The following is a 144,179-nucleotide window of genomic DNA, read 5'->3' as shown; positions in this document are numbered from 1 at the left end:
AGTAAGAGGAGACAGCAGCCCTATAGGAAAATGTCTTAAGTTATTTCAAAAGTAGGTCAAAGGACGAGTTAGCATAAGAGCAAAAATTTGCAGGAGGTAAAAAATAGCTAAAAAAAATGATGCCAGAGCTTTTCTTCTGTCCACTTTTCTCTCATTGTAGGTTAGTTTAGTCCGTAAAACGGATTACACCGAGAGCAGAAGCCTATATTAGCAGGTCGTAGTAGATTACACTAAGGGACCTTACAGTAAGAGGAGACAGCAGCCTTATAGGAAAATGTCGTAAGTCATTTCAAAAGTAGGTCAGAAGGCGAGGTAGCATAAGAGCAAGATTTGCAGGAGGTAAAAAAAAGCTTAAAAAGTGATGCCAGAGCTTTTTCTGTCCATTTTTTCTCTCATTGTAGGCTAGTTTAGTCCGTAAAACGTCGTAAAATAAAAAGTAGGTCAAAGGGTGGGCCCAGAACGTTGGGTTCCACCTACTCTCTAAGTAGGTCAAAGCACGTAGAGGCTCTCGTGTAGTTTAGCATGTAATAAAAAAAAATGAATAGGTTAAGTTATATCACGTAAGATCGTGATATACCTACAAGTGTGAGGTGGGAAAAAAAAGGGAAATTTTACTAAAACATCGCTAAACGCTAAAACATCGACAAAAAATTGTCAAAATATGTCAAAAACTGATATTCAATTGATAAAAAAAAGAGGATACAAATGCATACCTACCAAGTGCGAGTGGGAAAAAAGGGAAATTTTACTAAAACATCGCTAAACGCTAAAACATCGACAAAAAATTGTCAAAATATGTCAAAAACTGATATTCAATTGATAAAAAAAAGAGGCTACAAATGCATACCTACAAAGTGCTACTTTGAAACAACTAATATACACTACTATAAACTAACAATAAAATCTCGTTAATATGTGAGAATTCGTCCGCGCCGTGTAATGCTCTCATAATTCTCTTCTAGTTATTCAAAATAAGTTGGCTGTACCTAACTTTGCTTAAAGCATATAAGTATATGTATATATGTGTACGGATTCTTTCTCGTCACTGCAGCCTATTTATACATCTATTACTTCTCAACTAGAACTTTTAATTAATCGGGCGGTTTATACCCTAAATCACGGTACGCCACTCTAACTATATACGCTTGGCGTAATAGCGGACATAATTGTACAGCGTGTCGAGGAATATAATTAGCGTTTCGTTTCTTTACATATTAACATGGATAAAAATTTTCAGGCAATGTATGCGTAAGTTAAGGTAACGTAAGGCAAGTGACTATCTCGTATAAACTTGACTATCTCCTTAATCTAAGCTCCCTTCATGAGGTGCTAGGAGACTTCAGTCATTAAGAATATAAATGAGTGGTCCTCGGGGCCTTATTCGTTCCCAAAACTATATATGTATAAAATGTAATATCCTCGTTGCAAAAGTCTTAGCAGTCATAGTTTAAGCATTCTAAATCCTTTACAAGTTACGGTCAGTTTTAAACCAAATTTAAATTAAATTTTTAAGGAATCTCAATTAATAATAATAACAAAAACAAAATATTGACTCAAACAAGCATACTCTGTGCCATGACTCGTTAAAATGCACCATAGTGCCGATTGACTCTGACTCGGTGGCACTAACTTATTTTCCTCATTCATAAATAACTTTAAAATCCACTTTTAATCCACGTTGTTAATTAATTAAAATGTTAAGGGTAAAAAATCGTTTACTGCTTACTATAGCTTACTGCATCCTCATAACCAACGTTATGATAATTTTCGTATCCAAGATAATGTAAAAAAAAAAATCTACCTTTACGTTCTAAAATCACTGTCAATGCAAGAAATCATCAAATCTAAATGCCTTTTCCTTATTCCTTATTTAAAATTGTGAATGGTAAAAATTTCCCAGGTGGGAATTTGTCGTAACTAAGGTACCGGGTTCGTGAGTGAACCACAGAGCTACCAGGAGCAGATTGATAGGGAATCGTCCACGGACGTCCCTGGGCCGGCCACATTTTTGATGAAATGGGCCTCTCTAAAATCCGACATCGAACCTTCCGCCACGCAGAATGCCGGACGCTCCTGATACCAAAGCGCCAGCCCGACGCGGGTAACCGCGACGGAGCTAGGGCGCAGTTCCTCCGCATTCTTACATTTCGCTAATTACCGACCCAGACTCGAGGTCGATAAATTTCATCGCATTCATTCTCATGTTAGACTAAACATCTATCATGGCATATAAATTCTTCTCCCCCCATTAATGCAAAAAAAACTTTAAGCCCTATGTATTTTCAAAATTAATTTTGGCAAGGACATACTAAAAAAAAACTAAACAAGTGAGCAAAATTTTGGGGTGGGTAGCGAACTTAGAGGTGGTATTGAATTCTAAACTGGTTAACAAACTCTTTTCATTTAAAAAAAAAAATGAAAAGGCCTCAAGCACTCCACTACGTGTCAAAATTTGGGGTGGGGTTAAATTTAATTAAAAACTGGTTAACAATTTCTTTCCATCTCATCTCCGAAAAAATGGATGAAAGCCCTAAGCATCTCCATCATGTGTCAAAATGGAGATAGGGGGAAAATTTCAAAGCTAACAATTAACTGCAACTCTTTTCATTTCCTGAAATAAAATGAAAAGGTCCGCATCTCTACCACGTGTCATTCTAAAGAATGAAGGGATCTGAACCAGTTGTTTATGCAATTAATTGCTGGGGTGATGTAAATTGGTCATCATTCATCCTTGATGAGACCACTCGGCATTAGCATGACAAGTTATCGCTTGGCAATGCGAAAGGTACACTATTACACTAGGAACTAGACTACAGAAAAGACAATGGTCACTCGTTGGGTTTTGCAAACCGTTGAACCTGAATCATGGCTGGGTGTAGGATAATTACCTGTCTATCTGAAGTCTTCAGCTGAATTGAAATAAGCGAAGTTCTCTGTAAACTTCTCTCCTATGCTGACCAAAGTGTCCTTCCACTTCTCACCTACTGCCTTGCTGACCACTTTCTCCCTCTCAACTCAATCCCAAGAGTCAGTCCACCCTCAGCTTGTCTCACCTCTATATTCCCAGGCCATCGAGCTCTTCCTCAATGCCGAATCGTGTTTATTATAATTGCTACCATGCAAACCGCCGACTCTGTAACCAGAAGTATTACCTGTTTCCTGAATGCTCAGGAAGTCTGCATGGCACAACACAATGCATTGTAAACATGCCTAAGAGGCTTGAGACAGCTGAGAAAAACAAGTGAATGCCCTGGTCAACATGAAGCGTTCAGTGAGTTTAATAAAATAAACATAAAATCTTAGGGATTGTTACGATACAACATTTTTATGCGAATCATCTCTAATTTGGCTGTATAGAAAATGAGTTTCAAGTGAATATTAGCATTGAAATCGAATTTCTCGAAAAATGAAGTTTTGATCCTATAGTCGAAATGTGATAATTAAAATGCTTTTCGGCCTCTTAAAAAAAAATAATTCAACATTTTAAGGAAAATCAACTCTGGCTTGATCTGTAGAGAAAATGAGTTTCAAACGAGTACTAGCATGAAACGTGAATTTCTCCAAAAATCAAGTTTTGATCATATAGTCGAAATTTAAGAATTAAAACGCTTTTCAGCCTCTGAAAAGCATCATAATTCAACATTTTAAGGAAAATCATCTCTGGCTTGGTCTGTATAGAAAATGAGTTTCAAGTGAATATTAGCATTGAACTCGAATTTCTCGAAAAATGAAGTTTTGATCCTATAGTCCAAATGCCAGAATTAAAAAGCTTTTCAGTCTCTGAAAAGAATAATAACACATCTTTATGAAAATCATCTCCAATTTAAACTGTATAGAAAATGAGTGTCAAGTGAGTATTAGCATTGAACGCGAATTTCTCGAAAAATCAAGTTTTGATCCTAGAGTCGAAATGTGATAATTAAAGCGCATTTTAGGCTCCGAAAAGCATAATAATTCAACATTAAATGAAATTCATTTCTGGCTTGACCTGAAGAGGAAATGAGTTTCAAACGAGTAGTAGCATTGAACGCGATTTTCTCGATAAGTCAAGTTGTGAACTTATAGTCCAAATGTCAGAACTAAATTTATGAAATTAAAATTAAACGTGAATTTCTCCAAAAATTAAGTTTTGATCATATAGTCGAAATGTAAGAAATAAAACGCTTCTATGCCTCTGTAAAGCATAATAATTCAACATTTTAAGGAAAATCATCTCTGGCTTGGATTGTATAGAAAATGAGTTTCAAGTGAATATTAGCATTGAACTCGAATTTCTCAAAAAATGAAGTTTTGATCCTATAGTCGAAATGTGATAATTAAGCAGCTTTTCAGGCTCTGAAAAGCATAATATTTGAACATTTTAATAAAAATCATCTCTGGCTTGGTCTGCAGAGAAAATGAGTTACAAAAGAGTACTAGCATGAAACGTGAATTTCTCGAAAAATCAAGATTTCATCCTATAGTCGAAATGTGAGAATTAAAAGCGCTTTTCAGCCTCTGAAAAGCATAATAATAAAACATTTTAATGAAAATCATCTCTGGCTTGGTCTCTGAAGAAAATGACTTTCAAACGAGTATTAGCATTGAACGCGAATGTCTCGTAAACCAATTCTTCAAACTATGGTCCAAATTTCAGAGTTGAAACGCTTTTCTGCCTCCGAAAAGCAAAATAATAAAACATTTTTATGCAAATCCACTCTTGTTTGGTCTTTATAGAAAATGAGTTTCAAGTGAGTATTAGCATGGAACTCGAATTTCTCGAGAAATCAAGTTTTGATCCCATAGTGGAAATATGATAATTAAAATGCTTTTCAGGCTCTGAAAAGCATAATAATTGAACTTTTTAATGAAAATCATCTCTGGCTTGGTCTGTAAAGAAAATGATTTTCAGACGAGTATTAGGATTGAACGCGGATGTCAAGTAAAATCTATTTTTCAAACTTTGGTCCAAATGTCAGAATTAAAAAGTTTTTCAATCTCTGAAAAGAATAATAATACATTTTTATACAAATCATCTCTAAAGTATTAGCATTGAACTCGAATTTCTCGAAAAATCAAGTTTTGATCCTATAGTCAAAATGTGATGATTAAAATGCTTTTCTGGCTCTGAAAAGCATAATAATTCAACATCTTAATGAAAATCATATCTGGCTTGGTCTGCAGAGATGATGAGTTTCAAACGAGTACTTGCATTAAACGTTAAATTCTCCAACAATCAAGTTTTAATCATATAGTCGAAATGTAAGAATCGAAACGCTTTTCAGCCTCTGAAAAGAATAATAATACAACATTTTAAGGAAGATCATTTCTGGCTTGGTCTGTAGAGAAAATGAGTTTCAAACGAGTACTAGCATGAAACGTGAATTTCGGGAGACATTAAGTTTTGATCCATAGTCGAAATGAAAGAATTAAACGCCTTTCTGCCTCTGAAAGATATACTAATACAACATTATAATCAAAATCATCTCTTGTTTTGTCTGTATAGAAAATGAGTTTCATGTGAGTATTAGCATTGAACGCGAATGTCTCGTAAAATCAATTCTCCAACCTATGGTCCAAATTTTAGAATTAAGACGCTTTTCAGTCTCTGAAAAGCAGAATAATACAACATTTTTATGCAAGTCATCTCTGGCTTGGTCTGTATAGAAAATGAGTTTCAAGTGAAAATTAGCATTCAACTCGAATTTCTCGAACAATGAAGTTTTGATCCTATAGTCGAAATTTGATAATTAAAATGCTTTTCAGGCCCTGAAAAGAATAATAATTCAACATTTTAAGGAAAATCATGTCTGGCTTGGTCTGTAAAGAAAATGAGTCTTAAACGAGAAGTAGCATTGAACGCGAGTGTCTCGTAAAATCAAGTTTTCCACCTAAGGTCCAAATGTCAGAATTAAAACGCTTTTCTGCCTCCGAAAAGCATAATAATACAACATTTTTATGCAAATCCACTCTTGTTTGGTCTTTATAGAAAATGGGTTTCAAGTGAGTATTAGCATTAAACGCGAATTTCTCGAAAAGTCAAGTTTTGATCCTATAGTCAAAATGTGATCATTAAAACGTTTTTCAGGCCCTGAAAAGCATAATTATTCAACATTTTAATTAAAATCGTCTCTGGCTTGGTCGGAAGAGAAAATGAATTTCAAACGAGTACTAGCATGAAACGTGATGTCCGCGAGACATTAAGTTTAGATCCTATAGTCGACATTTAAGAATTAAAACGCTTTTCAGCCTCTGAAAAGCATCATAATTCAACATTTTAAGGAAAATCATCTCTGGCTTGGTCTGTATAGAAAATGAGTTTCAAGTGAATATTAGCATTGAACTCGAATTTCTCGAAAAATGAAGTTTTGATCCTATAGTCCAAATGTCAGAATTAAGACGCTTTTCAGTCTCTGAAAAGAATAATAACACATCTTTATGAAAATCATCTCCAATTTAGTCTGTATAGAAAATGAGTGTCAAGTGAGTATTAGCATTGAACGCGAATTTCTCGAAAAATCAAGTTTTGATCCCAGAGTCGAAATGTGATAATTAAAGCGCATTTTACGCTCCGAAAAGCATAATAATTCAACATTAAATGAAATTCATTTCTGGCTTGACCTGCAGAGGAAATGAGTTTCAAACGAGTAGTAGCATTGAACGCGATTTTCTCGATAAGTCAAGTTGTCAACCTATAGTCCAAATGTCAGAACTAAATTTTTAAAATTAAAATTAAACGTGAATTTCTCCAAAAATCAAGTTTTGATCATATAGTCGAAATGTAAGAAATAAAACGCTTCTCAGCTTCTGTAAAGCATAATAATTCAACATTTTAAGGAAAATCATCTCTGGCTTGGTTTGTATAGAAAATGAGTTTCAAGTGAATATTAGCATTGAACTCGAATTTCTCGAAAAATGAAGTTTTGATCCTATAGTCGAAATGTGATAATTAAGCAGCTTTTCAGGCTCTGAAAAGCATAATATTTGAACATTTTAATGAAAATCATCTCTGGCTTGGTCTGCAGAGAAAATGAGTTACAAACGAGTACTAGCATGAAACGTTAATTTCTCGAAAAATCAAGATTTTATCCTATAGTCGAAATGTGAGAATTAAAAGCGCTTTTCAGCCTCTGAAAAGCATAATAATAAAACATTTTAATGAAAATCATCTCTGGCTTGGTCTCTGAAGAAAATGAGTTTCAAACTAGTATTAGCATTGAACGCGAATGTCTCGTAAAATCGAGTCTTCAACCCATGGTCCAAATTTCAGAGTTGAAACGCTTTTCTGCCTCCGAAAAGCATAATAATACAACATTTTTATTCAAATCCACTCTTCTTTGGTCTTTATAGAAAATGAGTTTCAAGTGTGTATTAGCATTGAACTTGAATTTCTCGAAAAATCAAGTTTTGATCCTATAGTGGAAATGTGAAAATTAAAATGATTTTCAGGCTCTGAAAAGCATAATAATTCAACATTTTAAGGAAAATCGTCTCTGGCTTGGTCTGTAGAGAAAATGAGTTTCAAGCGAGTACTTGCATGAAACGTGAATTTCGGGAGACATTAAATTTTGATTCTATAGTCGAAATGAAAGAATTAAACGCCTTTCAGCCTCTGAAAGGCATAATTATAAAACATTTTAAGGAAAATCATCTCTGGCTTGGTCTGCAGAGAAAATGAGTTACAAACGAGTACTAGCATGAAACGTTAATTTCTCGAAAAATCAAGATTTTATCCTATAGTCGAAATGTGAGAATTAAAAGCGCTTTTCAGCCTCTGAAAAGCATAATAATAAAACATTTTAATGAAAATCATCTCTGGCTTGGTCTCTGAAGAAAATGACTTTCAAACGAGTATTAGCATTGAACGCGAATGTCTCGTAAACCAATTCTTCAAACTATGGTCCAAATTTCAGAGTTGAAACGCTTTTCTGCCTCCGAAAAGCATAATAATAAAACATTTTTATGCAAATCCACTCTTGTTTGGTCTTTATAGAAAATGAGTTTCAAGTGAGTATTAGCATGGAACTCGAATTTCTCGAGAAATCAAGTTTTGATCCCATAGTGGAAATATGATAATTAAAATGCTTTTCAGGCTCTGAAAAGCATAATAATTGAACTTTTTAATGAAAATCATCTCTGGCTTGGTCTGTAAAGAAAATGATTTTCAGACGAGTATTAGGATTGAACGCGGATGTCAAGTAAAATCTATTTTTCAAACTTTGGTCCAAATGTCAGAATTAAAAAGTTTTTCAATCTCTGAAAAGAATAATAATACATTTTTATACAAATCATCTCTAAAGTATTAGCATTGAACTCGAATTTCTCGAAAAATCAAGTTTTGATCCTATAGTCAAAATGTGATGATTAAAATGCTTTTCTGGCTCTGAAAAGCATAATAATTCAACATCTTAATGAAAATCATATCTGGCTTGGTCTGCAGAGATGATGAGTTTCAAACGAGTACTTGCATTAAACGTTAAATTCTCCAACAATCAAGTTTTAATCATATAGTCGAAATGTAAGAATCGAAACGCTTTTCAGCCTCTGAAAAGAATAATAATACAACATTTTAAGGAAGATCATTTCTGGCTTGGTCTGTAGAGAAAATGAGTTTCAAACGAGTACTAGCATGAAACGTGAATTTCGGGAGACATTAAGTTTTGATCCATAGTCGAAATGAAAGAATTAAACGCCTTTCTGCCTCTGAAAGATATACTAATACAACATTATAATCAAAATCATCTCTTGTTTTGTCTGTATAGAAAATGAGTTTCATGTGAGTATTAGCATTGAACGCGAATGTCTCGTAAAATCAATTCTCCAACCTATGGTCCAAATTTTAGAATTAAGACGCTTTTCAGTCTCTGAAAAGCAGAATAATACAACATTTTTATGCAAGTCATCTCTGGCTTGGTCTGTATAGAAAATGAGTTTCAAGTGAAAATTAGCATTCAACTCGAATTTCTCGAACAATGAAGTTTTGATCCTATAGTCGAAATTTGATAATTAAAATGCTTTTCAGGCCCTGAAAAGAATAATAATTCAACATTTTAAGGAAAATCATGTCTGGCTTGGTCTGTAAAGAAAATGAGTCTTAAACGAGAAGTAGCATTGAACGCGAGTGTCTCGTAAAATCAAGTTTTCCACCTAAGGTCCAAATGTCAGAATTAAAACGCTTTTCTGCCTCCGAAAAGCATAATAATACAACATTTTTATGCAAATCCACTCTTGTTTGGTCTTTATAGAAAATGGGTTTCAAGTGAGTATTAGCATTAAACGCGAATTTCTCGAAAAGTCAAGTTTTGATCCTATAGTCAAAATGTGATCATTAAAACGTTTTTCAGGCCCTGAAAAGCATAATTATTCAACATTTTAATTAAAATCGTCTCTGGCTTGGTCGGAAGAGAAAATGAATTTCAAACGAGTACTAGCATGAAACGTGATGTCCGCGAGACATTAAGTTTAGATCCTATAGTCGACATTTAAGAATTAAAACGCTTTTCAGCCTCTGAAAAGCATCATAATTCAACATTTTAAGGAAAATCATCTCTGGCTTGGTCTGTATAGAAAATGAGTTTCAAGTGAATATTAGCATTGAACTCGAATTTCTCGAAAAATGAAGTTTTGATCCTATAGTCCAAATGTCAGAATTAAGACGCTTTTCAGTCTCTGAAAAGAATAATAACACATCTTTATGAAAATCATCTCCAATTTAGTCTGTATAGAAAATGAGTGTCAAGTGAGTATTAGCATTGAACGCGAATTTCTCGAAAAATCAAGTTTTGATCCCAGAGTCGAAATGTGATAATTAAAGCGCATTTTACGCTCCGAAAAGCATAATAATTCAACATTAAATGAAATTCATTTCTGGCTTGACCTGCAGAGGAAATGAGTTTCAAACGAGTAGTAGCATTGAACGCGATTTTCTCGATAAGTCAAGTTGTCAACCTATAGTCCAAATGTCAGAACTAAATTTTTAAAATTAAAATTAAACGTGAATTTCTCCAAAAATCAAGTTTTGATCATATAGTCGAAATGTAAGAAATAAAACGCTTCTCAGCTTCTGTAAAGCATAATAATTCAACATTTTAAGGAAAATCATCTCTGGCTTGGTTTGTATAGAAAATGAGTTTCAAGTGAATATTAGCATTGAACTCGAATTTCTCGAAAAATGAAGTTTTGATCCTATAGTCGAAATGTGATAATTAAGCAGCTTTTCAGGCTCTGAAAAGCATAATATTTGAACATTTTAATGAAAATCATCTCTGGCTTGGTCTGCAGAGAAAATGAGTTACAAACGAGTACTAGCATGAAACGTTAATTTCTCGAAAAATCAAGATTTTATCCTATAGTCGAAATGTGAGAATTAAAAGCGCTTTTCAGCCTCTGAAAAGCATAATAATAAAACATTTTAATGAAAATCATCTCTGGCTTGGTCTCTGAAGAAAATGAGTTTCAAACTAGTATTAGCATTGAACGCGAATGTCTCGTAAAATCGAGTCTTCAACCCATGGTCCAAATTTCAGAGTTGAAACGCTTTTCTGCCTCCGAAAAGCATAATAATACAACATTTTTATTCAAATCCACTCTTCTTTGGTCTTTATAGAAAATGAGTTTCAAGTGTGTATTAGCATTGAACTTGAATTTCTCGAAAAATCAAGTTTTGATCCTATAGTGGAAATGTGAAAATTAAAATGATTTTCAGGCTCTGAAAAGCATAATAATTCAACATTTTAAGGAAAATCGTCTCTGGCTTGGTCTGTAGAGAAAATGAGTTTCAAGCGAGTACTTGCATGAAACGTGAATTTCGGGAGACATTAAATTTTGATTCTATAGTCGAAATGAAAGAATTAAACGCCTTTCAGCCTCTGAAAGGCATAATTATAAAACATTTTAAGGAAAATCATCTCTGGCTTGGTCTGCAGAGAAAATGAGTTACAAACGAGTACTAGCATGAAACGTTAATTTCTCGAAAAATCAAGATTTTATCCTATAGTCGAAATGTGAGAATTAAAAGCGCTTTTCAGCCTCTGAAAAGCATAATAATAAAACATTTTAATGAAAATCATCTCTGGCTTGGTCTCTGAAGAAAATGAGTTTCAAATGAGTATTAGCATTGAACGCGAATGTCTCGTAAAATCAAGTCTTCAACCTATGGTCCAAATTTCAGAGTTGAAACGCTTTTCTGCCACCGAAAAGCATAATAATACAACATTTTTATGCAAATCCACTCTTGTTTGGTCTTTATAGAAAATGAGTTTCAAGTAAGTATTAGCATTGAACTCGAATTTCTCGAAAAATCAAGTTTTGATCCTATAGTCGAAATGTGATAATTAAAATGCTTTTCAGGCCCTGAAAAGACTAATAATTCAACGTTTTAAGGAAAATCATGTCTGGCTTGGTCTGTAAAGAAAATGAGTTTTAAACGAGAAGTAGCATTGAACGCGAATTTCTCGATAAATCAAGTTGTCAACATTAAGGTCCAAATGTCAGAATTAAAACGTTCTTCAGTCTCTGAAAAGAATAGTAATACATCTTTATACAAATCATCTCTAAATTAGTCTGTATAGAAAATGAGTTTCAGACGAGTATTAGGATTGAACGCGAATGTCAAGTAAAATCTAGTTTTCAACCTATGGTCCAAACGTCAGAATTAAAAAGTTTTTCAGGCTCTGAAAAGCATAATAATTCATTTTTATGCAAAACATCACTTGTTTTGTCTGTATAGAAAATGAGTTTCATGTGAGTATTAGCATTGAACGCGAATTTCTCGAAAAATCAAGTTTTGATCCTATAGTCAAAATGTGAAGATTAAAACGCTTTTCAGGCTCTCAAACACATAATATTTCTTCATTTTAATGAAAATCTTTTCTGTCTTGGTCTGCAGAGGAAATGAGTTTCAAACGTGTACTAGCATGAAACGTGCATTTCACGAAAAATAAAGTTCTGTACATATAGTCGAATTGTGAGATTTAAAACGCTTTTCAGCCTCTGAAAGGCATAATTATAAAACATTTTAAGGAAAATCATCTCTGGCTTGGTCTGCAGAGGAAATGAGTTACAAACGAGTACTTGCATAAAACGTGAATTTCTCGAAAAATCAAGATTTCATCCTATAGTCGAAAAGTGAGAATTAAAAGCGCTTTTCAGCTTCTGAAAATCATAATAATAAAACATTTTAATGAAAATCATCTCTGGCTTGGTCTCTGAAGAAAATGAGTTTCAAACGAGTATTAGCATTGAACGCGAATGTCTCGTAAAATCAAGTCTTCAACCTATGGTCTAAATTTCAGAGTTGAAATGCTTTTCTGCCACCGAAAAGCATAATAATACAACATTTTTATGCAAATCCACTCTTGTTTGGTCTTTATAGAAAATGAGTTTCAAGTAAGTATTAGCATTGAACTCGAATTTCTCGAAAAATCAAGTTTTGATCCTATAGTCGAAATGTGATAATTAAAATGCTTTTCAGGCCCTGAAAAGACTAATAATTCAACGTTTTAAGGAAAATCATGTCTGGCTTGGTCTGTAAAGAAAATCAGTTTTAAACGAGAAGTAGCTTTGAACGCGAATTTCTCGATAAATCAAGTTGTCAACATTAAGGTCCAAATGTCAGAATTAAAACGTTCTTCAGTCTCTGAAAAGAATAGTAATACATCTTTATACAAATCATCTCTAAATTAGTCTGTATAGAAAATGAGTATCAAGTGAGTATAACATTGAACGCGAATTTCTCGAAAAATCAAGTTTCGATCCTATAGTCAAAATGTGATGATTCAAACGCTTTTCAAGCTCTGAAAAGCATAACAATTCAACATCTTAATGAAAATCATCTCTGGCTTTGTCTGTAAAGAAAATGAGTTTCAAACGAGTATTAACATTGAACGCGAGTGTCTCGTAAAATCAAGTTTTCCACCTATGGTCCAAATGTCAGAATTAAAACGCTTTTCTGCCTCCGAAAAGCATAATAATACAACATTTTTATGCAAATCCAGTCTTGTTTGGTCTTTATAGAAAATGAGTTTCATGTGAGTATTAGCATTGAACGCGAATTTCTCCAAAAATCAAGTTTTGATCATATAGTCGAAATTTAAGAAATAAAACGCTTCTCAGCCTCTGAAAAGCATAATAATTCAACATTTTAAGGAAAATCATCTCTGGCTTGGTCTGCAGTGGAAATGAGTTTCAAACGTGTACTAGCATGAAACGTGCATTTCACGAAAAATAAAGTTTTGTACATATAGTCGAAATGTGAGAATTAAAACGCTCTTCAGCCTCTGAAAAGCATAATTATAAAACATTTTAAGGAAAATCATCTCTGGCTTGGTCTGCAGAGAAAATGAGTTACAAACGAGTACTAGCATGAAACGTGAATTTCTCGAAAAATCAAGATTTCATCCTATAGTCGAAAAGTGAGAATTAAAAGTGCTTTTCAGCCTCTGAAAAGAATAATAATAAAACATTTTAATGAAAATCATCTCTGGCTTGATCTCTGAAGAAAATAAGTTTCAAACGAGTATTAGCATTGAACCCGAATGTCTCGTAAAATCAAGTCTTCAACCTATGGTCCAAATTTCAGAGTTGAAACGCTTTTCTGCCTCCGAAAAGCATAATAATACAACATTTATATGCAAATCCACTCTTGTTTGGTCTTTATAGAAAATGAGTTTCAAGTGAGTATTAGCATTGAACTCGAATTTCTCGAAAAATGAAGTTTTGATCCTATAGTCGAAATGTGATAATTAAAATGCTTTTCAGGCACTGAAAAGCAAAATAATTGAACTATTTTATGAAAATAATCTCTGGCTTGGTCTGTAAAGAAAATGAGTTTCAAACGAGTATTAGCATTCAACGCGAGTGTCTCGTAAAATCAAGTTTTCAACCTATGGTCCAAATGTCAGAATTAAAACGTTTTTCTGGCTCCGAAAAGCATAATAATAAAACATTTTTATGCAAATCCACTCTTGTTTGGTCTTTATAGAAAATGAGTTTCAAGTGAGTATTAGCATGGAACTCGAATTTCTCGAGAAATCAAGTTTTGATCCCATAGTGGAAATATGATAATTAAAATGCTTTTCAGGCTCTGAAAAGCATAATAATTGAATTTTTTAATGAAAATCATCTCTGGCTTGGTCTGTAAAGAAAATGATTTTCAGACGAGTATTAGGATTGAACGCGGATGTCAAGTAAAATCTATTTTTCAAACTTTGGTCCAAATGTCAGAATTAAAAAGTTTTTCAATCTCTGAAAAGAATAATAATACATTTTTATACAAATCATCTCTAAAGTATTAGCATTGAACTCGAATTTCTCGAAAAATCAAGTTTTGATCCTATAGTCAAAATGTGATGATTAAAATGCTTTTCTGGCTCTGAAAAGCATAATAATTCAACATCTTAATGAAAATCATATCTGGCTTGGTCTGCAGAGATGATGAGTTTCAAACGAGTACTTGCATTAAACGTTAAATTCTCCAACAATCAAGTTTTAATCATATAGTCGAAATGTAAGAATCGAAACGCTTTTCAGCCTCTGAAAAGAATAATAATACAACATTTTAAGGAAGATCATTTCTGGCTTGGTCTGTAGAGAAAATGAGTTTCAAACGAGTACTAGCATGAAACGTGAATTTCGGGAGACATTAAGTTTTGATCCATAGTCGAAATGAAAGAATTAAACGCCTTTCTGCCTCTGAAAGATATACTAATACAACATTATAATCAAAATCATCTCTTGTTTTGTCTGTATAGAAAATGAGTTTCATGTGAGTATTAGCATTGAACGCGAATGTCTCGTAAAATCAAGTCTCCAACCTATGGTCCAAATTTTAGAATTAAGACGCTTTTCAGTCTCTGAAAAGCAGAATAATACAACATTTTTATGCAAGTCATCTCTGGCTTGGTCTGTATAGAAAATGAGTTTCAAGTGAAAATTAGCATTCAACTCGAATTTCTCGAACAATGAAGTTTTGATCCTATAGTCGAAATTTGATAATTAAAATGCTTTTCAGGCCCTGAAAAGAATAATAATTCAACATTTTAAGGAAAATCATGTCTGGCTTGGTCTGTAAAGAAAATGAGTCTTAAACGAGAAGTAGCATTGAACGCGAGTGTCTCGTAAAATCAAGTTTTCCACCTAAGGTCCAAATGTCAGAATTAAAACGCTTTTCTGCCTCCGAAAAGCATAATAATACAACATTTTTATGCAAATCCACTCTTGTTTGGTTTTATAGAAAATGGGTTTCAAGTGCGTATTAGCATTGAACTCGAATTTCTCGAAACATCAAGTTTTGATCCTATAGTCGAAATGTGATAATTAAAATGCTTTTCAGGCCCTGAAAAGAATAATAATTCAACATTTTAAGGAAGATAATTTCTGGCTTGGTCTGTAAAGAAAATGAGTTTCAAACGAGTAGTAGCATTGAACGCGATTTTCTCGATAAGTCAAGTTGTCAACATTAAGGTCCAAATGTCAGAATTAAAACGTTCTTCAGTCTCTGAACAGAGTAGTAATACATCTTTATACAAATCATCTCTAAATTAGTCTGTATTGTAAATGAGTATCAAGTGAGTATAACATTGAACGCGAATTTCTCGAAAAATGAAGTTTTGATCCTATAGTCGAAATGTGATAATTAAAATGCTTTTCATCCTCTTAAAAAATATTAATTCAACATTTTAAATAAAATCATCTCTGGCTTGATCTGTAGAGAAAATGAGTTTCAAACGAGTACTAGCATGAAACGTGAATTTCTCCAAAAATCAAGTTTTGATCATATAGTCGAAATTTCAGAATTAAAACGCTTTCAGCTTCTGAAAAACATAATAATTCAACATTTTAAGGAAAATCATCTCTGGCTTGGTCTGTATAGAAAATGAGTTTCAAGTGAATATTAGCATTGAACTCGAATTTCTCGAAAAATGAAGTTTTGATCCTATAGTCCAAATGTCAGAATTAAGACGCTTTTCAGTCTCTGAAAAGAATAATAACACATCTTTATGAAAATCATCTCCAATTTAGTCTGTATAGAAAATGAGTGTCAAGTGAGTATTAGCATTGAACGCGAATTTCTCGAAAAATCAAGTTTTGATCCCAGAGTCGAAATGTGATAATTAAAGCGCATTTTACGCTCCGAAAAGCATAATAATTCAACATTAAATGAAATTCATTTCTGGCTTGACCTGCAGAGGAAATGAGTTTCAAACGAGTAGTAGCATTGAACGCGATTTTCTCGATAAGTCAAGTTGTCAACCTATAGTCCAAATGTCAGAACTAAATTTTTAAAATTAAAATTAAACGTGAATTTCTCCAAAAATCAAGTTTTGATCATATAGTCGAAATGTAAGAAATAAAACGCTTCTCAGCTTCTGTAAAGCATAATAATTCAACATTTTAAGGAAAATCATCTCTGGCTTGGTTTGTATAGAAAATGAGTTTCAAGTGAATATTAGCATTGAACTCGAATTTCTCGAAAAATGAAGTTTTGATCCTATAGTCGAAATGTGATAATTAAGCAGCTTTTCAGGCTCTGAAAAGCATAATATTTGAACATTTTAATGAAAATCATCTCTGGCTTGGTCTGCAGAGAAAATGAGTTACAAACGAGTACTAGCATGAAACGTTAATTTCTCGAAAAATCAAGATTTTATCCTATAGTCGAAATGTGAGAATTAAAAGCGCTTTTCAGCCTCTGAAAAGCATAATAATAAAACATTTTAATGAAAATCATCTCTGGCTTGGTCTCTGAAGAAAATGAGTTTCAAACTAGTATTAGCATTGAACGCGAATGTCTCGTAAAATCGAGTCTTCAACCCATGGTCCAAATTTCAGAGTTGAAACGCTTTTCTGCCTCCGAAAAGCATAATAATACAACATTTTTATTCAAATCCACTCTTGTTTGGTCTTTATAGAAAATGAGTTTCAAGTGTGTATTAGCATTGAACTTGAATTTCTCGAAAAATCAAGTTTTGATCCTATAGTGGAAATGTGAAAATTAAAATGATTTTCAGGCTCTGAAAAGCATAATAATTCAACATTTTAAGGAAAATCGTCTCTGGCTTGGTCTGTAGAGAAAATGAGTTTCAAGCGAGTACTTGCATGAAACGTGAATTTCGGGAGACATTAAATTTTGATTCTATAGTCGAAATGAAAGAATTAAACGCCTTTCAGCCTCTGAAAGGCATAATTATAAAACATTTTAAGGAAAATCATCTCTGGCTTGGTCTGCAGAGAAAATGAGTTACAAACGAGTACTAGCATGAAACGTGAATTTCTGGAAAAATCAAGATTTCATCCTATAGTCGAAATGTGAGAATTAAAAGCGCTTTTCAGCCTCTGAAATGCATAATAATAAAACATTTTAATGAAAATCATCTCTGGCTTGGTCACTAAAGAAAATGAGTTTCAAATGAGTATTAGCATTGAACGCGAATGTCTCGTAAAATCAAGTCTTCAACCTATGGTCCAAATTTCAGAGTTGAAACGCTTTTCTGCCACCGAAAAGCATAATAATACAACATTTTTATGCAAATCCACTCTTGTTTGGTCTTTATAGAAAATGAGTTTCAAGTAAGTATTAGCATTGAACTCGAATTTCTCGAAAAATCAAGTTTTGATCCTATAGTCGAAATGTGATAATTAAAATGCTTTTCAGGCCCTGAAAAGACTAATAATTCAACGTTTTAAGGAAAATCATGTCTGGCTTGGTCTGTAAAGAAAAAGAGTTTTAAACGAGAAGTAGCATTGAACGCGAATTTCTCGATAAATCAAGTTGTCAACATTAAGGTTCAAATGTCAGAATTAAAACGTTCTTCAGTCTCTGAAAAGAATAGTAATACATCTTTATACAAATCATCTCTAAATTATTCTGTATAGAAAATGAGTATCAAGTGAGTATAACATTGAACGCGAATTTCTCGAAAAATCAAGTTTCGATCCTATAGTCAAAATGTGATGATTCAAACGCTTTTCAAGCTCTGAAAAGCATAAAAATTCAACATCTTAATGAAAATCATCTCTGGCTTTGTCTGTAAAGAAAATGAGTTTCAGACGAGTATTAGGATTGAACGCGAATGTCAAGTAAAATCTAGTTTTCAACCTATGGTCCAAACGTCAGAATTAAAAAGTTTTTCAGGCTCTGAAAAGCATAATAATTCATTTTTATGCAAAACATCACTTGTTTTGTCTGTATAGAAAATGAGTTTCATGTGAGTATTAGCATTGAACGCGAATTTCTCGAAAAATCAAGTTTTGATCCTATAGTCAAAATGTGAAGATTAAAACGCTTTTCAGGCTCTCAAACACATAATATTTCTTCATTTTAATGAAAATCTTTTCTGTCTTGGTCTGCAGAGGAAATGAGTTTCAAACGTGTACTAGCATGAAACGTGCATTTCACGAAAAATAAAGTTCTGTACATATAGTCGAATTGTGAGATTTAAAACGCTTTTCAGCCTCTGAAAGGCATAATTATAAAACATTTTAAGGAAAATCATCTCTGGCTTGGTCTGCAGAGGAAATGAGTTACAAACGAGTACTTGCATAAAACGTGAATTTCTCGAAAAATCAAGATTTCATCCTATAGTCGAAAAGTGAGAATTAAAAGCGCTTTTCAGCTTCTAAAAATCATAATAATAAAACATTTTAATGAAAATCATCTCTGGCTTGGTCTCTGAAGAAAATGAGTTTCAAACGAGTATTAGCATTGAACGCGAATGTCTCGTAAAATCAAGTCTTCAACCTATGGTCCAAATTTCAGAGTTGAAATGTTTTTCTGCCACCGAAAAGCATAATAATACAACATTTTTATGCAAATCCACTCTTGTTTGGTCTTTATAGAAAATGAGTTTCAAGTAAGTATTAGCATTGAACTCGAATTTCTCGAAAAATCAAGTTTTGATCCTATAGTCGAAATGTGATAATTAAAATGCTTTTCAGGCCCTGAAAAGACTAATAATTCAACGTTTTAAGGAAAATCATGTCTGGCTTGGTCTGTAAAGAAAATCAGTTTTAAACGAGAAGTAGCTTTGAACGCGAATTTCTCGATAAATCAAGTTGTCAACATTAAGGTCCAAATGTCAGAATTAAAACGTTCTTCAGTCTCTGAAAAGAATAGTAATACATCTTTATACAAATCATCTCTAAATTAGTCTGTATAGAAAATGAGTATCAAGTGAGTATAACATTGAACGCGAATTTCTCGAAAAATCAAGTTTCGATCCTATAGTCAAAATGTGATGATTCAAACGCTTTTCAAGCTCTGAAAAGCATAACAATTCAACATCTTAATGAAAATCATCTCTGGCTTTGTCTGTAAAGAAAATGAGTTTCAAACGAGTATTAACATTGAACGCGAGTGTCTCGTAAAATCAAGTTTTCCACCTATGGTCCAAATGTCAGAATTAAAACGCTTTTCTGCCTCCGAAAAGCATAATAATACAACATTTTTATGCAAATCCACTCTTGTTTGGTCTTTATAGAAAATGAGTTTCATGTGAGTATTAGCATTGAACGCGAATTTCTCCAAAAATCAAGTTTTGATCATATAGTCGAAATTTAAGAAATAAAACGCTTCTCAGCCTCTGAAAAGCATAATAATTCAACATTTTAAGGAAAATCATCTCTGGCTTGGTCTGCAGAGAAAATGAGTTACAAACGAGTACTAGCATGAAACGTGAATTTCTCGAAAAATCAAGATTTCATCCTATAGTCGAAAAGTGAGAATTAAAAGCGCTTTTCAGCCTCTGAAAAAAATTATAATAATAAAACATTTTAATGAAAATCATCTCTGGCTTGATCTCTGAAGAAAATGAGTTTCAAACGAGTATTAGCATTGAACCCGAATGTCTCGTAAAATCAAGTCTTCAACCTATGGTCCAAATTTCAGAGTTGAAACGCTTTTCTGCCTCCGAAAAGCATAATAATACAACATTTATATGCAAATCCACTCTTGTTTGGTCTTTATAGAAAATGAGTTTCAAGTGAGTATTAGCATTGAACTCGAATTTCTCGAAAAATGAAGTTTTGATCCTATAGTCGAAATGTGATAATTAAAATGCTTTTCAGGCACTGAAAAGCAAAATAATTGAACTATTTTATGAAAATAATCTCTGGCTTGGTCTGTACAGAAAATGAGTTTCAAACGAGTATTAGCATTCAACGCGAGTGTCTCGTAAAATCAAGTTTTCAACCTATGGTCCAAATGTCAGAATTAAAACGTTTTTCTGGCTCCGAAAAGCATAATAATACAACATTTTTATGCAAATCCACTCTTGTTTGGTCTTTATAGAAAATGAGTTTCAAGTAAGTATTAGCATTGAACTCGAATTTCTCGAAAAATCAAGTTTTGATCCTATAGTCGAAATGTGATAATTAAAATGCTTTTCAGGCCCTGAAAAGACTAATAATTCAACGTTTTAAGGAAAATCATGTCTGGCTTGGTCTGTAAAGAAAATGAGTTTTAAACGAGAAGTAGCATTGAACGCGAATTTCTCGATAAATCAAGTTGTCAACATTAAGGTTCAAATGTCAGAATTAAAACGTTCTTCAGTCTCTGAAAAGAATAGTAATACATCTTTATACAAATCATCTCTAAATTATTCTGTATAGAAAATGAGTATCAAGTGAGTATAACATTGAACGCGAATTTCTCGAAAAATCAAGTTTCGATCCTATAGTCAAAATGTGATGATTCAAACGCTTTTCAAGCTCTGAAAAGCATAAAAATTCAACATCTTAATGAAAATCATCTCTGGCTTTGTCTGTAAAGAAAATGAGTTTCAGACGAGTATTAGGATTGAACGCGAATGTCAAGTAAAATCTAGTTTTCAACCTATGGTCCAAACGTCAGAATTAAAAAGTTTTTCAGGCTCTGAAAAGCATAATAATTCATTTTTATGCAAAACATCACTTGTTTTGTCTGTATAGAAAATGAGTTTCATGTGAGTATTAGCATTGAACGCGAATTTCTCGAAAAATCAAGTTTTGATCCTATAGTCAAAATGTGAAGATTAAAACGCTTTTCAGGCTCTCAAACACATAATATTTCTTCATTTTAATGAAAATCTTTTCTGTCTTGGTCTGCAGAGGAAATGAGTTTCAAACGTGTACTAGCATGAAACGTGCATTTCACGAAAAATAAAGTTCTGTACATATAGTCGAATTGTGAGATTTAAAACGCTTTTCAGCCTCTGAAAGGCATAATTATAAAACATTTTAAGGAAAATCATCTCTGGCTTGGTCTGCAGAGGAAATGAGTTACAAACGAGTACTTGCATAAAACGTGAATTTCTCGAAAAATCAAGATTTCATCCTATAGTCGAAAAGTGAGAATTAAAAGCGCTTTTCAGCTTCTGAAAATCATAATAATAAAACATTTTAATGAAAATCATCTCTGGCTTGGTCTCTGAAGAAAATGAGTTTCAAACGAGTATTAGCATTGAACGCGAATGTCTCGTAAAATCAAGTCTTCAACCTATGGTCCAAATTTCAGAGTTGAAATGTTTTTCTTCCACCGAAAAGCATAATAATACAACATTTTTATGCAAATCCACTCTTGTTTGGTCTTTATAGAAAATGAGTTTCAAGTAAGTATTAGCATTGAACTCGAATTTCTCGAAAAATCAAGTTTTGATCCTATAGTCGAAATGTGATAATTAAAATGCTTTTCAGGCCCTGAAAAGACTAATAATTCAACGTTTTAAGGAAAATCATGTCTGGCTTGGTCTGTAAAGAAAATCAGTTTTAAACGAGAAGTAGCTTTGAACGCGAATTTCTCGATAAATCAAGTTGTCAACATTAAGGTCCAAATGTCAGAATTAAAACGTTCTTCAGTCTCTGAAAAGAATAGTAATACATCTTTATACAAATCAACTCTAAATTAGTCTGTATAGAAAATGAGTATCAAGTGAGTATAACATTGAACGCGAATTTCTCGAAAAATCAAGTTTCGATCCTATAGTCAAAATGTGATGATTCAAACGCTTTTCAAGCTCTGAAAAGCATAACAATTCAACATCTTAATGAAAATCATCTCTGGCTTTGTCTGTAAAGAAAATGAGTTTCAAACGAGTATTAACATTGAACGCGAGTGTCTCGTAAAATCAAGTTTTCCACCTATGGTCCAAATGTCAGAATTAAAACGCTTTTCTGCCTCCGAAAAGCATAATAATACAACATTTTTATGCAAATCCACTCTTGTTTGGTCTTTATAGAAAATGAGTTTCATGTGAGTATTAGCATTGAACGCGAATTTCTCCAAAAATCAAGTTTTGATCATATAGTCGAAATTTAAGAAATAAAACGCTTCTCAGCCTCTGAAAAGCATAATAATTCAACATTTTAAGGAAAATCATCTCTGGCTTGGTCTGCAGAGAAAATGAGTTACAAACGAGTACTAGCATGAAACGTGAATTTCTCGAAAAATCAAGATTTCATCCTATAGTCGAAAAGTGAGAATTAAAAGCGCTTTTCAGCCTCTGAAAAAAATTATAATAATAAAACATTTTAATGAAAATCATCTCTGGCTTGATCTCTGAAGAAAATGAGTTTCAAACGAGTATTAGCATTGAACCCGAATGTCTCGTAAAATCAAGTCTTCAACCTATGGTCCAAATTTCAGAGTTGAAACGCTTTTCTGCCTCCGAAAAGCATAATAATACAACATTTATATGCAAATCCACTCTTGTTTGGTCTTTATAGAAAATGAGTTTCAAGTGAGTATTAGCATTGAACTCGAATTTCTCGAAAAATGAAGTTTTGATCCTATAGTCGAAATGTGATAATTAAAATGCTTTTCAGGCACTGAAAAGCAAAATAATTGAACTATTTTATGAAAATAATCTCTGGCTTGGTCTGTAAAGAAAATGAGTTTCAAACGAGTATTAGCATTCAACGCGAGTGTCTCGTAAAATCAAGTTTTCAACCTATGGTCCAAATGTCAGAATTAAAACGTTTTTCTGGCTCCGAAAAGCATAATAATACAACATTTTTATGCAAATCCACTCTTGTTTGGTCTTTATAGAAAATGGGTTTCAAGTGAGTATTAGCATTGAACTCGAATTTCTCGAAACATCAGGTTTTGATCCTATAGTCGAAATGTGATAATTAAAATGCTTTTCAGGCCCTGAAAAGAATAATAATTCAACATTTTAAGGAAAATCATGTCTGGCTTGGTCTGGAAAGAAAATGAGTTTTAAACGAGAAGTAGCACTGAACGCGAATTTCTCGATAAATCAAGTTGTCAACATTAAGGTCCAAATGTCAGAATTAAAACGTTCTTCAGTCTCTGAACAGAGTAGTAATACATCTTTATACAAATCATCTCTAAATTAGTCTGTATTGTAAATGAGTATCAAGTGAGTATAACATTGAACGCGAATTTCTCGAAAAATGAAGTTTTGATCCTATAGTCGAAATGTGATAATTAAAATGCTTTTCATCCTCTTAAAAAATATTAATTCAACATTTTAAATAAAATCATCTCTGGCTTGATCTGTAGAGAAAATGAGTTTCAAACGAGTACTAGCATGAAACGTGAATTTCTCCAAAAATCAAGTTTTGATCATATAGTCGAAATTTCAGAATTAAAACGCTTTCAGCTTCTGAAAAACATAATAATTCAACATTTTAAGGAAAATCATCTCTGGCTTGGTCTGTATAGAAAATGAGTTTCAAGTGAATATTAGCATTGAACGCGAATTTCTCGAAAAGTCAAGTTTTGATCCTATAGTCAAAATGTGAAGATTAAAACGCTTTTCAGGCTCTCAAACACATAATATTTCTTCATTTTAATGAAAATCTTTTCTGTCTTGGTCTGCAGAGGAAATGAGTTTCAAACGTGTACAGCATGAAACGTGCATTTCACGAAAAATAAAGTTCTGTACATATAGTCGAAATGTGAGATATAAAACGCTTTTCAGCCTCTGAAAGGCATAATTATAAAAAATTTTAAGGAAAATCATCTCTGGCTTGGTCTGCAGAGAAAATGAGTTACAAACGAGTACTTGCAAGAAACCTGAATTTCTCGAAAAATCAAGATTTCATCCTATAGTCGAAAAGTGAGAATTAAAAGCGCTTTTCAGCTTCTGAAAATCATAATAATAAAACATTTTAATGAAAATCATCTCTGGCTTGGTCTCTGAAGAAAATGAGTTTCAAACGAGTATTAGTATTGAACGCGAATGTCTCGTAAAATCAAGTCTTCAACCTATGGTCCAAATTTCAGAGTTGAAATGCTTTTCTGCCACCGAAAAGCATAATAATACAACATTTTTATTAAAATCTACTCTTGTTTGGTCTTTATAGAAAATGAGTTTCAAGTAAGTATTAGCATTGTACTCGAACTTCTCGAAAAATCAAGTTTTGATCCTATAGTGGAAATTTGATAATTAAAATGCTTTTCAGGCTCTGAAAAGCATAATAATTGAACTTTTTAATGAAAATCATCTCTGGCTTGGTCTGTAGAAAAAATGAGTTTCAAGCGAGTACTTGCATGAAACGTGAATTTCGGGAGACATTAAATTTTGATTCTATAGTCGAAATGAAAGAATTAAACGCCTTTCAGAGTTGAAACGCTTTTCTGCCACCGAAAAGCATAATAATACAACATTTTTATGCAAATCCACTCTTGTTTGGTCTTTATAGAAAATGAGTTTCAAGTAAGTATTAGCATTGAACTCGAATTTCTCGAAAAATCAAGTTTTGATCCTATAGTCGAAATGTGATAATTAAAATGCTTTTCAGGTCCTGAAAAGACTAATAATTCAACGTTTTAAGGAAAATCATGTCTGGCTTGGTCTGTAAAGAAAATGAGTTTTAAACGAGAAGTAGCATTGAACGCGAATTTCTCGATAAATCAAGTTGTCAACATTAAGGTCCAAATGTCAGAATTAAAACGTTCTTCAGTCTCTGAAAAGAATAGTAATACATCTTTATACAAATCATCTCTAAATTATTCTGTATAGAAAATGAGTATCAAGTGAGTATAACATTGAACGCGAATTTCTCGAAAAATCAAGTTTCGATCCTATAGTCAAAATGTGATGATTCAAACGCTTTTCAAGCTCTGAAAAGCATAAAAATTCAACATCTTAATGAAAATCATCTCTGGCTTTGTCTGTAAAGAAAATGAGTTTCAGACGAGTATTAGGATTGAACGCGAATGTCAAGTAAAATCTAGTTTTCAACCTATGGTCCAAACGTCAGAATTAAAAAGTTTTTCAGGCTCTGAAAAGCATAATAATTCATTTTTATGCAAAACATCACTTGTTTTGTCTGTATAGAAAATGAGTTTCATGTGAGTATTAGCATTGAACGCGAATTTCTCGAAAAATCAAGTTTTGATCCTATAGTCAAAATGTGAAGATTAAAACGCTTTTCAGGCTCTCAAACACATAATATTTCTTCATTTTAATGAAAATCTTTTCTGTCTTGGTCTGCAGAGGAAATGAGTTTCAAACGTGTACTAGCATGAAACGTGCATTTCACGAAAAATAAAGTTCTGTACATATAGTCGAATTGTGAGATTTAAAACGCTTTTCAGCCTCTGAAAGGCATAATTATAAAACATTTTAAGGAAAATCATCTCTGGCTTGGTCTGCAGAGGAAATGAGTTACAAACGAGTACTTGCATAAAACGTGAATTTCTCGAAAAATCAAGATTTCATCCTATAGTCGAAAAGTGAGAATTAAAAGCGCTTTTCAGCTTCTGAAAATCATAATAATAAAACATTTTAATGAAAATCATCTCTGGCTTGGTCTCTGAAGAAAATGAGTTTCAAACGAGTATTAGCATTGAACGCGAATGTCTCGTAAAATCAAGTCTTCAACCTATGGTCCAAATTTCAGAGTTGAAATGTTTTTCTGCCACCGAAAAGCATAATAATACAACATTTTTATGCAAATCCACTCTTGTTTGGTCTTTATAGAAAATGAGTTTCAAGTAAGTATTAGCATTGAACTCGAATTTCTCGAAAAATCAAGTTTTGATCCTATAATCGAAATGTGATAATTAAAATGCTTTTCAGGCCCTGAAAAGACTAATAATTCAACGTTTTAAGGAAAATCATGTCTGGCTTGGTCTGTAAAGAAAATCAGTTTTAAACGAGAAGTAGTAGTAGCATTGAACGCGAATTTCTCGATAAATCAAGTTGTCAACATTAAGGTCCAAATGTCAGAATTAAAACGTTCTTCAGTCTCTGAAAAGAATAGTAATACATCTTTATACAAATCATCTCTAAATTAGTCTGTATAGAAAATGAGTATCAAGTGAGTATAACATTGAACGCGAATTTCTCGAAAAATCAAGTTTCGATCCTATAGTCAAAATGTGATGATTCAAACGCTTTTCAAGCTCTGAAAAGCATAACAATTCAACATCTTAATGAAAATCATCTCTGGCTTTGTCTGTAAAGAAAATGAGTTTCAAACGAGTATTAACATTGAACGCGAGTGTCTCGTAAAATCAAGTTTTCCACCTATGGTCCAAATGTCAGAATTAAAACGCTTTTCTGCCTCCGAAAAGCATAATAATACAACATTTTTATGCAAATCCACTCTTGTTTGGTCTTTATAGAAAATGAGTTTCATGTGAGTATTAGCATTGAACGCGAATTTCTCCAAAAATCAAGTTTTGATCATATAGTCGAAATTTAAGAAATAAAACGCTTCTCAGCCTCTGAAAAGCATAATAATTCAACATTTTAAGGAAAATCATCTCTGGCTTGGTCTGCAGTGGAAATGAGTTTCAAACGTGTACTAGCATGAAACGTGCATTTCACGAAAAATAAAGTTTTGTACATATAGTCGAAATGTGAGAATTAAAACGCTCTTCAGCCTCTGAAAAGCATAATTATAAAACATTTTAAGGAAAATCATCTCTGGCTTGGTCTGCAGAGAAAATGAGTTACAAACGAGTACTAGCATGAAACGTGAATTTCTCGAAAAATCAAGATTTCATCCTATAGTCGAAAAGTGAGAATTAAAAGTGCTTTTCAGCCTCTGAAAAGAATAATAATAAAACATTTTAATGAAAATCATCTCTGGCTTGATCTCTGAAGAAAATGAGTTTCAAACGAGTATTAGCATTCAACGCGAGTGTCTCGTAAAATCAAGTTTTCAACCTATGGTCCAAATGTCAGAATTAAAACGTTTTTCTGGCTCCGAAAAGCATAATAATACAACATTTTTATGCAAATCCACTCTTGTTTGGTCTTTATAGAAAATGGGTTTCAAGTGAGTATTAGCATTGAACTCGAATTTCTCGAAACATCAGGTTTTGATCCTATAGTCGAAATGTGATAATTAAAATGCTTTTCAGGCCCTGAAAAGAATAATAATTCAACATTTTAAGGAAAATCATGTCTGGCTTGGTCTGGAAAGAAAATGAGTTTTAAACGAGAAGTAGCACTGAACGCGAATTTCTCGATAAATCAAGTTGTCAACATTAAGGTCCAAATGTCAGAATTAAAACGTTCTTCAGTCTCTGAACAGAGTAGTAATACATCTTTATACAAATCATCTCTAAATTAGTCTGTATTGTAAATGAGTATCAAGTGAGTATAACATTGAACGCGAATTTCTCGAAAAATGAAGTTTTGATCCTATAGTCGAAATGTGATAATTAAAATGCTTTTCATCCTCTTAAAAAATATTAATTCAACATTTTAAATAAAATCATCTCTGGCTTGATCTGTAGAGAAAATGAGTTTCAAACGAGTACTAGCATGAAACGTGAATTTCTCCAAAAATCAAGTTTTGATCATATAGTCGAAATTTCAGAATTAAAACGCTTTCAGCTTCTGAAAAACATAATAATTCAACATTTTAAGGAAAATCATCTCTGGCTTGGTCTGTATAGAAAATGAGTTTCAAGTGAATATTAGCATTGAACGCGAATTTCTCGAAAAGTCAAGTTTTGATCCTATAGTCAAAATGTGAAGATTAAAACGCTTTTCAGGCTCTCAAACACATAATATTTCTTCATTTTAATGAAAATCTTTTCTGTCTTGGTCTGCAGAGGAAATGAGTTTCAAACGTGTACAGCATGAAACGTGCATTTCACGAAAAATAAAGTTCTGTACATATAGTCGAAATGTGAGATATAAAACGCTTTTCAGCCTCTGAAAGGCATAATTATAAAACATTTTAAGGAAAATCATCTCTGGCTTGGTCTGCAGAGAAAATGAGTTACAAACGAGTACTTGCAAGAAACCTGAATTTCTCGAAAAATCAAGATTTCATCCTATAGTCGAAAAGTGAGAATTAAAAGCGCTTTTCAGCTTCTGAAAATCATAATAATAAAACATTTTAATGAAAATCATCTCTGGCTTGGTCTCTGAAGAAAATGAGTTTCAAACGAGTATTAGCATTGAACGCGAATGTCTCGTAAAATCAAGTCTTCAACCTATGGTCCAAATTTCAGAGTTGAAATGCTTTTCTGCCACCGAAAAGCATAATAATACAACATTTTTATTAAAATCTACTCTTGTTTGGTCTTTATAGAAAATGAGTTTCAAGTAAGTATTAGCATTGAACTCGAACTTCTCGAAAAATCAAGTTTTGATCCTATAGTGGAAATTTGATAATTAAAATGCTTTTCAGGCTCTGAAAAGCATAATAATTGAACTTTTTAATGAAAATCATCTCTGGCTTGGTCTGTAAAGAAAATGATTTTCAGACGAGTATTAATATTGAACGCGGATGTCAAGTAAAATCTATTTTTCAACCTACGGTCCAAATGTCAGAATTTAAAGAGGTTTTCAATCTCCGAAAAAAATAATAATACGTTTTTATACAAATTATCTCTAAATTATTCTGTATAGAAAATGAGTGTCAAGTGAGTATTAGCATTGAACTCGAATTTCTCGAAAAATCAAGTTTTGATCCTATAGTCAAAATGTGATGATTAAAATGCTTTTCTGGCTCTGAAAAGCATAATAATTCAACATCTTAATGAAAATCATATCTGGCTTGGTCTGCAGAGAGGATGAGTTTCAAACGAGTACTTGCATTCAACATGAATTTCGGGAGACAATAAGTTTTGATCCTATAGTCGAAATGAAAGAATTAAACGCCTTTCAGCCTCTGAAAGAGATACTAATTCAACATTTTAATCAAAATCATCTCTAGTTTTGTCTGTATAGAAAATGAGTTTCATGTGAGTATTAGCATTGAACGCGAATGTCTCGTAAAATCAAGTTTTCAACCTATGGTCCAAATGTCAGAATTAAAACGTTTTTCTGGCTCCGAAAAGCATAATAATACAACATTTTTATGCAAATCCACTCTTGTTTGGTCTTTATAGAAAATGGGTTTCAAGTGAGTATTAGCATTGAACTCGAATTTCTCGAAACATCAAGTTTTGATCCTATAGTCGAAATGTGATAATTAAAATGCTTTTCAGGCCCTGAAAAGAATAATAATTCAACATTTTAAGGAAAATCATGTCTGGCTTGGTCTGGAAAGAAAATGAGTTTTAAACGAGAAGTAGCACTGAACGCGAATTTCTCGATAAATCAAGTTGTCAACATTAAGGTCCAAATGTCAGAATTAAAACGTTCTTCAGTCTCTGAACAGAATAGTAATACATCTTTATACAAATCATCTCTAAATTAGTCTGTATTGTAAATGAGTATCAAGTGAGTATAACATTGAACGCGAATTTCTCGAAAAATCAAGTTTCGATCCTATTGTCAAAATGTGATGATTCAAACGCTTTTCAAGCTCTGAAAAGCATAAAAATTCAACATCTTAATGAAAATCATCTCTGGCTTTGTCTGTAAAGAAAATGAGTTTCAAACGAGTATTAACATTGAACGCGAGTGTCTCGTAAAATCAAGTTTTCCACCTATGGTCCAAATGTCAGAATTAAAACGCTTTTCTGCCTCCGAAAAGCATAATAATACAACATTTTTATGCAAATCCACTCTTGTTTGGTCTTTATAGAAAATGAGTTTCATGTGAGTATTAGCATTGAACGCGAATTTCTCCAAAAATCAAGTTTCGATCCTATAGTCAAGATGTGATGATTCAAACGTTTTTCAAGCTCTGAAAAGCATAAAAATTCAACATCTTAATGAAAATCATCTCTGGCTTTGTCTGTAAAGAAAATGAGTTTCAAACGAGTATTAACATTGAACGCGAGTGTCTCGTAAAATCGAGTTTTCCACCCATGGTCCAAATGTCAGAATTAAAACGCTTTTCTGCCTCCGAAAAGCATAATAATACAACAATTTTATGCAAATCCACTCTTGTTTGGTCTTTATAGAAAATGAGTTTCATGTGAGTATTAGCATTGAACTCGAACTTCTCGAAAAATCAAGTTTTGATCCTATAGTGGAAATTTGATAATTAAAATGCTTTTCAGGCTCTGAAAAGCATAATAATTGAACTTTTTAATGAAAATCATCTCTGGCTTGGCCTGTAAAGAAAATGATTTTCAGACGAGTATTAGGATTGAACGCGGATGTCAAGTAAAATCTATTTTTCAACCTATGGTCCAAATGTCAGAATTTAAAAAGGTTTTCAATCTCCGAAAAGAATAATAATACATTTTTATACAAATTATCTCTAAATTATTCTGTATAGAAAATGAGTGTCAAGTGAGTATTAGCATTGAACTCGAATTTCTCGAAAAATCAAGTTTTGATCCTATAATCAAAATGTGATGAATAAAATGCTTTTCTGGCTCTGAAAAGCATAATAATTCAACATCTTAATGAAAATCATATCTGGCTTGGTCTGCAGAGAAGATGAGTTTCAAAAGAGTACTTGCATTAAACATGAATTTCGGGAGACAATAAGTTTTGATCCTATAGTCGAAATGAAAGAATTAAACGCCTTTCAGCCTCTGAAAGAGATACTAATTCAACATTTTAATCAAAATCATCTCTAGTTTTGTCTGTATAGAAAATGAGTTTCATGTGAGTATTAGCATTGAACGCGAATGTCTCGTAAAATCAAGTCTCCAACCTATGGTCCAAATTTCAGAAGTAAGACGCTTTTCAGTCTCTGAAAAGCATAATAATACAAAAATTTTATGCAAGTCATCTCTGGCTTGGTCTGTATAGAAAATGAGTTTCAATTGAAAATTAGCATTGAACTCGAATTGCTCGAACAATGAAGTTTTGATCCTATAGTCGAAATGTGATAATTAAAATGCTTTTCAGGCCCTGAAAAGACTAATAATTCAACGTTTTAAGGAAAATCATGTCTGGCTTGGTCTGGTAAGAAAATGAGTTTTAAACGAGAAGTAGCATTGAACGCGAATTTCTCGATAAATCAAGTTGTCAACATTAAGGTCCAAATGTCAGAATTAAAACGTTCTTCAGTCTCTGAAAAGAATAGTAATACATCTTTATACAAATCAACTCTAAATTAGTCTGTATAGAAAATGAGTATCAAGTGAGTATAACATTGAACGCGAATTTCTCGAAAAATCAAGTTTCGATCCTATAGTCAAAATGTGATGATTCAAACGCTTTTCAAGCTCTGAAAAGCATAACAATTCAACATCTTAATGAAAATCATCTCTGGCTTTGTCTGTAAAGAAAATGAGTTTCAAACGAGTATTAACATTGAACGCGAGTGTCTCGTAAAATCAAGTTTTCCACCTATGGTCCAAATGTCAGAATTAAAACGCTTTTCTGCCTCCGAAAAGCATAATAATACAACATTTTTATGCAAATCCACTCTTGTTTGGTCTTTATAGAAAATGAGTTTCATGTGAGTATTAGCATTGAACGCGAATTTCTCCAAAAATCAAGTTTTGATCATATAGTCGAAATTTAAGAAATAAAACGCTTCTCAGCCTCTGAAAAGCATGATAATTCAACATTTTAAGGAAAATCATCTCTGGCTTTGTCTGCAGATTAAATGAGTTTCAAACGTGTACTAGCATGAAACGTGCATTTCACGAAAAATAAAGTTTTGTACATATAGTCGAAACGTGAGAATTAAAAGTGCTTTTCAGCCTCTGAAAACAATAATAATAAAACATTTTAATGAAAATCATCTCTGGCTTGATCTCTGAAGAAAATGAGTTTCAAACGAGTATTAGCATTGAACCCGAATGTCTCGTAAAATCAAGTCTTCAACCTATGGTCCAAATTTCAGAGTTGAAACGCTTTTCTGCCTCCGAAAAGCATAATAATACAACATTAATATGCAAATCCACTCTTGTTTGGTCTTTATAGAAAATGAGTTTAAAGTGAGTATTAGCATTGAACTCGAATTTCTCGAAAAATGAAGTTTTGATCCTATAGTCGAAATGTGATAATTAAAATGCTTTTCAGGCACTGAAAAGCAAAATAATTGAACTATTTTATGAAAATAATCTCTGGCTTGGTCTGTAAAGAAAATGAGTTTCAAACGAGTATTAGCATTCAACGCGAGTGTCTCGTAAAATCAAGTTTTCAACCTATGGTCCAAATGTCAGAATTAAAGCGTTTTTCTGGCTTCGAAAAGCATAATAATACAACATTTTTATGCAAATCCACTCTTGTTTGGTCTTTATAGAAAATGGGTTTCAAGTGAGTATTAGCATTGAACTCGAATTTCTCGAAACATCAAGTTTTGATCCTATAGTCGAAATGTGATAATTAAAATGCTTTTCAGGCACTGAAAAGCAAAATAATTGAACTATTTTATGAAAATAATCTCTGGCTTGGTCTGTAAAGAAAATGAGTTTCAAACGAGTATTAGCATTCAACGCGAGTGTCTCCTAAAATCAAGTTTTCCTCCTATGGTCCAAATGTCAGAATTAAAATGCTTTTCTGCCTCCGAAGAGCATAATAATACAAAATTTTTATGCAAATCCACTCTTGTTTGGTCTTTATAGAAAATGGGTTTCAAGTGAGTATTAGCATTGAACTCGAATTTCTCGAAACATCAAGTTTTGATCCTATAGTCGAAATGTGATAATTAAAATGCTTTTCAGGCACTGAAAAGCAAAATAATTGAACTATTTTATGAAAATAATCTCTGGCTTGGTCTGTAAAGAAAATGAGTTTCAAACGAGTATTAGCATTCAACGCGAGTGTCTCGTAAAATCAAGTTTTCAACCTATGGTCCAAATGTCAGAATTAAAACGCTTTTCTGGCTCCGAAAAGCATAATAATACAACATTTTTATGCAAACCCACTCTTGTTTTGTCTTTATAGAAAATGGGTTTCAAGTGAGTATTAGCATTGAACTCGAATTTCTCGAAACATCAAGTTTTAGATCCTATAGTCGAAATGTGATGATAAAAATGCTTTTCAGGCCCTGAAAAGAATAATAATTCAAATTTTAAGGAAAATCATGTCTGGCTTGGTCTGGAAAGAAAATGAGTTTTAAACGAGAAGTAGCATTGAACGCGAATTTCTCGATAAATCAAGTTGTCAACATTAAGGTCCAAATGTCGGAATTAAAACGTTCTTCAGTCTCTGAACAGAATAGTAATACATCTTTGTACAAATCATCTCTAAATTAGTCTCTATTGAAAATGAGTATCAAGTGAGTATAACATTGAACGCGAATATCTCGAAAAATCAAGTTTCGATCCTATAGTCAAAATGTGATGATTCAAACGCTTTTCAGCTCTGAAAAGCATAAAAATTCAACATTTTAAGGAAGATAATTTCTGGCTTGGTCTGAAAAGAAAATGAGTTTCAAACGAGTAGTAGCATAGAACGCGATTTTCTCGATACGTCAAGTTGTCAACCTATAGTCGAAATGTCAGAATGAAAATGCTTTTCAGTCTCTGAAAACAATAATAATACATTTTTATGCAAACCATCTCCAATTTAGTCTGTATAGCAAATGAGTGTCAAGTGAGTATTAGCATTGATCGCGAATTTCTCGAAAAGTCAAGTTTTGATCCTATAGTCAAAATGTGATCATGAAAACGTTTTTCAGGCCCTGAACAGCATAATAATTCAACATTTTAATTAAAATCGTCTCTCGCTTGGTCGGAAGAGAAAATGAATTTCAAACGAGTACTAGCATGAAACGTGAATACCGCGAGACATTAAGATTTGATCCTATAGTCGAAATGTGATAATTAAAATGCTTTTCAGGCTCTGAAAAGCATAATAATTGAACTTTTTAATGAAAATCATCTCTGGCTTGGTCTGTAAAGAAAATGAGTTTCAGACGAGTATTAGGATTGAACGCGGATGTCAAGTAAAATCTATTTTTCAACCTATGGTCCAAATGTCAGAATTAAAACGTTTTTCAATCTCTGAAAAGAATAATAATAAATTTTTATAGAAATCATCTCTAAATTATTCTGTATAGAAAATGAGTGTCAAGTAAGTATTAGCATTGAACGCGAAATTCTATAAAAAATCAAGTTTTCATCCTATAGTCGAAATGTAAGAATTAAAACGCTTTTAAGGCTCTGAAAAGCATAATATTTCAACATTTTAAGGAAAATCGTATCTGGATTGGTCTGTAAAGAAAATGAGTATCAGACGAGTATTAGGATTCAACGCGAATGTCAAGTAAAATCTAGTTTTCAACCTATGGTCCAAATGTCAGAATTAAAACGTTTTTCAGGCTATGAAAAGCATAATAATACAACATTTTTATGCAAAACATCACTTGTTTTGTCTGTATAGAAAATGAGTTTCATGTGAGTATTTCATATTTCAAAATCAAGTTTGATCCTGTAGTCAAAATGTGATAATTAAAACGTTTTTCAGGCCCTGTAAAGCATAATAATTCAACATATTAAGGAAAATCGTCTCTGGCTCGGTCGGTAGAGAAAATGAGTTTCAAACGAGTACTAGAATGAAACGTGAATTCCGCGAGACATTAAGTTTTGATCCTATAGTCCAAATGAAAGAATTTAAACGCCTTTCAGCCTCTGAAAGGGATACTAATTCAACATTTTAATGAAAATTATCTCTGGCTGGTCTATAAAGAAAATGAGTTTCAAACGAGTAGTAGCATTGAACGTGAATTTCTAGAAATGTCACGTTGTCTACCTATAGTCCAAATGTCAGAATTAAGACGCTTTTCAGTCTCTGAAAAGCATAATAATACAACATTTTTATGCGAATCATCTCTAATTTGGCTGTATAGAAAATGAGTTTCAAGTGAATATTTGCATTGAAAGCGAATTTCTCGAAAAATGAAGTTTTGATCCTATAGTCGAAATGTGATAATTAAAATGCTTTTCATCCTCTTAAAAAATATTAATTCAACATTTTAAGTAAAATCATCTCTGGCTTGATCTGTAGAGAAAATGAGTTTCAAACGAGTACTAGCATGAAACGTGAATTTCTCCAAAAATCAAGTTTTGATCATATAGTCGAAATTTCGGAATTAAAACGCTTTCAGCTTCTGAAAAGCATAATAATTCAACATTTTAAGGAAAATCATCTCTGGCTTGGTCTGTATAGAAAATGAGTTTCAAGTGAATATTAGCATTGAACGCGAATTTCTCGAAAAGTCAAGTTATGTACCTATAGTCAAAATGTGATAATTAAAACGTTTTAAAGGCCCGCAAAGCATAATAATTCAACATATTAAGGAAAATCGTCTCTGGCTCGGTCGGTAGAGAAAATGAGTTTCAAACGAGTACTAGAATGAAACGTGAATTCCGCGAGACATTAAGTTTTGATCCTATAGTCCAAATGAAAGAATTTAAACGCCTTTCAGCCTCTGAAAGGGATACTAATTCAACATTTTAATGAAAATTATCTCTGGCTGGTCTATAAAGAAAATTAGTTTCAAACGAGTAGTAGCATTGAACGTGAATTTCTAGAAATGTCACGTTGTCTACCTATAGTCCAAATGTCAGAATTAAGACGCTTTTCAGTCTCTGAAAAGCATAATAATACAACATTTTTATGCGAATCATCTCTAATTTGGCTGTATAGAAAATGAGTTTCAAGTGAATATTTGCATTGAAAGCGAATTTCTCGAAAAATGAAGTTTTGATCCTATAGTCGAAATGTGATAATTAAAATGCTTTTCATACTCTTAAAAAATATTAATTCAACATTTTAAGTAATATCATCTCTGGCTTGATCTGTAGAGAAAATGAGTTTCAAACGAGTACTAGCATGAAACGTGAATTTCTCCAAAAATCAAGTTTTGATCATATAGTCGAAATTTCGGAATTAAAACGCTTTCAGCTTCTGAAAAGCATAATAATTCAACATTTTAAGGAAAATCATCTTTGGCTTGGTCTGTATAGAAAATGAGTTTCAAGTGAATATTAGCATTGAACGCGAATTTCTCGAAAAGTCAAGTTATGTACCTATAGTCAAAATGTGATAATTAAAACGTTTTAAAGGCCCGAAAAGCATAATAAATCAACATTTTAAGGAAAAACGTCTCTGGCTTGGTCTGTGAAGAAAATGAGTTTCAGACGAGTATTAGGATTGAACGCGAATGTCAAGTAAAATCTAGTTTTCAACCTATGGTCCAAATGTCAGAATTAAAACGTTTTTCAGGCTCTGAAAAGCATAATAATTCATTTTTATGCAAAACATCACTTGTTTTGTCTGTATAGAAAATGAGTTTCATGTGAGTATTAGCATTGAACGCGAATTTCTCGAAAAATCAAGTTTTGATCCTATAGTCAAAATGTGAAGATTAAAACGCTTTTCAGGCTCTCAAACACATAATATTTCTTCATTTTAATGAAAATCTTTTCTGTCTTGGTCTGCAGAGGAAATAAGTTTCAAACGTGTACAAGCATGAAACGTTAATTTCTCGAAAAATCAAGTTTTGATCCTATAGTCGAAATATGATAATTAAAACGCTTTTCAGGCCGTGAAAAGCATAATAATTCAACATTTTAAGAAAAATCATCTCAGGCCCGGTCTGCGGTGAAATTGAGTATCAAACGAGTAGTAGTATTGAACGCGAATTTCTCTAAGAGTGAAGTGTTCAACCTATAGTCCAAATGTGATAATTAAAACGCGTTTCATACTCTGAAAAGCATAACAATTCAACATTTTAAGGAAAATCATTTCTGGTCTGTAGAGAAAATGAGTTTCAAACGAGTACTAACATTACATGTTAATTTATGAAAATGCAAGTTTTGATCCTATAGTCGAAATATGATAATTAAGACACTCTTCAAACCGAGAAAAGCATAATAATTAAACATTTTAAGAAAATTCATCTCAGGCCTGGTCTGCAGAGTTTCAAACGCGTAGTAGCTTTAACGCGAATTTCTCTAAAAGTCAAGTGTTTAACATATAGTCCAAATGTGATAATTAATACCCTTTTCATACTCTGGAAAGCATAATAATACAACATCTTAATGAAAATCATCTCTGGCTTGGTTTGTAAAGAAAATAAGTTTCAAACGAGTATTAGCATAGGACAGCAATTTCTTGAAAAATCAAGTTTTGATCCTATTTTCTAAATGTTATAAATAAAACGCTTTTCAGGCCGTGAAAAGCATAATAATTCAACCTTTTTAAGGAAAATCATCTCTAGCTTGGCCTGTAGAGAAAATGAGTTTCAAACGAGTACTAGCATTGAACGCGAATTTCTCTGAAAGTCAAGGGTTCAACCTATAGTCCAAATGTGATAATTAAAACGCATTTCATACTCTGAAAAGCATAATATTTCAACATCTTAATGAGAATCATCTCTGGCTTGGTCTGTAAAGAAAATAAGTTTCGAACGAGTATTAGCACTGAACGCGAATCTATCGAAAACTCAAGTTTTGAACATATTGTCTAAATGTGATAATTAAAACGCTTTTCAGAACGTGAAAAGCATAATAATTTATCATTTTAAGGAAAATCATCTATGGCTTGGTCTGTAGAAAAAATGAGTTTCAAGGAGTACTAGTATGAGACGTGAATTTCGCGAAAAATTAAGTTTCGATCCTATAGTCCAAATGTGATAATTAAACTGCTTTCAAGGCCGTGAAAAGCATAATAATTCAACATTTTATGGAAAATCATCTCTGGCTTGTTCTGTAAAGAAAATGATTTTCAAACGAGTATTAGCATTGAATGATAATTTCTCGAGAAGTCAAGTGTTAAACCTATAGTTTAAATGTGATAATTAAAACGCTTTTCATACTCTGAAAAGCATAACAATTCAACATTTTAAGGAAAATCATCTCTGGCTTGGTTTGTAGAGAAAATGAGTTTCAAACGAGTATTAGCACTGAACGCGAATTTATCGAAAATCCAAGTTTTGATCCTATAGTCAAAATGTGATCATTAAAGTGCTTTTCAGGCCGTGAAAAGCATAATAATTCAACATTTTAAGGGAAATCATCTATGGCTTGGTCTGTAGAGAAAATGAGTTTCAAAGGAGTATTAGCATTGAACTCGAATTTCTCGAAACTAAAAGTTTTGATCCTATAGTCAAAATGTGATCATTAATCGCTTTTCAGGCCGTGAAAGGCATAATAATTCAACATTTTAAGGGAAATCATCTCTGGCTTGGTCTGTTGAGGAAAAGAGTTTCAAACGAGTACTAGCATTGGACAGTAATTTCTCGAAAAATTAAGTTTTGAACCTGTAGTCGAAATGTGATAATTAAAACGATTTTCAGGCCGTGAAAAGCATAATAATTCAACATTTTAAGGAAAATCATCTTTGGCTTGGTCTGTAGAGAAAATGAGTTTCAAAATAGTACTAGCATGAAACGTTAATATCTCCAAAAATCAAGTTTTGATCCTATTGTCGAAATATGATAATTAAAACGCTTTTCAGGCCCTGAAAAGCATAATAATTCAACATTTTAAGGGAAATCATCTCTGGCTTGGTCTGTAGAGAAAATGAGTTTCAAACGAGTATTAGCATTTAATATTAATTTCTCGAAAATTTGTGAATTAGTGAATGCAATAGTCGAAATGTGACAATTAAAACGCTTTTCAGGTTGTGAAAAGCATAATAATTCACCATATTAAGGAAAACCATCTCTGGCTTGGTCTGTAGAGAAAATGAGTTTCAAGGAGTACTAGCATGAGACGTGAATTTCGCGAAAAATTAAGTTTTGATCCTATAGTCCAAATGTGATAATTAAAACGCTTTTCAGGCCGTGAAAAGCATAATAATTCTTCATTTTAAGGGAAATCATCTTTGGCTTGGTCTGTAGAGAAAGTGAGTTTCAAACGAGTACTAGCATTAAACGTGAATTTCTCGAAAAATCAAGTTTTGATCCTATAGTCGAAATATGATAATAAAAACGCTTTTCAGGTCGTGAAAAGCATAATAATTCATCATTTTAAGAAAAATCATCTCAGGCCTGGTCTGCGGAGAAAATGAGTATTAAACGAGTAGTAGCATTGAACGCGAATTTCTCTAAGTGTCAAGTGTTCAACCTATAGTCCAAATGTGATAATAAAAAGTTTTCATTCTCTGAAAAGCTAAATAATTCAACGTCTTAATGAAAATCATCTCTTTCTTGCTGTGTAGAGAAAAGGAGTTTCAAACGAGCATTAGCATTGATCGCGAATTTCTCGAAAACTTAAGATTTGATCCTATGGTCTAAATGTGATAAATAAACGCTTTTCATGCCGTGAAAAGCATAATAATTCAACATTTTAAGGAAAATCATCTCTGGCTTGGTCTGCAGAGAAAATGAGTTTCAAACGAGTACTAGCATTAAACGTTAATTTCTCGAAAAATTAATTTTTATCCTATAGTCAAAATGTGATCATTAAAACGCTTTTCAGGCTGTGAAAAACATAATAATTCAACATTTTAAGGGAAATCATCTATGGCTTGGTCTGTAGAGAAAATGAGTTTCAAAGGAGTATTTGCATTGAACGTGAATTTCTCGAAACTCCATGTTTTGATCCTATAATCAAAATGTGATCATTAATCGCTTTCAGGCCGTGAAGAGCATAATAATTCAACAATTTAAGGGTAATTATCTCTGGCTTGGTCTGTAGAGGAAAATAGTTTCAAACGAGTACAAGCATTGGACAGTAATTTCTCGAAAAATTAAGTTCTGAACCTATAGTCGAAATGTGATAATTAAAACGCTTTTCAGGCCGTGAAAAGCATAATAATTCAACATTTTAAGGAAAATCATCTCTGGCTTGGTCTGTAGAGAAAATGAGTTTCAAAATAGTACTAGCATGAAACGTTAATATCTCCAAAAATCAAGTTTTGATCCTATTGTCGAAATACGATAATTGAAAGGCATTTCAGGCCGTGAAAAGCATAATAATTCAACATTTTAAGGGAAATCATCTCTGGCTTTTTCTGTAGAGAAAATGAGTTTCAAACGAGTACTATCATTTAACGTGAATTTAACGAAAAATCAAGTTTTGATCCTATAGTCGAAATGTGATAATTAAAACGCTTTTCAAGCTGTGAAAAGCATAATAACTCAACATATAAAAGAAAATCATCTCTGGCTTGGTCTGTAGAGAAAATGAGTTTCAAGCAGTACTAGCATGAGAAGTGAATTTCGCGAAAAATTAAGTTTGGATCAAATAGTCGAAATATGATAATTAAACTGCTTTCAAGGCCGTGAAAAGCATAATAATTCAACATCTTAAGGAAAATCATCTCTGGCTTGATCTGTAGAAGAAATGAGTTTCAAACGAGTGCAATCGTTGGACACTAGTTTCTTGAAAAATCAAGTTTTGATAATATAGTCGAAATGTGATAATTAAAACGCTTCTCAGGCCGTGAAAAGCATAATAATTCAACATTCTAAGGAAATTCATCTCTGGCTTGGTCTGTAGAGGAAATGAGTTTCAAACGAGTACTAGCATGAAACGCTAATATCTCGAGAAGTCAAGTTTTGATCCTATAGTCGAACTATGATAATTAAGACACTCTTCAAACCGTGAATAGCATAATAATTAAACATTTTAAGAAAATTCATCTCAGGCCTGGTCTGCAGAGATAATGAGATTCAAACGCGTAGTAGCATTGAACGCGAATTTCTCTAGAAGTCAAGTGTTTAACCTATAGTCCAAATGTGATAATTAAAACGCTCTTCATACTCTGAAAAGCATAACAATTCAACATTTTAAGGAAAATCATCTCTGGCTTGGTTTGTAGAGAAAATGAGTTTCAAACGAGTATTAGCACTGAACGCGAATTTCTCGAAAATCCAAGTTTTGATCCTATAGTCAAAATGTGATCATTAAAGTGCTTTTCAGGCCGTGAAAAGCATAATAATTCAACATTTTAAGGGAAATCATCTATGGCTTGGTCTGTAGAGAAAATGAGTTTCGAACGAGTATTAGCACTGAACGCGAATTTATCGAAAACTCAAGTTTTGAACATATTGTCTAAATGTGATAATTAGAACGCTTTTCAGGCCGTGAGAAGCATAATAATTCATCATTTTAAGCAAAATCATCTATGGCTTGGTCTGTAGAAAAAATGAGTTTCAACGAGTACTAGTATGAGACGTCAATTTCGTGAAAAAATTAGTTTCGATCCTATAGTCCAAATGTGATAATTAAACTGCTTTCAAGGCCGTGAAAAGCATAATAATTCAACATTTTATGGAAAATCATCTCGGGCTTGTTCTGTAAAGAAAATGATTTTCAAACGAGTATTAGCATTGAATGATAATTTCTCGAGAAGTCAAGTGTTAAACCTATAGTCCAAATGTGATAATTAAAACGCTTTTCATACTCTGAAAAGCATAACAATTCAACATTTTAAGGAAAATCATCTCTGGCTTGGTTTGTAGAGAAAATGAGTTTCAAACGAGTATTAGCATTGAACGCGAATTTCTCGAAAATCCAAGTTTTGATCCTATAGTCAAAATGTGATCATTAAAATGCTTTTCAGGCCGTGAAAAGCATAATAATTCAACATTTTAAGGGAAATCATCTATGGCTTGGTCTGTAGAGAAAATGAGTTTCAAAGGAGTATTAGCATTGAACTCGAATTTCTCGAAACTCCAAGTTTTGATCCTATAGTCAAAATATGATCATTAATCGCTTTTCAGGCCGTGAAAGGCATAATAATTCAACATTTTAAGGGAAATCATCTCTGGCTTGGTCTGTAGAGGAAAAGAGTTTGAAACGAGTACCAGCATTGGACAGTAATTTCTCGAAAAATTAAGTTTTGAACCTATAGTCGAAATGTGATAATTAAAACGATTTTCAGGCCGTGAAAAGCCTAATAATTCAACATTTTAAGGAAAATCATCTTTGGCTTGGTCTGTAGAGAAAATGAGTTTCAAAATAGTACTAAAATGAAACGTTAATATCTCCAAAAATCAAGTTTTGATCCTATTGTCGAAATATGATAATTAAAACGCTTTTCAGGCCGTGAAAAGCATAGTAATTCAACATCTTAAGGAAAATCATCTCTGGCTTGGTCTGTAGAGAAAATGAGTTTCAAGCAGTACTAGCATGAGAAGTGAATTTCGCGAAAAATTAAGTTTGGATCAAATAGTCGAAATATGATAATTAAACTGCTTTCAAGGCCGTGAAAAGCATAATAATTCAACATCTTAAGGAAAATCATCTCTGGCTTGATCTGTAGAAGAAATGAGTTTCAAACGAGTGCAATCGTTGGACACTAGTTTCTTGAAAAATCAAGTTTTGATCCTATAGTCGAAATGTGATAATTAAAACGCTTTTCAGGCCGTGAAAAGCATAATAATTCAACATTCTAAGGAAATTCATCTCTGGCTTGGTCTGTAGATGAAATGAGTTTCAAACGAGTACTAGCATGAAACGCTAATATCTCGAGAAGTCAAGTTTTGATCCTATAGTCGAAATATGATAATTAAGACACTCTTCAAACCGTGAATAGCATAATAATTAAACATTTTAAGAAAATTCATCTCAGGGCTGGTCTGCAGAGATAATGACATTCAAACGCGTAGTAGCATTGAACGCGAATTTCTCTAAAAGTCAAGTGTTTAACCTATAGTCCAAATGTGATAATTAAAACGCTCTTCATACTCTGAAAAGCATAATAATTCAACATCTTAATGAAAATCGTCTCTGGCTTGGTCTGTAAAGAAAATAAGTTTCAAACGAGTATTAGCATAGGACAGTAATTTCTTGAAAAATCAAGTTTTGATTCCATTTTCTAAATGATAAAATTAAAACGCTTTTCAGGCCGTGAAAAGCATAATAATTCAACCTTTTTAAGGAAAATCATCTCTAGCTTGGCCTGTAGAGAAAATGAGTTTCAAACGAGTACTAGCATTGGACAGTAATTTCTTGAAAAATCAAGTTTTGAACCTATAGTCGAAATGTGAAAATTAAAACGTTTTTCATGCCGTGAAAAGCATAATAATTCAACATTTTAAGGAACATCATCTCTGGCTTGGTCTGTAAAGAAAATGATTTTCAAACGAGTAGTAGTATTGAACGCGAATTTCTCTGAAAGTCAAGGGTTCAACCTATAGTCCAAATGTGATAATTAAAACGCATTTCATACTCTGAAAAGCATAATAATTCAACATCTTAATGAAAATCGTCTCTGGCTTGGTCTGTTAAGAAAATAAGTTTCAAACGAGTATTAGCATAGGACAGTAATTTCTTGAAAAATCAAGTTTTGATCCCATTTTCTAAATGTTAAAATTAAAACGCTTTTCAGGCCGTGAAAAGCATAATAATTCAACCTTTTTAAGGAAAATCATCTCTAGCTTGGCCTGTAGAGAAAATGAGTTTCAAACGAGTACTAGCATTGGACAGTAATTTCTTGAAAAATCAAGTTTTGAACCTATAGTCGAAATGTGATAATAAAAACGCTTTCAGGCCGTGAAAAGCATAATAATTCATCATTTTAAGGAAAATCATCTATGGCTTGGTCTGTAGAAAAAATGAGTTTCAACGAGTACTAGTATGAGACGTCAATTTCGTGAAAAAATTAGTTTCGATCCTATAGTCCAAATGTGATAATTAAACTGCTTTCAAGGCCGTGAAAATCATAATAATTCAACATTTTATGGAAAATCATCTCGGGCTTGTTCTGTAAAGAAAATAATTTTCAAACGAGTATTAGCATTGAATGATAATTTCTCGAGAAGTCAAGTGTTAAACCTATAGTCCAAATGTGATAATTAAAACGCTTTTCATACTCTGAAAAGCATAACAATTCAACATTTTAAGGAAAATCATCTCTGGCTTGGTTTGTAGAGAAAATGAGTTTCAAACGAGTATTAGCATTGAACGCGAATTTCTCGAAAATCCAAGTTTTGATCCTATAGTCAAAATGTGATCATTAAAATGCTTTTCAGGCCGTGAAAAGCATAATAATTCAACATTTTAAGGGAAATCATCTATGGCTTGGTCTGTAGAGAAAATGAGTTTCAAAGGAGTATTAGCATTGAACTCGAATTTCTCGAAACTCCAAGTTTTGATCCTATAGTCAAAATGTGATCATTGATCGCTTTTCAGGCCGTGAAAGGCATAATAATTCAACATTTTAAGGGAAATCATCTCTGGCTTGGTCTGTAGAGGAAAAGAGTTTCAAACGAGTACCAGCATTGGACAGTAATTTCTCGAAAAATTAAGTTTTGAACCTATAGTCGAAATGTGATAATTAAAACGATTTTCAGGCCGTGAAAAGCCTAATAATTCAACATTTTAAGGAAAATCATCTTTGGCTTGGTCTGTAGAGAAAATGAGTTTCAAAATAGTACTAAAATGAAACGTTAATATCTCCAAAAATCAAGTTTTGATCCTATTGTCGAAATATGATAATTAAAACGCTTTTCAGGCCGTGAAAAGCATAATAATTCAACATCTTAAGGAAAATCTTCTCTGGCTTGATCTGTAGAAGAAATGAGTTTCAAACGAGTACAATCGTTGGACACTAGTTTCTTGAAAAATCAAGATTTGATCCTATAGTCCAAATGTGATAATTAAACCGCTTTTCAGGCCGTGAAAAGCATAATAATTCTACATTTTAAGGGAAATCATCTATGGCTTGGTCTGTAGAGAAAGTGAGTTTCAAACGAGTACTAGCATTAAAGGTTAATTTCTCGAAAAATCAAGTGTTGATCCTATAGTCGAAATATGATAAATAAAACGCTTTTCAGGCCGTGAAAAGCATAATAACTCAGCATTTTAAGAAAAATCATCTCAGGCCAGGTCTGCGGAGAAAATTAGTATTATACGAGTAGTAGCATTGAACGCAAATTTCTCTAAGAGTCAAGTGTTCAACCTATAGTCCAAATGTGATAATTAAAAAGTTTTCATTCTCTGAAAAGCTAAATAATTCAACGTCTTAATGAAAATCATCTCTTTCTTGCTGTGTAGAGAAAAGGAGTTTCAAACGAGTATTAGCATTGATCGCGAATTTCTCGAAAACTTACGTTTTGATCCTATGGTCTAAATGTGATAAATAAACGCTTTTCAGGCAATGACAAGCATAATAATTCAACATTTTAAGCAAAATCATCTCTGGCTTGGTCTGCGGAGAAAATGAGTATCAAACGAGTAGTAGCATTGAACGCGAATTTCTCTAAGAGTGAAGTGTTCAACCTATAGTCCAAATGTGATAATTAAAAAGCTTTTCAAGCTCTGAAAAGCATAATAGTTCAACATCTTAATGAAAATCATCTCTGGCTTGGTCTGTAAAGAAAATATGTTTCGCATAGAATGCGAATTTCTCGAAAACTCAAGTTTTTATCCTATGGTCTAAATGTGATAAATAAACGCTTTTCAGGCCGTGAAAAGCATAATAAGTCAACATTTTAAGGAAAAACATCTCTGGCTTGGTCTGTAGAAAAAATGAGTTTCAAGGAGTACTAGCATGAGACGTGAATTTCGCGAAAAATTAAGTTTGGATCCTATAGTACAAATGTGATAATTAAACTGCTTTCAAGTCCGTGAAAAGCTAAATAATTCAACATTTTAAGGAAAATCGTCTTTGGCTTGTTCTGTAAAGAAATGATTTTCAAACGAGTATTAGCATTGAAAGCGAATTTCTCGAGAAGTCAAGTGTTAAACCTATAGTCCAAATGTGATAATTAAAACGCTTTTCATACTCTGAAAAGCATAAAAATTCAACATTTTAAGGAAAATCATCTCTTACTTGGTCTGTAGAGAAAATGAGTTTCAAAGGAGTATTTGCATTGAACGCGAATTTCTCGAAAATCCAAGTTTTGATCCTATAGTCAAAATGTGATCATTAAAACTCTTTTCAGGCTGTGAAAAGCATAATAATTCAACATTTTGAGGGAAATCATCTATGGCTTGGTCTGTAGAGAAAATGAGTTTCAAAGGAGTATTTGCATTGAACGCGAATTTCTCGAAACTCCATGTTTTGATCCTATAGTCAAAATGTGATCATTAATAGCTTTTCAGGCCGTGAAAAGCATAATAATTCCACATTTTAAGGGGTATCTCATCTATGGCATGGTCTGTAGACTAGAAGAGTTTCAAACGAGTACAAGCATTGGACAGTTATTTCTCGAAAAATTAAGTTTTGAACCTATAGTCGAAATGTGATAATTAAAACGCTTTTCAGGCCGTGAAAAGCATAATAATTCAACACTTTAACGAAAATCATCTTTGGCTTGGTCTGTAGAGAAAATGAGTTTCAAAATAGTACTAGCATGAAACGTTAATATCTCCAAAAATCAAGTTTTGATCCTATTGTCGAAATATGATAATTAAAACGCTTTTCAAGCTGTGAAAAGCATAATAATTCAACATATTAAGGAAAATCATCTCTGGCTTGGTCTGTAGAGAAAATGAGTTTCAAGGAGTACTAGCATGAGACGTGAATTTCGCGAAAAATTAAGTTTGGATCCAATAGTCGAAATATGATAATTAAACTGCTTTCAAGGCCGTGAAACGCATAATAATTCAACATCTTAAGGAAAATCATCTCTATCTTGATCTGTAGAAGAAATGAGTTCCAAACGAGTACAATCGTTGGACACTAGTTTCTTGAAAAATCAAGTTTTGATCCTATAGTCGAAGTGTGATAATTTAAACGCTTTTCAGGCCGTGAAAAGCATAATAATTCAACATTCTAAGGAAATTCATCTCTGGCTTGGTCTGTAGAGAAAACGAGATTCAAACGAGTACTAGCATGAAACGCTAATATCTCGAGAAGTCAAGTTTTAATCCTATAGTCGTAATATGATAATTAAGACACTCTTCAAACCGTGAAAAGCATAATAATTCAACATTTTAAGAAAATTCATCTCAGGCCTGGTCTGCAGAGATAATGAGTTTCAAACGCGTAGTAGCATTGATCGCGAATTTCTCTAGAAGTCAAGTGTTTATTTAACCTATAGTCCAAATGTGATAATTAAAACGCTTTTCATACTCTGAAAAGCATAATAATTCAACATCTTAATGAAAATCATCTCTGGCTTGGTCTGTAGAGGAAATGAGTTTCAAAGGCGTACAATCGTTGGAAACTAGTTTCTTGAAAAATCAAGATTTGATCCTATAGTCCAAAGGTGATAATTAAAACGCTTTTCAGGCCGTGAAAGGCATAATAATTCTACATTTTAAGGGAAATCATCTATGGCTTGGTCTGTAGAGAAAGTGAGTTTCAAACGAGTACTAGCATTAAACGTTAATTTCTCGAAAAATCAAGTTTTGATCCTATAGTCGAAATATGATAATTAAAACGCTTTTCAGGCCGTTAAAAGCATAATAATTCAGCATTTTGAGAAAAATCATCTCAGGCCTTGTCTGCGGAGAAAATGAGTATTAAACGAGTAGTAGCATTGAACGCGAATTTCTCTAAGATTCAAGTGTTCAACCTATAGTCCAAATGTGATAATTAAAAAGTTTTCATTCTCTGAAAAGCTAAATAATTCAACGTCTTAATGAAAATCATCTCTTTCTTGCTGTGTAGAGAAAAGGAGTTTCAAACGAGTATTAGCATTGATCGCGAATTTCTCGAAAACTTAAGTTTTGATCCTATGGTCTAAATGTGATAAATAAACGCTTTTCAGGCAATGACAAGCATAATAATTCAACATTTTAAGGAAAATCATCTCTGGCTTGGTCTGCAGAGAAAATATGTTAGCATTAAACGTTAATTTCTCGAAAAATCAAGTTTTGATCCTATAGTCGAAATATGATAATTAAAACGGTTTTCAGGCCGTGAAAAGCATAATAATTCAACATTTTAAGAAAAATCATCTCAGGCCTGGTCTGCGGAGAAAATGAGTATCAAACGAGTAGTAGCATTGAACGCGAATTTCTCTAAGAGTGAAGTGTTCAACCTATAGTCCAAATGTGATAATTAAAAAGCTTTTCATGCTCTGAAAAGCATAATAATTCAACATTTTAATGAAAATCAACTCTGGCTTGGTCTGTAAAGAAAATATGTTTCGCATAGAATGCGAATTTCTCGAAAACTCAAGTTTTTATAATATGGTCTAAATGTGATAAATAAACGCTTTTCAGGCCGTGAAAAGCATAATAATTCAACATTTTAAGGAAAAACATCTCTGGCTTGGTCTGTAGAAAAAATGAGTTTCAAGGAGTACTAGCATGAGACGTGAATTTCGCGAGAAATTAAGTTTGGATCCTATAGTCCAAATGTGATAATTAAACTGCTTTCAAGTCCGTGAAAAGCATAATAATTCAACATTTTAAGGAAAATCGTCTCTGGCTTGTTCTGTAAAGAAATGATTTTCAAACGAGTACTAGCATTGAAAGCTAATTTCTCGAGAAGTCAAGTGTTAAACCTATAGTCCAAATGTGATAATTAAAACGCTTTTCATACTCTGAAAAGCACAATAATTCAACATTTTAAGGGAAATCATCTATGGCTTGGTCTGTAGAGAAAACGAGTTTCAAAGGAGTATTTTCATTGAACGCGAATTTCTCGAAACTCCATGTTTTGATCCTATAGTCAAAATGTGATCATTAATCGCTTTTCAGGCCGTGAAAAGCATAATAATTCAACATTTTAAGGGAAATCATCTCTGGCTTGGTCTGTAGAGAAAATGAGTTTCAAACGAGTATTATCATTAAAGGTGAATTTAACGAAAAATCAAGTTTTGATCCTATAGTCGAAATGTGATAATTAAAACGCTTTTCAAGCTGTGAAAAGCATAATAATTCAACATATTAAGGAAAATCATATCTGGCTTGGTCTGCAGAGAAAATGAGTTTCAAGGAGTACTAGCATGAGACGTGAATTTCGCGAAAAATTAAGTTTGGATCCAATAGTCGAAATATGATAATTAAACTGCTTTCAAGGCCGTGAAACGCATAATAATTCAACATCTTAAGAAAAATCATCTCTGGCTTGATCTGTAGAAGAAATGAGTTTCAAACGAGTACAATCGTTGGACACAAGTTTCTTGAAAAATCAAGTTTTGATCCTATAGTCGAAATGTGATAATTTAAACGCTTTTCAGGCCGTGAAAAGCATAATAATTCAACATTCTAAGGAAATTCATCTCTGGCTTGGTCTGTAGAGAAAATGAGATTCAAACGAGTACTAGCATGAAACGCTAATATCTCGAGAAGTCAAGTTTTGATCCTATAGTCGTAATATGATAATTAAGACACTCTTCAAACCGTGAAAAGCATAATAATTCAACATTTTAAGAAAATTCATCTCAGGCCTGGTCTGCAGAGATAATGAGTTTCAAACGCGTAGTAAGCATTGAACGAGAATTTCTCTAAAAGTCAAGTGTTTATTTAACCTATAGTCCAAATGTGATAATTAAAACGCTTTTCATACTCTGAAAAGCATAATAATTCAACATCTTAATGAAAATCATCGCTGGCTTGGTCTGTAGAGAAAATGAGTTTCAAAGGCGTACAATCGTTGGAAACTAATTTCTTGAAAAATCAAGATTTGATCCTATAGTCCAAATGTGATAATTAAAACGCTTTTCAGGCCGTGAAAAGCATAATAATTCAACATTTTAAGAAAAATCATCTCAGGCCAGGTCTGCGGAGAAAATGAGTATTAAACGAGTAGTAGCATTGAACGCGAATTTCTCTAAGAGTCAAGTGTTCAACCTATAGTCCAAATGTGATAATTAAAAAGTTTTCATTCTCTGAAAAGCTAAATAATTCAACGTCTTAATGAAAATCATCTCTTTCTTGCTGTGTAGAGAAAAGGAGTTTCAAACGAGTATTAGCATTGATCGCGAATTTCTCGAAAACTTAAGTTTTGATCCTATGGTCTAAATGTGATAAATAAACGCTTTTCAGGCAATGACAAGCATAATAATTCAACATTTTAAGCAAAATCATCTCTGGCTTGGTCTGCGGAGAAAATGAGTATCAAACGAGTAGTAGCATTGAACGCGAATTTCTCTAAGAGTGAAGTGTTCAACCTATAGTCCAAATGTGATAATTAAAAAGCTTTTCAAGCTCTGAAAAGCATAATAATTCAACATCTTAATGAAAATCATCTCTGGCTTGGTCTGTAAAGAAAATATGTTTCGCATAGAATGCGAATTTCTCGAAAACTCAAGTTTTTATCCTATGGTCTAAATGTGATAAATAAACGCTTTTCAGTCCGTGAAAAGCATAATAAGTCAACATTTTAAGGAAAAACATCTCTGGCTTGGTCTGTAGAAAAAATGAGTTTCAAGGAGTACTAGCATGAGACGTGAATTTCGCGAAAAATTAAGTTTGGATAATATAGTACGAATGTGATAATTAAACTGCTTTCAAGTCCGTGAAAAGCTAAATAATTCAACATATTAAGGAAAATCGTCTCTGGCTTGTTCTGTAAAGAAATGATTTTCAAACGAGTATTAGCATTGAAAGCGAATTTCTCGAGAAGTCAAGTGTTAAACCTATAGTCCAAATGTGATAATTAAAACGCTTTTCATACTCTGAAAAGCATAAAAATTCAACATTTTAAGGAAAATCATCTCCGGCTTGGTTTGTAGAGAAAATGAGTTTCAAACGAGTAATAGAATTGAACGCGAATTTCTCGAAAATCCAAGTTTTGATCCTATAGTCAAAATGTGATCATTAAAACGCTTTTCAGGCTGTGAAAAGCATAATAATTCAACATTTTAAGGGAAATCATCTATGGCTTGGTCTGTAGAGAAAATGAGTTTCAAAGGAGTATTTGCATTGAACGCGAATTTCTCGAAACTCCATGTTTTGATCCTATAGTCAAAATGTGATCATTAATAGCTTTTCAGGCCGTGAAAAGCATAATAATTCCACATTTTAAGGGAACTCATCTATGGCATGGTCTGTAGACTAGAAGAGTTTCAAACGAGTACAAGCATTGGACAGTTATTTCTCGAAAAATTAAGTTTTGAACCTATAGTCGAAATGTGATAATTAAAACGCTTTTCAGGCCGTGAAAAGCATAATAATTCAACATTTTAAGGAAAATCATCTTTGGCTTGGTCTGTAGAGAAAATGAGTTTCAAAATAGTACTAGCATGAAACGTTAAAATCTCCAAAAATCAAGTTTTGATCCTATTGTCGAAATATGATAATTAAAACGCTTTTCAAGCTTTGAAAAGCATAATAATTCAACATATTAAGGAAAATCATCTCTGGCTTGGTCTGTAGAGAAAATGAGTTTCAAGGAGTACTAGCATGAGACGTGAATTTCGCGAAAAATTAAGTTTGGATCCAATAGTCGAAATATGATTATTAAACTGCTTTCAAGGCCGTGAAACGCATAATAATTCAACATCTTAAGGAAAATCATCTCTATCTTGATCTGTAGAAGAAATGAGTTCCAAACGAGTACAATCGTTGGACACTAGTTTCTTGAAAAATCAAGTTTTGATCCTATAGTCGAAATGTGATAATTTAAACGCTTTTCAGGCCGTGAAAAGCATAATAATTCAACATTCTAAGGAAATTCATCTCTGGCTTGGTCTGTAGAGAAAACGAGATTCAAACGAGTACTAGCATGAAACGCTAATATCTCGAGAAGTCAAGTTTTGATCCTATAGTCGTAATATGATAATTAAGACACTCTTCAAACCGTGAAAAGCATAATAATTCAACATTTTAAGAAAATTCATCTCAGGCCTGGTCTGCAGAGATAATGAGTTTCAAACGCGTAGTAGCATTGATCGCGAATTTCTCTAAAAGTCAAGTGTTTATTTAACCTATAGTCCAAATGTGATAATTAAAACGCTTTTCATACTCTGAAAAGCATAATAATTCAACATCTTAATGAAAATCATCTCTGGCTTGGTCTGTAGAGGAAATGAGTTTCAAAGGCGTACAATCGTTGGAAACTAGTTTCTTGAAAAATCAAGATTTGATCCTATAGTCCAAATGTGATAATTAAAACGCTTTTCAGGCCGTGAAAAGCATAATAATTCTACATTTTAATAGAAATCATCTATGGCTTGGTCTGTAGAGAAAGTGAGTTTCAAACGAGTACTAGCATTAAACGTTAATTTCTCGAAAAATCAAGTTTTGATCCTATAGTCGAAATATGATAATTAAAACGCTTTTCAGGCCGTTAAAAGCATAATAATTAAGCATTTTGAGAAAAATCATCTCAGGCCTGGTCTGCGGATAAAATGAGTATTAAACGAGTAGTAGCATTGAACGCGAATTTCTCTAAGAGTCAAGTGTTCAACCTATAGTCCAAATGTGATAATTAAAAAGTTTTCATTCTCTGAAATGCTAAATAATTCAACGTCTTAATGAAAATCATCTCTTTCTTGCTGTGTAGAGAAAAGGAGTTTCAAACGAGTATTAGCATTGATCGCGAATTTCTCGAAAACTTAAGTTTTGATCCTATGGTCTAAATGTGATAAATAAACGCTTTTCAGGCAATGACAAGCATAATAATTCAACATTTTAAGGAAAATCATCTCTGGCTTGGTCTGCAGAGAAAATAAGTTAGCATTAAACGTTAATTTCTCGAAAAATCAAGTTTTGATCCTATAGTCGAAATATGATAATTAAAACGCTTTTCAGGCCGTGAAAAGCATAATAATTCAACATTTTAAGAAAAATCATCTCAGGCCTGGTCTGCGGAGAAAATGAGTATCAAACGAGTAGTAGCATTGAACGCGAATTTCTCTAAGAGTGAAGTGTTCAACCTATAGTCCAAATGTGATAATTAAAAAGCTTTTCAAGCTCTGAAAAGCATAATAATTCAACATTTTAATGAAAATCATCTCTGGCTTGGTCTGTAAAGAAAATATGTTTCGCATAGAATGCGAATTTCTCGAAAACTCAAGTTTTTATAATATGGTCTAAATGTGATAAATAAACGCTTTTCAGGCCGTGAAAAGCATAATAATTCAACATTTTAAGGAAAAACATCTCTGGCTTGGTCTGTAGAAAAAATGAGTTTCAAGGAGTACTAGCATGAGACGTGAATTTCGCGAAAAATTAAGTTTGGATCCTATAGTCCAAATGTGATAATTAAACTGCTTTCAAGTCCGTGAAAAGCATAATAATTCAACATTTTAAGGAAAATCGTCTCTGGCTTGTTCTGTAAAGAAATGATTTTCAAACGAGTACTAGCATTGAAAGCTAATTTCTCGAGAAGTCAAGTGTTAAACCTATAGTCCAAATGTGATAATTAAAACGCTTTTCATACTCTGAAAAGCACAATAATTCAACATTTTAAGGGAAATCATCTATGGCTTGGTCTGTAGAGAAAATGAGTTTCAAAGGAGTATTTGCATTGAACGCGAATTTCTCGAAACTCCATGTTATGATCCTATAGTCAAAATGTGATCATTAATCGCTTCTCAGGCCGTGAAAAGCATAATAATTCAACATTTTAAGGGAAATCATCTCTGGCTTGGTCTGTAGAGAAAATGAGTTTCAAACGAGTATTATCATTAAAGGTGAATTTAACGAAAAATCAAGTTTTGATCCTATAGTCGAAATGTGATAATTAAATCGCGTTTCAAGCTGTGAAAAGCATAATAATTCAACATATTAAGGAAAATCATCTCTGGCTTGGTCTGCAGAGAAAATGAGTTTCAATGAGTACTAGCATGAGACGTGAATTTCGCGAAAAATTAAGTTTGGATCCAATAGTCGAAATATGATAATTAAACTGCTTTCAAGGCCGTGAAACGCATAATAATTCAACATCTTAAGAAAAATCATCTCTGGCTTGATCTGTAGAAGAAATGAGTTTCAAACGAATACAATCGTTGGACACAAGTTTCTTGAAAAATCAAGTTTTGATCCTATAGTAGAAATGTGATAATTTAAACGCTTTTCAGGCCGTGAAAAGCATAATAATTCATCATTCTTAGGAAATTCTTCTCTGGCTTGGTCTGTAGAGAAAATGAGATTCAAACGAGTACTAGCATGAAACGCTAATATCTCGAGAAGTCAAGTTTTGATCCTATAGTCGTAATATGATAATTAAGACACTCTTCAAACCGTGAAAAGCATAATAATTCAACATTTTAAGAAAATTCATCTCAGGCCTGGTCTGCAGAGATAATGAGTTTCAAACGAGTAGTAGCTTTGAACGCGAATTTCTCTAAGAGTGAAGTGTTCAACCTATAGTCCAAATGTGATAATTAAAAAGCTTTTCAAGCTCTGAAAAGCATAATAATTCAACATCTTAATGAAAATCATCTCTGGCTTGGTCTGTAAAGAAAATATGTTTCGCATAGAATGCGAATTTCTCGAAAACTCAAGTTTTTATCCTATGGTCTAAATGTGATAAATAAACGCTTTTCAGGCCGTGAAAAGCATAATAATTCAACATATTAAGGAAAAACATCTCTGGCTTGGTCTGAAGAAAAAATGAGTTTCAAGGAGTACTAGCATGAGACGTGAATTTCGCGAAAAATTAAGTTTGGATCCTATAGTACAAATCTGATAATTTAACTGCCTTCAAGTCCGTTGAAAGCATAATAATTCAACATTTTAAGGAAAATCGTCTCTGGCTTGTTCTGTAAAGAAATTATTTTCAAACGAGTATTAGCATTGAAAGCGAATTTCTCGAGAAGTCAAGTGTTAAACCTATAGTCCAAATGTGATAATTAAAACGCTTTTCATACTCTGAAAAGTATAAAAATTCTACATTTTAAGGAAAATCATCTCTGGCTTGGTTTGTAGAGAAAATGAGTTTCAAACGAGTATTAGAATTGAACGCGAATTTCTCGAAAATCCAAGTTTTGATCCTATAGTCAAAATGTGATCATTAAAACGCTTTTCAGGCTGTGAAAAGCATAATAATTCAACATTTTAAGGGAAATCATCTATGGCTTGGCCTGTAGAGAAAATGAGTTTCAAAGGAGTATTTGCATTGAACGCGAATTTCTCGAAACTCCATGTTTTGATCCTATAGTCAAAATGTGATAATTAATAGCTTTCCAGGCCGTGAAAAGCATAATAATTCAACATTTTAAGGGAACTCATCTCTGGCTTGGTCTGTAGAGGAGAAGAGTTTCAAACGAGTACAAGCATTGGACAGTTATTTCTCGAAAAATTAAGTTTTGAACCTATAGTCGAAATGTGATAATTAAAACGCTTTTAAGGCCGTGAAAAGCATAATAATTCAACATTTTAAGGAAAATCATCTCTGGCTTGGTCTGTAGAGAAAATGAGTTTCAAAATAGTACTAGCATGAAACGTTAATATCTCCAAAAATCAAGGTTTGATCCTATTGTCGAAATATGATAATTAAAACGCTTTTCAGGCCGTGAAAAGCATAATAATTCATCATTTTAAGTGAAATCATCTCTGGCTTGGTCTGTAGAGAAAATGAGTTTGAAACGAGTACTATCATTTAACGTGAATTTAACGAAAAATCAAGTTTTGATCCTATAGTCGAAATGTGATAATTAAAACGCTTTTGAAGCTGTGAAAAGCATAATAATTCAACATATTAAGGAAAATCATCTCTGTCTTGGTCTGTAGAGAAAATGAGTTTCAAGCAGTACTAGCATGAGAAGTGAATTTCGCGAAAAATTAAGTTTGGATCCAATAGTCGAAATATGATAATTAAACTGCTTTCAAGGCCGTGAAAAGCATAATAATTCAACATTTTATGGAAAATCATCTCTGGCTTGTTCTGTAAAGAAAATGATTTTCAAACGAGTATTTGCATTGAATGATAATTTCTCGAAAATTCAAGTGTTAAACCTATAGTCCAAATGTGATAATTAAAACGCTTTTCAAGCTGTGAAAAGCATAATAATTCAACATATTAAGGAAAATCATCTCTGTCTTGGTCTGTAGAGAAAATGAGTTTCAAAATAGTACTAGCATGAAACGTTAATATCTCCAAAAATCAAGGTTTGATCCTATTGTCGAAATATGATAATTAAAACGCTTTTCAGGCCGTGAAAAGCATAATAATTCAACATTTTAAGTGAAATCATCTCTGGCTTGGTCTGTAGAGAAAATGAGTTTCAAACGAGTACTATCATTTAACGTGAATTTAACGAAAAATCAAGTTTTGATCCTATAGTCGAAATGTGATAATTAAAACGCTTTTCAGGCCGTGAAAAGCATAATAATTCAACATCTTAAGGAAAATCATCTCTGGCTAAATCTGTAGAAGAAATGAGTTTCACACGAGTACAATCGTTGGACACTAGTTTCTTGAAAAATCAAGTTTTGATCCTATACTCGAAATGTGATAATTAAGACACTCTGCAAACCGTGAATAGCATAATAATTAAACATTTTAAGAAAATTCATCTCAGGCCTGGTCTGCAGAGATAATGAGTTTCAAACGCGTAGTAGCATTGAACGCGAATTTCTCTAAAAGTCAAGTGTTTAACCTATAGTCCAAATGTGATAATTAAAACGCTTTTCATACTCTGAAAAGCATAATAATTCAACATCTTAATGAAAATCATCTCTGGCTTGGTTTGTAAAGAAAATAAGTTTCAAACGAGTATTAGCATAGGACAGCAATTTCTTGAAAAAACAAGTTTTGATCCTATTTTCTAAATGTTATAATTAAAACGCTTTTCAGGAAGTGAAAAGCATAATAATTCAACCTTTTTAAGGAAAATCATCTCTAGCTTGGTCTGTGGAGAAATTGAGTTTCAAACGAGTACTAGCATTGGGCAGTAATTTCTTGAAAAATCAAGTTTTGAACCTATAGCCGAAATGTGATAATTAAAACGTTTTTCAGGCCGTGAAAAGCATAATAATTCAACATTTTAAGGAACATCATCTCTGGCTTGGTCTGTAAAGAAAATGATTTTCAAACGAGTAGTAGTATTTAACGCGAATTTCTCTGAAAGTCAAGGGTTCAACCTATAGTCCAAATGTGATAATTAAAATGCATTTCATACTCTGAAAAGCATAATATTTCAACATCTTAATGAGAATCATCTATGGCTTGGTCTGTAAAGAAAATAAGTTTCGAACGAGTATTAGCACTGAACGCGAATTTATCGAAAACTCAAGTTTTGAACATATTGTCTAAATGTGATAATTAAAACGCTTTTCAGGCCGTGAGAAGCATAATAATTCATCATTTTAAGGAAAATCATCTATGGCTTGGTCTGTAGAAAAAATGAGTTTCAAACGAGTATTAGCATTGAATGATAATTTCTCGAAAATTCAAGTGTTAAACCTATAGTCCAAATGTGATAATTAAAACGCTTTTCATACTCTGAAAAGCATAACAATTCAACATTTTAAGGGAAATCATCACTGGCTTGGTCTCTAGAGATAAAGAGTATTAAACGAGTAGTAGCATTAAACTCGAATTTCTCGAAACTCCAAGTTTTGATCCTATAGACGAAATGTGATAATTGAAACGCTTTTCAAGCTGTGAAAAGCATAATAATTCAACACATTAAGGAAAATCATCTCTGTCTTGGTCTGTAGAGAAAATGAGTTTCAAGCAGTACTAGCATGAGAAGTGAATTTCGCGAAAAATTAAGTTTGGAACCAATAGTCGAAATATGATAATTAAACTGCTTTCAAGGACGTGAAAAGCATAATAATTCAACATCTTAAGGAAAATCATCTCTGGCTTAATCTGTAGAAGAAATGAGTTTCAAACGAGTACAATCGTTGGACACTAGTTTCTTGAAAAATCAAGTTTTGATCCTATACTCGAAATGTGATTATTAAAACGCTTTTCAGGCCGTGAAAAGCATAATAATTCAACATTCTAAGGAAATTCATCTCTGGCTTGGTCTGTAGAGAAAATGAGTTTCAAACTAGTACTAGCATGAAACGCTAATATCTCGAGAAGTCAAGTTTTGATCCTATAGTCGAAATATGATAATTAAGACACTCTGCAAACCGTGAAAAGCATAATAATTCAACATTTTAAGAAAATTCATCTCAGGCCTGGTCTGCAGAGATGATGAGTTTCAAACGCGTAGTAGCATTGAACGCGAATTTCTCTAAAGGTCAAGTGTTTAACCTATAGTCCAAATGTGATAATTAAAACGCTTTTCATACTCTGAAAAGCATAATAATTCAACATATAAAGGAAAATCATCTCTGGCTTGGTTTGTAAAGAAAATAAGTTTCAAACGAGTATTAGCATAGGACAGCAATTTCTTGAAAAAACAAGTTTTGATCCTATTTTCTAAATGTTATAATTAAAACGCTTTTCAGGCCGTGAAAAGCATAATAATTCAACCTTTTTAAGGAAAATCATCTCTAGCTTGGTCTGTAGAGAAAATGAATTTCAAACGAGTACTAGCATTGGGCAGTAATTTCTTGAAAAATCAAGTTTTGAACCTATAGTCGAAATGTGAAAATTAAAACGTTTTTCAGGCCGTGAAAAGCATAATAATTCAACATTTTAAGGAACATCATCTCTGGCTTGGTCTGTAAAGAAAATGATTTTCAAGCGAGTAGTAGTATTTAACGCGAATTTCTCTGAAAGTCAAGGGTTCAACCTATAGTCCAAATGTGATAATTAAAACGCATTTCATACTCTGAAAAGCATAACATTTCAACATCTTAATGAGAATCATCTATGGCTTGGTCTGTAAAGAAAATAAGTTTCGAACCGCGAATTTATCGAAAACTCAAGTTTTGAACATATTGTCTAAATGTGATAATTAAAACGCTTTTCAGGCCGTGAAAAGCATAATAATTCAACATTTTAAGAAAATCATCTCAGGCCTGGTCTGCGGAGAAAATGAGTATCAAACGAGTAGTAGCATTCAATGCGAATTTCTCTAAGAGTGAAGTGTTCTTCAACCTATAGTCCAAATGTGATAATTAAAAAGCTTTTCAAGCTCTGAAAAGCATAATAATTCAACATTTTAATGAAAATCATCTCTAGCTTAGTCTGTAAAGAAAATATGTTTCGCATAGAATGCGAATTTCTCGAAAAATCAAGTTTTTATCCTATGGTCTAAATGTGATAAATAAACGCCTTTCAGGCCGTGAAAAGCATAATAATTCAACATTTTAAGAAAATTCATCTCAGGCCTGGTCTGCAGAGATAATGAGTTTCAAACGCGTAGTAGCATTGAACGCGAATTTCTCTAAGAGTCAAGTGTTCAACCTATAGTCCAAATGTGATAATTAAAAAGTTTTCATTCTCTGAAAAGCTAAATAATTCAACGTCTTAATGAAAATCATCTCTTTCTTGCTGTGTAGAGAAAAGGAGTTTCAAACGAGTATTAGCATTGATCGCGAATTTCTCGAAAACTTAAGTTTTGATCCTATGGATGGTCTAAATGTGATAAATAAACGCTTTTCAGGCAATGACAAGAATAATAATTCAACATTTTAAGGAAAATCATCTCTGGCTTGGTCTGCAAAGAAAATAAGTTAGCATTAAACGTTAATTTCTCGAAAAATCAAGTTTTGATCCTAAAGTCGAAATATGATAATTAAAACGCTTTTCAGGCCGTGAAAAGCATAATAATTCAACATTTTAAGAAAAATCATCTCAGGCCTGGTCTGCGGAGAAAATGAGTATCAAACGAGTAGTAGCATTGAAAGCGAATTTCTCGAGAAGTCAAGTGTTAAACCTATAGTCCAAATGTGATAATTAAAACGCTTTTCATACTCTGAAAAGCATAAAAATTCAACATTTTAAGGAAAATCATCTCTGGCTTGGTTTGTAGAGAAAATGAGTTTCAAACGAGTATTAGAATTGAACGCGAATTTCTCGAAAATCCACGTTTTGATCCTACAGTCAAAATGTGATCATTAAAACGCTTTTCAGGCTGTGAAAAGCATAATAATTCAACATTTTAAGGGTAATTATCTATGGCTTGGTCTGTAGAGAAAATGAGTTTCAAAGGAGTGTTTGCATTGAACGCGAATTTCTCGAAACTCCATGTTTTGATCCTATAGTCAAAATGTGATCATTAATCGCTTTTCAGTCCGTGAAAAGCATAATAATTCAACATTTTAAGGGAAATCATCTCTTTCTTGGTCTGTAGATTAAAAGAGTTTCAAACGAGTACTAGCATTTAACAGTAATTTCTCGAAAAATTAAGTTTTGAACCTATAGTCGAAATGTGATAATTAAAACGCTTTTCACGCCGTGAAAAGCATAATAATTCAACATTTTAAGGAAAATCATCTCTGGCTTGGTCTGTAGAGAAAATGAGTTTCAAAATAGTACTAGCATGAAACGTTAATATCTCCAAAAATCTAGTTTTGATCCTATTGTCGAAATATGATAATTAAAACGCTTTTCAGGCCGTGAAAATCATAATAATTCAACATTTTAAGGGAAACCATATCTGGCTTGGTCTGTAGAGAAAATGAGTTTCAAGGAGTACCAGCATGAGACGTGAATTTCGCGAAAAATTAAGTTTGGATCCAATTGTCGAAATATGATAATTAAACTGCTTTCAAGGCCGTGAAACGCATAATAATTCAACATCTTAAGGAAAATCATCTCTGGCTTGATCTGTAGAAGAAATGAGTTTCAAACGAGTACAATCGTTGGACACTAGTTTCTTGAAAAATCAAGTTTTGATCCTATAGTCGAAATGTGATAATTAATAGCTTTCCAGGCCGTGAAGAGCATAATAATTCAACATTTTAAGGGAACTCATCTCTGGCTTGGTCTGTAGAGGAGAAGAGTTTCAAACGAGTACAAGCATTGGACAGTTATTTCTCGAAAAATTAAGTTTTGAACCTATAGTCGAAATGTGATAATTAAAACGCTTTTCAGGCCGTGAAAAGCATAATAATTCAACATTTTAAGGAAAATCATCTCTGGCTTGGTCTGTAGAGAAAATTAGTTTCAAAATAGTACTAGCATGAAACGTTAATATCTCCAAAAATCAAGTTTTGATCCTATTGTCGAAATATGGTAATTAAAACGCTTTTCAGGCCGTGAAGAGCATAATAATTCAACATTTTAAGGGAAATCATCTCTGGCTTGGTCTGTAGAGAAAATGAGTTTCAAACGAGTACTATCATTAAAGGTGAATTTAACGAAAATTCAAGTTTTGATCCTATAGTCGAAATGTGATAACTAAACGCTTTTCAAGCTGTGAAAAGCATAATAATTCAACATATTAAGGAAAATCATCTCTGGCTTGGTCTGTAGAGAAAATGAGTTTCAAGGAGTACTAGCATGTGACGTGAATTTCGCGAAAAATTAAGTTTGGATCCAATTGTCGAAATATGATAATTAAACTGCTTTCAAGGCCGTGAAACGCATAATAATTCAACATCTTAAGGAAAATCATCTCTGGCTTGATCTGTAGAAGAAATGAGTTTCAAACGAGTACAATCGTTGGACACTAGTTTCTTGAAAAATCAAGTTTTGATCCTATAGTCGAAATGTGATAATTAATAGCTTTCCAGGCCGTGAAGAGCATAATAATTCAACATTTTAAGGGAACTCATCTCTGGCTTGGTCTGTAGAGGAGAAGAGTTTCAAACGAGTACAAGCATTGGACAGTTATTTCTCGAAAAATTAAGTTTTGAACCTATAGTCGAAATGTGATAATTAAAACGCTTTTCAGGCCGTGAAAAGCATAATAATTCAACATTTTAAGGAAAATCATCTCTGGCTTGGTCTGTAGAGAAAATGAGTTTCAAAATAGTACTAGCATGAAACGTCAATATCTCCAAAAATCAAGTTTTGATACTATTGTCGAAATATGATAATTAAAACGCTTTTCAGGCCTTGAAAAGCATAATAATTCAACATTTTAAGTGAAATCATCTCTGGCTTGGTCTGTAGAGAAAATGAGTTTCAAACGAGTACTATCATTTAACGTGAATTTAACGAAAAATAAAGTTTTGATCCTATAGTCGAAATGTGATAATTAAAACGCTTTTCAAGCTGTGAAAAGCATAATAATTCAACATATTAAGGAAAATCATCTCTGGCTTGGTCTGTAGAGAAAATGAGTTTCAAACGAGTACTAGCATGAAACGCTAATATCTCGAGAAGTCATGTTTTGATCCTATAGTCGAAATATGATAATTAAGACACTCTGCAAACCGTGAAAAGCATAATAATTCAACATTTTAAGAAAATTCATCTCAGGCCTGGTCTGCAGAGATAATGAGTTTCAAACGCGTAGTAGCATTGAACGCGAATTTCTCTAAAAGTCAAGTGTTTAACCTATAGTCCAAATGTGATAATTAAAACGCTTTTCATACTCTGAAAAGCATAATAATTCAACCTTTTTAAGGAAAATCATCTCTAGCTTGGTCTGTAGAGAAAATGAGTTTCAAACGAGTACTAGCATTGGGCAGTAATTTCTTGAAAAATCAAGTTTTGAACCTATAGTCGAAATGTGATAATTAAAACGTTTTTCAGGCCGTGAAAAGCATAATAATTCAACATTTTAAGGAAAATCATCTTTGGCTTGGTCTGTAGAGAAAATGAGTTTCAAAATAGTACTAGCATGAAACGTTAATATCTCCAAAAATCAAGTTTTGATCCTATTGTCGAAATATGGTAATTAAAACGCTTTTCAGGCCGTGAAGAGCATAATAATTCAACATTTTAAGGGAAATCATCTCTGGCTTGATCTGTAGAGAAAATGAGTTTCAAACGAGTACTATCATTAAAGGTGAATTTAACGAAAAATCAAGTTTTGATCCTATAGTCGAAATGTGATAATTAAAACGCTTTTCAAGCTGTGAATAGCATAATAATTCAACATATTAAGGAAAATCATCTCTGGCTTGGTCTGTAGAGAAAATGAGTTTCAAGGAGTACTAGCATGTGACGTGAATTTCGCGAAAAATTAAGTTTGGATCCAATAGTCGTAATATGATAATAAAACTGCTTTCAAGTCCGTGAAACGCATAATAATTCAACATCTTAAGGAAAATCATCTCTGGCTTGATCTGTAGAAGAAATGGGTTTCAAACGAGTACAATCGTTGGACACTAGTTTCATGAAAAATCAAGTTTTGATCCTATAGTCGAAATGTGATAATTTAAACGCTTTTCAGGCCGTGAAAAGCATAATAATTCAACATTCTAAGGAAATTCATCTCTGGCTTGGTCTGTAGGGAAAATGAGATTCAAACGAGTACTAGCATGAAGCGCTTATATCTCGAGAATTCAAGTTTTGATCCTATAGTCGTAATATGATAATTAAGACACTCTTCAAACCGTGAAAAGCATAAAAATTCAACATTTTAAGAAAATTCATCTCAGGCCTGGTCTGCAGAGATAATGAGTTTCAAACGCGTAGTAGCATTGAACGCGAATTTCTCTAAAAGTCAAGTGTTTATTTAACCTATAGTCGAAATGTGATAATTAAAACGCTTTTCATACTCTGAAAAGCATAATAATTCAACATCTTAATGAAAATCATCTCTTGCTTGGTTTGTAGAGGAAATGAGTTTGATCGTACAATCGTTGGAAACTAGTTTCTTGAAAAATCAAGATTTGATCCTAAAGTCCAAATGTGATAATTAAAACGCTTTTCAGGCCGTGAAAAGCATAATAATTCTACATTTTAAGGGAAATCATCTATGGCTTTGTCTGTAGAGAAAGTGAGTTTCAAACGAGTACTAGCATTAAACGTGAATTTCTCGAAAAATCAAGTTTTGATCCTATAGACGAAATAAGATAATTAAAACGCTTTTCAGGCCGTGAAAAGCATAATAATTCAGCATTTTAAGAAAAATCATCTCAGGCCTGGTCTGCGGAGAAAATGAGTATTAAACGAGTAGTAGCTTTGAACGCGAATTTCTCTGAGAGTCAGGTGTTCAACCTATAGTCCAAATGTGATAATTAAAAAGTTTTCATTCTCTGAAAAGCTAAATAATTCAACGTCTTAATGAAAATCATCTCTTTCTTGCTGTGTAGAGAAAAGGAGTTTCAAACGAGTATTAGCATTGATCGCGAATTTCTCGAAAACTTAAGTTTTGATCCTATGGTCTAAATGTGATAAATAAACGCTTTTCAGGCAATGACAAGCATAATAATTCAACATTTTAAGGAAAATCATCTCTGGCTTGGTCTGCAGAGAAAATAAGTTAGCATTAAACGTTAATTTCTCGAAAAATCAAGTTTTGATCCTAAAGTCGAAATATGATAATTAAAACGCTTTTCAGGCCGTGAAAAGCATAATAATTCAACATTTTAAAAAAAATCATCTCAGGCCTGGTCTGCGGAGAAAATGAGTATCAAACGAGTAGTAGCATTGAACGCGAATTTCTCTAAGAGTGAAGTGTTCAACCTATAGTCCAAATGTGATAATTAAAAAGCTTTTCAAGCTCTGAAAAGCATAATAATTCAACATTTTAATGAAAATCATCTATGGCTTGGTCTGTAAAGAAAATATGTTTCGCATAGAATGCGAATTTCTCTGAGAGTCAGGTGTTCAACCTATAGTCCAAATGTGATAATTAAAAAGTTTTCATTCTCTGAAAAGCTAAATAATTCAACGTCTTAATGAAAATCATCTCTTTCTTGCTGTGTAGAGAAAAGGAGTTTCAAACGAGTATTAGCATTGATCGCGAATTTCTCGAAAACTTAAGTTTTGATCCTATGGTCTAAATGTTATAAATAAACGCATTTCAGGCAATGACAAGCATAATAATTCAACATTTTAAGGAAAATCATCTCTGGCTTGGTCTGCAGAGAAAATAAGTTAGCATTAAACGTTAATTTCTCGAAAAATCAAGTTTTGATCCTAAAGTCGAAATATGATAATTAAAACGCTTTTCAGGCCGTGAAAAGCATAATAATTCAACATTTTAAGAAAAATCATCTCAGGCCTGGTCTGCGGAGAAAATGAGTATCAAACGAGTAGTAGCATTGAACGCGAATTTCTCTAAGAGTGAAGTGTTCAACCTATAGTCCAAATGTGATAATTAAAAAGCTTATCAAGCTCTGAAAAGCATAATAATTCAACATTTTAATGAAAATCATCTCTGGCTTGGTCTGTAAAGAAAATATGTTTCGCATAGAATGCGAATTTCTCGAAAACTCAAGTTTTTATAATATGGTCTAAATGTGATAAATAAACGCTTTTCAGGCCGTGAAAAGCATAATAATTCAACATTTTAAGGAAAAACATCTCTGGCTTGGTCTGTAGAAAAAATGATTTTCAAGGAGTACTAGCATGAGACGTGAAATTCGCGAAAAATTAAGTTTGGATAATATAGTCCAAATGTGATAATTAAACTGCTTTCAAGTCCGTGAAAAGCATAATAATTCAAGATTTTAAGGAAAATCGTCTCTGGCTTGTTCTGTAAAGAAATGATTTTCAAACGAGTATTAGCATTGAAAGCGAATTTCTCGAGAAGTCAAGTGTTAAACCTATAGTCCAAATGTGATAATTAAAACGCTTTTCATATTCTGAAAAGCATAAAAATTCAACATTTTAAGGAAAATCATCTCTGGCTTGGTTTGTAGAGAAAATGAGTTTCAAACGAGTATTAGAATTGAACGCGAATTTCTCGAAAATCCACGTTTTGATCCTATAGTCAAAATGTGATCATTAAAACGCTTTTCAGGCTGTGTAAAGCATAATAATTCAACATTTTAAGGGAAATTATCTATGGCTTGGTCTGTAGAGGAAAAGAGTTTCAAACGAGTACTAGCATTTAACAGTAATTTCTCGAAAAATTAAGTTTTGAAACTATAGTCGAAATGTGATAATTAAAACGCTTTTCACGCCGTGAAAAGCATAATAATTCAACATTTTAAGGAAAATCATCTCTGGCTTGGTCTGTAGAGAAAATGAGTTTCAAAATAGTACTAGCATGAAACGTTAATATCTCCAAAAATCTAGTTTTGATCCTATTGTCGAAATATGATAATTAAAACGCTTTTCAGGCCGTGAAAATCATAATAATTCAACATTTTAAGGGAAACCATATCTGGCTTGGTCTGTAGAGAAAATGAGTTTCAAACGAGTACTATCATTAAACGTGAATTAAACGAAAATTAAGTTTTGATCCTATAGTCGAATGTGATAATTAAAACGCTTTTCAAGCTGTGAAAAGCATAATAATTCAACATATTAAGGAAAATCATCTCTGGCTTGGTGTGTAGAGAAAATGAGTTTCAAGGAGTACCAGCATGAGACGTGAATTTCGCGAAAAATTAAGTTTGGATCCAATTGTCGAAATATGATAATTAAACTGCTTTCAAGGCCGTGAAACGCATAATAATTCAACATCTTAAGGAAAATCATCTCTGGCTTGATCTGTAGAAGAAATGAGTTTCAAACGAGTACAATCGTTGGACACTAGTTTCTTGAAAAATCAAGTTTTGATCCTATAGTCGAAATGTGATAATTAATAGCTTTCCAGGCCGTGAAGAGCATAATAATTCAACATTTTAAGGGAACTCATCTCTGGCTTGGCCTGTAGAGGAGAAGAGTTTCAAACGAGTACAAGCATTGGACAGTTATTTCTCGAAAAATTAAGTTTTGAACCTATAGTCGAAATGTGATAATTAAAACGCTTTTCAGGCCGTGAAAAGCATAATAATTCAACATTTTAAGGAAAATCATCTCTGGCTTGGTCTGTAGAGAAAATGAGTTTCAAAATAGTACTAGCATGAAACGTCAATATCTCCAAAAATCAAGTTTTGATACTATTGTCGAAATATGATAACTAAAACGCTTTTCAGGCCTTGAAAAGCTTAATAATTCAACATTTTAAGTGAAATCATCTCTGGCTTGGTCTGTAGAGAAAATGAGTTTCAAACGAGTACTATCATTTAACGTGAATTTAACGAAAAATAAAGTTTTGATCCTATAGTCGAAATGTGATAATTAAAACGCTTTTCAAGCTGTGAAAAGCATAATAATTCAACATATTAAGGAAAATCATCTCTGGCTTGGTCTGTAGAGAAAATGAGTTTCAAGGAGTACTAGCATGTGACGTGAATTTCGCGAAAAATTAAGTTTGGATCCAATAGTCGTAATATGATAATTAAACTGCTTTCAAGTCCGTGAAACGCATAATAATTCAACATCTTAAGGAAAATCATCTCTGGCTTGATCTGTAGAAGAAATGGGTTTCAAACGAGTACAATCGTTGGACACTAGTTTCATGAAAAATCAAGTTTTGATCCTATAGTCGAAATGTGATAATTTAAACGCTTTTCAGGCCGTGAAAAGCATAATAATTCAACATTCTAAGGAAATTCATCTCTGGCTTGGTCTGTAGGGAAAATGAGATTCAAACGAGTACTAGCATGAAGCGCTTATATCTCGAGAATTCAAGTTTTGATCCTATAGTCGTAATATGATAATTAAGACACTCTTCAAACCGTGAAAAGCATAAAAATTCAACATTTTAAGAAAATTCATCTCAGGCCTGGTCTGCAGAGATAATGAGTTTCAAACGCGTAGTAGCATTGAACGCGAATTTCTCTAAAAGTCAAGTGTTTATTTAACCTATAGTCGAAATGTGATAATTAAAACGCTTTTCATACTCTGAAAAGCATAATAATTCAACATCTTAATGAAAATCATCTCTTGCTTGGTTTGTAGAGGAAATGAGTTTGATCGTACAATCGTTGGAAACTAGTTTCTTGAAAAATCAAGATTTGATCCTAAAGTCCAAATGTGATAATTAAAACGCTTTTCAGGCCGTGAAAAGCATAATAATTCTACATTTTAAGGGAAATCATCTATGGCTTTGTCTGTAGAGAAAGTGAGTTTCAAACGAGTACTAGCATTAAACGTGAATTTCTCGAAAAATCAAGTTTTGATCCTATAGACGAAATAAGATAATTAAAACGCTTTTCAGGCCGTGAAAAGCATAATAATTCAGCATTTTAAGAAAAATCATCTCAGGCCTGGTCTGCGGAGAAAATGAGTATTAAACGAGTAGTAGCATTGAACGCGAATTTCTCTGAGAGTCAGGTGTTCAACCTATAGTCCAAATGTGATAATTAAAAAGTTTTCATTCTCTGAAAAGCTAAATAATTCAACGTCTTAATGAAAATCATCTCTTTCTTGCTGTGTAGAGAAAAGGAGTTTGAAACGAGTATTAGCATTGATCGCGAATTTCTCGAAAACTTAAGTTTTGATCCTATGGTCTAAATGTGATAAATAAACGCTTTTCAGGCCGTGAAAAGGATAATAATTCAACATTTTAAGGAAAATCATGTCTGGCTTGGTCTGCAGAGAAAATGAGTTTCAAACGAGTACTAGCATTAAACGTTAATTTCTGGAAAAATCAAGTTTTGATCCTATAGTCGAAATATGATAATTAAAACGCTTTTCAGGCCGTGAAAAGCATAATAATTCAACATTTTAAGAAAATCATCTCAGGACTGGTCTGCGGAGAAAATGAGTATCAAACGAGTAGTAGCATTCAATGCGAATTTCTCTAAGAGTGAAGTGTTCTTCAACCTATAGTCCAAATGTGATAATTAAAAAGCTTTTCAAGCTCTGAAAAGCATAATAATTCAACATTTTAATGAAAATCATCTCTGGCTTAGTCTGTAAAGAAAATATGTTTCGCATAGAATGCGAATTTCTCGAAAAATCAAGTTTTTATCCTATGGTCTAAATGTGATAAATAAACGCTTTTCAGGCCGTGAAAAGCATAATAATTCAACATTTTAAGAAAATTCATCTCAGGCCTGGTCTGCAGAGATAATGAGTTTCAAACGCGTAGTAGCATTGAACGCGAATTTCTCTAAGAGTCAAGTGTTCAACCTATAGTCCAAATGTGATAATTAAAAAGTTTTCATTCTCTGAAAAGCTAAATAATTCAACGTCTTAATGAAAATCATCTCTTTCTTGCTGTGTAGATAAAAGGAGTTTCAAACGAGTATTAGCATTGATCGCGAATTTCTCGAAAACTTAAGTTTTGATCCTATGGTCTAAATGTGATAAATAAACGCTTTTCAGGCAATGACAAGCATAATAATTCAACATTTTAAGGAAAATCATCTCTGGCTTGGTCTGCAGAGAAAATAAGTTAGCATTAAACGTTAATTTCTCGAAAAATCAAGTTTTGATCCTAAAGTCGAAATATGATAATTAAAACGGTTTTCAGGCCGTGAAAAGCATAATAATTCAACATTTTAAGAAAAATCATCTCAGGCCTGGTCTGCGGAGAAAATGAGTATCAAACGAGTAGTAGCATTGAACGCGAATTTCTCTAAGAGTGAAGTGTTCAACCTATAGTCCAAATGTGATAATTAAAAAGCTTTTCAAGCTCTGAAAAGCATAATAATTCAACCTTTTTAAGGAAAATCATCTCTAGCTTGGTCTGTAGAGAAAATGAGTTTCAAACGAGTACTAGCATTGGGCAGTAATTTCTTGAAAAATCAAGTTTTGAACCTATAGTCGAAATGTGATAATTAAAACGTTTTTCAGGCCGTGAAAAGCATAATAATTCAACATTTTAAGGAAAATCATCTTTGGCTTGGTCTGTAGAGAAAATGAGTTTCAAAATAGTACTAGCATGAAACGTTAATATCTCCAAAAATCAAGTTTTGATCCTATTGTCGAAATATGGTAATTAAAACGCTTTTCAGGCCGTGAAGAGCATAATAATTCAACATTTTAAGGGAAATCATCTCTGGCTTGATCTGTAGAGAAAATGAGTTTCAAACGAGTACTATCATTAAAGGTGAATTTAACGAAAAATCAAGTTTTGATCCTATAGTCGAAATGTGATAATTAAAACGCTTTTCAAGCTGTGAATAGCATAATAATTCAACATATTAAGGAAAATCATCTCTGGCTTGGTCTGTAGAGAAAATGAGTTTCAAGGAGTACTAGCATGTGACGTGAATTTCGCGAAAAATTAAGTTTGGATCCAATAGTCGTAATATGATAATAAAACTGCTTTCAAGTCCGTGAAACGCATAATAATTCAACATCTTAAGGAAAATCATCTCTGGCTTGATCTGTAGAAGAAATGGGTTTCAAACGAGTACAATCGTTGGACACTAGTTTCATGAAAAATCAAGTTTTGATCCTATAGTCGAAATGTGATAATTTAAACGCTTTTCAGGCCGTGAAAAGCATAATAATTCAACATTCTAAGGAAATTCATCTCTGGCTTGGTCTGTAGGGAAAATGAGATTCAAACGAGTACTAGCATGAAGCGCTTATATCTCGAGAATTCAAGTTTTGATCCTATAGTCGTAATATGATAATTAAGACACTCTTCAAACCGTGAAAAGCATAAAAATTCAACATTTTAAGAAAATTCATCTCAGGCCTGGTCTGCAGAGATAATGAGTTTCAAACGCGTAGTAGCATTGAACGCGAATTTCTCTAAAAGTCAAGTGTTTATTTAACCTATAGTCGAAATGTGATAATTAAAACGCTTTTCATACTCTGAAAAGCATAATAATTCAACATCTTAATGAAAATCATCTCTTGCTTGGTTTGTAGAGGAAATGAGTTTGATCGTACAATCGTTGGAAACTAGTTTCTTGAAAAATCAAGATTTGATCCTAAAGTCCAAATGTGATAATTAAAACGCTTTTCAGGCCGTGAAAAGCATAATAATTCTACATTTTAAGGGAAATCATCTATGGCTTTGTCTGTAGAGAAAGTGAGTTTCAAACGAGTACTAGCATTAAACGTGAATTTCTCGAAAAATCAAGTTTTGATCCTATAGACGAAATAAGATAATTAAAACGCTTTTCAGGCCGTGAAAAGCATAATAATTCAGCATTTTAAGAAAAATCATCTCAGGCCTGGTCTGCGGAGAAAATGAGTATTAAACGAGTAGTAGCTTTGAACGCGAATTTCTCTGAGAGTCAGGTGTTCAACCTATAGTCCAAATGTGATAATTAAAAAGTTTTCATTCTCTGAAAAGCTAAATAATTCAACGTCTTAATGAAAATCATCTCTTTCTTGCTGTGTAGAGAAAAGGAGTTTCAAACGAGTATTAGCATTGATCGCGAATTTCTCGAAAACTTAAGTTTTGATCCTATGGTCTAAATGTGATAAATAAACGCTTTTCAGGCAATGACAAGCATAATAATTCAACATTTTAAGGAAAATCATCTCTGGCTTGGTCTGCAGAGAAAATAAGTTAGCATTAAACGTTAATTTCTCGAAAAATCAAGTTTTGATCCTAAAGTCGAAATATGATAATTAAAACGCTTTTCAGGCCGTGAAAAGCATAATAATTCAACATTTTAAGAAAAATCATCTCAGGCCTGGTCTGCGGAGAAAATGAGTATCAAACGAGTAGTAGCATTGAACGCGAATTTCTCTAAGAGTGAAGTGTTCAACCTATAGTCCAAATGTGATAATTAAAAAGCTTTTCAAGCTCTGAAAAGCATAATAATTCAACATTTTAATGAAAATCATCTATGGCTTGGTCTGTAAAGAAAATATGTTTCGCATAGAATGCGAATTTCTCTGAGAGTCAGGTGTTCAACCTATAGTCCAAATGTGATAATTAAAAAGTTTTCATTCTCTGAAAAGCTAAATAATTCAACGTCTTAATGAAAATCATCTCTTTCTTGCTGTGTAGAGAAAAGGAGTTTCAAACGAGTATTAGCATTGATCGCGAATTTCTCGAAAACTTAAGTTTTGATCCTATGGTCTAAATGTTATAAATAAACGCATTTCAGGCAATGACAAGCATAATAATTCAACATTTTAAGGAAAATCATCTCTGGCTTGGTCTGCAGAGAAAATAAGTTAGCATTAAACGTTAATTTCTCGAAAAATCAAGTTTTGATCCTAAAGTCGAAATATGATAATTAAAACGCTTTTCAGGCCGTGAAAAGCATAATAATTCAACATTTTAAGAAAAATCATCTCAGGTCTGGTCTGCGGAGAAAATGAGTATCAAACGAGTAGTAGCATTGAACGCGAATTTCTCTAAGAGTGAAGTGTTCAACCTATAGTCCAAATGTGATAATTAAAAAGCTTATCAAGCTCTGAAAAGCATAATAATTCAACATTTTAATGAAAATCATCTCTGGCTTGGTCTGTAAAGAAAATATGTTTCGCATAGAATGCGAATTTCTCGAAAACTCAAGTTTTTATAATATGGTCTAAATGTGATAAATAAACGCTTTTCAGGCCGTGAAAAGCATAATAATTCAACATTTTAAGGAAAAACATCTCTGGCTTGGTCTGTAGAAAAAATGATTTTCAAGGAGTACTAGCATGAGACGTGAAATTCGCGAAAAATTAAGTTTGGATAATATAGTCCAAATGTGATAATTAAACTGCTTTCAAGTCCGTGAAAAGCATAATAATTCAAGATTTTAAGGAAAATCGTCTCTGGCTTGTTCTGTAAAGAAATGATTTTCAAACGAGTATTAGCATTGAAAGCGAATTTCTCGAGAAGTCAAGTGTTAAACCTATAGTCCAAATGTGATAATTAAAACGCTTTTCATATTCTGAAAAGCATAAAAATTCAACATTTTAAGGAAAATCATCTCTGGCTTGGTTTGTAGAGAAAATGAGTTTCAAACGAGTATTAGAATTGAACGCGAATTTCTCGAAAATCCACGTTTTGATCCTATAGTCAAAATGTGATCATTAAAACGCTTTTCAGGCTGTGTAAAGCATAATAATTCAACATTTTAAGGGAAATTATCTATGGCTTGGTCTGTAGAGGAAAAGAGTTTCAAACGAGTACTAGCATTTAACAGTAATTTCTCGAAAAATTAAGTTTTGAAACTATAGTCGAAATGTGATAATTAAAACGCTTTTCACGCCGTGAAAAGCATAATAATTCAACATTTTAAGGAAAATCATCTCTGGCTTGGTCTGTAGAGAAAATGAGTTTCAAAATAGTACTAGCATGAAACGTTAATATCTCCAAAAATCTAGTTTTGATCCTATTGTCGAAATATGATAATTAAAACGCTTTTCAGGCCGTGAAAATCATAATAATTCAACATTTTAAGGGAAACCATATCTGGCTTGGTCTGTAGAGAAAATGAGTTTCAAACGAGTACTATCATTAAACGTGAATTAAACGAAAATTAAGTTTTGATCCTATAGTCGAATGTGATAATTAAAACGCTTTTCAAGCTGTGAAAAGCATAATAATTCAACATATTAAGGAAAATCATCTCTGGCTTGGTGTGTAGAGAAAATGAGTTTCAAGGAGTACCAGCATGAGACGTGAATTTCGCGAAAAATTAAGTTTGGATCCAATTGTCGAAATATGATAATTAAACTGCTTTCAAGGCCGTGAAACGCATAATAATTCAACATCTTAAGGAAAATCATCTCTGGCTTGATCTGTAGAAGAAATGAGTTTCAAACGAGTACAATCGTTGGACACTAGTTTCTTGAAAAATCAAGTTTTGATCCTATAGTCGAAATGTGATAATTAATAGCTTTCCAGGCCGTGAAGAGCATAATAATTCAACATTTTAAGGGAACTCATCTCTGGCTTGGCCTGTAGAGGAGAAGAGTTTCAAACGAGTACAAGCATTGGACAGTTATTTCTCGAAAAATTAAGTTTTGAACCTATAGTCGAAATGTGATAATTAAAACGCTTTTCAGGCCGTGAAAAGCATAATAATTCAACATTTTAAGGAAAATCATCTCTGGCTTGGTCTGTAGAGAAAATGAGTTTCAAAATAGTACTAGCATGAAACGTCAATATCTCCAAAAATCAAGTTTTGATACTATTGTCGAAATATGATAACTAAAACGCTTTTCAGGCCTTGAAAAGCTTAATAATTCAACATTTTAAGTGAAATCATCTCTGGCTTGGTCTGTAGAGAAAATGAGTTTCAAACGAGTACTATCATTTAACGTGAATTTAACGAAAAATAAAGTTTTGATCCTATAGTCGAAATGTGATAATTAAAACGCTTTTCAAGCTGTGAAAAGCATAATAATTCAACATATTAAGGAAAATCATCTCTGGCTTGGTCTGTAGAGAAAATGAGTTTCAAGGAGTACTAGCATGTGACGTGAATTTCGCGAAAAATTAAGTTTGGATCCAATAGTCGTAATATGATAATTAAACTGCTTTCAAGTCCGTGAAACGCATAATAATTCAACATCTTAAGGAAAATCATCTCTGGCTTGATCTGTAGAAGAAATGGGTTTCAAACGAGTACAATCGTTGGACACTAGTTTCATGAAAAATCAAGTTTTGATCCTATAGTCGAAATGTGATAATTTAAACGCTTTTCAGGCCGTGAAAAGCATAATAATTCAACATTCTAAGGAAATTCATCTCTGGCTTGGTCTGTAGGGAAAATGAGATTCAAACGAGTACTAGCATGAAGCGCTTATATCTCGAGAATTCAAGTTTTGATCCTATAGTCGTAATATGATAATTAAGACACTCTTCAAACCGTGAAAAGCATAAAAATTCAACATTTTAAGAAAATTCATCTCAGGCCTGGTCTGCAGAGATAATGAGTTTCAAACGCGTAGTAGCATTGAACGCGAATTTCTCTAAAAGTCAAGTGTTTATTTAACCTATAGTCGAAATGTGATAATTAAAACGCTTTTCATACTCTGAAAAGCATAATAATTCAACATCTTAATGAAAATCATCTCTTGCTTGGTTTGTAGAGGAAATGAGTTTGATCGTACAATCGTTGGAAACTAGTTTCTTGAAAAATCAAGATTTGATCCTAAAGTCCAAATGTGATAATTAAAACGCTTTTCAGGCCGTGAAAAGCATAATAATTCTACATTTTAAGGGAAATCATCTATGGCTTTGTCTGTAGAGAAAGTGAGTTTCAAACGAGTACTAGCATTAAACGTGAATTTCTCGAAAAATCAAGTTTTGATCCTATAGACGAAATAAGATAATTAAAACGCTTTTCAGGCCGTGAAAAGCATAATAATTCAGCATTTTAAGAAAAATCATCTCAGGCCTGGTCTGCGGAGAAAATGAGTATTAAACGAGTAGTAGCATTGAACGCGAATTTCTCTGAGAGTCAGGTGTTCAACCTATAGTCCAAATGTGATAATTAAAAAGTTTTCATTCTCTGAAAAGCTAAATAATTCAACGTCTTAATGAAAATCATCTCTTTCTTGCTGTGTAGAGAAAAGGAGTTTGAAACGAGTATTAGCATTGATCGCGAATTTCTCGAAAACTTAAGTTTTGATCCTATGGTCTAAATGTGATAAATAAACGCTTTTCAGGCCGTGAAAAGCATAATAATTCAACATTTTAAGGAAAATCATCTCTGGCTTGGTCTGCAGAGAAAATGAGTTTCAAACGAGTACTAGCATTAAACGTTAATTTCTGGAAAAATCAAGTTTTGATCCTATAGTCGAAATATGATAATTAAAACGCTTTTCAGGCCGTGAAAAGCATAATAATTCAACATTTTAAGAAAATCATCTCAGGACTGGTCTGCGGAGAAAATGAGTATCAAACGAGTAGTAGCATTCAATGCGAATTTCTCTAAGAGTGAAGTGTTCTTCAACCTATAGTCCAAATGTGATAATTAAAAAGCTTTTCAAGCTCTGAAAAGCATAATAATTCAACATTTTAATGAAAATCATCTCTGGCTTAGTCTGTAAAGAAAATATGTTTCGCATAGAATGCGAATTTCTCGAAAAATCAAGTTTTTATCCTATGGTCTAAATGTGATAAATAAACGCTTTTCAGGCCGTGAAAAGCATAATAATTCAACATTTTAAGAAAATTCATCTCAGGCCTGGTCTGCAGAGATAATGAGTTTCAAACGCGTAGTAGCATTGAACGCGAATTTCTCTAAGAGTCAAGTGTTCAACCTATAGTCCAAATGTGATAATTAAAAAGTTTTCATTCTCTGAAAAGCTAAATAATTCAACGTCTTAATGAAAATCATCTCTTTCTTGCTGTGTAGATAAAAGGAGTTTCAAACGAGTATTAGCATTGATCGCGAATTTCTCGAAAACTTAAGTTTTGATCCTATGGTCTAAATGTGATAAATAAACGCTTTTCAGGCAATGACAAGCATAATAATTCAACATTTTAAGGAAAATCATCTCTGGCTTGGTCTGCAGAGAAAATAAGTTAGCATTAAACGTTAATTTCTCGAAAAATCAAGTTTTGATCCTAAAGTCGAAATATGATAATTAAAACGGTTTTCAGGCCGTGAAAAGCATAATAATTCAACATTTTAAGAAAAATCATCTCAGGCCTGGTCTGCGGAGAAAATGAGTATCAAACGAGTAGTAGCATTGAACGCGAATTTCTCTAAGAGTGAAGTGTTCAACCTATAGTCCAAATGTGATAATTAAAAAGCTTTTCAAGCTCTGAAAAGCATAATAATTCAACCTTTTTAAGGAAAATCATCTCTAGCTTGGTCTGTAGAGAAAATGAGTTTCAAACGAGTACTAGCATTGGGCAGTAATTTCTTGAAAAATCAAGTTTTGAACCTATAGTCGAAATGTGATAATTAAAACGTTTTTCAGGCCGTGAAAAGCATAATAATTCAACATTTTAAGGAAAATCATCTTTGGCTTGGTCTGTAGAGAAAATGAGTTTCAAAATAGTACTAGCATGAAACGTTAATATCTCCAAAAATCAAGTTTTGATCCTATTGTCGAAATATGGTAATTAAAACGCTTTTCAGGCCGTGAAGAGCATAATAATTCAACATTTTAAGGGAAATCATCTCTGGCTTGATCTGTAGAGAAAATGAGTTTCAAACGAGTACTATCATTAAAGGTGAATTTAACGAAAAATCAAGTTTTGATCCTATAGTCGAAATGTGATAATTAAAACGCTTTTCAAGCTGTGAATAGCATAATAATTCAACATATTAAGGAAAATCATCTCTGGCTTGGTCTGTAGAGAAAATGAGTTTCAAGGAGTACTAGCATGTGACGTGAATTTCGCGAAAAATTAAGTTTGGATCCAATAGTCGTAATATGATAATAAAACTGCTTTCAAGTCCGTGAAACGCATAATAATTCAACATCTTAAGGAAAATCATCTCTGGCTTGATCTGTAGAAGAAATGGGTTTCAAACGAGTACAATCGTTGGACACTAGTTTCATGAAAAATCAAGTTTTGATCCTATAGTCGAAATGTGATAATTTAAACGCTTTTCAGGCCGTGAAAAGCATAATAATTCAACATTCTAAGGAAATTCATCTCTGGCTTGGTCTGTAGGGAAAATGAGATTCAAACGAGTACTAGCATGAAGCGCTTATATCTCGAGAATTCAAGTTTTGATCCTATAGTCGTAATATGATAATTAAGACACTCTTCAAACCGTGAAAAGCATAAAAATTCAACATTTTAAGAAAATTCATCTCAGGCCTGGTCTGCAGAGATAATGAGTTTCAAACGCGTAGTAGCATTGAACGCGAATTTCTCTAAAAGTCAAGTGTTTATTTAACCTATAGTCGAAATGTGATAATTAAAACGCTTTTCATACTCTGAAAAGCATAATAATTCAACATCTTAATGAAAATCATCTCTTGCTTGGTTTGTAGAGGAAATGAGTTTGATCGTACAATCGTTGGAAACTAGTTTCTTGAAAAATCAAGATTTGATCCTAAAGTCCAAATGTGATAATTAAAACGCTTTTCAGGCCGTGAAAAGCATAATAATTCTACATTTTAAGGGAAATCATCTATGGCTTTGTCTGTAGAGAAAGTGAGTTTCAAACGAGTACTAGCATTAAACGTGAATTTCTCGAAAAATCAAGTTTTGATCCTATAGACGAAATAAGATAATTAAAACGCTTTTCAGGCCGTGAAAAGCATAATAATTCAGCATTTTAAGAAAAATCATCTCAGGCCTGGTCTGCGGAGAAAATGAGTATTAAACGAGTAGTAGCTTTGAACGCGAATTTCTCTGAGAGTCAGGTGTTCAACCTATAGTCCAAATGTGATAATTAAAAAGTTTTCATTCTCTGAAAAGCTAAATAATTCAACGTCTTAATGAAAATCATCTCTTTCTTGCTGTGTAGAGAAAAGGAGTTTCAAACGAGTATTAGCATTGATCGCGAATTTCTCGAAAACTTAAGTTTTGATCCTATGGTCTAAATGTGATAAATAAACGCTTTTCAGGCAATGACAAGCATAATAATTCAACATTTTAAGGAAAATCATCTCTGGCTTGGTCTGCAGAGAAAATAAGTTAGCATTAAACGTTAATTTCTCGAAAAATCAAGTTTTGATCCTAAAGTCGAAATATGATAATTAAAACGCTTTTCAGGCCGTGAAAAGCATAATAATTCAACATTTTAAGAAAAATCATCTCAGGCCTGGTCTGCGGAGAAAATGAGTATCAAACGAGTAGTAGCATTGAACGCGAATTTCTCTAAGAGTGAAGTGTTCAACCTATAGTCCAAATGTGATAATTAAAAAGCTTTTCAAGCTCTGAAAAGCATAATAATTCAACATTTTAATGAAAATCATCTATGGCTTGGTCTGTAAAGAAAATATGTTTCGCATAGAATGCGAATTTCTCTGAGAGTCAGGTGTTCAACCTATAGTCCAAATGTGATAATTAAAAAGTTTTCATTCTCTGAAAAGCTAAATAATTCAACGTCTTAATGAAAATCATCTCTTTCTTGCTGTGTAGAGAAAAGGAGTTTCAAACGAGTATTAGCATTGATCGCGAATTTCTCGAAAACTTAAGTTTTGATCCTATGGTCTAAATGTTATAAATAAACGCATTTCAGGCAATGACAAGCATAATAATTCAACATTTTAAGGAAAATCATCTCTGGCTTGGTCTGCAGAGAAAATAAGTTAGCATTAAACGTTAATTTCTCGAAAAATCAAGTTTTGATCCTAAAGTCGAAATATGATAATTAAAACGCTTTTCAGGCCGTGAAAAGCATAATAATTCAACATTTTAAGAAAAATCATCTCAGGCCTGGTCTGCGGAGAAAATGAGTATCAAACGAGTAGTAGCATTGAACGCGAATTTCTCTAAGAGTGAAGTGTTCAACCTATAGTCCAAATGTGATAATTAAAAAGCTTATCAAGCTCTGAAAAGCATAATAATTCAACATTTTAATGAAAATCATCTCTGGCTTGGTCTGTAAAGAAAATATGTTTCGCATAGAATGCGAATTTCTCGAAAACTCAAGTTTTTATAATATGGTCTAAATGTGATAAATAAACGCTTTTCAGGCCGTGAAAAGCATAATAATTCAACATTTTAAGGAAAAACATCTCTGGCTTGGTCTGTAGAAAAAATGATTTTCAAGGAGTACTAGCATGAGACGTGAAATTCGCGAAAAATTAAGTTTGGATAATATAGTCCAAATGTGATAATTAAACTGCTTTCAAGTCCGTGAAAAGCATAATAATTCAAGATTTTAAGGAAAATCGTCTCTGGCTTGTTCTGTAAAGAAATGATTTTCAAACGAGTATTAGCATTGAAAGCGAATTTCTCGAGAAGTCAAGTGTTAAACCTATAGTCCAAATGTGATAATTAAAACGCTTTTCATATTCTGAAAAGCATAAAAATTCAACATTTTAAGGAAAATCATCTCTGGCTTGGTTTGTAGAGAAAATGAGTTTCAAACGAGTATTAGAATTGAACGCGAATTTCTCGAAAATCCACGTTTTGATCCTATAGTCAAAATGTGATCATTAAAACGCTTTTCAGGCTGTGTAAAGCATAATAATTCAACATTTTAAGGGAAATTATCTATGGCTTGGTCTGTAGAGGAAAAGAGTTTCAAACGAGTACTAGCATTTAACAGTAATTTCTCGAAAAATTAAGTTTTGAAACTATAGTCGAAATGTGATAATTAAAACGCTTTTCACGCCGTGAAAAGCATAATAATTCAACATTTTAAGGAAAATCATCTCTGGCTTGGTCTGTAGAGAAAATGAGTTTCAAAATAGTACTAGCATGAAACGTTAATATCTCCAAAAATCTAGTTTTGATCCTATTGTCGAAATATGATAATTAAAACGCTTTTCAGGCCGTGAAAATCATAATAATTCAACATTTTAAGGGAAACCATATCTGGCTTGGTCTGTAGAGAAAATGAGTTTCAAACGAGTACTATCATTAAACGTGAATTAAACGAAAATTAAGTTTTGATCCTATAGTCGAATGTGATAATTAAAACGCTTTTCAAGCTGTGAAAAGCATAATAATTCAACATATTAAGGAAAATCATCTCTGGCTTGGTGTGTAGAGAAAATGAGTTTCAAGGAGTACCAGCATGAGACGTGAATTTCGCGAAAAATTAAGTTTGGATCCAATTGTCGAAATATGATAATTAAACTGCTTTCAAGGCCGTGAAACGCATAATAATTCAACATCTTAAGGAAAATCATCTCTGGCTTGATCTGTAGAAGAAATGAGTTTCAAACGAGTACAATCGTTGGACACTAGTTTCTTGAAAAATCAAGTTTTGATCCTATAGTCGAAATGTGATAATTAATAGCTTTCCAGGCCGTGAAGAGCATAATAATTCAACATTTTAAGGGAACTCATCTCTGGCTTGGCCTGTAGAGGAGAAGAGTTTCAAACGAGTACAAGCATTGGACAGTTATTTCTCGAAAAATTAAGTTTTGAACCTATAGTCGAAATGTGATAATTAAAACGCTTTTCAGGCCGTGAAAAGCATAATAATTCAACATTTTAAGGAAAATCATCTCTGGCTTGGTCTGTAGAGAAAATGAGTTTCAAAATAGTACTAGCATGAAACGTCAATATCTCCAAAAATCAAGTTTTGATACTATTGTCGAAATATGATAACTAAAACGCTTTTCAGGCCTTGAAAAGCTTAATAATTCAACATTTTAAGTGAAATCATCTCTGGCTTGGTCTGTAGAGAAAATGAGTTTCAAACGAGTACTATCATTTAACGTGAATTTAACGAAAAATAAAGTTTTGATCCTATAGTCGAAATGTGATAATTAAAACGCTTTTCAAGCTGTGAAAAGCATAATAATTCAACATATTAAGGAAAATCATCTCTGGCTTGGTCTGTAGAGAAAATGAGTTTCAAGGAGTACTAGCATGTGACGTGAATTTCGCGAAAAATTAAGTTTGGATCCAATAGTCGTAATATGATAATTAAACTGCTTTCAAGTCCGTGAAACGCATAATAATTCAACATCTTAAGGAAAATCATCTCTGGCTTGATCTGTAGAAGAAATGGGTTTCAAACGAGTACAATCGTTGGACACTAGTTTCATGAAAAATCAAGTTTTGATCCTATAGTCGAAATGTGATAATTTAAACGCTTTTCAGGCCGTGAAAAGCATAATAATTCAACATTCTAAGGAAATTCATCTCTGGCTTGGTCTGTAGGGAAAATGAGATTCAAACGAGTACTAGCATGAATCGCTTATATCTCGAGAATTCAAGTTTTGATCCTATAGTCGTAATATGATAATTAAGACACTCTTCAAACCGTGAAAAGCATAAAAATTCAACATTTTAAGAAAATTCATCTCAGGCCTGGTCTGCAGAGATAATGAGTTTCAAACGCGTAGTAGCATTGAACGCGAATTTCTCTAAAAGTCAAGTGTTTATTTAACCTATAGTCGAAATGTGATAATTAAAACGCTTTTCATACTCTGAAAAGCATAATAATTCAACATCTTAATGAAAATCATCTCTTGCTTGGTTTGTAGAGGAAATGAGTTTGATCGTACAATCGTTGGAAACTAGTTTCTTGAAAAATCAAGATTTGATCCTAAAGTCCAAATGTGATAATTAAAACGCTTTTCAGGCCGTGAAAAGCATAATAATTCTACATTTTAAGGGAAATCATCTATGGCTTTGTCTGTAGAGAAAGTGAGTTTCAAACGAGTACTAGCATTAAACGTGAATTTCTCGAAAAATCAAGTTTTGATCCTATAGACGAAATAAGATAATTAAAACGCTTTTCAGGCCGTGAAAAGCATAATAATTCAGCATTTTAAGAAAAATCATCTCAGGCCTGGTCTGCGGAGAAAATGAGTATTAAACGAGTAGTAGCATTGAACGCGAATTTCTCTGAGAGTCAGGTGTTCAACCTATAGTCCAAATGTGATAATTAAAAAGTTTTCATTCTCTGAAAAGCTAAATAATTCAACGTCTTAATGAAAATCATCTCTTTCTTGCTGTGTAGAGAAAAGGAGTTTCAAACGAGTATTAGCATTGATCGCGAATTTCTCGAAAACTTAAGTTTTGATCCTATGGTCTAAATGTGATAAATAAACGCTTTTCAGGCCGTGAAAAGCATAATAATTCAACATTTTAAGGAAAATCATGTCTGGCTTGGTCTGCAGAGAAAATGAGTTTCAAACGAGTACTAGCATTAAACGTTAATTTCTGGAAAAATCAAGTTTTGATCCTATAGTCGAAATATGATAATTAAAACGCTTTTCAGGCCGTGAAAAGCATAATAATTCAACATTTTAAGAAAATCATCTCAGGACTGGTCTGCGGAGAAAATGAGTATCAAACGAGTAGTAGCATTCAATGCGAATTTCTCTAAGAGTGAAGTGTTCTTCAACCTATAGTCCAAATGTGATAATTAAAAAGCTTTTCAAGCTCTGAAAAGCATAATAATTCAACATTTTAATGAAAATCATCTCTGGCTTAGTCTGTAAAGAAAATATGTTTCGCATAGAATGCGAATTTCTCGAAAAATCAAGTTTTTATCCTATGGTCTAAATGTGATAAATAAACGCTTTTCAGGCCGTGAAAAGCATAATAATTCAACATTTTAAGAAAATTCATCTCAGGCCTGGTCTGCAGAGATAATGAGTTTCAAACGCGTAGTAGCATTGAACGCGAATTTCTCTAAGAGTCAAGTGTTCAACCTATAGTCCAAATGTGATAATTAAAAAGTTTTCATTCTCTGAAAAGCTAAATAATTCAACGTCTTAATGAAAATCATCTCTTTCTTGCTGTGTAGATAAAAGGAGTTTCAAACGAGTATTAGCATTGATCGCGAATTTCTCGAAAACTTAAGTTTTGATCCTATGGTCTAAATGTGATAAATAAACGCTTTTCAGGCAATGACAAGCATAATAATTCAACATTTTAAGGAAAATCATCTCTGGCTTGGTCTGCAGAGAAAATAAGTTAGCATTAAACGTTAATTTCTCGAAAAATCAAGTTTTGATCCTAAAGTCGAAATATGATAATTAAAACGGTTTTCAGGCCGTGAAAAGCATAATAATTCAACATTTTAAGAAAAATCATCTCAGGCCTGGTCTGCGGAGAAAATGAGTATCAAACGAGTAGTAGCATTGAACGCGAATTTCTCTAAGAGTGAAGTGTTCAACCTATAGTCCAAATGTGATAATTAAAAAGCTTTTCAAGCTCTGAAAAGCATAATAATTCAACATTTTAATGAAAATCATCTCTGGCTTGGTCTGTAAAGAAAATATGTTTCGCATAGAATGCGAATTTCTCTGAGAGTCAGGTGTTCAACCTATAGTCCAAATGTGATAATTAAAAAGTTTTCATTCTCTGAAAAGCTAAATAATTCAACGTCTTAATGAAAATCATCTCTTTCTTGCTGTGTAGAGAAAAGGAGTTTCAAACGAGTATTAGCATTGATCGCGAATTTCTCGAAAACTTAAGTTTTGATCCTATGGTCTAAATGTTATAAATAAACGCATTTCAGGCAATGACAAGCATAATAATTCAACATTTTAAGGAAAATCATCTCTGGCTTGGTCTGCAGAGAAAATAAGTTAGCATTAAACGTTAATTTCTCGAAAAATCAAGTTTTGATCCTAAAGTCGAAATATGATAATTAAAACGATTTTCAGGCCGTGAAGAGCATAATAATTCAACATTTTAAGAAAAATCATCTCAGGCCTGGTCTGCGGAGAAAATGAGTATCAAACGAGTAGTAGCATTGAACGCGAATTTCTCTAAGAGTGAAATGTTCAACCTATAGTCCAAATGTTATAATTAAAAAGCTTATCAAGCTCTGAAAAGCATAATAATTCAACATTTTAATGGAAATCATCTCTGGCTTGGTCTGTAAAGAAAATATGTTTCGCATAGAATGCGAATTTCTCGAAAACTCAAGTTTTTATAATATGGTCTAAATGTGATAAATAAACGCTTTTCAGGCCGTGAAAAGCATAATAATTCAACATTTTAAGGAAAAACATCTCTGGCTTGGTCTGTAAAGAAATGATTTTCAAACGAGTATTAGCATTGAAAGCGAATTTCTCGAGAAGTCAAGTGTTAAACCTATAGTCCAAATGTGATAATTAAAACGCTTTTCATATTCTGAAAAGCATAAAAATTCAACATTTTAAGGAAAATCATCTCTGGCTTGGTTTGTAGAGAAAATGAGTTTCAAACGAGTATTAGAATTGAACGCGAATTTCTCGAAAATCCACGTTTTGATCCTATAGTCAAAATGTGATCATTAAAACGCTTTTCAGGCTGTGAAAAGCATAATAATTCAACATTTTAAGGGAAATTATCTATGGCTTGGTCTGTAGAGAAAATGAGTTTCAAAGGAGTGTTTGCATTGAACGCGAATTTCTCGAAACTCCATGTTTTGATCCTATAGTCAAAATGTGATCATTAATCGCTTTTCAGTCCGTGAAAAGCATAATAATTCAACATTTTAAGGGAAATCATCTCTTTCTTGGTCTGTAGAGGAAAAGAGTTTCAAACGAGTACTAGCATTTAACAGTAATTTCTCGAAAAATTAAGTTTTGAAACTATAGTCGAAATGTGATAATTAAAACGCTTTTCACGCCGTGAAAAGCATAATAATTCAACATTTTAAGGAAAATCATCTCTGGCTTGGTCTGTAGAGAAAATGAGTTTCAAAATAGTACTAGCATGAAACGTTAATATCTCCAAAAATCTAGTTTTGATCCTATTGTCGAAATATGATAATTAAAACGCTTTTCAGGCCTTGAAAATCATAATAATTCAACATTTTAAGGGAAACCATATCTGGCTTGGTCTGTAGAGAAAATGAGTTTCAAACGAGTACTATCATTAAACGTGAATTAAACGAAAATTAAGTTTTGATCCTATAGTCGAATGTGATAATTAAAACGCTTTTCAAGCTGTGAAAGGCATAATAATTCAACATATTAAGGAAAATCATCTCTGGCTTGGTGTGTAGAGAAAATGAGTTTCAAGGAGTACCAGCATGAGACGTGAATTTCGCGAAAAATTAAGTTTGGATCCAATTGTCGAAATATGATAATTAAACTGCTTTCAAGGCCGTGAAACGCATAATAATTCAACATCTTATGGAAAATCATCTCTGGCTTGATCTGTAGAAGAAATGAGTTTCAAACGAGTACAATCGTTGGACACTAGTTTCTTGAAAAATCAAGTTTTGATCCTATAGTCGAAATGTGATAATTAATAGCTTTCCAGGCCGTGAAGAGCATAATAATTCAACATTTTAAGGGAACTCATCTCTGGCTTGGTCTGTAGAGGAGAAGAGTTTCAAACGAGTACAAGCATTGGACAGTTATTTCTCGAAAAATTAAGTTTTGAACCTATAGTCGAAATGTGATAATTAAACTGCTTTCAAGTCCGTGAAAAGCATAATAATTCAAGATTTTAAGGAAAATCGTCTCTGGCTTGTTCTGTAAAGAAATGATTTTCAAACGAGTATTAGCATTGAAAGCGAATTTCTCGAGAAGTCAAGTGTTAAACCTATAGTCCAAATGTGATAATTAAAACGCTTTTCATATTCTGAAAAGCATAAAAATTCAACATTTTAAGGAAAATCATCTCTGGCTTGGTTTGTAGAGAAAATGAGTTTCAAACGAGTATTAGAATTGAACGCGAATTTCTCGAAAATCCACGTTTTGATCCTATAGTCAAAATGTGATCATTAAAACGCTTTTCAGGCTGTGAAAAGCATAATAATTCAACATTTTAAGGGAAATTATCTATGGCTTGGTCTGTAGGGAAAATGAGTTTCAAAGGAGTGTTTGCATTGAACGCGAATTTCTCGAAACTCCATGTTTTGATCCTATAGTCAAAATGTGATCATTAATCGCTTTTCAGTCCGTGAAAAGCATAATAATTCAACATTTTAAGGGAAATCATCTCTTTCTTGGTCTGTAGAGGAAAGGAGTTTCGAACGAGTACTAGCATTTAACAGTAATTTCTCGAAAAATTAAGTTTTGAAACTATAGTCGAAATGTGATAATTAAAACGCTTTTCACGCCGTGAAAAGCATAATAATTCAACATTTTAAGGAAAATCATCTCTGGCTTGGTCTGTAGAGAAAATGAGTTTCAAAATAGTACTAGCATGAAACGTTAATATCTCCAAAAATCTAGTTTTGATCCTATTGTCGAAATATGATAATTAAAACGATTTTCAGGCCGTGAAAATCATAATAATTCAACATTTTAAGGGAAACCATATCTTGCTTGGTCTGTAGAGAAAATGAGTTTCAAACGAGTACTATCATTAAACGTGAATTAAACGAAAATTAAGTTTTGATCCTATAGTCGAATGTGATAATTAAAACGCTTTTCAAGCTGTGAAAAGCATAATAATTCAACATATTAAGGAAAATCATCTCTGGCTTGGTGTGTAGAGAAAATGAGTTTCAAGGAGTACCAGCATGAGACGTGAATTTCGCGAAAAATTAAGTTTGGATCCAATTGTCGAAATATGATAATTAAACTGCTTTCAAGGCCGTGAAACGCATAATAATTCAACATCTTAAGGAAAATCATCTCTGGCTTGATCTGTAGAAGAAATGAGTTTCAAACGAGTACAATCGTTGGACACTAGTTTCTTGAAAAATCAAGTTTTGATCCTATAGTCGAAATGTGATAATTAATAGCTTTCCAGGCCGTGAAGAGCATAATAATTCAACATTTTAAGGGAACTCATCTCTGGCTTGGTCTGTAGAGGAGAAGAGTTTCAAACGAGTACAAGCATTGGACAGTTATTTCTCGAAAAATTAAGTTTTGAACCTATAGTCGAAATGTGATAATTAAAACGCTTTTCAGGCCGTGAAAAGCATAATAATTCAACATTTTAAGGAAAATCATCTCTGGCTTGGTCTGTAGAGAAATTGAGTTTCAAAATAGTACTAGCATGAAACGTCAATATCTCCAAAAATCAAGTTTTGATACTATTGTCGAAATATGATAATTAAAACGCTTTTCAGGCCTTGAAAAGCATAATAATTCAACATTTTAAGTGAAATCATCTCTGGCTTGGTCTGTAGAGAAAATGAGTTTCAAACGAGTGCTATCATTTAACGTGAATTTAACGAAAAATAAAGTTTTGATCCTATAGTCGAAATGTGATAATTAAAACGCTTTTCAAGCTGTGAAAAGCATAATAATTCAACATATTAAGGAAAATCATCTCTGGCTTGGTCTGTAGAGAAAATGAGTTTCAAGGAGTACTAGCATGTGACGTGAATTTCGCGAAAAATTAAGTTTGGATCCAATAGTCGTAATATGATAATTAAACTGCTTTCAAGTCCGTGAAACGCATAATAATTCAACATCTTAAGGAAAATCATCTCTGGCTTGATCTGTAGAAGAAATGGGTTTCAAACGAGTACAATCGTTGGACACTAGTTTCATGAAAAATCAAGTTTTGATCCTATAGTCGAAATGTGATAATTTAAACGCTTTTCAGGCCGTGAAAAGCATAATAATTCAACATTCTAAGGAAATTCATCTCTGGCTTGGTCTGTAGGGAAAATGAGATTCAAACGAGTACTAGCATGAAGCGCTTATATCTCGAGAATTCAAGTTTTAATCCTATAGTCGTAATATGATAATTAAGACACTCTTCAAACCTTGAAAAGCATAAAAATTCAACATTTTAAGAAAATTCATCTCAGGCCTGGTCTGCAGAGATAATGAGTTTCAAACGCGTAGTAGCATTGAACGCGAATTTCTCTAAAAGTCAAGTGTTTATTTAACCTATAGTCGAAATGTGATAATTAAAACGCTTTTCATACTCTGAAAAGCATAATAATTCAACATCTTAATGAAAATCATCTCTTGCTTGGTTTGTAGAGGAAATGAGTTTAATCGTACAATCGTTGGAAACTAGTTTCTTGAAAAATCAAGATTTGATCCTAAAGTCCAAATGTGATAATTAAAACGCTTTTCAGGCCGTGAAAAGCATAATAATTCTACATTTTAAGGGAAATCATCTATGGCTTTGTCTGTAGAGAAAGTGAGTTTCAAACGAGTACTAGCATTAAACGTGAATTTCTCGAAAAATCAAGTTTTGATCCTATAGACGAAATAAGATAATTAAAACGCTTTTCAGGCCGTGAAAAGCATAATAATTCAGCATTTTAAGAAAAATCATCTCAGGCCTGGTCTGCGGAGAAAATGAGTATTAAACGAGTAGTAGCATTGAACGCGAATTTCTCTGAGAGTCAGGTGTTCAACCTATAGTCCAAATGTGATAATTAAAAAGTTTTCATTCTCTGAAAAGCTAAATAATTCAACGTCTTAATGAAAATCATCTCTTTCTTGCTGTGTAGAGAAAAGAAGTTTCAAACGAGTATTAGCATTGATCGCGAATTTCTCGAAAACTTAAGTTTTGATCCTATGGTCTAAATGTGATAAATAAACGCTTTTCAGGCCGTGAAAAGCATAATAATTCAACATTTTAAGGAAAATCATCTCTGGCTTGGTCTGCAGAGAAAATGAGTTTCAAACGAGTACTAGCATTAAACGTTAATTTCTGGAAAAATCAAGTTTTGATCCTATAATCGAAATATGATAATTAAAACGCTTTTCAGGCCGTGAAAAGCATAATAATTCAACATTTTAAGAAAATCATCTCAGGCCTGGTCTGCGGAGAAAATTAGTATCAAACGAGTAGTAGCATTCAATGCGAATTTCTATAAGAGTGAAGTGTTCTTCAACCTATAGTCCAAATGTGATAATTAAAAAGCTTTTCAAGCTCTGAAAAGCATAATAATTCAACATTTTAATGAAAATCATCTCTGGCTTAGTCTGTAAAGAAAATATGTTTCGCATAGAATGCGAATTTCTCGAAAAATCAAGTTTTTATCCTATGGTCTAAATGTGATAAATAAACGCTTTTCAGGCCGTGAAAAGCATAATAATTCAACATTTTAAGAAAATTCATCTCAGGCCTGGTCTGCAGAGATAATGAGTTTCAAACGCGTAGTAGCATTGAACGCGAATTTCTCTAAGAGTCAAGTGTTCAACCTATAGTCCAAATGTGATAATTAAAAAGTTTTCATTCTCTGAAAAGCTAAATAATTCAACGTCTTAATGAAAATCATCTCTTTCTTGCTGTGTAGATAAAAGGAGTTTCAAACGAGTATTAGCATTGATCGCGAATTTCTCGAAAACTTAAATTTTGATCCTATGGTCTAAATGTGATAAATAAACGCTTTTCAGGCAATGACAAGCATAATAATTCAACATTTTAAGGAAAATCATCTCTGGCTTGGTCTGCAGAGAAAATAAGTTAGCATTAAACGTTAATTTCTCGAAAAATCAAGTTTTGATCCTAAAGTCGAAATATGATAATTAAAACGGTTTTCAGGCCGTGAAAAGCATAATAATTCAACATTTTAAGAAAAATCATCTCAGGCCTGGTCTGCGGAGAAAATGAGTATCAAACGAGTAGTAGCATTGAACGCGAATTTCTCTAAGAGTGAAGTGTTCAACCTATAGTCCAAATGTGATAATTAAAAAGCTTTTCAAGCTCTGAAAAGCATAATAATTCAACATTTTAATGAAAATCATCTCTGGCTTGGTCTGTAAAGAAAATATGTTTCGCATAGAATGCGAATTTCTCTGAGAGTCAGGTGTTCAACCTATAGTCCAAATGTGATAATTAAAAAGTTTTCATTCTCTGAAAAGCTATATAATTCAACGTCTTAATGAAAATCATCTCTTTCTTGCTGTGTAGAGAAAAGGAGTTTCAAACGAGTATTAGCATTGATCGCGAATTTCTCGAAAACTTAAGTTTTGATCCTATGGTCTAAATGTTATAAATAAACGCATTTCAGGCAATGACAAGCATAATAATTCAACATTTTAAGGAAAATCATCTCTGGCTTGGTCTGCAGAGAAAATAAGTTAGCATTAAACGTTAATTTCTCGAAAAATCAAGTTTTGATCCTAAAGTCGAAATATGATAATTAAAACGCTTTTCAGGCCGTGAAGAGCATAATAATTCAACATTTTAAGTAAAATCATCTCAGGCCTGGTCTGCGGAGAAAATGAGTATCAAACGAGTAGTAGCATTGAACGCGAATTTCTCTAAGAGTGAAGTGTTCAACCTATAGTCCAAATGTTATAATTAAAAAGCTTATCAAGCTCTGAAAAGCATAATAATTCAACATTTTAATGGAAATCATCTCTGGCTTGGTCTGTAAAGAAAATATGTTTCGCATAGAATGCGAATTTCTCGAAAACTCAAGTTTTTATAATATGGTCTAAATGTGATAAATAAACGCTTTTCAGGCCGTGAAAAGCATAATAATTCAACATTTTAAGGAAAAACATCTCTGGCTTGGTCTGTAGAAAAAATGAGTTTCAAGGAGTACTAGCATGAGACGTGAAATTCGCGAAAAATTAAGTTTGGATCCTATAGTCCAAATGTGATAATTAAACTGCTTTCAAGTCCGTGAAAAGCATAATAATTCAACATTTTAAGGAAAATCGTCTCTGGCTTGTTCTGTAAAGAAATGATTTTCAAACGAGTACTAGCATTGAAAGCTAATTTCTCGAGAAGTCAAGTGTTAAACCTATAGTCCAAATGTGATAATTAATAGCTTTCCAGACCGTGAAGAGCATAATAATTCAACATTTTAAGGGAACTCATCTCTGGCTTGGTCTGTAGAGGAGAAGAGTTTCAAACGAGTACAAGCATTGGACAGTTATTTCTCGAAAAATTAAGTTTTGAACCTATAGTCCAAATGTGATAATTAAAACGCTTTTCAGGCCGTGAAAAGCATAATAATTCAACATTTTAAGGAAAATCATCTCTGGCTTGGTCTGTAGAGAAAATGAGTTTCAAAATAGTACTAGCATGAAACGTCAATATCTCCAAAAATCAAGTTTTGATACTATTGTCGAAATATGATAATTAAAACGCTTTTCAGGCCTTGAAAAGCATAATAATTCAACATTTTAAGTGAAATCATCTCTGGCTTGGTCTGTAGAGAAAATGAGTTTCAAACAAGTACTATCATTTAACGTGAATTTAACGAAAAATAAAGTTTTGATCCTATAGTCGAAATGTGATAATTAAAACGCTTTTCAAGCTGTGAAAAGCATAATAATTCAACATATTAAGGAAAATCATCTCTGGCTTGGTCTGTAGAGAAAATGAGTTTCAAGGAGTACTAGCATGTGACGTGAATTTCGCGTAAAATTAAGTTTGGATCCAATAGTCGTAATATGATAATTAAACTGCTTTCAAGTCCGTGAAACGCATAATAATTCAACATCTTAAGGAAAATCATCTCTGGCTTGATCTGTAGAAGAAATGGGTTTCAAACGAGTTCAATCGTTGGACACTAGTTTCATGAAAAATCAAGTTTTGATCCTATAGTCGAAATGTGATAATTTAAACGCTTTTCAGGCCGTGAAAAGCATAATAATTCAACATTCTAAGGAAATTCATCTCTGGCTTGGTCTGTAGGGAAAATGAGATTCAAACGAGTACTAGCATGAAGCGCTTATATCTCGAGAATTCAAGTTTTGATCCTATAGTCGTAATATGATAATTAAGACACTCTTCAAACCGTGAAAAGCATAAAAATTCAACATTTTAAGAAAATTCATCTCAGGCCTGGTCTGCAGAGATAATGAGTTTCAAACGCGTAGTAGCATTGAACGCGAATTTCTCTAAAAGTCAAGTGTTTATTTAACCTATAGTCGAAATGTGATAATTAAAACGCTTTTCATACTCTGAAAAGCATAATAATTCAACATCTTAATGAAAATCATCTCTTGCTTGGTTTGTAGAGGAAATGAGTTTGATCGTACAATCGTTGGAAACTAGTTTCTTGAAAAATCAAGATTTGATCCTAAAGTCCAAATGTGATAATTAAAACGCTTTTCAGGCCGTGAAAAGCATAATAATTCTACATTTTAAGGGAAATCATCTATGGCTTTGTCTGTAGAGAAAGTGAGTTTCAAACGAGTACTAGCATTAAACGTGAATTTCTCGAAAAATCAAGTTTTGATCCTATAGACGAAATAAGATAATTAAAACGCTTTTCAGGCCGTGAAAAGCATAATAATTCAGCATTTTAAGAAAAATCATCTCAGGCCTGGTCTGCGGAGAAAATGAGTATTAAACGAGTAGTAGCATTGAACGCGAATTTCTCTGAGAGTCAGGTGTTCAACCTATAGTCCAAATGTGATAATTAAAAAGTTTTCATTCTCTGAAAAGCTAAATAATTCAACGTCTTAATGAAAATCATCTCTTTCTTGCTGTGTAGAGAAAAGGAGTTTCAAACGAGTATTAGCATTGATCGCGAATTTCTCGAAAACTTAAGTTTTGATCCTATGGTCTAAATGTGATAAATAAACGCTTTTCAGGCCGTGAAAAGCATAATAATTCAACATTTTAAGCAAAATCATCTCTGGCTTGGTCTGCAGAGAAAATGAGTTTCAAACGAGTACTAGCATTAAACGTTAATTTCTGGAAAAATCAAGTTTTGATCCTATAGTCGAAATATGATAATTAAAACGCTTTTCAGGCCGTGAAAAGCATAATAATTCAACATTTTAAGAAAATCATCTCAGGACTGGTCTGCGGAGAAAATGAGTATCAAACGAGTAGTAGCATTCAATGCGAATTTCTCTAAGAGTGAAGTGTTCTTCAACCTGTAGTCCAAATGTGATAATTAAAAAGCTTTTCAAGCTCTGAAAAGCATAATAATTCAACATTTTAATGAAAATCATCTCTGGCTTAGTCTGTAAAGAAAATATGTTTCGCATAGAATGCGAATTTCTCGAAAAATCAAGTTTTTATCCTATGGTCTAAATGTGATAAATAAACGCTTTTCAGGCCGTGAAAAGCATAATAATTCAACATTTTAAGAAAATTCATCTCAGGCCTGGTCTGCAGAGATAATGAGTTTCAAACGCGTAGTAGCATTGAACGCGAATTTCTCTAAGAGTCAAGTGTTCAACCTATAGTCCAAATGTGATAATTAAAAAGTTTTCATTCTCTGAAAAGCTAAATAATTCAACGTCTTAATGAAAATCATCTCTTTCTTGCTGTGTAGAGAAAAGGAGTTTCAAACGAGTATTAGCATTGATCGCGAATTTCTCGAAAACTTAAGTTTTGATCCTATGGTCTAAATGTGATAAATAAACGCTTTTCAGGCAATGACAAGCATAATAATTCAACATTTTAAGGAAAATCATCTCTGGCTTGGTCTGCAGAGAAAATAAGTTAGCATTAAACGTTAATTTCTCGAAAAATCAAGTTTTGATCCTAAAGTCGAAATATGATAATTAAAACGCTTTTCAGGCCGTGAAAAGCATAATAATTCAACATTTTAAGAAAAATCATCTCAGGCCTGGTCTGCGGAGAAAATGAGTATCAAACGAGTAGTAGCATTGAAGGCGAATTTCTCTAAGAGTGAAGTGTTCAACCTATAGTCCAAATGTGATAATTAAAAAGCTTTTCAAGCTCTGAAAAGCATAATAATTCAACATTTTAATGAAAATCATCTCTGGCTTGGTCTGTAAAGAAAATATGTTTCGCATAGAATGCGAATTTCTCTGAGAGTCAGGTGTTCAACCTATAGTCCAAATGTGATAATTAAAAAGTTTTCATTCTCTGAAAAGCTAAATAATTCAACGTCTTAATGAAAATCATCTCTTTCTTGCTGTGTAGAGAAAAGGAGTTTCAAACGAGTATTAGCATTGATCGCGAATTTCTCGAAAACTTAAGTTTTGATCCTATGGTCTAAATGTTATAAATAAACGCATTTCAGGCAATGACAAGCATAATAATTCAACATTTTAAGGAAAATCATCTCTGGCTTGGTCTGCAGAGAAAATAAGTTAGCATTAAACGTTAATTTCTCGAAAAATCAAGTTTTGATCCTAAAGTCGAAATATGATAATTAAAACGCTTTTCAGGCCGTGAAGAGCATAATAATTCAACATTTTAAGAAAAATCATCTCAGGCCTGGTCTGCGGAGAAAATGAGTATCAAACGAGTAGTAGCATTGAACGCGAATTTCTCTAAGAGTGAAGTGTTCAACCTATAGTCCAAATGATATAATTAAAAAGCTTATCAAGCTCTGAAAAGCATAATAATTCAACATTTTAATGAAAATCATCTCTGGCTTGGTCTGTAAAGAAAATATGTTTCGCATAGAATGCGAATTTCTCGAAAACTCAAGTTTTTATAATATGGTCTAAATGTGATAAATAAACGCTTTTCAGGCCGTGAAAAGCATAATAATTCAACATTTTAAGGAAAAACATCTCTGGCTTGGTCTGTAGAAAAAATGAGTTTCAAGGAGTACTAGCATGAGACGTGAAATTCGCGAAAAATTAAGTTTGGATCCTATAGTCCAAATGTGATAATTAAACTGCTTTCAAGTCCGTGAAAAGCATAATAATTCAACATTTTAAGGAAAATCGTCTCTGGCTTGTTCTGTAAAGAAATGATTTTCAAACGAGTACTAGCATTCAAAGCTAATTTCTCGAGAAGTCAAGTGTTAAACCTATAGTCCAAATGTGATAATTAATAGCTTTCCAGGCCGTGAAGAGCATAATAATTCAACATTTTAAGGGAACTCATCTCTGGCTTGGTCTGTAGAGGAGAAGAGTTTCAAACGAGTACAATCATTGGACAGTTATTTCTCGAAAAATTAAGTTTTGAACCTATAGTCCAAATGTGATAATTAAAACGCTTTTCAGGCCGTGAAAAGCATAATAATTCAACATTTTAAGGAAAATCATCTCTGGCTTGGTCTGTAGAGAAAATGAGTTTCAAAATAGTACTAGCATGAAACGTCAATATCTCCAAAAATCAAGTTTTGATACTATTGTCGAAATATGATAATTAAAACGCTTTTCAGGCCTTGAAAAGCATAATAATTCAACATTTTAAGTGAAATCATCTCTGGCTTGGTCTGTAGAGAAAATGAGTTTCAAACGAGTACTATCATTTAACGTGAATTTAACGAAAAATAAAGTTTTGATCCTATAGTCGAAATGTGATAATTAAAACGCTTTTCAAGCTGTGAAAAGCATAATAATTCAACATATTAAGGAAAATCATCTCTGGCTTGGTCTGTAGAGAAAATGAGTTTCAAGGAGTACTAGCATGTGACGTGAATTTCGCGAAAAATTAAGTTTGGATCCAATAGTCGTAATATGATAATTAAACTGCTTTCAAGTCCGTGAAACGCATAATAATTCAACATCTTAAGGAAAATCATCTCTGGCTTGATCTGTAGAAGAAATGGGTTTCAAACGAGTACAATCGTTGGACACTAGTTTCATGAAAAATCAAGTTTTGATCCTATAGTCGAAATGTGATAATTTAAACGCTTTTCAGGCCGTGAAAAGCATAATAATTCAACATTCTAAGGAAATTCATCTCTGGCTTGGTCTGTAGGGAAAATGAGATTCAAACGAGTACTAGCATGAAGCGCTTATATCTCGAGAATTCAAGTTTTGATCCTATAGTCGTAATATGATAATTAAGACACTCTTCAAACCGTGAAAAGCATAAAAATTCAACATTTTAAGAAAATTCATCTCAGGCCTGGTCTGCAGAGATAATGAGTTTCAAACGCGTAGTAGCATTGAACGCGAATTTCTCTAAAAGTCAAGTGTTTATTTAACCTATAGTCGAAATGTGATAATTAAAACGCTTTTCATACTCTGAAAAGCATAATAATTCAACATCTTAATGAAAATCATCTCTTGCTTGGTTTGTAGAGGAAATGAGTTTGATCGTACAATCGTTGGAAACTAGTTTCTTGAAAAATCAAGATTTGATCCTAAAGTCCAAATGTGATAATTAAAACGCTTTTCAGGCCGTGAAAAGCATAATAATTCTACATTTTAAGGGAAATCATCTATGGCTTTGTCTGTAGAGAAAGTGAGTTTCAAACGAGTACTAGCATTAAACGTGAATTTCTCGAAAAATCAAGTTTTGATCCTATAGACGAAATAAGATAATTAAAAAGCTTTTCAGGCCGTGAAAAGCATAATAATTCAGCATTTTAAGAAAAATCATCTCAGGCCTGGTCTGCGGAGAAAATGAGTATTAAACGAGTAGTAGCATTGAACGCGAATTTCTCTGAGAGTCAGGTGTTCAACCTATAGTCCAAATGTGATAATTAAAAAGTTTTCATTCTCTGAAAAGCTAAATAATTCAACGTCTTAATGAAAATCATCTCTTTCTTGCTGTGTAGAGAAAAGGAGTTTCAAACGAGTATTAGCATTGATCGCGAATTTCTCGAAAACTTAAGTTTTGATCCTATGGTCTAAATGTGATAAATAAACGCTTTTCAGGCCGTGAAAAGCATAATAATTCAACATTTTAAGGAAAATCATCTAAGGCTTGGTCTGCAGAGAAAATGAGTTTCAAACGAGTACTAGCATTAAACGTTAATTTCTGGAAAAATCAAGTTTTGATCCTATAGTCGAAATATGATAATTAAAACGCTTTTCAGGCCGTGAAAAGCATAATAATTCAACATTTTAAGAAAATCATCTCAGGACTGGTCTGCGGAGAAAATGAGTATCAAACGAGTAGTAGCATTCAATGCGAATTTCTCTAAGAGTGAAGTGTTCTTCAACCTATAGTCCAAATGTGATAATTAAAAAGCTTTTCAAGCTCTGAAAAGCATAATAATTCAACATTTTAATGAAAATCATCTCTGGCTTGGTCTGTAAAGAAAATATGTTTCGCATAGAATGCGAATTTCTCTGAGAGTCAGGTGTTCAACCTATAGTCCAAATGTGATAATTAAAAAGTTTTCATTCTCTGAAAAGCTAAATAATTCAACGTCTTAATGAAAATCATCTCTTTCTTGCTGTGTAGAGAAAAGGAGTTTCAAACGAGTATTAGCATTGATCGCGAATTTCTCGAAAACTTAAGTTTTGATCCTATGGTCTAAATGTGATAAATAAACGCTTTTCAGGCAATGACAAGCATAATAATTCAACATTTTAAGGAAAATCATCTCTGGCTTGGTCTGCAGAGAAAATAAGTTAGCATTAAACGTTAATTTCTCGAAAAATCAAGTTTTGATCCTAAAGTCGAAATATGATAATTAAAACGCTTTTAAAGCATAATAATTCAACATTTTAAGAAAAATCATCTCAGGCCTGGTCTGCGGAGAAAATGAGTATCAAACGAGTAGTAGCATTGAACGCGAATTTCTCTAAGAGTGAAGTGTTCAACCTATAGTCCAAATGTGATAATTAAAAAGCTTTTCAAGCTCTGAAAAGCATAATAATTCAACATTTTAATGAAAATCCTCTCTGGCTTGGTCTGTAAAGAAAATATGTTTCGCATAGAATGCGAATTTCTCTGAGAGTCAGGTGTTCAACCTATAGTCCAAATGTGATAATTAAAAAGTTTTCATTCTCTGAAAAGCTAAATAATTCAACGTCTTAATGAAAATCATCTCTTTCTTGCTGTGTAGAGAAAAGAAGTTTCAAACGAGTATTAGCATTGATCGCGAATTTCTCGAAAACTTAAGTTTTGATCCTATGGTCTAAATGTTATAAATAAACGCATTTCAGGCAATGACAAGCATAATAATTCAACATTTTAAGGAAAATCATCTCTGGCTTGGTCTGCAGAGAAAATAAGTTAGCATTAAACGTTAATTTCTCGAAAAATCAAGTTTTGATCCTAAAGTCGAAATATGATAATTAAAACGCTTTTCAGGCCGTGAAGAGCATAATAATTCAACATTTTAAGAAAAATCATCTCAGGCCTGGTCTGCGGAGAAAATGAGTATCAAACGAGTAGTAGCATTGAACGCGAATTTCTCTAAGAGTGAAGTGTTCAACCTATAGTCCAAATTTTATAATTAAAAAGCTTATCAAACTCTGAAAAGCATAATAATTCAACATTTTAATGAAAATCATCTCTGGCTTGGTCTGTAAAGAAAATATGTTTCGCATAGAATGTGAATTTCTCGAAAACTCAAGTTTTTATAATATGGTCTAAATGTGATAAATAAACGCTTTTCAGGCCGTGAAAAGCATAATAATTCAACATTTTAAGGAAAAACATCTCTGGCTTGGTCTGTAGAAAAAATGAGATTCAAGGAGTACTAGCATGAGACGTGAAATTCGCGAAAAATTAAGTTTGGATCCTATAGTCCAAATGTGATAATTAAACTGCTTTCAAGTCCGTGAAAAGCATAATAATTCAACATTTTAAGGAAAATCGTCTCTGGCTTGTTCTGTAAAGAAATGATTTTCAAACGAGTATTCGCATTGAAAGCGAATTTCTCGAGAAGTCAAGTGTTAAACCTATAGTCCAAATGTGATAATTAAAACGCTTTTCATACTCTGAAAAGCATAAAAATTCAACATTTTAAGGAAAATCATCTCTGGCTTGGTTTGTAGAGAAAATGAGTTTCAAACGAGTATTAGAATTGAACGCGAATTTCTCGAAAATCCACGTTTTGATCCTATAGTCAAAATGTGATCATTAAAACGCTTTTCAGGCTGTGAAAAGGATAATATTTCAACATTTTAAGGGATATTATCTATGGCTTGGTCTGTAGAGAAAATGAGTTTCAAAGGAGTGTTTGCATTGAACGCGAATTTCTCGAAACTCCATGTTTTGATCCTATAGTCAAAATGTGATCATTAATCGCTTTTCAGTCCGTGAAAAGCATAATAATTCAACATTTTAAGGGAAATCATCTCTTTCTTGGTCTGTAGAGGAAAAGAGTTTCAAACGAGTACTAGCATTTAACAGTAATTTCTCGAAAAATTAAGTTTTGAACCTATAGTCGAAATGTGATAATTAAAACGCTTTTCACGCCGTGAAAAGCATAATAATTCAACATTTTAAGGAAAATCATCTCTGGCTTGGTCTGTAGAGAAAATGAGTTTCAAAATAGTACTAACATGAAACGTTAATATCTCCAAAAATCTAGTTTTGATCCTATTGTCGAAATATGATAATTAAAACGCTTTTCAGGCCGTGAAAAACATAATAATTCAACATTTTAAGGGAAACCATATCTGGCTTGGTCTGTAGAGAAAATGAGTTTCAAACGAGTACTATCATTAAACGTGAATTAAACGAAAATCAAGTTTTGATCCTATAGTCGAAATGTGATAATTAAAACGCTTTTCAAGCTGTGAAAAGCATAATAATTCAACATATTAAGGAAAATCATCTCTGGCTTGGTGTGTAGAGAAAATGAGTTTCAAGGAGTACTAGCATGAGACGTGAAATTCGCGAAAAATTAAGTTTGGATCCTATAGTCCAAATGTGATAATTAAACTGCTTTCAAGTCCGTGAAAAGCATAATAATTCAACATTTTAAGGAAAATCGTCTCTGGCTTGTTCTGTAAAGAAATGATTTTCAAACGAGTACTAGCATTCAAAGCTAATTTCTCGAGAAGTCAAGTGTTAAACCTATAGTCCAAATGTGATAATTAATAGCTTTCCAGGCCGTGAAGAGCATAATAATTCAACATTTTAAGGGAACTCATCTCTGGCTTGGTCTGTAGAGGAGAAGAGTTTCAAACGAGTACAATCATTGGACAGTTATTTCTCGAAAAATTAAGTTTTGAACCTATAGTCCAAATGTGATAATTAAAACGCTTTTCAGGCCGTGAAAAGCATAATAATTCAACATTTTAAGGAAAATCATATCTGGCTTGGTCTGTAGAGAAAATGAGTTTCAAAATAGTACTAGCATGAAACGTCAATATCTCCAAAAATCAAGTTTTGATACTATTGTCGAAATATGATAATTAAAACGCTTTTCAGGCCTTGAAAAGCATAATAATTCAACATTTTAAGTGAAATCATCTCTGGCTTGGTCTGTAGAGAAAATGAGTTTCAAACGAGTACTATCATTTAACGTGAATTTAACGAAAAATAAAGTTTTGATCCTATAGTCGAAATGTGATAATTAAAACGCTTTTCAAGCTGTGAAAAGCATAATAATTCAACATATTAAGGAAAATCATCTCTGGCTTGGTCTGTAGAGAAAATGAGTTTCAAGGAGTACTAGCATGTGACGTGAATTTCGCGAAAAATTAAGTTTGGATCCAATAGTCGTAATATGATAATTAAACTGCTTTCAAGTCCGTGAAACGCATAATAATTCAACATCTTAAGGAAAATCATCTCTGGCTTGATCTGTAGAAGAAATGGGTTTCAAACGAGTACAATCGTTGGACACTAGTTTCATGAAAAATCAAGTTTTGATCCTATAGTCGAAATGTGATAATTTAAACGCTTTTCAGGCCGTGAAAAGCATAATAATTCAACATTCTAAGGAAATTCATCTCTGGCTTGGTCTGTAGGGAAAATGAGATTCAAACGAGTACTAGCATGAAGCGCTTATATCTCGAGAATTCAAGTTTTGATCCTATAGTCGTAATATGATAATTAAGACACTCTTCAAACCGTGAAAAGCATAAAAATTCAACATTTTAAGAAAATTCATCTCAGGCCTGGTCTGCAGAGATAAAGAGTTTCAAACGCGTAGTAGCATTGAACGCGAATTTCTCTAAAAGTCAAGTGTTTATTTAACCTATAGTCGAAATGTGATAATTAAAACGCTTTTCATACTCTGAAAAGCATAATAATTCAACATCTTAATGAAAATCATCTCTTGCTTGGTTTGTAGAGGAAATGAGTTTGATCGTACAATCGTTGGAAACTAGTTTCTTGAAAAATCAAGATTTGATCCTAAAGTCCAAATGTGATAATTAAAACGCTTTTCATGCCGTGAAAAGCATAATAATTCTACATTTTAAGGGAAATCATCTATGGCTTTGTCTGTAGAGAAAGTGAGTTTCAAACGAGTACTAGCATTAAACGTGAATTTCTCGAAAAATCAAGTTTTGATCCTATAGACGAAATAAGATAATTAAAAAGCTTTTCAGGCCGTGAAAAGCATAATAATTCAGCATTTTAAGAAGAATCATCTCAGGCCTGGTCTGCGGAGAAAATGAGTATTAAACGAGTAGTAGCATTGAACGCGAATTTCTCTGAGAGTCAGGTGTTCAACCTATAGTCCAAATGTGATAATTAAAAAGTTTTCATTCTCTGAAAAGCTAAATAATTCAACGTCTTAATGAAAATCATCTCTTTCTTGCTGTGTAGAGAAAAGGAGTTTCAAACGAGTATTAGCATTGATCGCGAATTTCTCGAAAACTTAAGTTTTGATCCTATGGTCTAAATGTGATAAATAAACGCTTTTCAGGCCGTGAAAAGCATAATAATTCAACATTTTAAGGAAAATCATCTCTGGCTTGGTCTGCAGAGAAAATGAGTTTCAAACGAGTACTAGCATTAAACGTTAATTTCTGGAAAAATCAAGTTTTGATCCTATAGTCGAAATATGATAATTAAAACGCTTTTCAGGCCGTGAAAAGCATAATAATTCAACATTTTAAGAAAATCATCTCAGGACTGGTCTGCGGAGAAAATGAGTATCAAACGAGTAGTAGCATTCAATGCGAATTTCTCTAAGAGTGAAGTGTTCAACCTATAGTCCAAATGTGATAATTAAAAAGCTTTTCAAGCTCTGAAAAGCATAATAATTCAACATTTTAATGAAAATCCTCTCTGGCTTGGTCTGTAAAGAAAATATGTTTCGCATAGAATGCGAATTTCTCTGAGAGTCAGGTGTTCAACCTATAGTCCAAATGTGATAATTAAAAAGTTTTCATTCTCTGAAAAGCTAAATAATTCAACGTCTTAATGAAAATCATCTCTTTCTTGCTGTGTAGAGAAAAGAAGTTTCAAACGAGTATTAGCATTGATCGCGAATTTCTCGAAAACTTAAGTTTTGATCCTATGGTCTAAATGTTATAAATAAACGCATTTCAGGCAATGACAAGCATAATAATTCAACATTTTAAGGAAAATCATCTCTGGCTTGGTCTGCAGAGAAAATAAGTTAGCATTAAACGTTAATTTCTCGAAAAATCAAGTTTTGATCCTAAAGTCGAAATATGATAATTAAAACGCTTTTCAGGCCGTGAAGAGCATAATAATTCAACATTTTAAGAAAAATCATCTCAGGCCTGGTCTGCGGAGAAAATGAGTATCAAACGAGTAGTAGCATTGAACGCGAATTTCTCTAAGAGTGAAGTGTTCAACCTATAGTCCAAATTTTATAATTAAAAAGCTTATCAAACTCTGAAAAGCATAATAATTCAACATTTTAATGAAAATCATCTCTGGCTTGGTCTGTAAAGAAAATATGTTTCGCATAGAATGCGAATTTCTCGAAAACTCAAGTTTTTATAATATGGTCTAAATGTGATAAATAAACGCTTTTCAGGCCGTGAAAAGCATAATAATTCAACATTTTAAGGAAAAACATCTCTGGCTTGGTCTGTAGAAAAAATGAGATTCAAGGAGTACTAGCATGAGACGTGAAATTCGCGAAAAATTAAGTTTGGATCCTATAGTCCAAATGTGATAATTAAACTGCTTTCAAGTCCGTGAAAAGCATAATAATTCAACATTTTAAGGAAAATCGTCTCTGGCTTGTTCTGTAAAGAAATGATTTTCAAACGAGTATTCGCATTGAAAGCGAATTTCTCGAGAAGTCAAGTGTTAAACCTATAGTCCAAATGTGATAATTAAAACGCTTTTCATACTCTGAAAAGCATAAAAATTCAACATTTTAAGGAAAATCATCTCTGGCTTGGTTTGTAGAGAAAATGAGTTTCAAACGAGTATTAGAATTGAACGCGAATTTCTCGAAAATCCACGTTTTGATCCTATAGTCAAAATGTGATCATTAAAACGCTTTTCAGGCTGTGAAAAGGATAATATTTCAACATTTTAAGGGATATTATCTATGGCTTGGTCTGTAGAGAAAATGAGTTTCAAAGGAGTGTTTGCATTGAACGCGAATTTCTCGAAACTCCATGTTTTGATCCTATAGTCAAAATGTGATCATTAATCGCTTTTCAGTCCGTGAAAAGCATAATAATTCAACATTTTAAGGGAAATCATCTCTTTCTTGGTCTGTAGAGGAAAAGAGTTTCAAACGAGTACTAGCATTTAACAGTAATTTCTCGAAAAATTAAGTTTTGAACCTATAGTCGAAATGTGATAATTAAAACGCTTTTCACGCCGTGAAAAGCATAATAATTCAACATTTTAAGGAAAATCATCTCTGGCTTGGTCTGTAGAGAAAATGAGTTTCAAAATAGTACTAACATGAAACGTTAATATCTCCAAAAATCTAGTTTTGATCCTATTGTCGAAATATGATAATTAAAACGCTTTTCAGGCCGTGAAAAACATAATAATTCAACATTTTAAGGGAAACCATATCTGGCTTGGTCTGTAGAGAAAATGAGTTTCAAACGAGTACTATCATTAAACGTGAATTAAACGAAAATCAAGTTTTGATCCTATAGTCGAAATGTGATAATTAAAACGCTTTTCAAGCTGTGAAAAGCATAATAATTCAACATATTAAGGAAAATCATCTCTGGCTTGGTGTGTAGAGAAAATGAGTTTCAAGGAGTACTAGCATGAGACGTGAAATTCGCGAAAAATTAAGTTTGGATCCTATAGTCCAAATGTGATAATTAAACTGCTTTCAAGTCCGTGAAAAGCATAATAATTCAACATTTTAAGGAAAATCGTCTCTGGCTTGTTCTGTAAAGAAATGATTTTCAAACGAGTACTAGCATTCAAAGCTAATTTCTCGAGAAGTCAAGTGTTAAACCTATAGTCCAAATGTGATAATTAATAGCTTTCCAGGCCGTGAAGAGCATAATAATTCAACATTTTAAGGGAACTCATCTCTGGCTTGGTCTGTAGAGGAGAAGAGTTTCAAACGAGTACAATCATTGGACAGTTATTTCTCGAAAAATTAAGTTTTGAACCTATAGTCCAAATGTGATAATTAAAACGCTTTTCAGGCCGTGAAAAGCATAATAATTCAACATTTTAAGGAAAATCATATCTGGCTTGGTCTGTAGAGAAAATGAGTTTCAAAATAGTACTAGCATGAAACGTCAATATCTCCAAAAATCAAGTTTTGATACTATTGTCGAAATATGATAATTAAAACGCTTTTCAGGCCTTGAAAAGCATAATAATTCAACATTTTAAGTGAAATCATCTCTGGCTTGGTCTGTAGAGAAAATGAGTTTCAAACGAGTACTATCATTTAACGTGAATTTAACGAAAAATAAAGTTTTGATCCTATAGTCGAAATGTGATAATTAAAACGCTTTTCAAGCTGTGAAAAGCATAATAATTCAACATATTAAGGAAAATCATCTCTGGCTTGGTCTGTAGAGAAAATGAGTTTCAAGGAGTACTAGCATGTGACGTGAATTTCGCGAAAAATTAAGTTTGGATCCAATAGTCGTAATATGATAATTAAACTGCTTTCAAGTCCGTGAAACGCATAATAATTCAACATCTTAAGGAAAATCATCTCTGGCTTGATCTGTAGAAGAAATGGGTTTCAAACGAGTACAATCGTTGGACACTAGTTTCATGAAAAATCAAGTTTTGATCCTATAGTCGAAATGTGATAATTTAAACGCTTTTCAGGCCGTGAAAAGCATAATAATTCAACATTCTAAGGAAATTCATCTCTGGCTTGGTCTGTAGGGAAAATGAGATTCAAACGAGTACTAGCATGAAGCGCTTATATCTCGAGAATTCAAGTTTTGATCCTATAGTCGTAATATGATAATTAAGACACTCTTCAAACCGTGAAAAGCATAAAAATTCAACATTTTAAGAAAATTCATCTCAGGCCTGGTCTGCAGAGATAAAGAGTTTCAAACGCGTAGTAGCATTGAACGCGAATTTCTCTAAAAGTCAAGTGTTTATTTAACCTATAGTCGAAATGTGATAATTAAAACGCTTTTCATACTCTGAAAAGCATAATAATTCAACATCTTAATGAAAATCATCTCTTGCTTGGTTTGTAGAGGAAATGAGTTTGATCGTACAATCGTTGGAAACTAGTTTCTTGAAAAATCAAGATTTGATCCTAAAGTCCAAATGTGATAATTAAAACGCTTTTCATGCCGTGAAAAGCATAATAATTCTACATTTTAAGGGAAATCATCTATGGCTTTGTCTGTAGAGAAAGTGAGTTTCAAACGAGTACTAGCATTAAACGTGAATTTCTCGAAAAATCAAGTTTTGATCCTATAGACGAAATAAGATAATTAAAAAGCTTTTCAGGCCGTGAAAAGCATAATAATTCAGCATTTTAAGAAGAATCATCTCAGGCCTGGTCTGCGGAGAAAATGAGTATTAAACGAGTAGTAGCATTGAACGCGAATTTCTCTGAGAGTCAGGTGTTCAACCTATAGTCCAAATGTGATAATTAAAAAGTTTTCATTCTCTGAAAAGCTAAATAATTCAACGTCTTAATGAAAATCATCTCTTTCTTGCTGTGTAGAGAAAAGGAGTTTCAAACGAGTATTAGCATTGATCGCGAATTTCTCGAAAACTTAAGTTTTGATCCTATGGTCTAAATGTGATAAATAAACGCTTTTCAGGCCGTGAAAAGCATAATAATTCAACATTTTAAGGAAAATCATCTCTGGCTTGGTCTGCAGAGAAAATGAGTTTCAAACGAGTATTAGCATTAAACGTTAATTTCTGGAAAAATCAAGTTTTGATCCTATAGTCGAAATATGATAATTAAAACGCTTTTCAGGCCGTGAAAAGCATAATAATTCAACATTTTAAGAAAATCATCTCAGGACTGGTCTGCGGAGAAAATGAGTATCAAACGAGTAGTAGCATTCAATGCGAATTTCTCTAAGAGTGAAGTGTTCAACCTATAGTCCAAATGTGATAATTAAAAAGCTTTTCAAGCTCTGAAAAGCATAATAATTCAACATTTTAATGAAAATCCTCTCTGGCTTGGTCTGTAAAGAAAATATGTTTCGCATAGAATGCGAATTTCTCTGAGAGTCAGGTGTTCAACCTATAGTCCAAATGTGATAATTAAAAAGTTTTCATTCTCTGAAAAGCTAAATAATTCAACGTCTTAATGAAAATCATCTCTTTCTTGCTGTGTAGAGAAAAGAAGTTTCAAACGAGTATTAGCATTGATCGCGAATTTCTCGAAAACTTAAGTTTTGATCCTATGGTCTAAATGTTATAAATAAACGCATTTCAGGCAATGACAAGCATAATAATTCAACATTTTAAGGAAAATCATCTCTGGCTTGGTCTGCAGAGAAAATAAGTTAGCATTAAACGTTAATTTCTCGAAAAATCAAGTTTTGATCCTAAAGTCGAAATATGATAATTAAAACGCTTTTCAGGCCGTGAAGAGCATAATAATTCAACATTTTAAGAAAAATCATCTCAGGCCTGGTCTGCGGAGAAAATGAGTATCAAACGAGTAGTAGCATTGAACGCGAATTTCTCTAAGAGTGAAGTGTTCAACCTATAGTCCAAATTTTATAATTAAAAAGCTTATCAAACTCTGAAAAGCATAATAATTCAACATTTTAATGAAAATCATCTCTGGCTTGGTCTGTAAAGAAAATATGTTTCGCATAGAATGCGAATTTCTCTAAAACTCAAGTTTTTATAATATGGTCTAAATGTGATAAATAAACGCTTTTCAGGCCGTGAAAAGCATAATAATTCAACATTTTAAGGAAAAACATCTCTGGCTTGGTCTGTAGAAAAAATGAGATTCAAGGAGTACTAGCATGAGACGTGAAATTCGCGAAAAATTAAGTTTGGATCCTATAGTCCAAATGTGATAATTAAACTGCTTTCAAGTCCGTGAAAAGCATAATAATTCAACATTTTAAGGAAAATCGTCTCTGGCTTGTTCTGTAAAGAAATGATTTTCAAACGAGTATTCGCATTGAAAGCGAATTTCTCGAGAAGTCAAGTGTTAAACCTATAGTCCAAATGTGATAATTAAAACGCTTTTCATACTCTGAAAAGCATAAAAATTCAACATTTTAAGGAAAATCATCTCTGGCTTGGTTTGTAGAGAAAATGAGTTTCAAACGAGTGTTAGAATTGAACGCGAATTTCTCGAAAATCCACGTTTTGATCCTATAGTCAAAATGTGATCATTAAAACGCTTTTCAGGCTGTGAAAAGCATAATAATTCAACATTTTAAGGGATATTATCTATGGCTTGGTCTGTAGAGAAAATGAGTTTCAAAGGAGTGTTTGCATTGAACGCGAATTTCTCGAAACTCCATGTTTTGATCCTATAGTCAAAATGTGATCATTAATCGCTTTTCAGTCCGTGAAAAGCATAATAATTCAACATTTTAAGGGAAATCATCTCTTTCTTGGTCTGTAGAGGAAAAGAGTTTCAAACGAGTACTAGCATTTAACAGTAATTTCTCGAAAAATTAAGTTTTGAACCTATAGTCGAAATGTGATAATTAAAACGCTTTTCACGCCGTGAAAAGCATAATAATTCAACATTTTAAGGAAAATCATCTCTGGCTTGGTCTGTAGAGAAAATGAGTTTCAAAATAGTACTAGCATGAAACGTTAATATCTCCAAAAATCTAGTTTTGATCCTATTGTCGAAATATGATAATTAAAACGCTTTTCAGGCCGTGAAAAACATAATAATTCAACATTTTAAGGGAAACCATATCTGGCTTGGTCTGTAGAGAAAATGAGTTTCAAACGAGTACTATCATTAAACGTGAATTAAACGAAAATCAAGTTTTGATCCTATAGTCGAAATGTGATAATTAAAACGCTTTTCAAGCTGTGAAAAGCATAATAATTCAACATATTAAGGAAAATCATCTCTGGCTTGGTGTGTAGAGAAAATGAGTTTCAAGGAGTACCAGCATGAGACGTGAATTTCGCGAAAAATTAAGTTTGGATCCAATTGTCGAAATATGATAATTAAACTGCTTTCAAGGCCGTGAAACGCATAATAATTCAACATCTTAAGGAAAATCATCTCTGGCTTGATCTGTAGAAGAAATGAGTTTCAAACGAGTACAATCGTTGGACACTAGTTTCTTGAAAAATCAAGTTTTGATCCTATAGTCGAAATGTGATAATTAATAGCTTTCCAGGCCGTGAAGAGCATAATAATTCAACATTTTAAGGGAACTCATCTCTGGCTTGGTCTGTAGAGGAGAAGAGTTTCAAACGAGTACAAGCATTGGACAGTTATTTCTCGAAAAATTAAGTTTTGAACCTATAGTCGAAATGTGATAATTAAAACGCTTTTCAGGCTGTGAAAAGCATAATAATTCAACATTTTAAGGAAAATCATCTCTGGCTTGGTCTGTAGAGAAAATGAGTTTCAAAATAGTACTAGCATGAAACGTCAATATCTCCAAAAATCAAGTTTTGATACTATTGTCGAAATATGATATTGGTCTGCGGAGAAAATGAGTATTAAACGAGTAGTAGCATTGAACGCGAATTTCTCTGAGAGTCAGGTGTTCAACCTATAGTCCAAATGTGATAATTAAAAAGTTTTCATTCTCTGAAAAGCTAAAAAATTCAACGTCTTAATGAAAATCATCTCTTTCTTGCTGTGTAGAGAAAAGGAGTTTCAAACGAGTATTAGCATTGATCGCGAATTTCTCGAAAACTTAAGTTTTGATCCTATGGTCTAAATGTGATAAATAAACGCTTTTCAGGCCGTGAAAAGCATAATAATTCAACATTTTAAGGAAAATCATCTCTGGCTTGGTCTGCAGAGAAAATGAGTTTCAAACGAGTACTAGCATTAAACGTTAATTTCTGGAAAAATCAAGTTTTCATCCTATAGTCGAAATGTGATAATTAAAACGCTTTTCAGGCCGTGAAAAGCATAATAATTCAACATTTTAAGAAAATCATCTCAGGACTGGTCTGCGGAGAAAATGAGTATCAAACGAGTAGTAGCATTCAATGCGAATTTCTCTAAGAGTGAAGTGTTCTTCAACCTATAGTCCAAATGTGATAATTAAAAAGCTTTTCAAGCTCTGAAAATCATAATAATTCAACATTTTAATGAAAATCATCTCTGGCTTAGTCTGTAAAGAAAATATGTTTCGCATAGAATGCGAATTTCTCGAAAAATCAAGTTTTTATCCTATGGTCTAAATGTGATAAATAAACGCTTTTCAGGCCGTGAAAAGCATAATAATTCAACATTTTAAGAAAATTCATCTCAGGCCTGGTCTGCAGAGATAATGAGTTTCAAACGCGTAGTAGCATTGAACGCGAATTTCTCTAAGAGTCAAGTGTTCAACCTATAGTCCAAATGTGATAATTAAAAAGTTTTCATTCTCTGAAAAGCTAAATAATTCAACGTCTTAATGAAAATCATCTCTTTCTTGCTGTGTAGAGAAAAGGAGTTTGAAACGAGTATTAGCATTGATCGCGAATTTCTCGAAAACTTAAGTTTTGATCCTATGGTCTAAATGTGATAAATAAACGCTTTTCAGGCAATGACAAGCATAATAATTCAACATTTTAAGGAAAATCATCTCTGGCTTGGTCTGCAGAGAAAATAAGTTAGCATTAAACGTTAATTTCTCTAAAAATCAAGTTTTGATCCTAAAGTCGAAATATGATAATTAAAACGCTTTTCAGGCCGTGAAAAGCATAATAATTCAACATTTTAAGAAAAATCATCTCAGGCCTGGTCTGCGGAGAAAATGAGTATCAAACGAGTAGTAGCATTGAACGCGAATTTCTCTAAGAGTGAAGTGTTCAACCTATAGTCCAAATGTGATAATTAAAAAGCTTTTCAAGCTCTGAAAAGCATAATAATTCAACATTTTAATGAAAATCATCTCTGGCTTGGTCTGTAAAGAAAATATGTTTCGCATAGAATGCGAATTTCTCGAAAACTCAAGTTTTTATAATATGGTCTAAATGTGATAAATAAACGCTTTTCAGGCCGTGAAAAGCATAATAATTCAACATTTTAAGGAAAAACATCTCTGGCTTGGTCTGTAGAAAAAATGAGTTTCAAGGAGTACTAGCATGAGACGTGAATTTCGCGAAAAATTAAGTTTGGATCCTATAGTCCAAATGTGATAATTAAACTGCTTTCAAGTCCGTGAAAAGCATAATAATTCAACATTTTAAGGAAAATCGTCTCTGGCTTGTTCTGTAAAGAAATGATTTTCAAACGAGTATTCGCATTGAAAGCGAATTTCTCGAGAAGTCAAGTGTTAAACCTATAGTCCAAATGTGATAATTAAAACGCTTTTCATACTCTGAAAAGCATAAAAATTCAACATTTTAAGGAAAATCATCTCTGGCTTGGTTTGTAGAGAAAATGAGTTTCCAACGAGTATTAGAATTGAACGCGAATTTCTCGAAAATCCACGTTTTGATCCTATAGTCAAAATGTGATCATTAAAACGCTTTTCAGGCTGTGAAAAGCATAATAATTCAACATTTTAAGGGATATTATCTATGGCTTGGTCTGTAGAGAAAATGAGTTTCAAAGGAGTGTTTGCATTGAACGCGAATTTCTCGAAACTCCATGTTTTGATCCTATAGTCAAAATGTGATCATTAATCGCTTTTCAGTCCGTGAAAAGCATAATAATTCAACATTTTAAGGGAAATCATCTCTTTCTTGGTCTGTAGAGGAAAAGAGTTTCAAACGAGTACTAGCATTTAACAGTAATTTCTCGAAAAATTAAGTTTTGAACCTATAGTCGAAATGTGATAATTAAAACGCTTTTCACGCCGTGAAAAGCATAATAATTCAACATTTTAAGGAAAATCATCTCTGGCTTGGTCTGTAGAGAAAATGAGTTTCAAAATAGTACTAGCATGAAACGTTAATATCTCCAAAAATCTAGTTTTGATCCTATTGTCGAAATATGATAATTAAAAAGCTTTTCAGGCCGTGAAAAACATAATAATTCAACATTTTAAGGGAAACCATATCTGGCTTGGTCTGTAGAGAAAATGAGTTTCAAACGAGTACTATCATTAAACGTGAATTAAACGAAAATCAAGTTTTGATCCTATAGTCGAAATGTGATAATTAAAACGCTTTTCAAGCTATGAAAAGCATAATAATTCAACATATTAAGGAAAATCATCTCTGGCTTGGTGTGTAGAGAAAATGAGTTTCAAGGAGTACCAGCATGAGACGTGAATTTCGCGAAAAATTAAGTTTGGATCCAATTGTCGAAATATGATAATTAAACTGCTTTCAATACCGTGAAACGCATAATAATTCAACATCTTAAGGAAAATCATCTCTGGCTTGATCTGTAGAAGAAATGAGTTTCAAACGAGTACAATCGTTGGACACTAGTTTCTTGAAAAATCAAGTTTTGATCCTATAGTCGAAATGTGATAATTAATAGCTTTCCAGGCCGTGAAGAGCATAATAATTCAACATTTTAAGGGATCTCATCTCTGGCTTGGTCTGTAGAGGAGAAGAGTTTCAAACGAGTACAAGCATTGGACAGTTATTTCTCGAAAAATTAAGTTTTGAACCTATAGTCGAAATGTGATAATTAAAACGCTTTTCAGGCTGTGAAAAGCATAATAATTCAACATTTTAAGGAAAATCATCTCTGGCTTGGTCTGTAGAGAAAATGAGTTTCAAAATAGTACTAGCATGAAACGTCAATATCTCCAAAAATCAAGTTTTGATACTATTGTCGAAATATGATAATTAAAACGCTTTTCAGGCCGTGAAAAGCATAATAATTCAACATTTTAAGTGAAATCATCTCTGGCTTGGTCTGTAGAGAAAATGAGTTTCAAACGAGTACTATCATTTAACGTGAATTTAACGAAAAATCAAGTTTTGATCCTATAGTCGAAATGTGATAATTAAAACGCTTTTCAAGCTGTGAAAAGCATAATAATTCAACATCTTAATGAAAATCATCTCTGGCTTGGTTTGTAAAGAAAATAAGTTTCAAACGAGTATTAGCATAGGACAGCAATTTCTTGAAAAAACATGTTTCGATCCTATATTCTAAATGTTATAATTAAAACGCTTTTCAGGCCGTGAAAAGCATAATAATTCAACCTTTTTAAGGAAAATCATCTCTAGCTTGGTCTGTAGAAGAAATGAGTTTCAAACGAGTACAATCGTTGGACACTAGTTTCTTGAAAAATCAAGTTTTGATCCTATAGTCGAAATGTGATAATTAATAGCTTTCCAGGCCGTGAAGAGCATAATAATTCAACATTTTAAGGGAACTCATCTCTGGCTTGGTCTGTACAGGAGAAGAGTTTCAAACGAGTACAAGCATTGGACAGTTATTTCTCGAAAAATTAAGTTTTGAACCTATAGTCGAAATGTGATAATTAAAACGCTTTTCAGGCTGTGAAAAGCATAATAATTCAACATTTTAAGGAAAATCATCTCTGGCTTGGTCTGTAGAGAAAATGAGTTTCAAAATAGTACTAGCATGAAACGTCAATATCTCAAAAAATCAAGTTTTGATACTATTGTCGAAATATGATAATTAAAACGCTTTTCAGGCCGTGAAAAGCATAATAATTCAACATTTTAAGTGAAATCATCTCTGGCTTGGTCTGTAGAGAAAATGAGTTTCAAACGAGTACTATCATTTAACGTGAATTTAACGAAAAATCAAGTTTTGATCCTATAGTCGAAATGTGATAATTAAACTGCTTTCAAGTCCGTGAAAAGCATAATAATTCAACATTTTAAGGAAAATCGTCTCTGGCTTGTTCTGTAAAGAAATGATTTTCAAACGAGTATTCGCATTGAAAGCGAATTTCTCGAGAAGTCAAGTGTTAAACCTATAGTCCAAATGTGATAATTAAAACGCTTTTCATACTCTGAAAAGCATAAAAATTCAACATTTTAAGGAAAATCATCTCTGGCTTGGTTTGTAGAGAAAATGAGTTTCAAACGAGTATTAGAATTGAACGCGAATTTCTCGAAAATCCACGTTTTGATCCTATAGTCAAAATGTGATCATTAAAACGCTTTTCAGGCTGTGAAAAGCATAATAATTCAACATTTTAAGGGATATTATCTATGGCTTGGTCTGTAGAGAAAATGAGTTTCAAAGGAGTGTTTGCATTGAACGCGAATTTCTCGAAACTCCATGTTTTGATCCTATAGTCAAAATGTGATCATTAATCGCTTTTCAGTCCGTGAAAAGCATAATAATTCAACATTTTAAGGGAAATCATCTCTTTCTTGGTCTGTAGAGGAAAAGAGTTTCAAACGAGTACTAGCATTTAACAGTAATTTCTCGAAAAATTAAGTTTTGAACCTATAGTCGAAATGTGATAATTAAAACGCTTTTCACGCCGTGAAAAGCATAATAATTCAACATTTTAAGGAAAATCATATCTGGCTTGGTCTGTAGAGAAAATGAGTTTCAAAATAGTACTAGCATGAAACGTTAATATCTCCAAAAATCTAGTTTTGATCCTATTGTCGAAATATGATAATTAAAACGCTTTTCAGGCCGTGAAAAACATAATAATTCAACATTTTAAGGGAAACCATATCTGGCTTGGTCTGTAGAGAAAATGAGTTTCAAACGAGTACTATCATTAAACGTGAATTAAACGAAAATCAAGTTTTGATCCTATAGTCGAAATGTGATAATTAAAACGCTTTTCAAGCTGTGAAAAGCATAATAATTCAACATATTAAGGAAAATCATCTCTGGCTTGGTGTGTAGAGAAAATGAGTTTCAAGGAGTACCAGCATGAGACGTGAATTTCGCGAAAAATTAAGTTTGGATCCAATTGTCGAAATATGATAATTAAACTGCTTTCAAGGCCGTGAAACGCATAATAATTCAACATCTTAAGGAAAATCATCTCTGGCTTGATCTGTAGAAGAAATGAGTTTCAAACGAGTACAATCGTTGGACACTAGTTTCTTGAAAAATCAAGTTTTGATCCTATAGTCGAAATGTGATAATTAATAGCTTTCCAGGCCGTGAAGAGCATAATAATTCAACATTTTAAGGGAACTCATCTCTGGCTTGGTCTGTAGAGGAGAAGAGTTTCAAACGAGTACAAGCATTGGACAGTTATTTCTCGAAAAATTAAGTTTTGAACCTATAGTCGAAATGTGATAATTAAAACGCTTTTCAGGCTGTGAAAAGCATAATAATTCAACATTTTAAGGAAAATCATCTCTGTATTGGTCTGTAGAGAAAATGAGTTTCAAAATAGTACTAGCATGAAACGTCAATATCTCCAAAAATCAAGTTTTGATACTATTGTCGAAATATGATAATTAAAACGCTTTTCAGGCCGTGAAAAGCATAATAATTCAACATTTTAAGTGAAATCATCTCTGGCTTGGTCTGTAGAGAAAATGAGTTTCAAACGAGTACTATCATTAAAGGTGAATTTAACGAAAAATCAAGTTTTGATCCTATAGTCGAAATGTGATAATTAAAACGCTTTTCAAGCTGTGAAAAGCATAATAATTCAACATAATAAGGAAAATCATCTCTGGCTTGGTCTGTAGAGAAAATGAGTTTCAAGGAGTACTAGCATGTGACGTGAATTTCGCGAAAAATTAAGTTTGGATCCAATAGTCGTAATATGATAATTAAACTGCTTTCAAGTCCGTGAAACGCATAATAATTCAACATCTTAAGGAAAATCATCTCTGGCTTGATCTGTAGAAGAAATGAGTTTCAAACGAGTACAATCGTTGGACACTAGTTTCATGAAAAATCAAGTTTTGATCCTATAGTCGAAATGTGATAATTTAAACGCTTTTCAGGCCGTGAAAAGCATAATAATTCAACATTCTAAGGAAATTCATCTCTGGCTTGGTCTGTAGGGAAAATGAGATTCAAACGAGTACTAGCATGAAGCGCTTATATCTCGAGAATTCAAGTTTTGATCCTATAGTCGTAATATGATAATTAAGACACTCTTCAAACCGTGAAAAGCATAATAATTCAACATTTTAAGAAAATCATCTCTTGCTTGGTCTGTAGAGGAAATGAGTTTGAAAGGCGTACAATCGTTGGAAACTAGTTTCTTGAAAAATCAAGATTTGATCCTATAGTCCAAATGTGATAATTAAAACGCTTTTCAGGCCGTGAAAAGCATAATAATTCTACATTTTAAGGGAAATCATCTATGGCTTTGTCTGTAGAGAAAGTGAGTTTCAAACGAGTACTAGCATTAAACGTGAATTTCTCGAAAAATCAAGTTTTGATCCTATAGACGAAATAAGATAATTAAAACGCTTTTCAGGCCGTGAAAAGCATAATAATTCAGCATTTTAAGAAAAATCATCTCAGGCCTGGTCTGCGGAGAAAATGAGTATTAAACGAGTAGTAGCATTGAACGCGAATTTCTCTGAGAGTCAGGTGTTCAACCTATAGTCCAAATGTGATAATTAAAAAGTTTTCATTCTCTGAAAAGCTAAATAATTCAACGTCTTAATGAAAATCATCTCTTTCTTGCTGTGTAGAGAAAAGGAGTTTGAAACGAGTATTAGCATTGATCGCGAATTTCTCGAAAACTTAAGTTTTGATCCTATGGTCTAAATGTGATAAATAAACGCTTTTCAGGCCGTGAAAAGCATAATAATTCAACATTTTAAGGAAAATCATCTCTGGCTTGGTCTGCAGAGAAAATGAGTTTCAAACGAGTACTAGCATTAAACGTTAATTTCTGGAAAAATCAAGTTTTGATCCTATAGTCGAAATATGATAATTAAAACGCTTTTCAGGCCGTGAAAAGCATAATAATTCAACATTTTAAGAAAATCATCTCAGGCCTGGTCTGCGGAGAAAATGAGTATCAAACGAGTAGTAGCATTCAATGCGAATTTCTCTAAGAGTGAAGTGTTCTTCAACCTATAGTCCAAATGTGATAATTAAAAAGCTTTTCAAGCTCTGAAAAGCATAATAATTCAACATTTTAATGAAAATCATCTCTGGCTTAGTCTGTAAAGAAAATATGTTTCGCATAGAATGCGAATTTCTCGAAAAATCAAGTTTTTATCCTATGGTCTAAATGTGATAAATAAACGCTTTTCAGGCCGTGAAAAGCATAATAATTCAACATTTTAAGAAAATTCATCTCAGGCCTGGTCTGCAGAGATAATGAGTTTCAAACGCGTAGTAGCATTGAACGCGAATTTCTCTAAGAGTCAAGTGTTCAACCTATAGTCCAAATGTGATAATTAAAAAGTTTTCATTCTCTGAAAAGCTAAATAATTCAACGTCTTAATGAAAATCATCTCTTTCTTGCTGTGTAGAGAAAAGGAGTTTCAAACGAGTATTAGCATTGATCGCGAATTTCTCGAAAACTTAAGTTTTGATCCTATGGTCTAAATGTGATAAATAAACGCTTTTCAGGCAATGACAAGCATAATAATTCAACATTTTAAGGAAAATCATCTCTGGCTTGGTCTGCAGAGAAAATAAGTTAGCATTAAACGTTAATTTCTCGAAAAATCAAGTTTTGATCCTAAAGTCGAAATATGATAATAAAAACGCTTTTCAGGCCGTGAAAAGCATAATAATTCAACATTTTAAGAAAAATCATCTCAGGCCTGGTCTGCGGAGAAAATGAGTATCAAACGAGTAGTAGCATTGAACGCGAATTTCTCTAAGAGTGAAGTGTTCAACCTATTGTCCAAATGTGATAATTAAAAAGCTTTTCATGCTCTGAAAAGCATAATAATTCAACATTTTAATGAAAATCATCTCTGGCTTGGTCTGTAAAGAAAATATGTTTCGCATAGAATGCAAATTTCTCGAAAACTCAAGTTTTTATAATATGGTCTAAATGTGATAAATAAACGCTTTTCAGGCCGTGAAAAGCATAATAATTCAACATTTTAAGGAAAAACATCTCTGGCTTGGTCTGTAGAAAAAATGAGTTTCAAGGAGTACTAGCATGAGACGTGAATTTCGCGAAAAATTAAGTTTGGATCCTATAGTCCAAATGTGATAATTAAACTGCTTTCAAGTCCGTGAAAAGCATAATAATTCAACATTTTAAGGAAAATCGTCTCTGGCTTGTTCTGTAAAGAAATGATTTTCAAACGAGTATTCGCATTGAAAGCGAATTTCTCGAGAAGTCAAGTGTTAAACCTATAGTCCAAATGTGATAATTAAAACGCTTTTCATACTCTGAAAAGCATAAAAATTCAACATTTTAAGGAAAATCATCTCTGGCTTGGTTTGTAGAGAAAATGAGTTTCAAACGAGTATTAGAATTGAACGCGAATTTCTCGAAAATCCACGTTTTGATCCTATAGTCAAAATGTGATCATTAAAACGCTTTTCAGGCTGTGAAAAGCATAATAATTCAACATTTTAAGGGATATTATCTATGGCTTGGTCTGTAGAGAAAATGAGTTTCAAAGGAGTGTTTGCATTGAACGCGAATTTCTCGAAACTCCATGTTTTGATCCTATAGTCAAAATGTGATCATTAATCGCTTTTCAGTCCGTGAAAAGCATAATAATTCAACATTTTAAGGGAAATCATCTCTTTCTTGGTCTGTAGAGGAAAAGAGTTTCAAACGAGTACTAGCATTTAACAGTAATTTCTCGAAAAATTAAGTTTTGAACCTATAGTCGAAATGTGATAATTAAAACGCTTTTCACGCCGTGAAAAGCATAATAATTCAACATTTTAAGGAAAATCATCTCTGGCTTGGTCTGTAGAGAAAATGAGTTTCAAAATAGTACTAGCATGAAACGTTAATATCTCCAAAAATCTAGTTTTGATCCTATTGTCGAAATATGATAATTAAAACGCTTTTCAGGCCGTGAAAAACATAATAATTCAACATTTTAAGGGAAACCATATCTGGCTTGGTCTGTAGAGAAAATGAGTTTCAAACGAGTACTATCATTAAACGTGAATTAAACGAAAATCAAGTTTTGATCTTATAGTCGAAATGTGATAATTAAAACGCTTTTCAAGCTGTGAAAAGCATAATAATTCAACATATTAAGGAAAATCATCTCTGGCTTGGTGTGTAGAGAAAATGAGTTTCAAGGAGTACCAGCATGAGACGTGAATTTCGCGAAAAATTAAGTTTGGATCCAATTGTCGAAATATGATAATTAAACTGCTTTCAAGGCCGTGAAACGCATAATAATTCAACATCTTAAGGAAAATCATCTCTGGCTTGATCTGTAGAAGAAATGAGTTTCAAACGAGTACAATCGTTGGACACTAGTTTCTTGAAAAATCAAGTTTTGATCCTATAGTCGAAATGTGATAATTAATAGCTTTCCAGGCCGTGAAGAGCATAATAATTCAACATTTTAAGGGAACTCATCTCTGGCTTGGTCTGTAGAGGAGAAGAGTTTCAAACGAGTACAAGCATTGGACAGTTATTTCTCGAAAAATTAAGTTTTGAACCTATAGTCGAAATGTGATAATTAAAACGCTTTTCAGGCTGTGAAAAGCATAATAATTCAACATTTTAAGGAAAATCATCTCTGGCTTGGTCTGTAGAGAAAATGAGTTTCAAAATAGTACTAGCATGAAACGTCAATATCTCCAAAAATCAAGTTTTGATACTATTGTCGAAATATGATAATTAAAACGCTTTTCAGGCCGTGAAAAGCATAATAATTCAACATTTTAAGTGAAATCATCTCTGGCTTGGTCTGTAGAGAAAATGAGTTTCAATCGAGTGCTATCATTTAACGTGAATTTAACGAAAAATCAAGTTTTGATCCTATAGTCGAAATGTGATAATTAAAACGCTTTTCAAGCTGTGAAAAGCATAATAATTCAACATCTTAATGAAAATCATCTCTGGCTTGGTTTGTAAAGAAAATAAGTTTCAAACGAGTATTAGCATAGGACAGCAATTTCTTGAAAAAACATGTTTCGATCCTATATTCTAAATGTTTTAAATAAAATTCTTTTCAGGCCGTGAAAAGCATAATAATTCAACCTTTTTAAGGAAAATCATCTCTAGCTTGGTCTGTAGAGAAAATGAGTTTCAAACGAGTACTAGCATTGGGCAGTAATTTCTTGAAAAATCAAGTTTTGAACCTATAGTCGAAATGTGATAATTAAAACGTTTTTCAGGCCGTGAAAAGCATAATAATTCAACATTTTAAGGAAAATCATCTTTGGCTTGGTCTGTAGAGAAAATGAGTTTCAAAATAGTACTAGCATGAAACGTTATTATCTCCAAAAATCAAGTTTTGATCCTATTGTCGAAATATGGTAATTAAAACGCTTTTCAGGCCGTGAAGAGCATAATAATTCAACATTTTAAGGGAAATCATCTCTGGCTTGGTCTGTAGAGAAAATGAGTTTCAAACTAGTACTATCATTAAAGGTGAATTTCGCGAAAAATTAAGTTTGGATCCAATAGTCGTAATATGATAATTAAACTGCTTTCAAGTCCGTGAAACGCATAATAATTCAACATCTTAAGGAAAATCATCTCTGGCTTGATCTGTAGAAGAAATGAGTTTCAAACGAGTACAATCGTTGGACACTAGTTTCATGAAAAATCAAGTTTTGATCCTATAGTCGAAATGTGATAATTTAAACGCTTTTCAGGCCGTGAAAAGCATAATAATCCAACATTCTAAGGAAATTCATCTCTAGCCATGTCTGTAGGGAAAATGAGATTCAAACGAGTACTAGCATGAAGCGCTTATATCTCGAGAATTCAAGTTTTGATCCTATAGTCGTAATATGATAATTAAGACACTCTTCAAACCGTGAAAAGCATAATAATTCAACATTTTAAGAAAATCATCTCTTGCTTGGTCTGTAGAGGAAATGAGTTTGAAAGGCGTACAATCGTTGGAAACTAGTTTCTTGAAAAATCAAGATTTGATCCTATAGTCCAAATGTGATAATTAAAACGCTTTTCAGGCCGTGAAAAGCATAATAATTCTACATTTTAAGGGAAATCATCTATGGCTCTGTCTGTAGAGAAAGTGAGTTTCAAACGAGTACTAGCATTAAACGTGAATTTCTCGAAAAATCAAGTTTTGATCCTATAGACGAAATATGATAATTAAAACGCTTTTCAGGCCGTGAAAAGCATAATAATTCAGCATTTTAAGAAAAATCATCTCAGGCCTGGTCTGCGGAGAAAATGAGTATTAAACGAGTAGTAGCATTGAACGCGAATTTCTCTGTGAGTCAGGTGTTCAACCTATAGTCCAAATGTGATAATTAAAAAGTTTTCATTCACTGAAAAGCTAAATAATTCAACGTCTTAATGAAAATCATCTCTTTCTTGCTGTGTAGAGAAAAGGAGTTTCAAACGAGTATTAGCATTGATCGCGAATTTCTCGAAAACTTAAGTTTTGATCCTATGGTCTAAATGTGATAAATAAACGCTTTTCAGGCAATGACAAGCATAATAATTCAACATTTTAAGGAAAATCATCTCTGGCTTGGTCTGCAGAGAAAATAAGTTAGCATTAAACGTTAATTTCTCGAAAAATCAAGTTTTGATCCTAAAGTCGAAATATGATAATTAAAACGCTTTTCAGGCCGTGAAAAGCATAATAATTCAACATTTTAAGAAAAATCATCTCAGGCCTGGTCTGCGGAGAAAATGAGTATCAAACGAGTAGTAGCATTGAACGCGAATTTCTCTAAGAGTGAAGTGTTCAACCTATAGTCCAAATGTGATAATTAAAAAGCTTTTCATGCTCTGAAAAGCATAATAATTCAACATTTTAATGAAAATCATCTCTGGCTTGGTCTGTAAAGAAAATATGTTTCGCATAGAATGCAAATTTCTCGAAAACTCAAGTTTTTATAATATGGTCTAAATGTGATAAATAAACGCTTTTCATTCCGTGAAAAGCATAATAATTCAACATTTTAAGGAAAAACATCTCTGGCTTGGTCTGTAGAAAAAATGAGTTTCAAGGAGTACTAGCATGAGACGTGAATTTCGCGAAAAATTAAGTTTGGATCCTATAGTCCAAATGTGATAATTAAACTGCTTTCAAGTCCGTGAAAAGCATAATAATTCAACATTTTAAGGAAAATCGTCTCTGGCTTGTTCTGTAAAGAAATGATTTTCAAACGAGTATTCGCATTGAAAGCGAATTTCTCGAGAAGTCAAGTGTTAAACCTATAGTCCAAATGTGATAATTAAAACGCTTTTCATACTCTGAAAAGCATAAAAATTCAACATTTTAAGGAAAATCATCTCTGGCTTGGTTTGTAGAGAAAATGAGTTTCAAACGAGTATTAGAATTGAACGCGAATTTCTCGAAAATCCACGTTTTGATCCTATAGTCAAAATGTGATCATTAAAACGCTTTTCAGGCTGTGAAAAGCATAATAATTCAACATTTTAAGGGATATTATCTATGGCTTGGTCTGTAGAGAAAATGAGTTTCAAAGGAGTGTTTGCATTGAACGCGAATTTCTCGAAACTCCATGTTTTGATCCTATAGTCAAAATGTGATCATTAATCGCTTTTCAGTCCGTGAAAAGCATAATAATTCAACATTTTAAGGGAAATCATCTCTTTCTTGGTCTGTAGAGGAAAAGAGTTTCAAACGAGTACTAGCATTTAACAGTAATTTCTCGAAAAATTAAGTTTTGAACCTATAGTCGAAATGTGATAATTAAAACGCTTTTCACGCCGTGAAAAGCATAATAATTCAACATTTTAAGGAAAATCATCTCTGGCTTGGTCTGTAGAGAAAATGAGTTTCAAAATAGTACTAGCATGAAACGTTAATATCTCCAAAAATCTAGTTTTGATCCTATTGTCGAAATATGATAATTAAAACGCTTTTCAGGCCGTGAAAAACATAATAATTCAACATTTTAAGGGAAACCATATCTGGCTTGGTCTGTAGAGAAAATGAGTTTCAAACGAGTACTATCATTAAACGTGAATTAAACGAAAATCAAGTTTTGATCTTATAGTCGAAATGTGATAATTAAAACGCTTTTCAAGCTGTGAAAAGCATAATAATTCAACATATTAAGGAAAATCATCTCTGGCTTGGTGTGTAGAGAAAATGAGTTTCAAGGAGTACCAGCATGAGACGTGAATTTCGCGAAAAATTAAGTTTGGATCCAATTGTCGAAATATGATAATTAAACTGCTTTCAAGGCCGTGAAACGCATAATAATTCAACATCTTAAGGAAAATCATCTCTGGCTTGATCTGTAGAAGAAATGATTTTCAAACGAGTACAATCGTTGGACACTAGTTTCTTGAAAAATCAAGTTTTGATCCTATAGTCGAAATGTGATAATTAATAGCTTTCCAGGCCGTGAAGAGCATAATAATTCAACATTTTAAGGGAACTCATCTCTGGCTTGGTCTGTAGAGGAGAAGAGTTTCAAACGAGTACAAGCATTGGACAGTTATTTCTCGAAAAATTAAGTTTTGAACCTATAGTCGAAATGTGATAATTAAAACGCTTTTCAGGCTGTGAAAAGCATAATAATTCAACATTTTAAGGAAAATCATCTCTGGCTTGGTCTGTAGAGAAAATGAGTTTCAAAATAGTACTAGCATGAAACGTCAATATCTCCAAAAATCAAGTTTTGATACTATTGTCGAAATATGATAATTAAAACGCTTTTCAGGCCGTGAAAAGCATAATAATTCAACATTTTAAGTGAAATCATCTCTGGCTTGGTCTGTAGAGAAAATGAGTTTCAATCGAGTGCTATCATTTAACGTGAATTTAACGAAAAATCAAGTTTTGATCCTATAGTCGAAATGTGATAATTAAAACGCTTTTCAAGCTGTGAAAAGCATAATAATTCAACATCTTAATGAAAATCATCTCTGGCTTGGTTTGTAAAGAAAATAAGTTTCAAACGAGTATTAGCATAGGACAGCAATTTCTTGAAAAAACATGTTTCGATCCTATATTCTAAATGTTATAATTAAAACGCTTTTCAGGCCGTGAAAAGCATAATAATTCAACCTTTTTAAGGAAAATCATCTCTAGCTTGGTCTGTAGAGAAAATGAGTTTCAAACGAGTACTAGCATTGGGCAGTAATTTCTTGAAAAATCAAGTTTTGAACCTATAGTCGAAATGTGATAATTAAAACGTTTTTCAGGCCGTGAAAAGCATAATAATTCAACATTTTAAGGAAAATCATCTTTGGCTTGGTCTGTAGAGAAAATGAGTTTCAAAATAGTACTAGCATGAAACGTTATTATCTCCAAAAATCAAGTTTTGATCCTATTGTCGAAATATGGTAATTAAAACGCTTTTCAGGCCGTGAAGAGCATAATAATTCAACATTTTAAGGGAAATCATCTCTGGCTTGGTCTGTAGAGAAAATGAGTTTCAAACTAGTACTATCATTAAAGGTGAATTTCGCGAAAAATTAAGTTTGGATCCAATAGTCGTAATATGATAATTAAACTGCTTTCAAGTCCGTGAAACGCATAATAATTCAACATATTAAGGAAAATCATCTCTGGCTTGATCTGTAGAAGAAATGAGTTTCAAACGAGTACAATCGTTGGACACTAGTTTCATGAAAAATCAAGTTTTGATCCTGTAGTCGAAATGTGATAATTTAAACGCTTTTCAGGCCGTGAAAAGCATAATAATCCAACATTCTAAGGAAATTCATCTCTAGCCATGTCTGTAGGGAAAATGAGATTCAAACGAGTACTAGCATGAAGCGCTTATATCTCGAGAATTCAAGTTTTGATCCTATAGTCGTAATATGATAATTAAGACACTCTTCAAACCGTGAAAAGCATAATAATTCAACATTTTAAGAAAATCATCTCTTGCTTGGTCTGTAGAGGAAATGAGTTTGAAAGGCGTACAATCGTTGGAAACTAGTTTCTTGAAAAATCAAGATTTGATCCTATAGTCCAAATGTGATAATTAAAACGCTTTTCAGGCCGTGAAAAGCATAATAATTCTACATTTTAAGGGAAATCATCTATGGCTTTGTCTGTAGAGAAAGTGAGTTTCAAACGAGTACTAGCATTAAACGTGAATTTCTCGAAAAATCAAGTTTTGATCCTATAGACGAAATATGATAATTAAAACGCTTTTCAGGCCGTGAAAAGCATAATAATTCAGCATTTTAAGAAAAATCATCTCAGGCCTGGTCTGCGGAGAAAATGAGTATTAAACGAGTAGTAGCATTGAACGCGAATTTCTCTGAGAGTCAGGTGTTCAACCTATAGTCCAAATGTGATAATTAAAAAGTTTTCATTCTCTGAAAAGCTAAATAATTCAACGTCTTAATGAAAATCATCTCTTTCTTGCTGTGTAGAGAAAAGGAGTTTCAAACTAGTATTAGCATTGATCGCGAATTTCTCGAAAACTTAAGTTTTGATCCTATGGTCTAAATGTGATAAATAAACGCTTTTCAGGCCGTGAAAAGCATAATAATTCAACATTTTATGCAAAATCATCTCTGGCTTGGTCTGCAGAGAAAATGAGTTTCAAACGAGTACTAGCATTAAACGTTAATTTCTGGAAAAATCAAGTTTTGATCCTATAGTCGAAATATGATAATTAAAACGCTTTTCAGGCCGTGAAAAGCATAATAATTCAACATTTTAAGAAAATCATCTCAGGCCTGGTCTGCGGAGAAAATTAGTATCAAACGAGTAGTAGCATTCAATGCGAATTTCTCTAAGAGTGAAGTGTTCTTCAACCTATAGTCCAAATGTGATAATTAAAAAGCTTTTCAAGCTCTGAAAAGCTAAATAATTCAACATTTTAATGAAAATCATCTCTGGCTTAGTCTGTAAAGAAAATATGTTTCGCATAGAATGCGAATTTCTCGAAAAATCAAGTTTTTATCCTATGGTCTAAATGTGATAAATAAACGCTTTTCAGGCCGTGAAAAGCATAATAATTCAACATTTTAAGAAAATTCATCTCAGGCCTGGTCTGCAGAGATAATGAGTTTCAAACGCGTAGTAGCATTGAACGCGAATTTCTATAAAAGTCAAGTGTTTAACCTATAGTCCAAATGTGATAATTAAAACGCTTTTCATACTCTGAAAAGCATAATAATTCAACATCTTAATGAAAATCATCTCTGGCTTGGTTTGTAAAGAAAATAAGTTTCAAACGAGTATTAGCATAGGACAGCAATTTCTTGAAAAAACATGTTTCGATCCTATTTTCTAAATGTTATAATTAAAACGCTTTTCAGGCCGTGAAAAGCATAATAATTCAACCTTTTTAAGGAAAATCATCTCTAGCTTGGTCTGTAGAGAAAATGAGTTTCACACGAGTACTAGCATTGGGCAGTAATTTCTTGAAAAATCAAGTTTTGAACCTATAGTCGAAATGTGATAATTAAAACGTTTTTCAGGCCGTGAAAAGCATAATAATTCAACATTTTAAGGAACATCATCTCTGGCTTGGTCTGTAAAGAAAATGATTTTCAAACGAGTAGTAGGATTTAACGCGAATTTCTCTGAAAGTCAAGGGTTCAACCTATAGTCCAAATGTGATAATTAAAACGCATTTCATACTCTGAAAAGCATAATATTTCAACATCTTAATGAGAATCACCTATGGCTTGGTCTGTAAAGAAAATAAGTTTCGAACGAGTATTAGCACTGAATGCGAATTTATCGAAAACTCAAGTTTTGAACATATTGTCTAAATGTGATAATTAGAACGCTTTTCAGGCCGTGAGAAGCATAGTAATTCACCATTTTAAGGAAAATCATCTATGGCTTGGTCTGTAGAAAAAATGAGTTTCAAGGAGTACTAGTATGAGACGTGAATTTCGCGAAAATTAAGTTTCGATCCTATAGTCCAAATGTGATAATTAAACTGCTTTCAAGGCCGTGAAAAGCATAATAATTCAACATTTTATGGAAAATCATCTCTGGCTTGTTCTGTAAAGAAAATGATTTTCAAACGAGTATTAGCATTGAATGATAATTTCTCGAAAATTCAAGTGTTAAACCTATAGTCCAAATGTGATAATTAAAGAGTTTCAAAAGAGTTTCAAACGAGTACTAGCATTTAACAGTAATTTCTCGAAAAATTAAGTTTTGAACCTATAGTCGAAATGTGATAATTAAAACGCTTTTCACGCCGTGAAAAGCATAATAATTCAACATTTTAAGGAAAATCATCTCTGGCTTGGTCTGTAGAGAAAATGAGTTTCAAGGAGTACCAGCATGAGACGTGAATTTCGCGAAAAATTAAGTTTGGATCCAATTGTCGAAATATGATAATTAAACTGCTTTCAAGGCCGTGAAACGCATAATAATTCAACATCTTAAGGAAAATCATATCTGGCTTGATCTGTAGAAGAAATTAGTTTCAAACGAGTACAATCGTTGGACACTAGTTTCTTGAAAAATCAAGTTTTGATCCTATAGTCGAAATGTGATAATTAATACTTTTCCAGGCCGTGAAGAGCATAATAATTCAACATTTTAAGGGAACTCATCTCTGGCTTGGTCTGTAGAGGAGAAGAGTTTCAAACGAGTACAAGCATTGGACAGTTATTTCTCGAAAAATTAAGTTTTGAACCTATAGTCGAAATGTGATAATTAAAACGCTTTTCAGGCTGTGAAAAGCATAATAATTCAACATTTTAAGGAAAATCATCTCTGGCTTGGTCTGTAGAGAAAATGAGTTTCAAAATAGTACTAGCATGAAACGTCAATATCTCCAAAAATCAAGTTTTGATACTATTGTCGAAATATGATAATTAAAACGCTTTTCAGGCCGTGAAAAGCATAATAATTCAACATTTTAAGTGAAATCATCTCTGGCTTGGTCTGTAGAGAAAATGAGTTTCAAACGAGTGCTATCATTTAACGTGAATTTAACGAAAAATCAAGTTTTGATCCTATAGTCGAAATCTGATAATTAAAACGCTTTTCAAGCTGTGAAAAGCATAATAATTCAACATCTTAATGAAAATCATCTCTGGCTTGGTTTGTAAAGAAAATAAGTTTCAAACGAGTATTAGCATAGGACAGCAATTTCTTGAAAAAACATGTTTCGATCCTATATTCTAAATGTTATAATTCAAACGCTTTTCAGGCCGTGAAAAGCATAATAATTCAACCTTTTTAAGGAAAATCATCTCTAGCTTGGTCTGTAGAGAAAATGAGTTTCAAACGAGTACTAGCATTGGGCAGTAATTTCTTGAAAAATCAAGTTTTGAACCTATAGTCGAAATGTGATAATTAAAACGTTTTTCAGGCCGTGAAAAGCATAATAATTCAACATTTTAAGGAAAATCATCTTTGGCTTGGTCTGTAGAGAAAATGAGTTTCAAAATAGTACTAGCATGAAACGTTAATATCTCCAAAAATCAAGTTTTGATCCTATTGTCGAAATATGGTAATTAAAACGCTTTTCAGGCCGTGAAGAGCATAATAATTCAACATTTTAAGGGAAATCATCTCTGGCTTGGTCTGTAGAGAAAATGGGTTTCAAAAGAGTACTATCATTAAAGGTGAATTTAACGAAAAATCAAGTTTTGATCCTATAGTCGAAATGTGATAATTAAAACGCTTTTCAAGCTGTGAAAAGCATAATAATTCAACATATTAAGGAAAATCATCTCTGGCTTGGTCTGTAGAGAAAATGAGTTTCAAGGAGTACTAGCATGTGACGTGAATTTCGCGAAAAATTAAGTTTGGATCCAATAGTCGTAATATGATAATTAAACTGCTTTCAAGTCCGTGAAACGCATAATAATTCAACATCTTAAGGAAAATCATCTCTGGCTTGATCTGTAGAAGAAATGAGTTTCAAACGAGTACAATCGTTGGACACAAGTTTCATGAAAAATCAAGTTTTGATCCTATAGTCGAAATGTGATAATTTAAACGCTTTTCAGGCCGTGAAAAGCATAATAATTCAATATTCTAAGGAAATTCATCTCTGGCTTGGTCTGTAGGGAAAATGAGATTCAAACGAGTACTAGCATGAAGCGCTTATATCTCGAGAATTCAAGTTTTGATCCTATAGTCGTAATATGATAATTAAGACACTCTTCAAACCGTGAAAAGCATAATAATTCAACATTTTAAGAAAATCATCTCTTGCTTGGTCTGTAGAGGAAATGAGTTTGAAAGGCGTACAATCGTTGGAAACTAGTTTCTTGAAAAATCAAGATTTGATCCTATAGTCCAAATGTGATAATTAAAACGCTTTTCAGGCCGTGAAAAGCATAATAATTCTACATTTTAAGGGAAATCATCTATGGCTTTGTCTGTAGAGAAAGTGAGTTTCAAACGAGTACCAGCATTAAACGTGAATTTCTCGAAAAATCAAGTTTTGAACCTATAGACGAAATATGATAATTAAAACGCTTTTCAGGCCGTGAAAAGCATAATAATTCAGCATTTTAAGTGAAATCATCTCTGGCTTGGTCTGTAGAGAAAATGAGTTTCAAACGAGTACTATCATTTAACGTGAATTTAAAGAAAAATCAAGTTTTGATCCTATAGTCGAAATGTGATAATTAAAACGCTTTTCAAGCTGTGAAAAGCATAATAATTCAACATCTTAATGAAAATCATCTCTGGCTTGGTTTGTAAAGAAAATAAGTTTCAAACGAGTATTAGCATAGGACAGCAATTTCTTGAAAAAACATGTTTCGATCCTATATTCTAAATGTTATAATTAAAACGCTTTTCAGGCCGTGAAAAGCATAATAATTCAACCTTTTTAAGGAAAATCATCTCTAGCTTGGTCTGTAGAGAAAATGAGTTTCAAACGAGTACTAGCATTGGGCAGTAATTTCTTGAAAAATCAAGTTTTGAACCTATAGTCGAAATGTGATAATTAAAACGTTTTTCAGTCCGTGAAAAGCATAATAATTCAACATTTTAAGGAAAATCATCTTTGGCTTGGTCTGTAGAGAAAATGAGTTTCAAAATAGTACTAGCATGAAACGTTAATATCTCCAAAAATCAAGTTTTGATCCTATTGTCGAAATATGGTAATTAAAACGCTTTTCAGGCCGTGAAGAGCATAATAATTCAACATTTTAAGGGAAATCATCTCTGGCTTGGTCTGTAGAGAAAATGAGTTTCAAACGAGTACTATCATTAAAGGTGAATTTAACGAAAAATCAAGTTTTGATCCTATAGTCGAAATGTGATAATTAAAACGCTTTTCAAGCTGTGAAAAGCATAATAATTCAACATAATAAGGAAAATCATCTCTGGCTTGGTCTGTAGAGAAAATGAGTTTCAAGGAGTACTAGCATGTGACGTGAATTTCGCGAAAAATTAAGTTTGGATCCAATAGTCGTAATATGATAATTAAGACACTCTTCAAACCGTGAAAAGCATAATAATTCAACATTTTAAGAAAATCATCTCTTGCTAAGTCTGTAGAGGAAATGAGTTTGAAAGGCGTACAATCGTTGGAAACTAGTTTCTTGAAAAATCAAGATTTGATCCTATAGTCCAAATGTGATAATTAAAACGCTTTTCAGGCCGTGAAAAGCATAATAATTCTACATTTTAAGGGAAATCATCTATGGCTTTGTCTGTAGAGAAAGTGAGTTTCAAACGAGTACTAGCATTAAACGTGAATTTCTCGAAAAATCAAGTTTTGATCCTATAGACGAAATATGATAATTAAAACGCTTTTCAGGCCGTGAAAAGCATAATAATTCAGCATTTTAAGAAAAATCATCTCAGGCCTGGTCTGCGGAGAAAATGAGTATTAAACGAGTAGTAGCATTGAACGCGAATTTCTCTGAGAGTCAGGTGTTCAACCTATAGTCCAAATGTGATAATTAAAAAGTTTTCATTCTCTGAAAAGCTAAATAATTCAACGTCTTAATGAAAATCATCTCTTTCTTGCTGTGTAGAGAAAAGGAGTTTCAAACGAGTATTAGCATTGATCGCGAATTTCTCGAAAACTTAAGTTTTGATCCTATGGTCTAAATGTGATAAATAAACGCTTTTCAGGCCGTGAAAAGCATAATAATTCAACATTTTAAGCAAAATCATCTCTGGCTTGGTCTGCAGAGAAAATGAGTTTCAAACGAGTACTAGCATTAAACGTTAATTTCTGGAAAAATCAAGTTTTGATCCTATAGTCGAAATATGATAATTAAAACGCTTTTCAGGCCGTGAAAAGCATAATAATTCAACATTTTAAGAAAATCATCTCAGGCCTGGTCTGCGGAGAAAATTAGTATCAAACGAGTAGTAGCATTCAATGCGAATTTCTCTAAGAGTGAAGTGTTCTTCAACCTATAGTCCAAATGTGATAATTAAAAAGCTTTTCAAGCTCTGAAAAGCTAAATAATTCAACATTTTAATGAAAATCATCTCTGGCTTAGTCTGTAAAGAAAATATGTTTCGCATAGAATGCGAATTTCTCGAAAAATCAAGTTTTTATCCTATGGTCTAAATGTGATAAATAAACGCTTTTCAGGCCGTGAAAAACATAATAATTCAACATTTTAAGAAAATTCATCTCAGGCCTGGTCTGCAGAGATAATGAGTTTCAAACGCGTAGTAGCATTGAACGCGAATTTCTCTAAGAGTCAAGTGTTCAACCTATAGTCCAAATGTGATAATTAAAAGGCTTTTCAAGCTCTGAAAAGCATAATAATTCAACGTCTTAATGAAAATCATCTCTTTCTTGCTGTGTAGATAGAAGGAGTTTCAAACGAGTATTAGCATTGATCGCGAATTTCTCGAAAACTTAAGTTTTGATCCTATGGTCTAAATGTGATAAATAAACGCTTTTCAGGCAATGACAAGCATAATAATTCAACATTTTAAGGAAAATCATCTCTGGCTTGGTCTGCAGAGAAAATAAGTTAGCATTAAACGTTAATTTCTCGAAAAATCAAGTTTTGATCCTAAAGTTAATTAAAACGCTTTTGAAGCTGTGAAAAGCATAATAATTCAACATAAAGAGGAAAATCATCTCTGTCTTGGTCTGTAGAGAAAATGAGTTTCAAGCAGTACTAGCATGAGAAGTGAATTTCGCGAAAAATTAAGTTTGGATCCAATAGTCGAAATATGATAATTAAACTGCTTTCAAGGACGTGAAAAGCATAATAATTCAACATCTTAAGGAAAATCATCTCTGGCTTAATCTGTAGAAGAAATGAGTTTCAAACGAGTACAATCGTTGGACACTAGTTTCTTGAAAAATCAAGTTTTTATCCTATACTCGAAATGTGATAATTAATAGCTTTCCAGGCCGTGAAAAGCATAATAATTCAACATTCTAAGGAAATTCATCTCTGGCTTGGTCTGTAGAGAAAATGAGTTTCAAACGAGTACTAGCATGAAACGCTAATATCTCGAGAAGTCAAGTTTTGATCCTATTATCGAAATATGATAATTAAGACACTCTGCAAACCGTGAAAAGCATAATAATTCAACATTTTAATAAAATTCATCTCAGGCCTGGTCTGCAGAGATAATGAGTTTCAAACGCGTAGTAGCATTGAACGCGAATTTCTCTAAAAGTCAAGTGTTTAACCTATAGTCCAAATGTGATAATTAAAACGCTTTTCATACTCTGAAAAGCATAATAATTCAACATCTTAATGAAAATCATCTCTGGCTTGGTTTGTAAAGAAAATAAGTTTCAAACGAGTATTAGCATAGGACAGCAATTTCTTGAAAAAACATGTTTCGATCCTATTTTCTAAATGTTATAATTAAAACGCTTTTCAGGCCGTGAAAAGCATAATAATTCAACCTTTTTAAGGAAAATCATCTCTAGCTTGGTCTGTAGAGAAAATGAGTTTCAAACGAGTACTAGCATTGGGCAGTAATTTCTTGAAAAATCAAGTTTTGAACCTATAGTCGAAATGTGATAATTAAAACGTTTTTCAGGCCGTGAAAAGCATAATAATTCAACATTTTAAGGAACATCATCTCTGGCTTGGTCTGTAAAGAAAATGATTTTCAAACGAGTAGTAGTATTTAACGCGAATTTCTCTGAAAGTCAAGGGTTCAACCTATAGTCCAAATGTGATAATTAAAACGCATTTCATACTCTGAAAAGCATAATATTTCAACATCTTAATGAGAATCACCTATGGCTTGGTCTGTAAAGAAAATAAGTTTCGAACGAGTATTAGCACTGAACGCGAATTTATCGAAAACTCAAGTTTTGAACATATTGTCTAAATGTGATAATTAGAACGCTTTTCAGGCCGTGAGAAGCATAATAATTCATCATTTTAAGGAAAATCATCTATAGCTTGGTCTGTAGAAAAAATGAGTTTCAAGGAGTACTAGTATGAGACGTGAATTTCGCGAAAATTAAGTTTCGATCCTATAGTCCAAATGTGATAATTTAACTGCTTTCAAGGCCGTGAAAAGCATAATAATTCAACATTTTATGGAAAATCATCTCTGGCTTGTTCTGTAAAGAAAATGATTTTCAAACGAGTATTAGCATTGAATGATAATTTCTCGAAAATTCAAGTGTTAAACCTATAGTCCAAATGTGATAATTAAAGAGTTTCAAAAGAGTTTCAAACGAGTACTAGCATTTAACAGTAATTTCTCGAAAAATTAAGTTTTGAACCTATAGTCGAAATGTGATAATTAAAACGCTTTTCACGCCGTGAAAAGCATAATAATTCAACATTTTAAGGAAAATCATCTCTGGCTTGGTCTGTAGAGAAAATGAGTTTCAAAATAGTACTAGCATGAAACGTTAATATCTCCAAAAATCTAGTTTTGATCCTATTGTCGAAATATGATAATTAAAACGCTTTTCAGGCCGTGAAAAACATAATAATTCAACATTTTAAGGGAAACCATATCTGGCTTGGTCTTTAGAGAAAATGAGTTTCAAACGAGTACTATCATTAAACGTGAATTAAACGAAAATCAAGTTTTGATCCTATAGTCGAAATGTGATAATTAAAACGCTTTTCAAGCTGTGAAAAGCATAATAATTCAACATATTAAGGAAAATCATCTCTGGCTTGGTGTGTAGAGAAAATGAGTTTCAAGGAGTACCAGCATGAGACGTGAATTTCGCGAAAAATTAAGTTTGGATCCAATTGTCGAAATATGATAATTAAACTGCTTTCAAGGCCGTGAAACGCATAATAATTCAACATCTTAAGGAAAATCATCCCTGGCTTGATCTGTAGAAGAAATGAGTTTCAAACGAGTACAATCGTTGGACACTAGTTTCTTGAAAAATCAAGTTTTGATCCTATAGTCGAAATGTGATAATTAATAGCTTTCCAGGACGTGAAGAGCATAATAATTCAACATTTTAAGGGAACTCATCTCTGGCTTGGTCTGTAGAGGAGAAGAGTTTCAAACGAGTACAAGCATTGGACAGTTATTTCTCGAAAAATTAAGTTTTGAACCTATAGTCGAAATGTGATAATTAAAACGCTTTTCAGGCTGTGAAAAGCATAATAATTCAACATTTTAAGGAAAATCATCTCTGGCTTGGTCTGTAGAGAAAATGAGTTTCAAAATAGTACTAGCATGAAACGTCAATATCTCCAAAAATCAAGTTTTGATACTATTGTCGAAATATGATAATTAAAACGCTTTTCAGGCCGTGAAAAGCATAATAATTCAACATTTTAAGTGAAATCATCTCTGGCTTGGTCTGTAGGGAAAATGATATTCAAACGAGTACTAGCATGAAGCGCTTATATCTCGAGAATTCAAGTTTTGATCCTATAGTCGTAATATGATAATTAAGACACTCTTCAAACCGTGAAAAGCATAATAATTCAACATTTTAAGAAAATCATCTCTTGCTTGGTCTGTAGAGGAAATGAGTTTGAAAGGCGTACAATCGTTGGAAACTAGTTTCTTGAAAAATCAAGATTTGATCCTATAGTCCAAATGTGATAATTAAAACGCTTTTCAGGCCGTGAAAAGCATAATAATTCAACATTTTAAGTGAAATCATCTCTGGCTTGGTCTGTAGAGAAATTGAGTTTCAAACGAGTACTATCATTAAAGGTGAATTTAACGAAAAATCAAGTTTTGATCCTATAGTCGAAATGTGATAATTAAAACGCTTTTCAAGCTGTGAAAAGCATAATAATTCAACATAATAAGGAAAATCATCTCTGGCTTGGTCTGTAGAGAAAATGAGTTTCAAGGAGTACTAGCATGTGACGTGAATTTCGCGAAAAATTAAGTTTGGATCCAATAGTCGTAATATGATAATTAAACTGCTTTCAAGTCCGTGAAACGCATAATAATTCAACATCTTAAGGAAAATCATCTCTGGCTTGATCTGTAGAAGAAATGAGTTTCAAACGAGTACAATCGTTGGACACTAGTTTCATGAAAAATCAAGTTTTGATCCTATAGTCGAAATGTGATAATTTAAACGCTTTTCAGGCCGTGAAAAGCATAATAATTCAACATTCTAAGGAAATTCATCTCTGGCTTGGTCTGTAGGGAAAATGAGATTCAAACGAGTACTAGCATGAAGCGCTTATATCTCGAGAATTCAAGTTTTGATCCTATAGTCGTAATATGATAATTAAGACACTCTTCAAACCGTGAAAAGCATAATAATTCAACATTTTAAGAAAATCATCTCTTGCTTGGTCTGTAGAGGAAATGAGTTTGAAAGGCGTACAATCGTTGGAAACTAGTTTCTTGAAAAATCAAGATTTGATCCTATAGTCCAAATGTGATAATTAAAACGCTTTTCAGGCCGTGAAAAGCATAATAATTCTACATTTTAAGGGAAATCATCTATGGCTTTGTCTGTAGAGAAAGTGAGTTTCAAACGAGTACTAGCATTAAACGTGAATTTCTCGAAAAATCAAGTTTTGATCCTATAGACGAAATAAGATAATTAAAACGCTTTTCAGGCCGTGAAAAGCATAATAATTCAGCATTTTAAGAAAAATCATCTCAGGCCTGGTCTGCGGAGAAAATGAGTATTAAACGAGTAGTAGCATTGAACGCGAATTTCTCTGAGAGTCAGGTGTTCAACCTATAGTCCAAATGTGATAATTAAAAAGTTTTCATTCTCTGAAAAGCTAAATAATTCAACGTCTTAATGAAAATCATCTCTTTCTTGCTGTGTAGAGAAAAGGAGTTTGAAACGAGTATTAGCATTGATCGCGAATTTCTCGAAAACTTAAGTTTTGATCCTATGGTCTAAATGTGATAAATAAACGCTTTTCAGGCCGTGAAAAGCATAATAATTCAACATTTTAAGGAAAATCATCTCTGGCTTGGTCTGCAGAGAAAATGAGTTTCAAACGAGTACTAGCATTAAACGTTAATTTCTGGAAAAATCAAGTTTTGATCCTATAGTCGAAATATGATAATTAAAACGCTTTTCAGGCCGTGAAAAGCATAATAATTCAACATTTTAAGAAAATCATCTCAGGACTGGTCTGCGGAGAAAATGAGTATCAAACGAGTAGTAGCATTCAATGCGAATTTCTCTAAGAGTGAAGTGTTCTTCAACCTGTAGTCCAAATGTGATAATTAAAAAGCTTTTCAAGCTCTGAAAAGCATAATAATTCAACATTTTAATGAAAATCATCTCTGGCTTAGTCTGTAAAGAAAATATGTTTCGCATAGAATGCGAATTTCTCGAAAAATCAAGTTTTTATCCTATGGTCTAAATGTGATAAATAAACGCTTTTCAGGCCGTGAAAAGCATAATAATTCAACATTTTAAGAAAATTCATCTCAGGCCTGGTCTGCAGAGATAATGAGTTTCAAACGCGTAGTAGCATTGAACGCGAATTTCTCTAAGAGTCAAGTGTTCAACCTATAGTCCAAATGTGATAATTAAAAAGTTTTCATTCTCTGAAAAGCTAAATAATTCAACGTCTTAATGAAAATCATCTCTTTCTTGCTGTGTAGAGAAAAGGAGTTTCAAACGAGTATTAGCATTGATCGCGAATTTCTCGAAAACTTAAGTTTTGATCCTATGGTCTAAATGTGATAAATAAACGCTTTTCAGGCAATGACAAGCATAATAATTCAACATTTTAAGGAAAATCATCTCTGGTTTGGTCTGCAGAGAAAATAAGTTAGCATTAAACGTTAATTTCTCGAAAAATCAAGTTTTGATCCTAAAGTCGAAATATGATAATTAAAACGCTTTTCAGGCCGTGAAAAGCATAATAATTCAACATTTTAAGAAAAATCATCTCAGGCCTGGTCTGCGGAGAAAATGAGTATCAAACGAGTAGTAGCATTGAACGCGAATTTCTCTAAGAGTGAAGTGTTCAACCTATAGTCCAAATGTGATAATTAAAAAGCTTTTCATGCTCTGAAAAGCATAATAATTCAACATTTTAATGAAAATCATCTCTGGCTTGGTCTGTAAAGAAAATATGTTTCGCATAGAATGCAAATTTCTCGAAAACTCAAGTTTTTATAATATGGTCTAAATGTGATAAATAAACGCTTTTCATTCCGTGAAAAGCATAATAATTCAACATTTTAAGGAAAAACATCTCTGGCTTGGTCTGTAGAAAAAATGAGTTTCAAGGAGTACTAGCATGAGACGTGAATTTCGCGTAAAATTAAGTTTGGATCCTATAGTCCAAATGTGATAATTAAACTGCTTTCAAGTCCGTGAAAAGCATAATAATTCAACATTTTAAGGAAAATCGTCTCTGGCTTGTTCTGTAAAGAAATGATTTTCAAACGAGTATTCGCATTGAAAGCGAATTTCTCGAGAAGTCAAGTGTTAAACCTATAGTCCAAATGTGATAATTAAAACGCTTTTCATACTCTGAAAAGCATAAAAATTCAACATTTTAAGGAAAATCATCTCTGGCTTGGTTTGTAGAGAAAATGAGTTTCAAACGAGTATTAGAATTGAACGCGAATTTCTCGAAAATCCACGTTTTGATCCTATAGTCAAAATGTGATCATTAAAACGCTTTTCAGGCTGTGAAAAGCATAATAATTCAACATTTTAAGGGATATTATCTATGGCTTGGTCTGTAGAGAAAATGAGTTTCAAAGGAGTGTTTGCATTGAACGCGAATTTCTCGAAACTCCATGTTTTGATCCTATAGTCAAAATGTGATCATTAATCGCTTTTCAGTCCGTGAAAAGCATAATAATTCAACATTTTAAGGGAAATCATCTCTTTCTTGGTCTGTAGAGGAAAAGAGTTTCAAACGAGTACTAGCATTTAACAGTAATTTCTCGAAAAATTAAGTTTTGAACCTATAGTCGAAATGTGATAATTAAAACGCTTTTCACGCCGTGAAAAGCATAATAATTCAACATTTTAAGGAAAATCATCTCTGGCTTGGTCTGTAGAGAAAATGAGTTTCAAAATAGTACTAGCATGAAACGTTAATATCTCCAAAAATCTAGTTTTGATCCTATTGTCGAAATATGATAATTAAAACGCTTTTCAGGCCGTGAAAAACATAATAATTCAACATTTTAAGGGAAACCATATCTGGCTTGGTCTGTAGAGAAAATGAGTTTCAAACGAGTACTATCATTAAACGTGAATTAAACGAAAATCAAGTTTTGATCTTATAGTCGAAATGTGATAATTAAAACGCTTTTCAAGCTGTGAAAAGCATAATAATTCAACATATTAAGGAAAATCATCTCTGGCTTGGTGTGTAGAGAAAATGAGTTTCAAGGAGTACCAGCATGAGACGTGAATTTCGCGAAAAATTAAGTTTGGATCCAATTGTCGAAATATGATAATTAAACTGCTTTCAAGGCCGTGAAACGCATAATAATTCAACATCTTAAGGAAAATCATCTCTGGCTTGATCTGTAGAAGAAATGATTTTCAAACGAGTACAATCGTTGGACACTAGTTTCTTGAAAAATCAAGTTTTGATCCTATAGTCGAAATGTGATAATTAATAGCTTTCCAGGCCGTGAAGAGCATAATAATTCAACATTTTAAGGGAACTCATCTCTGGCTTGGTCTGTAGAGGAGAAGAGTTTCAAACGAGTACAAGCATTGGACAGTTATTTCTCGAAAAATTAAGTTTTGAACCTATAGTCGAAATGTGATAATTAAAACGCTTTTCAGGCTGTGAAAAGCATAATAATTCAACATTTTAAGGAAAATCATCTCTGGCTTGGTCTGTAGAGAAAATGAGTTTCAAAATAGTACTAGCATGAAACGTCAATATCTCCAAAAATCAAGTTTTGATACTATTGTCGAAATATGATAATTAAAACGCTTTTCAGGCCGTGAAAAGCATAATAATTCAACATTTTAAGTGAAATCATCTCTGGCTTGGTCTGTAGAGAAAATGAGTTTCAATCGAGTGCTATCATTTAACGTGAATTTAACGAAAAATCAAGTTTTGATCCTATAGTCGAAATGTGATAATTAAAACGCTTTTCAAGCTGTGAAAAGCATAATAATTCAACATCTTAATGAAAATCATCTCTGGCTTGGTTTGTAAAGAAAATAAGTTTCAAACGAGTATTAGCATAGGACAGCAATTTCTTGAAAAAACATGTTTCGATCCTATATTCTAAATGTTATAATTAAAACGCTTTTCAGGCCGTGAAAAGCATAATAATTCAACCTTTTTAAGGAAAATCATCTCTAGCTTGGTCTGTAGAGAAAATGAGTTTCAAACGAGTACTAGCATTGGGCAGTAATTTCTTGAAAAATCAAGTTTTGAACCTATAGTCGAAATGTGATAATTAAAACGTTTTTCAGGCCGTGAAAAGCATAATAATTCAACATTTTAAGGAAAATCATCTTTGGCTTGGTCTGTAGAGAAAATGAGTTTCAAAATAGTACTAGCATGAAACGTTATTATCTCCAAAAATCAAGTTTTGATCCTATTGTCGAAATATGGTAATTAAAACGCTTTTCAGGCCGTGAAGAGCATAATAATTCAACATTTTAAGGGAAATCATCTCTGGCTTGGTCTGTAGAGAAAATGAGTTTCAAACTAGTACTATCATTAAAGGTGAATTTCGCGAAAAATTAAGTTTGGATCCAATAGTCGTAATATGATAATTAAACTGCTTTCAAGTCCGTGAAACGCATAATAATTCAACATCTTAAGGAAAATCATCTCTGGCTTGATCTGTAGAAGAAATGAGTTTCAAACGAGTACAATCGTTGGACACTAGTTTCATGAAAAATCAAGTTTTGATCCTATAGTCGAAATGTGATAATTTAAACGCTTTTCAGGCCGTGAAAAGCATAATAATCCAACATTCTAAGGAAATTCATCTCTAGCCATGTCTGTAGGGAAAATGAGATTCAAACGAGTACTAGCATGAAGCGCTTATATCTCGAGAATTCAAGTTTTGATCCTATAGTCGTAATATGATAATTAAGACACTCTTCAAACCGTGAAAAGCATAATAATTCAACATTTTAAGAAAATCATCTCTTGCTTGGTCTGTAGAGGAAATGAGTTTGAAAGGCGTACAATCGTTGGAAACTAGTTTCTTGAAAAATCAAGATTTGATCCTATAGTCCAAATGTGATAATTAAAACGCTTTTCAGGCCGTGAAAAGCATAATAATTCTACATTTTAAGGGAAATCATCTATGGCTTTGTCTGTAGAGAAAGTGAGTTTCAAACGAGTACTAGCATTAAACGTGAATTTCTCGAAAAATCAAGTTTTGATCCTATAGACGAAATATGATAATTAAAACGCTTTTCAGGCCGTGAAAAGCATAATAATTCAGCATTTTAAGAAAAATCATCTCAGGCCTGGTCTGCGGAGAAAATGAGTATTAAACGAGTAGTAGCATTGAACGCGAATTTCTCTGTGAGTCAGGTGTTCAACCTATAGTCCAAATGTGATAATTAAAAAGTTTTCATTCTCTGAAAAGCTAAATAATTCAACGTCTTAATGAAAATCATCTCTTTCTTGCTGTGTAGAGAAAAGGAGTTTCAAACGAGTATTAGCATTGATCGCGAATTTCTCGAAAACTTAAGTTTTGATCCTATGGTCTAAATGTGATAAATAAACGCTTTTCAGGCCGTGAAAAGCATAATAATTCAACATTTTATGCAAAATCATCTCTGGCTTGGTCTGCAGAGAAAATGAGTTTCAAACGAGTACTAGCATTAAACGTTAATTTCTGGAAAAATCAAGTTTTGATCCTATAGTCGAAATATGATAATTAAAACGCTTTTCAGGCCGTGAAAAGCATAATAATTCAACATTTTAAGAAAATCATCTCAGGCCTGGTCTGCGGAGAAAATTAGTATCAAACGAGTAGTAGCATTCAATGCGAATTTCTCTAAGAGTGAAGTGTTCTTCAACCTATAGTCCAAATGTGATAATTAAAAAGCTTTTCAAGCTCTGAAAAGCTAAATAATTCAACATTTTAATGAAAATCATCTCTGGCTTAGTCTGTAAAGAAAATATGTTTCGCATAGAATGCGAATTTCTCGAAAAATCAAGTTTTTATCCTATGGTCTAAATGTGATAAATAAACGCTTTTCAGGCCGTGAAAAGCATAATAATTCAACATTTTAAGAAAATTCATCTCAGGCCTGGTCTGCAGAGATAATGAGTTTCAAACGCGTAGTAGCATTGAACGCGAATTTCTATAAAAGTCAAGTGTTTAACCTATAGTCCAAATGTGATAATTAAAACGCTTTTCATACTCTGAAAAGCATAATAATTCAACATCTTAATGAAAATCATCTCTGGCTTGGTTTGTAAAGAAAATAAGTTTCAAACGAGTATTAGCATAGGACAGCAATTTCTTGAAAAAACATGTTTCGATCCTATTTTCTAAATGTTATAATTAAAACGCTTTTCAGGCCGTGAAAAGCATAATAATTCAACCTTTTTAAGGAAAATCATCTCTAGCTTGGTCTGTAGAGAAAATGAGTTTCACACGAGTACTAGCATTGGGCAGTAATTTCTTGAAAAATCAAGTTTTGAACCTATAGTCGAAATGTGATAATTAAAACGTTTTTCAGGCCGTGAAAAGCATAATAATTCAACATTTTAAGGAACATCATCTCTGGCTTGGTCTGTAAAGAAAATGATTTTCAAACGAGTAGTAGGATTTAACGCGAATTTCTCTGAAAGTCAAGGGTTCAACCTATAGTCCAAATGTGATAATTAAAACGCATTTCATACTCTGAAAAGCATAATATTTCAACATCTTAATGAGAATCACCTATGGCTTGGTCTGTAAAGAAAATAAGTTTCGAACGAGTATTAGCACTGAACGCGAATTTATCGAAAACTCAAGTTTTGAACATATTGTCTAAATGTGATAATTAGAACGCTTTTCAGGCCGTGAGAAGCATAATAATTCATCATTTTAAGGAAAATCATCTATGGCTTGGTCTGTAGAAAAAATGAGTTTCAAGGAGTACTAGTATGAGACGTGAATTTCGCGAAAATTAAGTTTCGATCCTATAGTCCAAATGTGATAATTAAACTGCTTTCAAGGCCGTGAAAAGCATAATAATTCAACATTTTATGGAAAATCATCTCTGGCTTGTTCTGTAAAGAAAATGATTTTCAAACGAGTATTAGCATTGAATGATAATTTCTCGAAAATTCAAGTGTTAAACCTATAGTCCAAATGTGATAATTAAAGAGTTTCAAAAGAGTTTCAAACGAGTACTAGCATTTAACAGTAATTTCTCGAAAAATTAAGTTTTGAACCTATAGTCGAAATGTGATAATTAAAACGCTTTTCACGCCGTGAAAAGCATAATAATTCAACATTTTAAGGAAAATCATCTCTGGCTTGGTCTGTAGAGAAAATGAGTTTCAAAATAGTACTAGCATGAAACGTTAATATCTCCAAAAATCTAGTTTTGATCCTATTGTCGAAATATGATAATTAAAACGCTTTTCAGGCCGTGAAAAACATAATAATTCAACATTTTAAGGGAAACCATGGTCTTTAGAGAAAATGAGTTTCAAACGAGTACTATCATTAAACGTGAATTAAACGAAAATCAAGTTTTGATCCTATAGTCGAAATGTGATAATTAAAACGCTTTTCAAGCTGTGAAAAGCATAATAATTCAACATATTAAGGAAAATCATCTCTGGCTTGGTGTGTAGAGAAAATGAGTTTCAAGGAGTACCAGCATGAGACGTGAATTTCGCGAAAAATTAAGTTTGGATCCAATTGTCGAAATATGATAATTAAACTGCTTTCAAGGCCGTGAAACGCATAATAATTCAACATCTTAAGGAAAATCATATCTGGCTTGATCTGTAGAAGAAATTAGTTTCAAACGAGTACAATCGTTGGACACTAGTTTCTTGAAAAATCAAGTTTTGATCCTATAGTCGAAATGTGATAATTAATACCTTTCCAGGCCGTGAAGAGCATAATAATTCAACATTTTAAGGGAACTCATCTCTGGCTTGGTCTGTAGAGGAGAAGAGTTTCAAACGAGTACAAGCATTGGACAGTTATTTCTCGAAAAATTAAGTTTTGAACCTATAGTCGAAATGTGATAATTAAAACGCTTTTCAGGCTGTGAAAAGCATAATAATTCAACATTTTAAGGAAAATCATCTCTGGCTTGGTCTGTAGAGAAAATGAGTTTCAAAATAGTACTAGCATGAAACGTCAATATCTCCAAAAATCAAGTTTTGATACTATTGTCGAAATATGATAATTAAAACGCTTTTCAGGACGTGAAAAGCATAATAATTCAACATTTTAAGTGAAATCATCTCTGGCTTGGTCTGTAGAGAAAATGAGTTTCAAACGAGTGCTATCATTTAACGTGAATTTAACGAAAAATCAAGTTTTGATCCTATAGTCGAAATCTGATAATTAAAACGCTTTTCAAGCTGTGAAAAGCATAATAATTCAACATCTTAATGAAAATCATCTCTGGCTTGGTTTGTAAAGAAAATAAGTTTCAAACGAGTATTAGCATAGGACAGCAATTTCTTGAAAAAACATGTTTCGATCCTATATTCTAAATGTTATAATTCAAACGCTTTTCAGGCCGTGAAAAGCATAATAATTCAACCTTTTTAAGGAAAATCATCTCTAGCTTGGTCTGTAGAGAAAATGAGTTTCAAACGAGTACTAGCATTGGGCAGTAATTTCTTGAAAAATCAAGTTTTGAACCTATAGTCGAAATGTGATAATTAAAACGCTTTTCAGGCCGTGAAAAGCATAATAATTCAACATTTTAAGAAAATCATCTCAGGCCTGGTCTGCGGAGAAAATTAGTATCAAACGAGTAGTAGCATTCAATGCGAATTTCTCTAAGAGTGAAGTGTTCTTCAACCTATAGTCCAAATGTGATAATTAAAAAGCTTTTCAAGCTCTGAAAAGCTAAATAATTCAACATTTTAATGAAAATCATCTCTGGCTTAGTCTGTAAAGAAAATATGTTTCGCATAGAATGCGAATTTCTCGAAAAATCAAGTTTTTATCCTATGGTCTAAATGTGATAAATAAACGCTTTTCAGGCCGTGAAAAGCATAATAATTCAACATTTTAAGAAAATTCATCTCAGGCCTGGTCTGCAGAGATAATGAGTTTCAAACGCGTAGTAGCATTGAACGCGAATTTCTATAAAAGTCAAGTGTTTAACCTATAGTCCAAATGTGATAATTAAAACGCTTTTCATACTCTGAAAAACATAATAATTCAACATTTTAAGGGAAACCATATCTGGCTTGGTCTGTAGAGAAAATGAGTTTCAAACGAGTACTATCATTAAACGTGAATTAAACGAAAATCAAGTTTTGATCTTATAGTCGAAATGTGATAATTAAAACGCTTTTCAAGCTGTGAAAAGCATAATAATTCAACATATTAAGGAAAATCATCTCTGGCTTGGTGTGTAGAGAAAATGAGTTTCAAGGAGTACCAGCATGAGACGTGAATTTCGCGAAAAATTAAGTTTGGATCCAATTGTCGAAATATGATAATTAAACTGCTTTCAAGGCCGTGAAACGCATAATAATTCAACATCTTAAGGAAAATCATCTCTGGCTTGATCTGTAGAAGAAATGATTTTCAAACGAGTACAATCGTTGGACACTAGTTTCTTGAAAAATCAAGTTTTGATCCTATAGTCGAAATGTGATAATTAATAGCTTTCCAGGCCGTGAAGAGCATAATAATTCAACATTTTAAGGGAACTCATCTCTGGCTTGGTCTGTAGAGGAGAAGAGTTTCAAACGAGTACAAGCATTGGACAGTTATTTCTCGAAAAATTAAGTTTTGAACCT

This window comes from Lepisma saccharinum, unplaced genomic scaffold, assembly GCF_977018435.1.
Source record: "Lepisma saccharinum unplaced genomic scaffold, izLepSacc3.1 HAP1_SCAFFOLD_41, whole genome shotgun sequence".
In the NCBI taxonomy this organism is placed as follows: Eukaryota; Metazoa; Arthropoda; class Insecta; order Zygentoma; family Lepismatidae; genus Lepisma; species Lepisma saccharinum.
The sequence above is the reverse complement of the archived record's forward strand: the minus strand, read 5'-3'. Positions refer to the sequence as shown.